This window comes from Hylobates moloch, unplaced genomic scaffold, assembly GCF_009828535.3.
Source record: "Hylobates moloch isolate HMO894 unplaced genomic scaffold, HMol_V3 SCAFFOLD_1, whole genome shotgun sequence".
Taxonomy (NCBI): domain Eukaryota; kingdom Metazoa; phylum Chordata; class Mammalia; order Primates; family Hylobatidae; genus Hylobates; species Hylobates moloch.
Window position 1 is genome coordinate 24,298,185 of NW_026652276.1, and position 144,179 is coordinate 24,442,363.

The 144,179-nt window shown below is 40.8% G+C and overlaps 3 long non-coding RNA genes across 4 annotated transcripts in view; 2 read left to right on the forward strand and 1 right to left on the reverse strand.

The window, feature by feature from the left end:
- Nucleotides 1–22,037: 22,037 nt before the first annotated feature.
- Nucleotides 22,038–104,709, forward strand: LOC131383443 (uncharacterized). The gene is made up of 3 exons (XR_009213478.1): nt 22,038–22,123; nt 97,257–97,433; nt 104,657–104,709. It is a non-coding gene; the product is annotated as an uncharacterized LOC131383443 (long non-coding RNA).
- LOC131383444 (uncharacterized) lies at nt 37,167–99,896 on the reverse strand. Its single transcript, XR_009213479.1, has 3 exons — nt 99,757–99,896; nt 97,685–97,777; nt 37,167–37,317 (listed from the first exon to the last, which is right to left on the reverse strand). It is a non-coding gene; the product is annotated as an uncharacterized LOC131383444 (long non-coding RNA).
- A 36,815-nt stretch (nt 104,710–141,524) lies between the features above and the next one.
- The window catches only part of LOC116810317 (uncharacterized), a 7,791-nt gene continuing 5,136 nt past the window's right edge, over nt 141,525–144,179 (forward strand). The window contains exons 1-2 of one of the 2 annotated variants that reach the window (XR_009213477.1): nt 141,525–141,686; nt 142,617–142,715. This is a non-coding gene — a long non-coding RNA (uncharacterized LOC116810317). The remainder of the gene's footprint in view (nt 141,687–142,616; nt 142,716–144,179) is intronic. The other variant, XR_004370266.2, reaches the window with a different exon arrangement.

Consider the following 144,179-nt stretch of genomic DNA (forward strand, 5'->3'; position numbering starts at 1 on the left):
GCTCACATTGTTCCACTTTGGGCTATTGGGAGTTCTGTTGGCTCCCTTATTTTTTTTGTTGTTGTTGTTTGTTTTTGTTTGGACATTATTTCTACGGTTTTGTGTTTTGAGAACTTCCTTATTTTCTTGTATTACATGCTCCAAGCTTATCTTGTATTTGCCCTGCCCCATTCCTGGAATCAGCTATTTCTCCAAGGGGCCCTGGTTTCTTTTGTTGGATGATGGTATTAGAAATCAAGGTCTGGGTGCTGGGTGTGCTTTTTGCTCCTAGAGTGTCTTCTAGGCCTTTTCAGTGCTGTGAGCAAGGAAATATGCATGTATATACTAGCTCATATATACAAACATATCTATGATTATTTTCATATATAGCCATCAGTGTCTATATTAAGCAAAACTTAAGTTCCCGTTGATAATCTCTGACTCTAATCCAAGTACCATATGGTTCATTTTAGCTTTATCCCATTCCTTATCTGTAATGGGGAGAAACCTGGCTCCACCACCCTCCATCCATTTACTTACTTGTTCAATCTCAGTGTACACACTTTCAAAATTCTTAACCCATACTGCCATGAGAAACAAGTTTACCACTTAGAGTATAATATAGTGCTTATGTACAGTTTTATTATACATACTATATATTTTAATGTCAACAAGTTTTTAATGTTTTATAATTTTTTAATTAAGAAAATTAATAGACAATAATTTTACATATTGATGGGATATATAGTGATTTGCAATACATATAATATGCAGTGATCACATCATGGTAATTAACATATCCATCATCTCAAACATTTATCATTTGGGAACATTCAATATCCTCCTTCTAGCTATTTAAAACTATATAATATATTATTGTTAACTATAATCATCCTACAGTGCCATAGAACACTAGAAATTATTCCTCCTATCTAGCTGTAATTTTGTGTCCTTTAACAAATCTCTCTGTGTCCCTCCCTTCCCCCTCCCCTTCCTAGCCTATAGTATCTTCTGTTTTACTTTTTACTTACATGAGAACTTTGTTTTAGCTTCCACATATGAGTGACACCATGTAGTTTCTTTTCCTGGCTTATTTTTCTTCACTCAGTATCCTCCAGTTTTATCCATGTTGTTGTGAATGACAAGATTTTATCCTTTTTTATGGCTGAATAGTACTCCATTGTGAATATATACCACATTTTCTTTATTCATCTGCTGTTGGACACTTACTTTGATTCCGTATCTTGGCTATTGTGAGTAGTGTTGCAATAAGCATGCAGGTGCAGACATCTCTTTGTACATTGATTTCCTTTCCTTTGGATAAATACCCAGTAGTGGGATCATATACTACTTCTATTTTTAGTTTTTTTGAGGAGCCTTCATACTGTTCTTCATGGTGGCTGTACTAGTTTATTTCCCACCAAAAGTGTATAAGAGTTCCCTTTCCTCCACATTCTCACCAAACCTACGTTATTTTTTATCTTTTGGATAATAGCCATTCTAACTGGGATGAGATGGTACCTCATTGTGGTTTGATTTGCATTTTCCTGATGACTAGTGATGTTGAGCATTTTAAAATATATTTATCAGTGATATATATTTAATTAGATTTTTTATTTGCTGTTGAGATGTTTAAGTTCCTTGTACAGTCTGGATATTAATCCCCTATTGGATGAATAGCTTGTAAATATTGTGTCTCATCCTGTAGATTGTTTTTTCACTCTGTTGATTGTTTTCTTGGCTATGCAGAAGCTTTTTAGTTTGATATAATCCCATTTGTTTATTTTTGCTTTTGTTGCTTATGCTTTTGAGCATAATATTGTTCTACCTTCTCTTGCATGTTCTGTACTTGTTCCTATGTAATTGTTCTGAGTGGTCTTCCTCATTCACTGCTTATGGTACAAGTCACTCCTATTGATCGGTTTCCTTTTAGCAGCAGCAGGAAAATCGGCCCAACTTGGCCTCCACCCCTGACTTCCTTATTCATAAAATCTTTCCCAGACCAATGTCCTGAAGTATTCCCCCTATGTTTTCTTCTAGTAGTTTTATAGTTAGGTCTTTAATCCACCAAAAAGATTTTTTTCTCCCCTAAGAACTGTTTCACCCAATGTTAGACTTCTAATTGCTTTTTCTTAACAATAGTGTTTTAATGTGAATATACTTAATGACAGTAAATGATATACTTAAAAAAATTAAAATGGCAAATTTCATATTATCTATATTTTATCACAACAAAAAGTATTGTTTCACCTTCCTACAGATATCCTAATGAATTCATTTCTAAACCTGGCTGATTATCAAAGTCAAAATCTTTGTAGTATGAACGAAGAATTTGTAGTTTTAACAGATCTGGGATCTGCAGCTGCATTTTGAGCATCATGGCAGGTGCAGGAGTCCTCTGGGACCTGCCAGCAGTGCTGATTGTCCCATCTGGATGATGAGGAGAAGTATGAGCTTCTCCCTAGGCTGGCCTGAGGACTCAATCAAGCCTTCCTCCTCATCACCAGCCTAGCCCTTCTGCAGGCTTAGCTCAGCAGCTCCAGCTTTGAGCTGCCTGGACATCTCCTACAAAGGCTGTGCTGAGTTGCAAGTAGGTCAGCTCTCCCTCACCTTCGGTATGATCTAAGCGTGTTGGAGTTTCCACATGAAAGAAAGCTGGTTGTTTCTCAGAAAAGGTTGCCAATTGGATAACCAAGGATCATCCTCCCAGCCCACAATAAAACCTCCATTAAAAACTTTTATTACATTACCCATCGTGGAGCAGGCTTGCCTTGAATCAAAGACTGCTGAAGGAGGTTCCAACATGGGTCTCCAGCCCCTTGCCTGCAGCTGTCTTCTCTGACACCTCTGAGTGCAGTAGCTTGCTTGGCAGTGAGCGGAGCTTTGATTCCAGAGCCTGACCTGGCCTGTGTAATTAGATGCTCCGGCTAGACCCTATCTCATGGCTGAGTCACCCAGAGGAGGGAACAGTTACTAGGTCCTGGGAAACCTTGAAACTGTCTGCCAATTCATTTCCTAGTGGTGAAAGTTTATGTCTACAAAGAAAACCATATGGAGACTCAGCAGCTATCTGAGTAATTTCAGGTTCTCTTCAAATCACTTTCACCTATGCAATCCAAATATGAAGTAAGAGGACCTTATTTTTGCCTGTATGAATTGGTGAATTACCTCTCCTCTATATGCTGCATTGTGCTTTTGAATGTGGGAGAGGTGAAGGAAAAACTATAAACAGCTGATACTTCACAGATGTAAGAGGGCATTGTGATCTTACTTTCCAAAGGTCAAGATGGCTACCATAGGACACTTGGGAGAGAACTTGGGCTTGGAAGACAGGTTAGCCATCCACCTGGATCAAGGATCTTGGGAAAGTCATACATCCTTTTTGATTTTTTCTTTTTGTTAAAAAAATGGAGTTCAAAGGATTTGTGCAAAAAAATAAATAAACAAATGACTATGAAAGCCTTTTGTAAACTGAGCTGTTAGGCCAATGTGTTATAGAATTGGTTAGACTGGAAATTAGATAGTAGATAATATTGTTCTACCTTCTCTCACATGTTCTGTGCTTGTTCCTGTGTAATTGCTCTGAGTGGTCTTCCTTATTCACTGCTCATGGCACAAATCACTCCCACACCCTTCCTCTACCACAACCTTTAGAATTATCTATGTTTTTAGAACTAATCCCCCAGCTTCATCTCCTTCTTAATTCCATCTCATCAGCTACTTCTCCCCAAAACTCATTTATACCCATGCCACCCCAGGGAAGATGTCCTTTTACCAACCCCACTAGGATGTTCCTGTACCCTCTCCCTTGGAAAGCTCTTCCCCCTTGGCTTTCCCCTAGAACAACCCTACTCTTGTTTCAGAGCCCACATGTCGCCTTGAACATAACTATGACCATTTCAATCCTTAATGAATCCCTCTCCTCTGGAACACAACCCCTGTTCCATGCTGTTGTCATCTGTTGATCACATATTAGCATTATCTCTCCAACAGAACTATGTGGTCCAATTGCCTAGCACCATGCAAGATGTATAGCACTTGCTCAATAAAAATGCGTTGATTGGAATGCAATCACAAACCTATAGGGCTCTGACTTCTTCCACATGATTTGGCACAGGCTTTTTATCAAATGATTTTCCTCTTCTGGTAGGCAATTTCCCACCCTGCTGTAGACAGGAAGTTCTTTGGTAGTCATCTCTAACTGCCTCCCTTGTGCCTTCCAGACCCTTAGCTCATCTCAGGCATACTGGAGGGGAGATGCTTTCCCCTCCTCCTCATTCTGCTTCTTGGCCTTCTACCTGCTATGTGTTCAGATTCCTGGGAGTTGTCTTGCACATGCAGTTTCTAGTATTTAGTGTGATTGGAAGAAGCCAGGGTATAATAGCTTGGATATCCTAGAAGAGTCTCTGAAATCCAATGGTGGCTGGGCAGAAGGGTATGGGGATGTTGATTTGTGAGTCATTCACTATGTAGAGTTCATCTACATAATATTTTATGTAGATGCGATGTGTGAACTCCTGGGGAATAAAAGGGGGGCAGGCTATAGGAAGGCTCTGAACCAAGACCAATGCTCTCTCTCTTCTCTGACATGTGACATCTGGAATCTTCCTCTATACAGGAGATTGGGGTCCTGTAGTCAGATTGATTATTTTCCAATAATATCTCTGCCACTTAACAGCAGTGGGATTTGGGGATATTTACTTGATCTCTCTAAACCTCAGTTTCTTCTGAATGATAATAGTATTTATCTTGAAGCGTTAACTAATGCTAACTACATAGTGCACACAATAAATGCTCAGTAAATGTTAACTATAATTACAATTACTGAACAACTTTTCTTACTCTATAAACAAGTCTATGACCTTAAAATTATTTCCTTATCTCTGTTTCTGCCTAAGACTGTCCATCAATTTTCCTCCTCCTCTCCATGACAACACTTTTGGGAGTGTGAACCTCAATGACTCCATTTTCTTATCCCCGAATCCTTACCTTTATAACTGGGCTTCCATTTTTATCATTGATGAAGGCTTCATATTTTAACATATTTGATAACATTCCAGTCTCAAATTCATCAGAGGCCTTTCCTCAGGCCGCTCTCCACTTAGAGAATTGGGCATTGTTTAAGCCTTTGCTTTATTGATGTTCTCCCTTTCCTTGTCATTCTTCAACTTACATGACTCTTAATACTTCCCCTTTCTCATTCTTTGATTCTTTGTTGGCTTCTTCTCCTTTGACCGAATTCCTCCAGTCAGCTCTTGGAGCATCCCAGGGTGCTGCTCTTAGCCTTGTGCACTTCTTAATCCCTTCCCTTTCTGTGGGTATTTCACACTCAGCACCTGAAGCAAGGGTCACTGCACAGATAGACCCATGGTGCCCAACTCTATGCAGTATTGACTGCATGTTTAACAGGTTAATTTGTGTATATGTGTGTGTGTATGTTTGTGTGTGTGACAGAGAGGCAGAGAGATAAAGAGACAGAGAGATACTCAGAGAGAGAAACACAATTTAGATGATACAAGTGGTTCTGGCCACCATCTTACCCAGTGAACAGGTAATGGGAAATGGACTTCTAGTGTTATTCTTACAACAGGCCCCAAACACAAGCCTACTACTTCTTTTGGTGCTCAGGTGGCCCCTCTACCTCTGCAGGAATCATAGGCCCTACTGAACTTATGGTGCAACAGGATCTCAGTTTCAAATGTGGCTCCTCTTAAAGAGACTTTCAGGGATCACTTTGACTCTGCTTAACATTGACCCTAGGCACTGCGTTTGGAGCCTAAGCCCAGGACAAGTCGTGCTGCACCAATCAACATGGATTCCTGACTCTTTCTTGGTGAGTCTTTTCTTCTAGGCTCCAGACCCTTACACTGGCTGTGACAGACTCAACTTGTCTAAAAATAATTTTATCTTCATGTCACTCTCCCAAACCTGTGCTTTCTGTGTCCTTTATTGGCACATTCTGAAAAACTTCAAAGTCATCTTTGGATCTTTTCAATCTCATTGCTTCTTTACTCTTTAGGACGCTGGGGATTTCTCTTCTAGACTTGGATAATAGTTTTCCAAGAAGTCTCCTCCCCCAGTTCCTCCATCTCCTGGCCAGAAAGCTCCATCTAAAGAGAAGAACCAATTGTACTGCTCCGTTTCTCAAAAACATTTCCTGACTCTGCATGGTATACAGACTGGAGGCCCAAACCATCAATTTCATCTCTGAACGAAATGCCATTTTCCTGGTGCCAAAACTTTGCTCGTACTGTTCACAGAGCTTGGAATACATTTTCCCCTCCTCAGAATATCAAATCCTTCTTAGAGGTCAGGACCCAATTCAGATGATGCCTTCTCTGTAAAACTTTCCTGATCACCTAGGTGCAGGATTAATGACTTCCACCTGGGTTCTTATTGTGTTTTGTTTATATTTCTGTTGTGACACTTAGCACAGTCTGGCTGGTGGTTACTATGTAAGACTTTGTCATCTCTACAAGGTGGAGAGCAGGGTTCCATGTTTCAGTGCCTTAGTTGTCTTTGAGTCCTTATCCTCCTCATTCACTCAGGGCTCAGCCCAGTAATGTAAACACATGTAATTTTCTACAAATGTTTGCTGTTGAAGTGAATTTGTGTTGGGTGTCATTGGACTGAAAGATTTTTGGGTGGCAGGTGTGGTTCTTTTGAAAAGAACTTCTAGATCCTCATCTGGTTCCAAGGCAGGCCAAGCTTTGGGAAAAAGAGATCCTATCTCTAGTTAACTGTGGTGTGTGCCACCCCTACATCAGGCTCATATTCCCTTCTGGAGTCAGTTGCCCAGGACTAACTAGATCCACAGTCCATACCTGCTGAACTGAAGCCACTAAGGACTTGGTTGAATATTGGCTGATAGTACAGAGAAGTTGTACAAGATGCCTAGTATCACAAAGCTCATCACCAGGGAGGAATGAACAAACACCTTGGTTCGCTCCAGACTCACAGCAAATGTCAAAAAATAAACAATGATTTTCCAAATCATACATCTTCCCTCCTTCAATGGTCATTTTCTCTCCTCTGCCTGATCCTCACTCTGCTTTTGGGGAGACATAAGAAGCAAGAAGACCACACCTTGACTTCTTAAGAAATCTACTTGACACAATGATTACTTTCTCAAATCATCTTTCTTCAGTTTTCGACCGCTCTCTCATTTCTCAGTCCTTTCTTCTTGGACTTTGTTTCCAGCACCTCTTTCTCTGCCCACCACTGGACCATTGGTGTTCCCATGACTTGCTCTTCTTGCCTCACTGTTGACTCCCATGGCTTCCATTTGCATCTCCACACTGAAGACTCCCACATCTCTGACCTTGGTCCAGACATTATAATTCCTGCCTTCCCAGATCTATAAAACACCTTCAAATACAGCATCTATTTTTTACTGAATCTTATCTTCATCAGAGAATTCTTATTTCCACCTTACAGATGAAAATGCTGAGACTCAGAGTCAAAGGAAAGACTTTTCCACAGTGAGGCAGCCACACTGGCAGGACCAAGACTGGGACTCCTTGCTCTTTGTGGAGGGCTGTGGTCACTTTAGCCATGACCTGGGATTTTTCACTTCCTCAGGACCAGGTACGGAGTTCCACTTCAGAACCAGAATACTCCATCTTGGTAGGATGAGAGGCACTCCACACCTATTCCTTTCTTTTTGGTCCTCATAAAAATTTCTTTCTGCCTGACATTTCTCTACCATATGGAATCTGTTTACTCATGAGAAACTCAGCTTGGATGCCACATCTGTTTTCTTGCTTTCTACTCCAAATTTCTCAGCTGAGTTTGCAAGCAGGAGGGAGTCAAAACATTTGTAGAGTTAGCTGTGGTGGTGGACGTGGTGGCAGTGTGTGTGCTAGAGGGAAAGTATGTTAATGAGAGAACTGCTTGCTGTTGCTATGCAGACCTTGATTACTCTCAGACTTTAGTAACCATAGAAGTCAGGGTGGGACTTCAGTTTCTAGGCATCTCAAGATTTATTGAAGTGGTCAGCCTTGTTCCTCACTGCATCCTGCATTCATTCTCTCTCCTGATACGAGGAGGCCTGGGTGGCTTGCACTCCTGGTCATGTTCTTCAAGGGGAAGCACTCCCTCCTCCCATTTGTTTCCAGCTCCTACCAGGCCAGATTTTGGGCCTGACCTGGAATGGAGTTCTCTGTGTCTTCTCAGTCCCTCTTCCTCATTACTCAGAGCCCTTGGGGAGTGTGAACCCTGTCCCTGCACTGCCTCAGCTCTGTGGAATGCTTTTCATCCTCAGCCTGGGTGAGCCGACAGTCTTCTTATTTGAAGCTCAGCTTGAAAGTCCCACTTGTTTCTTTTGGGTTCTCCTTTTGTGTCCCTCCAGGGCTGATTGATGGCTGTGTGCATCCGGACTCTTCTGAGTCCTGTGCACACGGGCGAGGGCCTCAGAACATCCCAGAAGAGTTAGGTGATGTGTAGATAGCTTGGGTCCAGTTTCTTTGGCTTAGAGGGGAGGAAAGGGAGGTCCTCCCTGGTGAAGAGGCCTACTCAGGGCCATACATCCAGTTAATCAGCAGAGCTAGAATACAGGCATTCTAACCCTGGCATGGTGTTTCCCCCCCACCCCCAGAGGTATAACTAGACAAGGATAAAATGATGGGAAATAAATGTAAGAGAACCATATGCAAATCAAGCTTTTAGGACATTAGCCCTTTAGCAGAAAATTTAAACCATTGGTTCCCATTCAGATATTCTGGACTACTCATGGATTCACTAGTAGCCTGTGTTCTTACACATGGAAAGGAAGGAGGGGACCCTAGGAAGAAAGCTGCTCCTCCTTTGGGTTTGGGCAACATCCAGGGTCATGGCTTCCTTGGGCCAGCTCCTTCACGGGCAAAACAAGCCAAAGGCACAGCCTGTGTCCCAGGGGAGCTCATGGTTTTGTTGAAGAGACTGGAATCATGGAAATAAAAGTGGCCAAACGGTCTAAGCTAGCCTTACCAATCAGCTGAGAAGCCAGTGGTCATTAAAGTGGGGGTGAGGCATCCTCAAGATGGCAAGCTCCCAGTGAAAGTAATCTACCACCCAGCAAGTGCTCAGCACTGATATTGAAGAAATACCACTGCCAATGAACCACCTTTCTATCCAGTGGTGTCCTTTGTCAGTAAGCAAAATGTTTGGGAGAAAGTAAGACCTAGAAGAGAAGACAATGGATGCAAACCCAGAAGGAGGAAAGATGAGCTCAAAGAAAAGGGACTGAACTTGGAGTGGAGGAGGTGCCTGAGACAGAGGATGCTGACATAACAGGTGTGAGTTGCTCTACAGTACTTGAGGTATGGAGTGGGAATTGCCTTTATTCTTGTGCTAAATTTATTCTTATAATAAAATTCTTGTACCTCCAACAAAATCCACATCCCAGCTCCCAGGATAGATAAAGTCCATTTTTTGTGTCTGTCTTCCCTTTTATTTTAAAGGTTGCATTTTCTCTTATGTTATGCCAGAAAATATGGGAAAGTTCTCTGATCAACCATCTTTTAGGAATTACTCTGAAGATACCCCCTAGACAGGTCTGCATGGTAAATTTAAATTTAATTTTTCAGATACCAAGTTTGGCTGTAGGACCTTGTCCCAGCTCTCAAAGATGCAGTATTTAATACTTAGTCCCTGGCCAATCATGCAGGAGCCCTATCTGAGGTTCACTTGGGACGCAGCCTTTGAGTAAAGGCACAAGTTCATGCCCTCCTAGAACTCGCCCCTCATTTGTCATTCCAGTTATGGAAAATCCCATTGTTTCCTCTCTCCAACTGGGCCAGTGTTCTCTTCCTCCTGGACAGCTGATCCTATCTCCTCCTCTTCCACAAATAGTCTGGAAATGTTTCAGTTAACCTGGACCTTCAAAAACAAAACCTGTTTTGGGTGACTTTCAGAAATCTGAAAACTTCTCTTTTCTTTCTCGTGTTCCTCCTCCTTTTCCCCTTTATCCTCATACCTCCTCCTCCACCTCCTCTATCAACTCTTCCTCTTGTTTCTTCCTTCTCTTTCCTCCATCTCTTCCTCCTCCTTTTTCGTTCTCTTCTTCATCATAAAACACACAGGAAAGTTTTTAACCCCACCCCAAACTTACAAACACAGAGACTGGAGAAGGTGGCCGATAGCTCCCAGCTTGGACAGCTCTGATTCTAGGATTCTAAGCAGCTCTCCAAATGTTGACTCACAAACGAAAAGACCCACATCTCTTCTTAACACTGACTTATTGATATGGTTTGGATCTGTGTCCCCACCTAAATCTTATGTTGAATTGTAATCTCCAATGTTGAAAGTAGGACTTGGTGGGAGGTGATTGGATCATAGGGGTGAAGTTCTCATGGATGGTTTAGTACTTATCCCCTCTTTGTTCTGTCTAATGAGTGAGTTCTCCTGAGATCTGGTTGTGTAAAAGTGTATAGCCCCTCCCCTGACTTCCTCCTGCTCCAGCCATGCAAGATGTGCCTGCTTCCCCTTCACCTTCTGCCATGATTGAAAGTTTTCTGAGGCCTCCCCAGAAGCTGAGCAGATGCCATCATCATGCTTCCTTTACAACCTGCAGAACTGTGAGCCAATTAAACCTCTTTCTCCCCTTTTCTTTATAAATTACCCAATCTCAGATATCTCTTTTATTATCATTATTATTATTATTATTATTATTATTATTATTGAGACAGAGCCTCGCTGTGTCACCAGGCTGGAGTGTGGTGGAGTGATCTCGGCTCACTGCAACCTCCACTTCCTGGGTTCAAGCGATTCTCCTACCTCAGCCTCCCGAGTAGCTGGGACTACAGGTACATGCCACCATGCCCAGCTAATTTTTGTATTTTTTTTTTTTTTAGTAGAGACAGGGTTTCACCATGTTGGCCAGAATGTTCTCCATCTCTTGACCTGGTGATCTGCCAGCCTTGGCCTCCCAAAGTGATGGGATTACAGGCGTGAGCCACTACGCCCAGCCAATCTCAGATATTTCTTTACAGCAATGCTAGAATGGACTAATACACCATCTTCTCTTGGCCTCCTCCTCACATTGTGGCAAGGTAGGAAGAAAGGGATTCAGGGTCAGTGAGATAGTGTCTGTGGAAGAGCCTCGGTAGAGATATCTGCTCAGCAAGACAAGGGGCACTGTTGTTATTCCTGGGCTTCCTGAGGCTGCCCAGGTAACTCGGCCCTTTCATCTTAATGATGCTGCATATAACTTCTTTCTCCTAGAGTTAAGGTTTTTCTTGAAAGAAATAATTAGCAGGTACTTTTAAACCTCTCCAGTGACTTCTTTCTTACTTGAAATACTAACCTGGGGTTGTCTCCTTCAGAGAATAAAATGATGATAGCAATTTATTTCCTAGCTAGAGCCAGGCCAATTAGTACATGCCCTATGCCCAGAACTTTATTTGTAAAAAAGATCTCTAAAGTCTTGTTCAGCTCTAATGTGGTCCTGAAATTCTATTACCAAGGTTTTTTTTTTTTCCAACGCTCTTTGTTTGGGGTTTCCATAGTAGGGAAGGGGGTCAGGTGGGAGGGATCAGAGGTAGACACCCTGTAGGCAGAAGCTTGGAGGTCTAGGGTGCTTTGAACTCTTGTCTGTCTAGCAGACAGGAGGAAATCTTTGTAGGCCCTCAGAGTCAAGCCTCCATCCACAAAGAGAATGGAAGAAGTTTCTTTATCATGGAATTTTAGTGTTTCATTTGCCTTTATGATGTCTCAATGATGCTAGGAAGAATAGCTTACTGATGACACAGTTTCTTGTGTGTGTATAGCACAAAACTTCATTGATTTTCCCTTTCAGAGATCATTTTAGTGCCCATACTTTTTGTCCATTTCTTTTCTTGTTCTTTTACAAATTTTTTTTTTGTTTTTTTTTTGTTGTTGTTTTTTTTCACTGAAACTTCTATGAGGAATGTAAAGCAAGGATTGTCATCAAAGACTCAGAATGAGAGTAGCAGAAGACACGTTAGAGATCAGCTGTGTCTAACCCTGTAATTTTACGGATGGAAAAACTGAAGTTCAGAGAGTAGGTAGAGTACCTATAAAAAGTTATACAGGTAGATTTTGGTGGAATTGAATTGAAGTGATATTATACTCAAGTATCCCGAATTTTTTGCCTTTTCCTTTTCATAGCTTTGGATATCAAGATTTTGATGTATTCACAGAAATATGGGCAGGTTTGGGGAGTTATAAAGCCTGTGATCATGACAAAGCACTTAAAGGCGAATTTAAATTCTACTGTAATTTGGGTCCAAATTCCCTATTTATATCTTCTACAGAAATGAAGAGTGGTGGTGAGCAACTTCTCAGTTAGGCTACAACCCAAGGCATCTCTTCTTCAGGGCCATACAGTTTTGTTTTGTTTTGTTTTGTTTTTTGGGACAGAGTCTTGCTCTGTCACCTAGGCTTGAGTGCATTGGTGCGATCTCGGCTCACTGCAACCTCCGCCTCCCGGGTTCAAGAAATTCTCCTGTGTCAGCCTCCTGAGTAGCTGGGATTACAGGTGGCTGACACCATGCTCAGCTAATTTTTGTATTTTTAGTAGAGTAGGGGTTTCACCTTGTTGGTCAGGCTGGTCTGGAACTCCTGACCTCAGAGGATCCACCTGCCTCAGCCTCCCAGAGTGCTGGGATTATAGGCATGAGCCACTGGGTCCGGCCAGTTCCTTTTCTTTAAGTTTTCCCTTTCTCTTCAAATGTAAGGCAATTTAGGGTCTTGCACAGAACTCTTGTACAAGAGTCTGAGGAAAGCTGAGTCTTAAACTATGGCCAAATGTTCCCATGTCCAAAAGGAGATGCTTAATTGTTTGGTGAGTGGGAGGTTAGAACACGTTCAGTCGTTCAGCCAAAAGAAGTGAGCACTGACAATGTGGGAGCGGGACTTTACTTCATGAGGTTTGTAATAGAAGGTAACTTCATGCTACCTCAACATTTGTCTAACAGTTTTATCTATCTAGCTTCTGGCCTGTGATGCACTCAGCTTGAACAAGTTGCTTCAACTTGCTCACACATAAATAAACTGCAGTCTTCTGGAATGTAGAATGAAAATAAAAATAATACCTATGTCCTAGGGTTGTTAAGAGGAATAAATGAACTATTGCCTGCACAGCATCTGACACATACAGTAAACAATCTACAAGAATAATTTTTATTGCATTTGTTTCTTGACAACAAGTCTGCGAGAACTCTCCTTAATTTTTTTTTTTTAAGGATTAACCCATGACTCATTTAGTGGGCTTGATGGCACATGAGCTGGGGGTGGTTGGGGGTCGTGAGTCTATGTTGTGTGCCTTTCTACCTAATGTCTGTTAACCAGCATTCTGGGGCCTTTCTCTGGGTCATTTCTTGTGTGAAGGACTGCCAGATTTATCTTCTCTCTGATAGACCAGGACACCAGGCCAATCTCACTTTTCTTCGTGGCCAAGTCAGAAGAAATCCAATTGGAGGGAGACAGCTCACCACCCTTCATGCCTGTAAATGAGAGCAGCTCTCTTCCCTCACCCGGGGCTAAATTATTCTGAGGCTATAAAAAGATCCCTGTCCACTTCAAAGGGCTTTTTATCAGCTCATCCATACAGATCTTGTTCAACTCTTCTCATTTTCAAAGGCAGAAGGAAGCCCCTTGGCTGAACCCCCAGGTAGGCTCTTACCTTCCTTAAAATATCTTTAACTGCAATTAAACTGATCCTTCTTGGCTCCATTTAGCAAATAGGTTGTCTTCAAAAAGAGTTCCCTGACACCACTCTCTCCATCTTAACCACCCCCACCACCACCCTACCCTTCCAGTTAATGTTGCATCATTTTGATCTGCAGGCAAATTTATGCAGAGTTGAACAATGTGGCCCGATGCTGTTGGATCTTTTAAATCTACTCTTGTTTTAGAACAGCTGGCTCTAAAGCACTTTTGTGCCTTTAGGAGAGGGGCAGTAAAGGAAGCCTTGACTTGCAAATTAACAGCCTGGGCTTTCTAGGTCTTGTTCCCCATAGATCTCCTGAACTAAACTGGTCAAGTCTGAGTTTCATTTTCCTATAAGTAAATCAGGGAGCTAAGTAGAATCATGCACAATGATCTATGTCATGATTATCTTGCTGTAATTGCCTTTTTCTAAGCCTGTCTCCCTAGTAGAGGGTGTGCTGCCTGAGGGCAGGAAAAGTTGTTGGATCTCTGTATCCAAATTTCTCAGGAGACATTTGTTGAATGAAGGAGGCTGAGCTGTCCTCTGGTACACCTTTCCATTCTATCCAGGTCTAGCCATGCACAATGTCTGTGTCTCCTTAGCTTTGTTCAGCTTCAGCATCTCCCCAACACTTAGCGGCCTCCCTCTGATAGAAGGACAGGCTCTGGGTGATTTGGCACAATTCCACTCTAGGAGGCAGATCAATCAATTGCTGAGCTCCCTGGCTCTTCCCACCTCTTCCAGATTGGATGTAGCTTTTCACAAAAAGAGTCAAACTCTGTAAAATATTTGAAGAGATTTATTCTGAGCCAAATATGAGTGACCATGGCCCATGACACAGCCACAGCCTCAGGAGATCCTGAGAACATGTACCCAAGGTGGTTGGGGTACAGCTTGGTTTTCTACATTCTAGGAAGACATGAGAGTTCAATCAATTTTCCCTAATTGTTAGCCGGTCTGAGAAATAAAGAGAAACAGTACAAAGATAAATTTTACAGCTGGGCCTCCAGGGGTGTCATCACATATTGTCGGATCGTGATGGCGACCCCAAGCTGCAAAACCAGCAAGTTTTTATTAGGGATTTTAAAAGGGGAGGGGGTGTACGAACAGGGAGTAAGTCACAAAGATCACATGCTTCAAAGGGCAATAAAGATCACAAGGCAAGGCAAAATTAGAATTACTGATGAGAGTCTATGTCCTGCTGTGCATGCATTGTTTTGATAAACATCTTAACAGGAAACAGGGTTCGAGAGCAGACAACTGGTCTGACTAGAATTTACCAGGCTGGAATTTCTCAATCCTAGCAAGCCTGAGGGTACTGCAGGAGACCAGGGCATATTTCAGTCCTTACCTCAACTGCATAAGACAGACACTCCCAGAGTGGCCGTCTATAGACCTACCCCCAGGAATGCATTCCTTCCCCAGGGTCTCAATTATTAATATTCCTTGCTGGGAAAAGAATTCAGCAATATTTCTCCTACTCGCATGTCTGTTTATAGGCTTCCTGCAAGAAGAAAAATATGGCTCTATTCTGCCTGACCCCGCAGGCAGTCAGACCTTATGGTTATCTTCCCTCATTCCCTGAAAATCGCTGTTACTCTGTTCTTTTTCAGGGTGCACTGATTTCATACTGTTCAAACACAAATATTTTACAATCAGTTTTTACAGTAGTGGTCCTGAGGTGACGTACATTCTCAGCTTACGAAGATAACAGGATTAACAGATTAAAGTAAAGATGGGCATAAGAAATTATAAGAGTATTAACTGGGGAAGTGATAAATGTCCATGAAATCTTCACAATTTATGTTCAGAGATTGCAGTAAAGACAGGTGTAAGAAATTATAAAAGTATTAATTGGGGGAACTGATAAATGTCCATGAAATCTTGACAATTTACATTCTTCTCCCTCGGCTCCAGCTGGTCTCTCTGTTCAGGGTCCCTGACTTCCCGCAACAAAGTACATTTAAGAAATACATTGGTTTGGTCCAGAAAGGCAGGATAACTTGAAGCGTGGTGGGAGGGTTGGGGGGAGGGGTGGGGGAGGTACTTTCAGGTTATAGGTAGATTTTAAAATGTTCTAATTGACAATTGGTTAAGTTTATCCGAAGACTTGGGATCAATAGAAAGGAAATGTCTGGGTTAAGATAAAAGATTGTGGAGACCAAGGTTCTTATTGTGCAGAGGAAGCCTTCAGGTAGCAGGCTTCAGAGAGAATAGCTTGTAAATGTTTCTTATCAGACTTAAAATCTGTGTTGATATTATGCTGGAGAGGTATAAGGAGACATGTCTGACACCCTCTTCCCATCATGACCTGCACCTGTCTTTCAGGTTAAATTTTAAGAGTGCCCTGGCTGATGAGGAAGTCCATTCAGATGGTTGGGGGGCCTTAGAATTTTATTTTTGGTTTACATAGCCTTACATTTCTGGTTGAAGGATCTCACTTTCCCAGTTACTTTTGAAGGGTTCAGATGATACAGCCCAGAAGAACAGAAAAAATAACTCCCCAATGATCAAACTTTGACCAGTGGGAGAGAGGAAATGGGAAGGTGTCTGCAAATAAATTCCTGATTTTTCTTCTCTCCATTGGTATTTTTTTTTCTGTGCAATTTGTGCAAAGATGTCCAGTGGGATTGAGTGACACTTTGGGCTTCTTTGAAGTGTGTAAATCTGTGGTCAGCTTGATAAGATGCCACTGTTGCTTCTCAATCTTTCTTGTCCTATGTCCTTTATCCGTTACTCTTGCTGCCCTAGGATTGCACCTGTAAGTAAACTATTAACACTTAAGTCTCTCCTCAGATCCTGTTTTCTGGGGAACCCATGTAAAGATGCCATCTATCCAAATCAATCTACCCCAAACATACTCATCCTTATAGGTTCATAGGAAGTTAGAACTAGAAAGGATAATGCTATTCAATTACTCATTTTAATGGATAATGAAAAGAGGTCTAGAGAATGGAAGTGACTTGCCCAAAGTTAATGGGTGTATTAGGACTAGAATTTAGGGTCCCTAATTCTTAATCCAAAGTTGAGGAGTAGGAGCATAGAAAGGGATGCAGAAGCATTTTCTTCTTCCTGTGTTGTGCAGGCACTTCCCTGAGTGAAAGCTCTTTAGATTGGTGGCAGCACCAGAGTGAAATATCTCATTCTTAGCTGGTTCGTGGGCCCCGTGATTTGTCAATAATGTAGGGAAATATAAGTAAACCAGGGCAAAAGATATTTCATACAAGGAGGATCTATCTGCATTTGACCAAGAAAATAGAGACTCCACCCGAAATGGGATTGAGAGTCAAGAAATTTGCCATATATAGGGGCTTCAGGAGCAATGCAAACTAAACCAGTATCTTTACTTTCTCTTTTTAGAAATTATTATTATTTTATTTTATTTTAAATTTCTGGGGTCCACGTGCAGGATATGCAGGTTTGTTACGTAGGTAAACGTGTACCATGGTGGCTTGCTGCACCTACAAACCCATCACCTAGCAACTCTTCACCTAGGTATTAAAGCCTGACCTTTACTTTCTCATTGGACTTAACTGCTACCCTGGTTAAAAGCAAGGGCTGAAAAAGACCTTGAGAAGGGCTCTTTACAGCTAACAAGTGAGTCTTTGTGTACAGCATCATCTGAGCTCCTTCCTCTTTTTCCCAGAGATGAGACTAACAATCGTTGGTATGAGGGTTTAACCACATGACTGTTGTCTGTTTTTAGGATAAAGGAAGCAAAGAGAACAAAGAGCTTATAGACACACAGAATGGAAGGAGGCTTGGGGTTCATATGGTTAATTCATCTTACTTTATGCAGACTAAGAAACCAAAGACCTAAAGGTCATGTGACCTCCTTAGGGTCAGGCAGCAGATTGGGGCAGACCTGGATTCTGAAATAGCTTAATTTTCTAATTGAGAAAGGGAATTTAGAAAAGAAACTTAAGTTTTCCAGAAGGCTGAATAGGGTATGAATCAGAAAGTGGACTCTCCCATCCTTTTCTCCCAGCTCCAGGACTGAAATGAAATACACACTCCTCGGTGTTCTATGTACCACCTTCATCCTCACGTGAAATTTTAGAATGTTCTGTGGTCTCGAATACCACAATGGTCCCTTCTTCTGCTGGTCCCTCTCTGAGCTGTGGTGGGAAAAGGGAATAATCTGAGGGAAACACTCGGGTGTTACAGTGAGGTAGACGATGGACCTAAGTCAGCTGATGAGGACTATCTCCCTAACGAGGACCTTGGGCAAGTCACATAACATCTCTGAGCCTCTGTTTCTTTACCTCTAAAGTGGGGATAAGAATATCTGATTCACAGGATGGTAGAGAGGAAAACATGAGACAAAGTACGTCTGAAAGTATCTGGGTACTCAGAGAAACCAAATTAGGATAACTGGAAGAGGACTTACTAAAGGACTCTTTACAAAAGTGTGGGCAGAGTTTGGAGAAATCACACAGATAAAGCAGCAGCCCAGTATTAGTAACGTGGAGGGGTGGAGGCAAGGGAGGCCTGTTACAGCACCGAGGCTAGAAGGGTAAGGAGAGGGAGTAGTCACCAGCACTTGGAAGAAGAGAATCAGTGGTCTGCAGAGATAATTTTGGGTAAAAGCCCTTGACCTTCAACTGGAGGAGGCATCCAAACCAAGGTGACTTTGCAGAGAGGGAGTGAAGGAGTCAAGCACCCTGACCTCACTCTTCTTCTCTCCCTCTCATCTTCTCCCAGGGCTCTATTGACCAAACACAAGTGGAGGTTGAAGGGCATGAGAGCCTGCTGATATAATCCACACAAGTCAGCCTCCCAGAGGAGGAAGCAGAGTGGAGAAAGGTAGAGAGTCTATCTGGAAGGGCAAATGAAAGATATCTGCACAGAGCATGCTTGTTAAACTGCAAAGGAATTAACACAGTGTAGTGGATGCTGTGCTGTGGCATCAGAGCCACCTTAATCAAAGCTTGTGTTCCCCTAGATGCTACAAATGTTTGCTGACTACTCTTCAGCAGTTGCCTTTGCCTTTTAGGCCTTTTTTTCCCCAAAGCCATGCCTCCCATCCAAGGATAGCCCATGTTTTATTTTCCTTATTTTGGACTTGAGGTCTCTCTCTGGAGAGTGACTGTAAATTCTAGCCCTGCTTTGATGGAGCTCCAAAGGAGGTGGCTGTGGATGTTGACAATGTGCCTTTCATGGAATACTTTCTCATCCTGGATGACAGCCTAATGCCTAAGTGTCTAATCCTAAAGTTTCCTCTCCCAGGAAACTAGTTTATACTGGCAGATGCCCTTGTGGCTCTTGTCTGACCTATGTCCAGTTTATTTCTACCAAGACAGCCCCTCTCTAGGAGAGCCTTGCTCAGGAGGAGAGTCAGGTCCAGGTGAGACACAGAGGAGGCAGCACAACAAAACCCATGGCATAGGAGAAGCAGTTAATTACTCACAGATCCCAGAGAGAAGAAGACAGCATGCTGCAAAGCCAACAGGATGTTGGAGGCATCCAGGACACCTGCACTTAACCAGCCGGTGGGGAGCAAGAGGGACAAAAGCTGTAGGCCAAAGCTTTCACTGGGGTGCAGGGTGTTACCCAAGTAGGTTTCCGGGGGGAAGCTCTAATTGGTGAGTTTATAGCAAGCAGGCATGAGTTCTGTGGATTCACACTGTGACTGAGAGAAGGTCACTGTGGCATATCTGCACATTCCATACGCAATATGGGGGTGAGTCAAGTAGGTTGTATCTAGCGTCCTATGGGGCAGTGGTCACCAGGAGGCAGTTGTATAAGGCAGATGTCTGGTTCGATTACACTGAAGAATGAACTGAGAGGAGGCGGAGAATTAGAAACCGAGTCAAGGGTGACAAAGCCCTATTGCTGGTATGAGAAAGTCAAACCTATATTCAAAATGTATGCCAAGGCAACATAAAATAGTAAGAATTAACTATGGTCCATATCTGCATATGTATATGCATATTAACTACGGTCCATATACACAGGATGTATAAAAGACCAGCCTTAACGAATTCTAAACAACTGAGAAGGACCATCTCGCTCGTAGAGCTCCCTAGTGGGGTGGATTGAGGCCTTTGCTGCAGCTGCATTGTGGTTCAGCTTCTCCCTCTGTTCAGTGTTGCTTCTTTTCCTTTCCTGTAGGTGTTGAGGTTGGGAATGTTCCTCTTAATTCACATGTTCAACTCTGAGTCTGCTTCCCCGGAAACCTGACCTATGGCATGTAGTAATGCACTATTATTATTGACATGTAGATTTTGAGCAACTACCCTATCCCCAGCCTTGCACTTCAGCTACAGTTGTGTAGTTCATGCAGGTTGTATGGGAGCATCCAGCTAAATAAATCAAATGAGGGCTGAAATCCGTTCTGCACAACACTGCCAAAGCCGTTTGCCCTGGCATGAGGTTACCTTTTTTCTAATTTATGTAAAGTCTCTGCATGAGCTCATCAGCCCTGCTGTGGGCACTTTATTTTCAGTGAAGTGTCCCCAAGGAAGAAGCAGAAAGAAAAACCAAAATGCCTGGGATGAAGCTGCAGCATCTTCAGGAATGTTGAGATTAGGTTGCACCTTCTCATAGACTCCAAGAAGATGGCATTGAAGTTCATGTGAAACAAACCTCCTCTATCAGCCCCAAAGTGTTTTGCTTATGTTTCTTATTTCATCTTGGCTGGTCTTATTCATTGGAGTGTGGGCAGTTAGGGGTAACTTAGTAGGGATGGGACTTGCATCTAATTCTAAATATTATCCTCCTGCTCAAGAGATTACTTTTTCTTCCCTTGAAATTTAAAAGCCAGTTCTGCCTTTTCATGGTTCCTGGAGAAGACTGTTAGAATACCATTCATTCATCTTTGATTGTCTCATTTTCTACGAAAATGAACTTGGGGAGGAAAGTGACATTCTCCAAGCCCTGTGGCTATCTAGTTACAGAGTTTAGGTCAATTGCCTGACTTCTTGTTTAGAGCTCCTACTACAAAGCTCTATCAGGCTTCAGCCCTACTGAAGCACTCTGGATGGTGAAGAAGTTTCCAGGGAGCTGGAAGGGGCAACAGCAGTTTCCCCAGCAGACTCTGCTCCTCTTCCTCTTGACAATCCTAGAAGAGCACTGGCAGTGGGTGTGTTCCCTTCTCTCCTTGGCTCTCAGTAAACTTCTGAGCTCCCAGAGAAGGCTCTGCAGAGGCCACAGGGTGCAGACAGAGCTATGCCTTTGATGTGGCTGCGGAGAGAGGCCACTCTCCTTGACCAGTGGCTGGAGCTCTATTTTATGTAGACATTTCCCATCTTTCCTTTTCATAAAACATTCCTACAGGAGATAAAGTATTGCACATTTATAGTTTCGGCTTGCCAAGAACATCTCACTAGCTCGTCTCATAAATCCTACCAAGCTTCCCTCCAGCAGCAAGTCATAGCCAGTCCTGCCAGGCCTGGGGCAGGCAGGAGTCACTGATGGTCCAGCCCACGGACATCAGGAGGCCACTCTGCACCCTTGGGAGTTTCTGTCTCCTTGTCCTTCCTGCCCTCTGAACTTAGAGTCTCAGCTTTCCCACAATCAACTCTTACCTCCAGAGATAATTTATTTTCATTCTCTCTCTGCCTGTCCCCACCCCACCCAGCATTCCACCCTGCTTTGTTATTCTAAATTTACATTAAATGCAAGCTCTTTCTAGTCACTGATTCAGAAGGCTTGGCGCATGCCTCATTCAAATCATAGTACTTGACTTTTTATAGATCAAAGCTTGTCTTCTTAGAAAGCCAGGAGACTTGGGTAGATCTTTCCTCCACAACTAGCCGCGGGTCTCAGCCTGCCTGCCTGCCTTGCAGAGAGATGGGAGGAGTTCTGGGGCCCAGAGCAGGTGGGAGGACAGACAGACGGCCCTGTCTTCTGTTTCTACTCTCTCTTCTTCTGCCAGCACTGGGCTCCCTTTGAGGTTGGCTCTGTCTTATCTAGATGCAAGTTCAACTAACACAAACTGTTTCTCTGATTCTGAACTATTTTATCCTTTGGATGCTCTTCTGTTCTCTCTTTTTCAAGTGTTCTTTGTGCTGTCTGTCAGTTACTCTATTTATTCTGAAGCCCCACCTCCCTCCCTATGTTCTTCCTGCCCGTCTCTTCCCTTCCTTACAATCTCTCCATCTCAGAAGACTACAGGAATAGTAGAATGTTATTGGAGGTTGAGCATTCCCAATCTGAAAATTGGGAATCCAAATTGGCAGGGTGGAGTGTCTTGCCTACTTAATCCAGGTAGTAGATGCCAAAGCTACAAATAAAATCTGCAACTGTTACTCCCTAATCAATGCTGTTTTTATAAGAGCACGTTTCTTCTCTTTTCCTTTTGCTTTCAGGAATACAAATTCTAATCATTGCTTTTTGCTCAAACTTCTGTCTTAGCCTCCTTCAGCTTCTACCTGCATCCCAATCCTGAAGTGGGAGAGAATAGGAGAAATTGAAGGATGAGAGTCTTGATCATCAAGTTTGGAGCTTAGTTCCAAAGCCAAGTTTCATTTCTGGTATGAGATACCACAGGTATGAGTCCTGGGCTGCCTTACACATCTGGAAAGGCAAACAGTGTTAAAATAGCCTTATCTGCTGGATGGAGTGAATGTTGAGAAATATTTTCTGGATAAAGGAGAAAAAAGACTTTTTTTTTTTTTTTTGAGCCCCCAAGGAACACTGAACTGGAACCCTTTCTCTTGGAAAGGGTGAGGAGATGGGGTGAGGGTAGCACATCAGAGATTTCCAAGTAACTAGAGGAGTTGTGATTCATTTTCTCTCTGGGAATGACACATCTGGTTCCTCCCTCTTTCTTCTCAAGAAACAACATCAAAGTTCTGTGTACTGCTGGGCAGCAGGATTGCTGCTCCCTCTGGGAAAACTGAAGATGACAGAGAGAAGGAAGGAAGGGAGGGAGGGAGAGAGAGAGCGAGAGTGAGAGAGACAGAGAGAGAGAGAGAGAGAGAACACCCCTCATTGCCTGAGGATACAGGAGGCCAGTGTAGAGAATTCACTTTTAGTGGCTCTTTGGACAGGGTAGAGATAATTTTCCAACATGGTAAAAGGCTCCAATGAAATAAGAGGAAATGATTGGTTTGGGGATTTCTTGTGTCTTTGTCTTGTCATGCTTTGGGCCTAACCCACTGTAGGCCATTTTACTCCAGGTGCTAAATTCCCTGGGGAGGAAGGTCTTAGTATCTCCTGGGAACGTGGAGATCAGTATCTCCTGGGAACGCGGCAAGCTTTTCAGAGTCCCGCATTTGAGAGTAACAAGCAGGAAGCAGGCAAATTCTCCAAAAGATGAGGTGATTTCATCATTGTGTGGGGACCCAACCTAATCAGTCTTGGAGCTGACTAGGAAAAACATGGCTTTTGAGCCATACTGACCTACACTGAATTTCCAGATTTCTTTCTTATAACCACTTACTATCTTTGTGGTCTTGGGCAAGGTATAACAAGGCCGAGTTTCCTCATCTGTAAGATGGGGCTAATAATGCTGATCTCACAGGGCTATTGAGAGCAACACTGGGGGTCCTGGGTGTTTGGCATTACGCTTGGCCCAAGCAGGTGTCCAGGAAATTTCCGTCCCCTTAATGCTTCACTTGCTCCCAATTCCACTTCAGCTCTTCTACCTCAAAAAACAACCTCGATTAGCTGGAATCCAACAATCTTGAACCCTCTAGTTACTGTGTTTTTTGTGTTTGACTTTTAGGAGGGTGATAAGGAAAAAGCAAAACCAGATGACAATCTTTAAGGAACATCCTAGAGTCATAAGAACTTGGGTTAGGGCTTGGGATGCCTGGGTCTGCCTCAGGCCCTCTCCTTTGCCCCAGGCAAGCTTCTTCTAATGTGTGGGCCTAGATGATCTCTCCTCTCCCCTCCAACTCTGCTATTCCCTCTCTCTAACTTCTAGACCCTAACTGACACAGCGTTCCTCTGTAAGCTACTTCATCTGCAAATAAGAGGTTTGGTGGAATTTGATCTATTGTCTTGAACAAAATTGCGAAGTGGGATCAGGCATTTTAGAAAAGATTTATAAATAGAGAACCCCAGTAAGGCATCCTAGAGAACCTTGGGCAAAGTTTTAGAATTATTACTTGCAGGTAGAATTTTGTGGGTGATAGGCTATTTTCTGTTAGTTTGACATAATCCCTGTGCTCTAGGGAATTTACAGTGTAATAAAGATGGTAAAATGTGACCCCCTCAATGGCTTTCCATTCTCCCCAAACCCTTAACACAGTCTGCAGAGCCTTGTTATCTGTCTTCTGCCCTGCTTCCCTCTCTCCGCTGCAGCCCCACTGGCATGCTTCTCATTCCTCAAGAAGTGCTCTTCTCTCCTTTCCCAGAGCCTGAAATTCCCACCTCTGATTACCCTGAAGAACTCTTATTCATCCCTCAGGTGTCATCTCTGATGTCCTTTTCTCCAGAAAGTCTTCCCCAGTCCTCCAGACCACACAGGTTGTTCTGTTCCAGGCTCTTGTTTCCAACTATACATTTAGCTCTCACCACTATTATCACAGATCGCTTACCATGTAACCAGTTATTTAATGTCCATCTCCCCTTCGTGAACTTCACCTCCAAGAGGACAGTGCTTGTCTTAGTCATCCTGGTAACCCCAGTGTACAACAAAGTACTCTGCCATTGCAGGTACCTAATGGATATTTATTATATGAATGAATGAATATGAAAGGTTGAGTTTCACTGCAAGAGCCAGGTTACCATGTTAGACCACAATACCAGGCACTACGCAATACCTGGTATATTGTGTGACCACTGGAATAGAGGATGAATGCTGAAGGTTCAGAGATGTGGCAGCCACTGTAAATCAGCAGGGCTTCCTGGCTGTAGATTGTAAGCCTGTGTGGGCCTCTTCATTCCTCTCACATTCTGATTCATCAGGGTTTAAATCTACAGACAGCTCTGCCCAGATTCCTAGGATGTTTTTATGGGCTAGAATACCAACATGAGTCAGCACTGCCCTTGTCATGCTAAGTTTATCAAATGGCAGATGCTGTGGTATATTGGCCAGAATTTGCTGACCTCTTATCATGGCTAGGTCATAGTACATGTTCCAATAGCTATTTTCAAGTATATTCTCAGGGCCATACTTCTAGGATGGTGTTAATCCTCTTACTAACTTACAGTGGACAGCTAGCAGTTGACATGTCATATAAGCAACATCATCCTTCTGGAATAATCTATAATGCTCAGGGGATCATCTCCTTCAGTACTTTCCGTCTCATTGCAGATACTTCACATTAGGGCAGGTACTGGGTGGTGAGCTGTGAGCATTGCTGCCTATCGTGAGTAGGACAGGACCAATAGGGGTCAGGGAAATATCAGTGGAAGAGCAGATATGACCCCTGTCTGCAGTAAAGACCATCCAAAAATAGGAGGCAGAACATCTGAGAAATTCTAAAAGATCTCTTTGTCATCATCATATGCTTAATGTGTGTGTTAGTGCTATTTCACCATAAACTGTGAATAATAAATCTTTGTGTTGCTAACTACTTCTTAGCTTTATGAAAATGGGCATAGTGACTGTTCTATATATTCTTCCTTTTAAAATCGAGGTATAATTGACATACAACAAATCACACGTTTAAAGTTACACATTGGTAAATTTCGCATATGTATTTATTCATGAAACCATCACCACAATCAAGGTAATTAACACATCCTTTACCCTCACATTTTCTCATTTGCCCTTGTAGCCCCAGCCCCCTGCTCCCAAGGCCACCCTGTTCTCAGGCAGCCATGAGCTGCTTTCTGTCACTGTAGATAAATTTCCATTTCCTAGAATTTTGTATAAATGGAATCTGTTTTTTGTTTTTTTTTTTTTTGAGATGGAGTCTCGTTCTGTTGCCCAGGGTGGAGTGCAGTGGTGTGATCTCGGCTCACTGCAACCTCCATTTCCCGGGTTCAAGCGATTCTCCTGCCTCAGCCTCCTGAATAGCTGGGACTACAGGCACGCACCACCATGCCTGGCTAATTTATTTTTATTTTTTGAGACGGAGTCTCGCTCTGTCACCCAGGCTGGAGTGCAGTGGCGTGATCTCTGCTCACTGCAAGCTCTGCCTCCCGGATTCACACCATTCTCCTCCTCAGCCTCCTGAGTAGCTGGGACTACAGGTGCCCGCCACCATGCCCGGCTGATTTTTGTATTTTTTAGTAAAGATAGGGTTTCACCACATTGACCAGGCTGGTCTTGAACTCCTGACCTCAGGTGATGCACCCGTCTCAGCCTCCCAAAGTGTTGAGATTACAGGCATGAGCCACCGCTGCTGGCCTATAAATGGAATCTTATAGTATGTACTTTTTGTTGTCTGGCTTCTTCTACTTAGCATTTTTTTAGATTCATTCATGGTACTGTGTATATCAATAACTGATTCCTTTCTGTGGTTAAGCAGTAGTCCATTGTATGGTAAAACATGATTTGTTTATTCATCTGCAGATGGACATTTAGATTGTTTCCAGTTTTTGAGTACTACAAATAAAGCAGCTGTGAACATCTGTGTACAAATATATGGATATATGCTTTAATTTATCTTTGGTAAATATCTAAAAGTGGAATGGCTGGATCATATGTTTAGTTTCTTAAGAAACTGCCAATCTGCTTTCCAAAGTGGTTGTGCCATTTTACATTCCCACTAGCAGTGTGCAAGAATTCCAGTTGCTCTACATCCATGACAACACGTTGTATGGACTGTCTTTAATTTTAAACATTCCAATGGATGTGTAGTAGTGTCTCATTGTGGTTTTAATTTGCATTCCCTAATGACTATTGATGTTGAGCATCTTATCATGTACCTATTTGCCATCAGTATAGCTTCTTTGATGAAGTGTGTCTCATATCTTTTGTCATTTTAAATTTTTATTTGCCTTTTTTATTATTGGGTTTCGAGAGTTCTAAATATAGACTATATAAAATTATTTTATCAGATATATGATTTGAAAATATTTCCTCCTAGACTATGGCTTGCCTTTGTCATTACCTTAACAGTGTCTTTTAAAGTGTGGCAGTTTTTAATTTTGCTGAAGTCTATTGTTTTCTTTTATGGATGATGTTTTGATGTTGTATCTAAGAAAACTTCGTGTAACTCAAAAAGGTTTTATTGTTTATTTTCTTCTGAAAGTCTTATCATTTTACTTTAGGTCCGTGAACCACTTTCAGTTAATTTTTGTACATGGCATGAGGTATAAATGAAAGCTCCTTTTTTTTGCATGTGGATATCCATTTGTTTCAGCGGCATTTATTGAAAGATTGAATTTTCCTTCCAAATTGCCTTTGTACCTTGGCAAAAATCACTTGTACATATAGGTGTGGGTCTATTTCTAGAATCTCTCTTAATGTTGCATTGATCTATGTGTCTATCTTTATGCCAACACCATAGCGTATTAATTATTGTAACTTTATAAGTTTTGAAGTCAGGTAGTGTTAGACCTCCAACTTTTTGTTTTTATATTTTTCGAAAATAGCCAAAGCATTTTTTTTTGCATTTGCATTTGAAGTTTAGAATAACCTCTTGCCAATTTCTGCAAAAAAACCTTCTGAGATTTTTGATTGGGAATGCATTGAATCTATAAGCTAATTTTGGGGAGAATTGAAATCTGTTTTAATCAGGGTTCTCCAGAGAACGGAACCAATAGGATGTCTGTGTGTGTGTGTGTGTATATATATATACACACATTATATATATACACCCATGATATATATTATATATACATATATATGTTCAGATATGTATATATAATATATAATGTGTGTATATATGAGTGTATATATATTATATATAGGTATATGTATATATATGTGTGTGTGTGTATATATATGTATACACATATATATATAATGAGGAGTTGGCTTGTGTGATTCTGGAGGCTGGCAAGTCCAAGATCTAAATCCAGAGGCCTGAGAATCAGGAGAGCCAATTGTGTGAGTTTCAGTCTGAAAGTGAGAGCAGGCCAATGTCCCATTCAAGCAGTCAGGCAGGAGTTCCCTCTTACAGGAAGGTTGGTCTTTTTGTTCTATCCAGGCCTTCAACTGACTTGACAAGGGGCTCCCATATTAGGGAGGAAAATCTGTTTTATTCAGCCTCCCAATTCAAGTGTTCATCTTATCCAAAAACATCCTCACAGATGCACCCAGAATAATATTTTACCAAATATCTGGGCACCTAGTTGAGTTGACATAAAATTAACCATTACAATATCTTAAAAGTATTCAGTTTTCCATCCCTTGAACAAGGTGCATAGTTTCATTTATTTAGGTCTTCTTTAATTTCTTTCTGTAATGTTTTGTAGTTTTCAGTATGTAGGTATGACACATATTTTGTCAGATTTATTCTTAAGATTTTATATTTGGATGCTATTGTAAATGTTATTGTATCTTAATTTCACTTTTGATTGTACATTCCTGGTATATAGAAAAACAATTTAGCATATTGAACTTGTATCCTGCAGCCTTACTAAGGTCAATTATTAGGTCTACTACCTTTTTTTTTAGATTCCAAGGGATTCTCTATACAAATAATCACTTTATCTGTAAATAAAGACAGTTTCTTTTTGCTTCCTTTACATTACAGATACAATTTAGATGCTTTTAATTTTTTTTCTCTTACTTTACCACACTGGCTAGAATCTTCAGTAAAATGTTGAAGTATTGAGAGCAGACATTTAATTTTGTTTCTGATATTAGGGGCAAAGTTTCATTCTTTCACCATTCAGTAATATTGTAATCTGGTGTTGATATTAGGGTGATACTAGCCTCATAAAATAAATTTCAAAATATTCTCTCTTCTTCAAATTTTTGCAAGAGATTAAGTAGAAGTTATATTGTTTCTTGCTTCAATGTTTGGTAAATTTCACTAGTGAAGCTGTGCTTGGAATTTTCTTTATGGGAAGCTTTTAATCACAAATACATTTTCTTTTCGATATGGAGCCATTCAGGTTATCTATTTCTTCTTTAGTGAATTTTGATAGTTTTTGTCTTTCAGGGAATTTATCTATTTTATCTAACTTGTCAAAATCATAGGACTAAATTTTTCCCTTTATTTTCCTTTCACTGTCCTTAGAATCCCAAATAATGTTACCTTCCTCACCTATATTCTTGATATAGATAATTGTGTACATCTTTGATTCTAGATCAATCTGGCTAGGTGTTTATATATTTTATTGATGGTTCACAAAAAACAGCTTTTGGTTCCATTTTTTTCCTATTGTTTTTCTATTTTGTATTATATTGATTTTTCTTCTGTTATTTGTCATTTCTTTAGTTATTTTGGGCTTTATCTGCTTTTTTTTTTTTTAGTTTCCTAATGTGAAATCTGAGGTCATTGATTTTTTACCTTTTCCCCCCTCAATATGGGCTTTTAGTGCTATAAACCTCACAAATTTTGACATGTTTTAATTTTCATTCAGTTCAAGACACTTTTGAATTTCTCTTTTGATTTATTCTTTGACCAGTAGATTATTTAGTAGTGTTTTTCTTAGTTTTCAAATATTTGGCAAATTTTCAGATTGTTTGATGATTTATTTAATTCTGTTGTGTTCAGGTAACAAACTTTTTATGACTTGCTTCCTTTTAAATGTATTGTGATTTGTTTTGTAGCCTAGAATATGGCTTATTTTGTAAATGATCTGTGTGCATTTTAAAACAATGTGTATTCTGCTGTTCTTTAGTGGAATGTTCTATAAATGTCAGTTAGGTCAGTTTGACAGTGTTGTTCAAGCCTCTTATATCCTTGATGATTTTTTATGTTCTTGTTCTATTAATTATTGAGATTAGGATATTAGAATTTCTCTAAGATATTAAAATAACCCCTCCAGCTTTCTTATGACAAATGTTAGTGTGACATAACTCTTCCCACTTTTACTTTTAATCCATTTGCATCTTTATATATAATGTGTTTCTTGTTGGCAGCAAATAGTTTAGTCTTGCTTTTCTATACAATTTGAAAATATCTGGCTGTAATTGGGGTATTTCAGCCATTTACACTAATATGATAATTAAGATGGTTAGATTAATTATCTTGTATTACCATTTTTTTGTCCTTTTCTTTCCTTTACCTTTTTTCCTGTCTTCTTTTGGGTCAATAGAGTAGATTTTATGATTCTATCTTACTTCTTTTGTTGGCTTATACATATAACTCTTTGTTCCTTTATTTTAGTGGTTGCGATATGGCTTATAATATATGTCTTTAACTTATCACAGTCTACATTCAAGTGATATAATTCCCATTCACTTATAGTAGTAGTTGCCAAGTGTAAAAAACTTTGCCTGAGGGAGACATTTGGTTGGTAATGTCTGGAGAAATTTTTGGTTGCTGCATCTTGGGTATTGTTATTGGCATCTATTGGGGGCAGGGGTCAGGGATGGTTCCAACAGCCTACAAACCGCAGGACCATTCCCACAGAACAAAGACTCCTTCATCCCAAATGTGAGTAATGTTATGTTGAGAAATCCTGACTCAGTATAAAACCTTTACTATAGTATATTCTTATTTCCCCTTCATAAGTTTTTGCTATTGTCATACATTTTACTTTTACAATATTACAAGCCCCATGCTACATTTTTTATTATTTTTGTTTAAAGTCAATTATCCTTTATGTAGAATTAAGCATTAATTTAAAAATCTTATATACATAATTATGCAGTTACCATTTTTGATGCTTTTCATCTTTATGTAGATCCATATTTCCATCTGGTACACTTTCCCTTTTGCTTGAAGGTCTTCATATTTTGTGTAATATGGGTCTGCTTGAAATAAATTCTTTCAGCATTTGCGTTTTGTAAAAAAAAACTTCATTTCAGTTGTGTTTTTGAAAGATGTAAGTAGGTATACAATTTTAGTTTTTTTCCCCAATACTTTAAAGATGTTGCTCTGCTTTCTTCTCATTTGCATTGTTTCTGATAAGAAGTCTGCTGTCATCCTTCTTTCCCCCATATAAAGCATCTTTTCTCTCTGCCTTTTTAAAATATTTTTTTCTTTATTACTAGTTTTGAGCAACTTGATTATGTGGGGCCTTGCTGTAGTTTCCTTTATGTTTCTCATATTTGGTATTGATTGAGATTCTTGGCTATGTGGATTTAGATTTTTCATCAATTTGTGAAAATTTTGAATATTTTTTTTTCAGGTTTTTTTCTGTCTTCTTTCTCTTTTTTGGGCACTCTAATTATATTACCCATATGTTAGGCAACTTTATCGCACAGCTCACTGATGCTCTTTCTATTTTTTTAAATTCTTTTTCTCTGTATATTTCATTTTGGATGATGTTTAACACAGTACCTTCAAATTCATTAATTTTATCTTTTTTAGTATCCCATCACTCATTTATCTCATCCAGTAATTTTTTCATCTCAGATATGCTTTTTATATTCACAAGTTTCATTTGGGTGTATTTATCATCCATGTCCCTATTTAAATTTTGAAATATGAAATAAAATTATCACTCTTTCAATAACCTTGTCTGCTACTTCTAATAAATGTGTCAATTCTGGGTTGGTGTCAATTTACTGATATTTTCCTCACATTACGAGTCATAATTTTTTGTTTCTTGGCATATATGTAATCTTTGGATACCAGAGATTTCAAATGTTATCTTATTGGGTGCTGAATATGTTTGTAATCTTACAAATATTATTGAATATTGTTCTGGCATACCATTAAATTATTTGTCAACAGTTTGTTATGTTTGAGTTCTTCTGTTAAGATTTGTTAGAATCAGATTTGCATTTATTCTGGGTCTGATTATGCCTCACTCCTGGGGCAAGATTCTCCTAATACTCTACTCAATGTGAATTATGAGGTTTCCAGCCTGGCTAATAAGAATAGGCACTATTCCCAGCACTGTGCAAACCTCAGACACTGTTCTTTCTAATCCTTTCAGGTGATTTTTTAACTGGCTTTGATTAGTTCCCTCACACACAGGCACGGATCCTGACTCTGCAGTATATTAGAAGGGGCTCTCTGTTGATCTCCTGGATTGTCTCCGTTTGCCAGCCTCTCTTCCCTCGTATCTCCCATATGAACTCTCGCCACTTTGTTCTACCTGGACTCTCAGATGCATCTCCTCAAGTCAGAAAGTCTTATGGGCACTACCTGTGCTTTTCTGCCCTGTGCCAAGACCTACAAACCCTAGGTCAGTAAGCTGGGGCAATCAGAGTTCGCTTCATTTGTTCCCATCTCTCAGGGGTCACTAACAGTGTCTTGACAACTGTTCTTTCACATATTTTGTCACTAGTTTTTGGTTATTTCAGATAAGACACTAAATCCATTAATTGTTACTTCCCCTTAGTCAGAAGCAGACATCTGACTATTCTATATCTTGACTGTCATGGTTTTCATGACTGCACACATTTGTCAATACTCATAGAATGGTACATGATATGATTTGGCTCTGTGTCCCCACCCAAATCTCATCTCAAATTGTAATCCCCACATGTCAAGGGAGGGACCTGGTGGGAGGTGATTGGATCATGGGGTTGGTCCCACCCCCATGCTGCTCTTGTGATAGTGAGTTCTCATGAGATCTGATGGTTTAAAAGTGTTTGGCAGTTCTTCCCTCGTTCTCTCTACTGCCGCCATGTAAGACACGCCTTGCTTCCCCTTCCCCTTCTGCCATGATTTTAAGTTTCCAGAGACCTCACTAGCCATGCAGCACTGTGAGTCAATTAAACCTCTTTTTTTTATAAATTACCCAGTCTCAGGTAGTTCTTTATAGCAGTGTGAAAATGGACTAATACAGAAAATTGGTATTGAGGTAGTGGGGCATTGCTGTAAAGATACCTGAGAATATGGAAGCGACTTTGTAACTGGGTAACTGACAGAGGTTGGAACAGTTTGGAGAGACCAGAAGAAGACAGGAAGATGAGGGAAAGCTTGAAACTTCCTAGATATTTGCTGAATGGCTGTGACCAAAATACTGATAGTGACATGGACAATGAAGTCCCGGCTGAGGTGGGCTTAGATGGAGATGAGGAACTTGTTGGGAACCGGAGTAAATGTGACTCTTGCTGTGCTTTAGCAAAGAGACTGGTGGGATTTTGCTTCTGCCCTAGATATCTGTGGAACTTTGAACTTGGGAAAGATGACTTAGGGTATTTGGCTAAAGTAATTTCTAAGAAGCAAAGCATTCAAGATGTGACTTGGCTTTTTCTAAAAGCATACAGTCATATACATTCACAAAGAGATTGTTTGAAATTGGAACTTATGTTTAAAAGGGAAGCAGAGCATAAAAGTTTGGAAAATTTGCAATGCCCCTACCCTCATTGTATCTTGGAAGTAACTAGCTTCTTTTTGATTTTACAGGCTCATAGATGGAAGGGACTTGCCTTGTCTCAGATGAGATTTTGGACTTAGACTTTTGAGTTAATGCTAGAATGAGTTAAGATTTTGGGTAAGACAGGTAGATCTTCTGAGGTCAGGAGTTCAAGACCAGCCTGATCAACATGGTGAAACTCCATCTCTTACTAAAAATACAAAAATTAGCAGGGCATGTTGGTGCACACTTGTAGTCTCAGCTACTCTGAAGGCTGAGGCAGGAGAATTGCTTGAACCCAGGAGGTGAAAGTTGCAGTGAGCCGAGGTCGCTCCACTGCACTCCATCCTGGGCGTCAGAGCGAGACTTCATCTCAAAAAAAAAAAGAAAGAAAAAGAAAAGAAAAAAAAGACTTTGGAGGACTGTTGGGAAGGCATGATTCGTTTTGAAATGTGAAAAGGACATGAGATTTGGGAGGGTCCAGGAGTGGAATGATATCATTTGGCTTTGTGTCCCCACCCAAATCTCATCTCAAATTGTAATCCCAATGTGTTGAGGGAGGGAGCTGGTGGGAGATGATTAGATCATGGGAGCAGTTTCCCCCATACTGTTCTTGTGATAGTGAGTGAGTTCTCATGAGATCTGATGGTTTAAACGTGTTTGGAAGTTTCTCTCTTTCTCCGGCTGCCATGTAAGAGGTGCCTTACTTCCCCTTCATCTTCTGCCATGATTGTAAGTTTCCTGAGGCCTCCCCAGCCATGTAGAACTGTGAGTCAATCAAACCTCTTTCCTTTATAAATTGCCCAATCTCAGGTAGTTATAGCAGTGTGAAAACAGACTAACAAAGTACATTAGTAAAGGGTGAATTTTACTATGAAATTTGTTTCTCAACTTAAGAAGATATTTTAATGTGTCTCACGTTATAGTGAATGTTTTAAAGGTTATAGGGTTAATAATCCTGAGTCCTAGGTGTCACTTATCCACAGACCAGCTATGTGAGTTTGAGCAAGTCACTTGATCATCACTAGACTATGTTTTCTTCATCTTTTAGGCGAGGTTTCTAATGCTTGCTGCTTTGTAGGGTTACAGAGGGAATAATGTTAGATGATGCATGAACATGGTTTTGTTAAATTACATTTTCATGTATTTCCAATCTGGCATTGCTTTAATAATTTTTTGTGTTTTATCTGTCTTCTTTGTCAGACTAAGATTCATGAGGGCAAAGTTCAAATTGGTTTGTTTACCTCTGTATCTTCACATATCATGGTGAATTAAATGAATATTTGAACATTGAAAATTAAGTGCTATTATTATATAGAAACACATTTGTCTTATAGACAGGATATACTTTATTAAGACATTTCAAAAAATCAAAGTTCGTCTTCGCAAAGTTATATAGCTTATGAAACTCAGTGTGGATGACTTAGATTGGTGGTTTAGGGTTTATCTTTTTCATTTTCCTTTTTGCTTCAGGTTAATCTTTTTTGCTACAGGGGAGAGCAAAGCCTTAGAATTCCCCCTCACTGGCAAGATACTATGTTTCTGCATGCAAGATATTATGTTTCTGCATGTCAATTTATTATTAGTATCTTCTACATTTTGATTTGGAAATAAAGGTATAAAGATAGCACAGAGAGTTATCGTATACTCTTCTCTCAGCTTCTCTTAATGTTAACGTTTCACATAACCATGGTACAGTTATTAAAACTAAGAAATTAATATTGGCATAACAATATTAGCTAGACCACAGACTTTATTTGAATTTCATCCTTTTTTTTCACTAATGCCCTTTATCTGTTTCATGATCCAGTACAGGATACCAAATTGCATTTAGTCATTATATCTCTTTAATCTCTTCTAATCTGTGACAGTTTCTTAGTCTTTCCTTGTTTTGTATGACTGACACTTTGAAGAGGACTGATCAGGTATCTTGGTAAAGTGTTCTTCGATTCGGGTTTGTCTAGTGTTTCCTCATCATTAGGGGCTATGAATTTGGGGGAAGAATACCACAGAGATGAAGTGTCTTCTTCATCACATCACATTAGCATCTACATGGTATCAAAATGACTTATTACTGGTGATATCCACCTTAATTACTTGGTTAGGGTAGTGTCCGTCAGGTTACTTTTTTTCCTTTATCATAGCCTATTTGTTAGAAATAAATAAATCACTGAGTCTATGAACACTCATGGGGAAGGGAATTAAATTCTACCTCCTACAGAGAGAAGTAGCAAAGAACTGTACACATATGTTAAACCACAACAACAATTTACAAACAATTTGGGGGATATAATTTGAAGCTATGTAAATATCATAGTTTCTCCTTAAACCTTCTCTACTAATTTTGCCATTCACCTATGGTTGCCTGCAGCACCCACTACTGTGGTTTTCTAGTGGTGAATTTCTATTTCTCTGATTTCTTCTACAGTTAATATTTGGAATTTTTTATTAGAAAAATTGTCCCCTCTCCCTCAATTATTTGTTCAATAATTTATTTATATCAGTAGGAAATCATGGATATTTATTTTATTCTTTATGTTCTAATCCAATGCTATAATTATCTATTTTATTCCAGTTTTGGCCATTGAGAGCTTTTCCATGTTGTCTCCTGTGTCCCTTTAGATACACCCTGTGTTGGTTGATCTTTGAGTGCCTTGTACAACATTCAAAGAGCCTACACTTTTTGTAGGACATCTTAGACACTTTATACACCAGACAATGTGACTCACCCACTCAACATCTCTGAAGTAGATTGCCATGAGAGACAGGACCTTGAAAATGAATGATGCTAAGAAAATGATTTGGCTGTCCAGATTTTACTTATACACATAAGTGAACATAGACTCCATTTTTCTCTTTTTACTATGACTTTTGCTTCAAATTCTCAAGACTGACTCTCGTACTTCTATCTCAACAACTTCCACAGGCTGAATATAATCCTTTCTCTGTTGCATGTTGACACACAGCTATGAAGATAACTGGACTTCACTGTGCTTTTTGGGAAGTGTAGGTGGTAGTGAAATTTGAAAGCAGGAGATAGAGAAAGAGGATTTATCTTGCCCAGCACAACAGATCAACTGCTCTACAATTTGTACACATGCAATTGAAAGTAATGGATGGGCCGGGCGAAGTGGCTCATGCCTGTAATCCCAGCACTTTGGGAGGCCGCGGCGGGTGGATCACAAGGTCAGGAGTTTGAGACCAGCCTGGCTAACATGGTGAAACCCCATCTCTACTAAAAATACAAAAATTAGCGAGGCGTGGTGGCTCATACTTGTAGTCCCAGCTACTTGGGAGGCTGAGGCAGGAGAATCACTTGAACCTGGGAGGCAGAGGTTGCAGTGAGCTGAGATCATGCCGCTGTATTCCAGCCTGGGTGACAGAGTGAGAGTTCATCTCAAAAAAAAAAAAGAAAGTAGTCGATAGTTTTTTTTGACTGGGTCAGAACTCTCAGTGTGTTTCCAGAGAAGTAAAGTCAAGCAGAGAAAAAAAATAGAAAGAGTTATTCAATCTGATATATAAAGCCTCCTACTATTTGATACCTCTCTATCTCACTACTTTACAGCAAGACATTTCATGGCTGGGCTTTCTCTGAACTGGACTATGGGCAGGTTCTCCAAGATAACCAGCGTCTGTCTCTCCAGCTATGTCTTTCAGATCTTATGAGAAAATAGAAACCATAATTCATCATGTGCTGGTATTGCCTACTTGAATTCATATAACTACTTGGGCTGAGATTCCTTAGTGAGTTGACAACTTTTTCACTGGCCTGTCTGAACTGAACACTGCATTTGGCATTGACTATCCCCCACTGGATGTCCTTAGTGGTTGTACGTGTACAGAGCAGAAGGGAAACAACCAGGGCAATCTGGGCTTCTGAATGGTTCCATTCATTCCATGGAGGCATAACCTCCTGCCTGACAGCCTTCCCACATCCATTTCCATTTCCTCACTGGTTCCCCACAGCTCTGCAACTTCAGCCTTCCATCCTCCTGCCATGTGGGCTATATCGAGTCCAAGTTTATTTAGGCACAGTCTCTTTCTTCATACACATGTGTATGTTGAGTTTTTCAAGGCATCCAGCATTCTTTCCTCAACAGCTACCTTTTTTCCACAATTGACAGCATTTGGACTCAAACAGAAAAAAAAAAAAAAAAAAAATAGGCCCTCTTCCACTCCTGGGGCAGCCACCTGCCTTAGCTTCGAGAGCTCTCCTGCTCCATTCTGTTGATCTTGGGTAAACCGTGGAACTGGATATAGTGGAACGGAATTTCTGGGTCATTTACCTGAGCAGTTTATATCCTTTGGACCCCTCCCAGCCAGCCCGTTGAATCTCAAGTAAGGTTCAAATGCTTTTTTCTGACCTCTTGTGGCTCATAAATTTCAACTTATGTGTGAGCGATGTGTTCACATTCCTTGATTTGCTTTGACTCACATCAAAGAGGTAGTTACAGCTGATGAGTGACCTGTTAAAACAACCATTATGAGTATTTTTAAAAACATATACATTTCTATGTATGCATACCCATTTATCTACACTTGTTTTCCATCGACAAACCAGAGAAGCATGTATCATGCCCAGATAATCCTAAATAAATCACTTGTTCATTCAAAAGCCATTTTCAGGGCAACTAGCTTCTCTAGATAGCCAGTATTGTGGCCATGAGGCCACTACCATAAACTCTTGAATGAATTCAACCACTTAACAAGCACTGACTGAGCATCAGTTGTGGGCTAATCTCTATTCTGTGTTCCAGGATGGAAAGGATACACAGGACAGGACAAAATCCTTCCCCTTAAGAACTCACATTTTAGGCTGGGCATCTTGGCTCATGCCTGTAATCCCAGCACTTTGGGGGGCCGAGGTGAGCAGATTGCTTGAGGTCAGGAGTTCGAGACCAGCCTGGCCAACATGGTGAAATATCATCTCAACTAAAAATACAAAAATTAGCCGGGTGTGGTGGTGGGCACCTGTAATCCCAGCTACTTGGGAGGCTGAGGCAAGAGAATCACTTGAACCTGGGAGGCAGAGGTTGTAGTGAGCCGAGATCACGCCACTGTTCTCCAGCCTGGGCGATAGAGTGAGACTCAGCCTCAAAAAAAAAGAACTCACATTCTAGTTTACTCATAGAAAGTGTAAAGGAATAAAGGGGGAAGAACGCTAACACTTGTGTTGAGTGCTTTGTAGAATATAATAAACTCTCACAATCGTCAGTCATTAAATGTAAATTCTCACAATCAGATTATTGATAATTAATCAGCATTATTGATACTATTATGTCTTCTTCTCAAGGCCTTCTAGTTTTCCCATCTGTTTCCTTTCTCAGTCTCTTTATTATAATGAAGTTTACATGGATGAGGCAGATATGTAACCAAATATCATGCAGTGAAATGTATGCTAAATAGAGATATAGTCAAGATGCTAAAGGTTGGAAAAGAGACAGTGTTCACCATCCAGACAGGTAAGGGTCTTCAAATTTTATTATGCATAAAGATTACCTGGGAAGTTTGTTTGAAGCGTTGATCCCTGGGATTCAGCTTTAGAGATTCTGATTCAGTAGTTTTAGGGGGGAACCAAGGATCTGCATTTTTAAAAATGCCCTAAGTTATTCTAATGGAGGGGATCTTCAAACCACTTTGACAACTGGTCTAGTCCAAAGTGGTCACATTTATTTTTTACTGATATTCTAGTGTATGAAATATTATTGCAGAGGGATTTGTCAATCCATTTCTTAATTTTTTTAAAGTATCACATGATTTAACACCTTAATGTGAATTACATCAGCTGCATTGATCCTTGACAGAAACAGTGAGGCCACAGCAGCATAAAATGCACAGTGAGAGTCGTGAGTGGTGGGGGAAAGCAAAGACCCCATTTCCAGTGCTCGGCTGAGTGACAGTGACAGGTTCTGCCTGAGACTTTCTCACAAGCCACTGCTTCAGGTCTACAGGCCAAGAGGTGAAGTATCTAGAGACTAGCTAGGTGCTTCCTGCTTAGTTTGTCTAAGACCTACCTCATGCACCATTCCCTCTGTGTTCTGTTCTGAACTGTTTCTCTCTTCTCTGATCAGGTGCCTTTCAGAATTCTGTCTCCCTAGAGCCTTTGCAGACTTCCAGAAATAACTTTTCCTATTGAAATCATCTCAGGAAATTCTCAGGCCTTTTGTGTATAGGGCTGACCCTGTGCTCCTAGATATGCTATTGATTATAGATACGGCTCTTAGCCCACAAACCTCAGTGTACAAGAAATAGTGCATCTATTTTCCTTAAATAACTAGAAATACAACTCTGATTCTTCATCCCTTCAGGTTGTTGGGAAATTGAAGCTAACATCTGGGTGCTCCCCAGATTTCAGGGTTCCAAGTTCTTATGAACACCAGAACTTTGGGGCGACCCTTCCAATCATGAAAAATGACCCAGTCTGGTAGGGCTGCCAGTCATTCTTTCATGTCATTTCTTCAAGTTCGGTGACTCTGCTTATTTGTGCTGCACTAAGAACATGGGAACTTTAGAGGAGAATCGGCACCCATTGCACGTGCAGTAAATCCCCCTGGTGTGTGCACCCAGCTATCCCCTCTGAGTTGTTTCATAGTACCCCAAACACTGCTTCCAAAAAGCAGGACAGGGGCCATTCCTCATGGTGGATGCCAGAACCATCTGTTTGAATAGTTTAGGCTTTGTTTGAAGTTAAGCTGAAACTGAGAGCCAACTTCTTTTATCTGTTGTATATGTCACTGAGGGAAGAAATATTAAGGTTTTGGGTATTTGTTTGGAATTAGAGAGGAGGGAAAATAATTTCTTTTTTTGACTGCTTCCTTAGGAAAAAATATTGACATTGAAAATTTACAATATACCAGGACTTGGACTGTTACTCTATTTAATCGTCTTACACATCTAGAGGAAGATAGTTACCTCCAGATTTTACAATTACAGGAAAAGAAACAGAGACTGAGAAACGATAAGGAACTTGCCTAATTAAAAAAAATAAGCACAGAAAAGTGAAGTTACTTGCCAATGCTAGAGTCACCATGGGTCTCTCGACTCTGAGGCCAAGGTTTGTTTCCTCACATCATTATGTAGAGATGTCTGTCTGACATCGCTACAAAATTGACTAAAAGAATATTTCTCTAAAACTCCCATTCTTTAGGGAGCAATACACAGTTAGGTTGTGAAACTATTTGCCCATTTACAAGGACAGCTGTAAAAGATCTTTAATATTTGGAAAATCAAATTTCAGCACAAGTCGAAGTTTTTTCATTTAAGGATTTCTTTTGTTATTGCTTATGGGTATCACTTCTATAAGAAAAATCAAGTTTTGAATCCAAGATTACCACAAACATTGAGTTTCAATCCCTACGTCTATTAGACTTCTCTTCCTGAGCAAAATGTATACTATATTGCAAAAAAAAGATAAAATTTGTCTTCATATGCAAAATGATGCTTATGTTTTGATGGACATCCTTTCATGTGCAAAGGATTTGTCCTTTAGTATATGTTCTATTCTCAAAGTGGTCTATGGCTGAATCAACCCAGACTGATGCATAGCCTTGTGCAACTTCAGATTTTCCAGCGGAAAGAAATACTTCTACTGTTTTTCTTCTGTTACCTCCCACTCCTTTATCTTAGGCATGCTTACCTGTCCAACTTCCATCTTGCCTGCTGTGATTTCAGCAGTTTTTCCTCATGTTACATCTTCAGAAAAGACAGAGAACAGCTGGCCTCCTCTCTGCATATAATTACTCCTCTGAGATTTGAATACTGCTGTTCATTTCCTTACCTTTAGTGAAAGAATTTTTTTGCTGGACGTTTTGGAGAGCCCTCCGGATGCAGCTTTTAATAAAATATCTGTAAGCTGGCGTCAAGCCACTAGATAGGAGATGACCTGTCTTGGAACCAAAGCATCAGCAGGACCATAAAATTCGAAGGCAGAACTCATCTGGAAGGGTGCAGGCTGGTGGGACAGCCATGGTTCTTTTTTTTAACTAGGTAGTGTTTTATTCCAATCAATACAGTTAGGACTGTTAGTCGATGGCAAGGTATTGGCACTATTTGTTTACTCTCAAATAATTAACTCTAAAGGGAAATAGATGTAGATATGAAGAAATTACAGTGAGGAGAGCAAATGAAGATGGAGGCTTCATAATTTGTATTCGTGTTCTTGTAACTTCCAAATTCAATCATCTCACATGATTTATTGAGTGCATACTATGTCCCAGGCACTGTCCTAGGCATCAAGGCTACAGTAATGACAAGTAAGTCATCATTATTATTATCTCCTTAAAGTGAATATGAAGTTCCCCCAAACAAATCTTCTTAGTCACAATCCCTGCTCCTTAAGAACTTTAGACCAAGATAGAAACACTCATGTAAATTCATTCAAAGAAAATAGAAAAAGTACAACAAACAAACCCCCCCCCCAAAAAAAATGATAGGCAGCCCAGTCTTTGAAGAAGCTAGGAATGGAATAATATCCTCTTACAACTGGAGAGTGCCAGAGGGAACAAGGGAAAAGGCCCTGAGTTCTTGGTGTATTCAAGGAAAAGCCAGGAGGACAATGGACCAGGAATACTGTCAGAGATGGGATTGGTAGGAGATAGGATGGGAGAGAGCCAGAGGCTGGGCTGTGGAGGGCCTTGCAGACCAAAGTCCAAACTGTTGGAAGCCACACATGAGAATAGGAGTCTCTGAGAGGGCAAGGATTTGGGGGAGAGAGCACGGACACTGACGTCAGGTTGATTTGTGTTTCAATACAAGATGTGCCACTTACTGTGAATTGGGAACGTTCAATAATCTCTTTGAATTTTGACTTCTTCATAGGAAAATGGGGAACTATAAACTCAAGAGAATATTTTTGACCATTAAAAAGGTAAAGGTGAGAATTGAATGGTCGTGAGCAGTGACCCTAAATAAATGCAGCTGTTACTGTTTTCTGCTGTTAGGTAGTATTTAGATATACTGTGACATTATTGTTTCCAGTTTCTAGTTGTAGGAACTGTATAGATAAAGATTAGTGGCAAATCATCACTAATAAGTATGGTCATGTGTCACATAATGATGTTTTGGTCAAGGACAGACTGCATATAAGATGGTGGTCTTACAAGATTATAATACTGTATTTTTACTGTTTAGATATACAAATTGTTACCATTGTGTTATAGCTGTCTACAGTGTTTGCTATAGTACCATGTTGTACAGGTTTGTAGCCTCAGAGCAATAGACTATACCATATAGCCTAGGTGTGTCCTAAGCTATACCATCTAGGTTTGTGTCAGCACACTCTATGATGTTCACACAATGACAAAATCACCTAACAACACACTTCTCAGAACGTTTATCCATCATTAAACAATGCATGGCTGTAGCTGAATTAGGATTCAAAACAAAATTTGTCTGACTCCTAAACCTTCCCTTTTCTCTCTGCCTTACTTGATAATACTAAGACTGAAGTTCTTAGGAGCCAGTAGACCTCAATCTTGAAAGCAGTTTGGAGGTGGACCAGTCAGAACAGAAACAAAAATCTACAACTTGAGTCCTCCAGCTTGTATTTGGCTTACACAGTGGTCAAGTTTCCTGGGCCAGTGTCAGGGGAAGTAATGTCAGAGTGTCTCCCCCTTCAAGATACTCAATGAGAGGACACAGGGACATATGACCTGATTGCTTTAGACATCCAAATGCCCACAGCAGGAGACCAGACAATCTGGCATCTTGGCCTCGGCATACTTTTCCGTAGTTATGAGATAATGACCATGTTGCTCCTTGCACTAGAAAGATCGGATGTGATTTATTTGCTAGTGATTGCTCAAAATCCACGAACCTTCAACTCTCATCTTTTCAGCCTCAGAAAAATTCCCAGCTGCTTGTGTGTCTGTGTCTCATTTCCCTACAGGTACAATATGGGAAAGGAGGACTACAAGGTTAACTTTAGAATAGCCACTGGGGAACTACCAGATATAGGAAGGGAAAGCAGTAATACAAGGGTTTTGTGAAAACAATTTTGGTGTTCTGGCCGGGCTCCTTCTAGGACACCTCATACCCAGAGGGAACAATCAAGTAGTGTCCCATGGGAGAGGGTTTTGGGAGGATTACATACCAGTGACTCTCTGTTACCCGGAAACTCATGAGACTGGCTTCTGTGACATAAAAAGCATGATGTCTGCCCAAAGTTAAGAGTTTCTGTGATCTGTTTGGGGTTTGGAGATGCTACAAGAGGTTTTTATAGTAGGCTGGTGGTTAAATTTGGAGAGACTCTGAGCAGCTCAGCAGCCAGGATCCCAGGGTTCCTATAAACAGCAGAGTTGTTGTGATGTCCAGTTGAAACCATGCACGCAAAGAGCTTAGCAAAGGGCCAGCCATATAAAAGTGTTCAATAAGTGGAAAGAGGTGGGGGATGTGTAAATTTTTCAGAAGGCGGGGCATTAATTTGAGCTTGTAGTGACCTGAGGCTGTTGTATTCCTATATTAGTCCGTTTTCATGCTGCTGATAAAGACATACCCAAGACTGGGTAATTTATAAAGAAAAAGAGGTTTATTGAGCTCACAGTTCCATGTGAGGCTGGGGAGGCCTCACAATCATGGCAGAGGGCAAAAGGCATGTCTTACACGGCAGCAGGCAAAGAGAATGAGAGCTTGTGCAGGGAAACTCCCCCTTATGAAACCATCAGATCTCCTGAGACTTATTCACTGTCATGAGAACAGCACAGGAAAGACCTGCCCCCATGATTCAATTACCTTCCACCAGGTCCCTCCCATGACATGTGAAAACTGTGGGAGCTACAATTCAAGATGAGATTTGGGTGGGGACACAGCCAAACCATATCAATTTCTGTCTGTCCTATTCACATCTTTTAGAAAAGTTTAATGAGCCCAGTTTACTGATTAGGTTACGTGGAAATGGCTAAGGTCCTTTTGGGGTAGACTGGATCTGTTCAAGGGAAGTAAAGAAAGAGTGGAAGGTGGTGTTAATAATAACAATGTGATTTCATAATGCCATTCTTCAATGTGTAATTGATTGAACACCTAGAGTGTATTAGGTACATTATAAATGATCACATATAATCCCCAACATTTCATAGTCTGCTCACACTGAATAAATGAGGAAACCCAATCTCAAATAGGCTATGCAACCTGTCCATGAGAGAGGAAGACCTGGAACTCTGATCCTAGCCTGTCTGATTCAGAAGCCCAGGTGAGGCTAGTACAGCAAGGGAGAAGGCTATGAAGGGGGTGGGGAGCAGGAGGCACGGCAGGCACTTTGGTCCTTGCTATAAGCTTTGGCATGCAAAGAGCTTTTGCAAAGCAGCACTAGAAATCACCCAAAGGAAGCCATTTGTAAGGTCTTGTGTGGACCAGGGCTATTGGTGTATCACCTTACTCCTTTTCCAGTCAACAATTCTTAAGTCACTTTGTTCGTGTCTCTCATTCAGATTGGGCTACTATGAAGAGGACAGAGAGGGCAGGAAAGCATAAAATGACTGGATGGAAAATTAATAGTTTAGGCTTTTTTCAAAGAGAAGATAGAGGAGATTAACTGTTTTAAATAACCTAACACATTTAAAAAAATATGCTTAGGGGCTTGTTTATTTTAACCACAGCATGTTTCACAGGGCTCTCACAGCTGATGTAGTAGCAGGGAATAACTTAGCAGCAGCCCTAGAACAAAGTTATGCAGTGTGGTGGGGGAGTTTCTCTATTTCCTTGTTTTCAATTCCTGAAGAATCAAACCTTCTGTGTAGGCTGCCTGATATAGTCCATGGCCTTGTTAATGTCTCCTTAATTAACAAAGGGATTTTTATTTATCCAGTGCAAAGCTTTTCTTATCTCCTTTCCCTATCCCCCAAACCAGCCATGCAAGTCAGCACGTACTGAGACCTCAAAGAAATCCAACAGTGGACTTAAAAGAATCCATGCAGCCAGCTGAAGAGGAGTTTAATAAGCTTGGCCTCTCTTTTTCTTCTTCTTGTATTCAGCTTTTACAAGACTCTCAATGTGTTGGCTGCAGGAAAATTCTGGGGCTCTGAGAGGTCCAGGAGATGGAGGGCAGTCGGGGAGCTGGACATGGTAAGGGGTGTATTGCGAAGGTAACTAGAAGTGTGGCTTGAACCACAGCCAGGGATTAGACAATTCAGAATTGCGACAGTCTCATGCTCATGGAAAAAACTTGGCAAAGTATAGCCAGAAATGTAGGCCTAGGTTTTCAGCCCCTAGGACTTCAAACTGTCTATGTTTCCTTCCCCTAAAAGCCTCAGGCTAGCTTTGGTGTGTTTTTCAGAGAGTCACAGGCTGGTCAGGTGGAAGTGGACTTTGACCTGTAGGCTATCTGCAGGCTGAGTCAGAAGCCCAGGTGTGGATGGTAGAGCAAGGGAGAAGGGTATGAAGGGGGTGGGTGGGAGTGGAGCCTGGCAGGTGCTTTGGTTCTTGCTATAAACTTCAGTATGCAAGGAGCTTTAGCAAAGCAGCACTAGAAATTACCCAAAGGGAGCCATTTTTAAAGTCTTGTGGGGACCAGGGCTATGGCTCTCTGAATAGTGATGAAGACCTTTTAGGTTGTCAACCTCTTGGGAGTAGCCCTACTCCTGGCAGACAGCACTGAAGCTGGCAGGAGAATCTATGTTGTAATTGGTGGCCTCCATGTATTCCAGAGAGGGAGGAGGGCCCACATTCTCCAGAGAGTGAGATGAGGGAGGTGCCAGGTTTTCTGTGATCTTTGACTCTCAGCTGAATTACTGGGGAAAGAACCAGCTATAAAGACCATAAAATTGCTTTGGTAATCCCCTCAGAGCCATCTATTAGAAAAAAAAGGGATAAAAGATGATAGCAAAGTAAGAAATGATTCCCAGGGATTCCTGGGCCCCTGTGTTTGAGAATCTTTTCTACAAGTCTCCCTTACCACCCCTGGTTAAGTCATTAAAACATAGAGGGAGGAAATCTAGAGCTTCCTGGCTATCAGCATGGCGAGACATCAGACTGCCCATCTGTTGAGTCCTCAGCAGTGGTAGAGACATTTAGTGCTCACTTATTATTCAGGTGCTCCCTTTGCAGTTGGATTGGACCCATTTGATGAGTTCTGGCTGATAGCTGTCATCAGCAATGATCTGTGCCATACTGGGGCCAAAGCCGTAAAGAGGCATTGTGCTACCTCGATCTTTCTTTACCTTGCTGGGGCAACCATGAAGGGCATATGCTGAGAAGAAGAGAAAACTTGATCCTTGAGTCCTTGGTTAGAAAAGAACCCTTACCAAGTTACAGAGATTGGGAGTTTGCCTGTGCCAAGCACTAACAATAATTATCATGATTAAAAGGATGGTATCAGTGTTGTGCTGGTTTTTTTGTTTGTTTTTGTTTTTGTTTTTTGTCCTAGGGACAGTTTTCCAGCATGCAAGTGTTTCTCCAGAATCAGCTGATGGAGGCCTGGTTCCATCTAGTCTTGTAAAGCCTCCACAATTTTTTGCAAGGTTCTTTTGTGGAAGCTCTGAGTATTTTCCAATCCCAAAAGAATATCTCTGGATTGTTAAGATCTCTGCAACTCAACAATTGGAAAGCACTTCCTATATGTCCAGATAGCTCTTACTGATGCCAATCTACCAATCTTCTGGCTGCCCTAGCCACAAACCATAGATATGATTGCATTGATTCATTCAACAAGGATGTGTTTGGTACCTGCAAAGGTTCAGACCATCTTCTGGCATTTGGCCTGCTTCATGGCCCTGCCCTTGTTCTTGCAAAATGGTGATTATCTGACATGATAGAAGGCACCATACCCAGGAGCTGAGCAAGAAGCTGACACATATCAATTATCTCCTCCCAATTTCCCAAGAACTCATTAGATAAGAATTCTTTGTCTTTTCTTACAGATAAGGAGACTGACTTCCAGAGAGTCTCCTGGTCACAAAGCCAGGAACTACATAGCCTTCTCAGCTCCTGATTCCGCGGCTTCTGTACTCTTTTCAGGAAACATGGATATTCCAAGATTGCTTCCTAGATTAGTCATGATGAGGTTCTGAGAATATGGATATTCTTTCTGTGGTCAACTTTGCTCAGTAATCACAGACCTTTCCCACTGGTCACAGGTCTGCTGATTAAGAACTATAGGACAAGAGAAGATGTTTCTCAAGAATCACAAAGTAATGTGCTACTCATAGATTCTGTCGTAGATTTGGAGGAAATCTGGCCCAGTCCGTTGACTTCTTGTGGAATCATAGCACACCTTGTTCTGACCACTTTTACCCATTAAATGGATTTGTTGAGGAGGAGATCAATCCTATGATCTCTTTGGATGTCTATTTTCCATAGTCTTTCTTGTGTTGGCTGGCAGGTAGATTTTGTTTAACTTAACTTCTCTTAAGTTAACTTTTTGGAACTGCCAAAAAGTTAACAAGAGAAGTTAAGCAGAAACCCAGTGCCAGTGGAATCCAGAAGGCTCTGTCCACACTGCAAGACCTCTTCCTAGGTAGAAATAAGGGGGCTGGGTGTGCTGGCTCACGCCTGTAATCTCAGCACTTTGGGAGGCTGAGGCGGGCAGATCACAAGGTCAGGAGATCACACCATCCTGGCTAACACGGTGAAACCCCGTCTCTACTAAAAAAAAAAAAAAATACAAAAAATTAGCCAGGCATGGTGGCAGGCACCTGTAGTCCCAGCTACTTGGGAGGCTGAGGCAGGAGAATGGCATGAACCCAGGAGGCGGAGTTTGCAGGGAGCCGAGATCACACCACTGCACTCCAGCCTGGGTGACAGAGCAAGACTCCGTCTCAAAAAAAAAAAGAAAGAAAAGAAGGGGAAGAGCATGTCCAAAGCCAGGAAAAGAATGAAGCCAGACTGTTTATCCCTATACTTTCTTTCTGTCTCACTCTACTCCTCTTTCATCTAACCCTGAAATCGTGTCCATCTTGAGAGATCAGAAATGGCAAAGTGGCAGGTCTCCATTCTAAGAGCATTTTCTTTGATTTGGGCTTTAGTAAAGACGGAGAGTTACCATAAATTAATCCATCAAAGGGGTGCTATAAAATAGGTCTGTGGCCTGGTGTGAAGTTTTAGTAATAATGATTACTGGATGGGAGATGGGGCGAAAGGTGGGAATTAAATGAAATTGTCCAAAGTCAAAAGGAATATTCCACAAGCCAAAATGCAAGAGAGAGAAATGGACTCAAGATGCAGGCTAACGAGTCATCTTGTTGCAGAGCCAAAGAAATCGCCAACTCAGTAAAATATTGCCTTTGATGCATTTGCTCCAGGGACTTTCTCTTTAATGGAGGGTAATTAATTATCATCATCTACTCTTACTTAGTAATAATCTTTTATAGGCACTTGGGCATTCCAGATGCATGCTGTTACCTAATATTTAGGCTGGAGGGAAGTGCTTTTTGGGTGGATGAAAATTGCATCCCTGGAGAGCTTCTGACTTCGGGCACATTCTCCTCAAGATTCCGTGACTCATCAGCTGTATGGAGCTTTGGAAGCTAGGTGTCTCGCAGGGCCTGTGGAATCCTGAACGCACCATGCAGGATTGTCTAAGGGAGTGAGAACCAGTGGACACCACCCAGTTCTTTCTCAGGAGACAGAATACTGTGAGAATTCTGTCTCTATCTAGTCTTGTAAAGCCTCCACAATTTTTTGCAAGGTTCTTTTGTGGAAGCCGTGAGTATTAACCGATCACAAAAGAATATCTCTGGATTGCTGAGATCTCTGCAACCTGAGACTTATATGCAACTGGCATATTATGCAACCAGCATATTATGGATTATTCTTCAATATTGAAGAATAATCCATAATATGCTGGTCCCCCTTCTGTCTCTGTCCTTCCTGACCAGCATTGGGAAAAGCATTTCACTTCCTAGGTTGCAACTCTCCAACCTGAGTTGGGCATAGAAGGTACTTTTGCTCTTGACTTCACCCAGAGCGTCTTCAGTTCATGAAGATGACTAAGCTCATCCAACTGAAAGGCACAGAGCTCTTTAAGAACAGGTGCAAAATATCAGCTATGAAGGTTGACTTCACAATGATTACATGCTTTGAATCAGAGTTGTGGCAACTTGCCATTTAATGTTTCAGAACCTCTGCCCGCACCTTGTTCTCTGGCCAATTTTTGACAGAGAGGTTGTTTTCTCTCTTGAAGATGCACAGTGAGAAGGGGAGGAGAGGGAACTAACACTTAGAGAATGTTGAGTTGGTCAAGTACTTTGCCAGGGTATTTCATCTGTGTTATTTAATCCTTACTACAACTCTGAGGTTGTGCAATTCATTTTACAGATGGAGAAAATGAAGCTCCAAAAAATTAACTTAAGAGAAATGAAGCAAAACCCAATGACAGCAGAATCCAGAGGATTCTGTCCATACTGCAAGGCCTCTTCTTAGGTAGAAAAACAAGGGAAGAGCATGTCCAAAGCCAGGAAAAGAATGAAGCCAGACTGTTTATCTCTGTACTTTCTTTCTGTCTCACTCTACTCCTCTTTCATTCTAACCCTGAAATTGTGTCTATCTTGAGAGATCAGAAATGGCAAAATGGCAGGTCTGAACTTCTCAATCCCAGCCTGCATTCTTGACTGCAATATCACCTTTCTCTCACCTCCAACCCTCCAACTGCTGTTAGAAGAGACACGTGCTCTCCTCCCTACTCCAGGGCTGGAACACATTCCTCCAACCTCCCTGCTGCTGCCCCACCCAGAGCCTCTCCCTGGCTGCTAGAGTTGTCAAGCCCCTGATGACAGGGAAATGGGAGAAAGAATGTGGGGTGCCAGGTCCTGTCAGGTACCTGATGCCCATCTGGGAAGATACATGGAGTGCCCGGCCCTGTTTGAATTTTCTGGACCACTGAGAAGACAGAATTCCAAAGATAAAATTCCTTCCCTCTCTCCACCATTGGCTCTCCTTTCTGACGGAGCCTGCTGACGTCAGTCTTTGGAAGAGAGGAAGGAGACTTCAGGATGGCAGGGCTGTGGATGCTACTTCTGTGTTCTCTGCAGGACACCCCAGCAGCCACACTTGTGGTGCTCAGTTCTAGAAAACACCTCTTACTCTTTGTCTGTCTCTCTCTTTATCCAACATTCTTGACATTTTCTAGCCTGGAATGTGACAAGAGAAACAGTAACTAAAGAGCCAGTATTGAACAAAAAGAGGATGCTTTAATTCTAAGAAGTTGATTATCTCTATTCCAGCTTCTGTGAGGACTGAACTGGAATGAGAAATGTGAGATATGTGTGTGTGTGTGTGTAAAAGGGAGTGAGGGAAGAAAAGGTGGGAGTGGAGAGATAGAGAGAGATCACTGAAGTTAGACCCCAAGAAGAACTTCCATCCTGGGAGGTATGACATGCTAGGATTAGTGATGGAGGGTCATTTCTAATAGAGGTCTTAGTTTGGGAGAGAACTAGAAGATCATAAGATCACAAGAAGACAATGCAAGATCACAGAAGTCAGTTTCTAGACCAGGTGGCCCATTGCAAAGTCAAATAAGGTACAGGACCACAGCCAGGACTCCAGACCTCAAAGGCATCATCTGAAGCATAGTACGTTCTAGACTTGGCATTTCTTCCTTTTTCATTACAATATTGTCAATGTCATCTAAATAGATGACATGTCACAACTCCCAGACCATGGAGGCAAATTAATATACTACATGGCTACTTCCTGAGCAGAGCTACTGGCTAAAATACTTTTCTAGCCCCCTAAATTTACATCATTTCTAATCTCCAAAATCCAGACCACTTAGCCATTATTTCATCAAAACACGTTTTTATAAACACTCTGTGTTCATGGCCATGCATTGAGAACTGCAAAGCCAATGGCACATACAGGTACTGTTTTTCATTGTGATCCACTCCCTGAAGGGAGCATTCTCCCATTTAATCATCACCACAAGAATCCCATTTTGCAGAAGCAGCTAGAGAGGTTAAGCAACCCACCCAAGTGCAGAGAATCACTGAGAAGCAGAGCTGGAGTGCAAATCTGAGCATACCAGCTCTAAGAAACTTGCTTTTAACCTGACGGTTGGAGAGAGACCTTTCTCTTGAGAACCCACCCACTTCACAGCACAATATACCTCTCTGATATCCTGTCTTCTTATTTATTGCTGCAAAATCACCCCAAAACATAGTGGCGTAGAATGCCAACCATTTTTATCATGACCTTCAAATTCTGAGGGTTAGAAATTCAGAATGGGCTCAGTGGAGTCATTCTCTGCTCCACAGTGTGCTGGTCCTCAGCTTGGATGACTCAAAGGATGGGATGTTGGAATTGTTGGAGATGGAGGATCCACTTCCAAGATGACTTCTTTTTTTTTTTTTTGGAAGAATTTAATCAGAAAATTGGGCTGTGTCTTTTATAATTTCTATGTTAACATTTGTGAAAAAAATCTTTTTTTTTAAATTTTACTTTAAGTTCTGGGATACGTGTGCAGAATGTGCAGGTTTGTTACATAGGTATACATGTGCCATGGTGGTTTGCTGCAGCCATCAACCTGTCATCTAGGTTTTAAACCCTGCATGCATTAGGTATTTGTCCTAATGCTCTCCCTCCCCCTGTCCCCAACCCCTGACAGGCCCTGGTATGTGTTGTTCCCCTCCCTGTGTCCATGTGTTCTCATTGTTCAGCTCCCACTTATGAGTGAGAACATGCAGTGATTTCTTTTTTTTTTTTTTGGAGACCGAGTCTCAGTCCCCCAGGCTGGAGTGCAGTGGCTCGATCTCTGCTCACTGCAAGCTCCACCTCCTGGGTTCATCCCATTCTCCTGCCTCAGCCTCCTGAGTAGCTGGGACTATAGGCACCCGCCACCACGCCCAGCTAATTTTTTTTGTATTTTTTTTTTTTTTGGTAGAGACGGGGTTTTACCGTGTTAGTCAGGATGGTCTTGATCTCCTAACATTGTGATCCGCCCTCCTCGGCCTCCCAAAGTGCTGGGATTATAGGCGTGAGCCACCGCGCCTGGCTGATTTCTTTACTCATATATCTGGTGCCATGGTTAGGATGGTGTCATCTGGAGCATGTACTTGCAGCCTCTTTGGCATCATGGTCATGGCATACTGGGAATTCTTAGATGGATACCTGCCGCTCCAGGAGTGAGTGTCCCAGTGAACAAGGTGGAACTGCGAAGCTCTTAAGAACCTAGCTTTAGTCATCGCCTAGCCTCATTCTGCTATGCACTATTGAACAAAATATTATAAGCCTGCTCCTATTTAAGGGGCGGGGAGGTGGACCCTACCTCTCAATAGAGGACTGTCAAAGAATTTGTGGGAATGTTTTAAAACCATTATATGAGTTAAAATTCTGTGTCAGTAGCAAGTGGATTGAGAATTTCAGATCCTGATATATGCTAAGGGCATATTGTTTCTTTCTTCTTTTTAAATTAACTAAATTGAAGGCATTGAGATGGAGATAGTTTGGGTTTTCATTTGGCTGAAGGCATCCTCTTCATGGTGATGCAGTGGGGAGAGTGTGTAGCAGCCCAGGACAGAAGAGCAGCTGGACGCAACCCACCAAAGGGATTCAGACTGAAGTCTCCCTTGCCCTCACTGTGGCAGAGAGAACTTTGTAATTAACACTCTCGGCTACAGTCCTGGCCTGTCAGTGGACCCTGTCCCCCTTAGCCTGGCAGCTCTCTATTGTTGCTTCTCAGCTTGGACGTGAGGTGGAAGGCACCAAAGCCAGCTTCCCTCCCTTCCCAGGCCTCTTAGACTTGCTGGACACCAGCATCATCCCTCCTCTTTGGGGAAGCACTGCTACTCTCTTATCTGCTTCTGCAGGGAGGGAGCCATCAGCACCCTCCCTGTTCCATTGCCAGGTGCCACCAAGGCCCCTCTGGCTTGGTGCCTCCTCACAGGCGGAGTAGCAGAGGCCTGAGTCCCAACTTCTGGCCCCAGCTTCACCCCTAACCCTGGATGTGACTTTAGCTGAGTTGGTTCATCTCTTTGGATTTTAGTTTCTCATCTGCAAAATTAAGGTGGAGTGGTTAAGTCAGTGCTTTAATATGCACACAAATCTTCCATGGATCTGGCCAAAGTGCAGGTTGTGATTCCATGGGTCTGGGGTGGGGCCAGAGATTCTGCATTTCTAATAAGCTCCCAGGTGATGCTTCTGCTGTTGCCCTGTAGTAGCAAGAATTCAGTGCTGGTCTATGGAACTTTCTGCAGTGACAGAAATGTCCTATACTCTCCAATGTGGTACCCACTAGCCACAGTGGCTATTGAGCATTTGAAATGCAACTGTTGAATCAACAGGAACTGACTCTTACATTTTGTTTAATTTTAATTCATTAAAATTTTAGTCTGTGGCAGGTGGCTGACATGTAGGACAGCATGGGATAGAAAATCTCTAAGATTTGCCACTGACCAGCCCTGTGAATTTGAACACGGCATTTAACTTCTCAGAACTTTAGCTTTCCTACTGATGAAAAAAAATAACTCTTTCTGTCTAACAGAGTTTTTGATGGGTGTGGGGTGTGGTGATAAGTTATAAAATAATTTGTAGACTGTATAGACATGTGTTATATAGTAATGATATTATTACTAATATTATATATTAATTAATATACATTATATAATACTGCCTCTATATATTGAAAAGAAAATTGGAGTCAGACAAATTGGGTTCCAACTGCATTTCCAGCAGTTTCTAGCTCTGTTTTTGGTTTTCTCTGGGCCTGATTTCTCATCTCTAAATTGTATGACATGAACACTTTCACAAGACCCTTGAGAGAATAAAATGGGTTAAATGTTAAGTAGCAACCAGTACAGTGCCTAAGAGGGGTGTCAATTAATGTTAAGATGGCACAGTGGAGCCATCGTCAGTGGTTGGGGTTTAAATCCTGGATCTAGCACTTACTAGCTGTGTGTCTTTGGAGTCGTCATTTAATCTCTCTTTGCTTCAGTTTTATTAGCTTCAAAAGAAAGACTATAATACTGTAGAAAGTTAAATTATTCATTAATTTTGCCTCAACAAATGTTATTTGAGCTCTCTCTTTACATATTTTGTGGTAGGTACTTAACATACAATGGCAAGTAAAAGTTGTCCATGGTCTTATGATTTGTATAATCTGCTATGTGCTAAATCGAACATTACATGAAGCAGAGTATCTGTGATACTGCAGGATCCTGTAATTGGAAGGCCAGAGAAAGCCACCTTTGGGAAAAGACATTGCACAGGAATCAACTGTCATTTGCCAGCTGGACATTTGCTATGGTTTGAATATTCATTTCCTCCAAAACTCATGTTGAAACATAATCCCCAGTGTGGCAGTATTGAGAGGTGGAGCTTTTAAGAAGTGATTGGGTCATGAGGGCTCTGTTCCTAAGAATAGATTAACCCATTCATGGGTTAATGGATTAGAGGTTTATCATGAGAATGGGACTGGTGGCTTTATAAGCAGGACAGAGATCTGAGCTCAGCCCCCCCTCACCACCTGATGCCCTGTGCCACCCTGGGACTCTGTATAGAGTCTCCACCATCATGAAGGCTCTCACCAAATGTGAACCCTTGACTTTGTACTTTTCAGCCTTCATAACTGTAAGAAATACATTCCTTTTCTTTATGTATAACCCGGTTTTAGGTATTCTGTTATAAGCAACATAAAACAGACTAAAACAATGTTGGAAAGTAACAGACATAGAAGAGTCTAGACTGGGGGTTATACATTTGTAACTTGTCTACTCATAGAGTTGTTCAAGAGTACAGGAGATAACGTTTGCAAAGGGTGAGGCACAGCACACCTCTGAGGGGATCCACATTTCTGAGGGGCTCAGCATATGGCTGCCTCCTTCTGTCCCCTTTCCTTGTGGAGTGGTGAACCAAAACCTCATGGCCTGCAGAGGCAAGTCAGCCTCTATACCTGAGCCTCCAATCGCTGTTGCCACTCAGGGCTTCCTGAGTTCCCAACTGAACCAATTCATCAGCTAATCTGGATATGCCAGATTAAACACCATAAAAAATTTACCAGTTAGTGGATATTTTACTTAGTCCCCAGATGAGCAGAAAGCCAATTCATTCAACCTAGAAGTGAAATGAGATCTTAACTGACTCTCACCAGGAGATCCAATGGCATGACCTTGTAGTTACTCATCTGTATGGAGGTCTGTTGAGCTTTCCAGCATTTGTAATCTGCATTGATCATTTGTGCCCACACACGCACACATGGATGCACACATGCACACACACCAAAAGGATAGATTCCATTGATAAAGCTTAGTAGTTTTGGTTAATTGAAGCATTTGATTTTCTTCACAAGGAAGGGGCTTGGAGTCAGGAACTTGTGCCTCTGTATCTCCACACAGCCACTGAGAATATGGTTCACATATGGTGACAAACTGAAGAGCCACTGGTTACCTCGTTGACTCAGTCTTCTTGCCTCTGCCCCTAGGGCAGACTGCAGCCTCTAAGAAGGATGTTACAGGAAAAACAACAGCTTACCCAGCTCCCCTCAAACCCTCCTTCTAGAATTTACTCCGTTTTTCCAGATTTCAATACTCTTGGGACTGAGTCAATTCCCTGAAAAGCAAGTATTAGAAAGCAAATTTGCCAAATGATCAATTCACCTATTTACTAATGTGCAAGTTGACCAAATTGAATCCTTTATAAGATTTGACTAGAGTGCTTAGTCATTTTGCCAGGAATCTTTTAACGAATTTAACAGGAATGTCTTATTTTTGTTTCTAATAATGTGACACAAAGAAACATATTTTATCATTATTAACAACATTTCAACATTTCACATGGTAATTTTTCATATTATAACAATATGTATGAGGTACTGTTTTGGCTGATGGCTATTTCTGATTTTCTTTGTAGGTTTTGAAATACTGATTTTAATATAATGTAATTTAAAACTGATTTACTTAGCTTTCAAATTTAAATGTAAACTTTTGATTTTCTGTATATTAAATAATTACTTTAAATTTAGATTTAATTTAAAATTCTAATATGCTTCCAATGATTTTGGATTTAAATATAAAATTATATTTAAATGTTGAATTGCCAGAAATAAATAATTAAGGAAGATAACCTGTATAAGGAGTTGATGTACACTACTAAAAAGGGCTTAATGGTTTAAAAAATGGGCAATAACATTTAAATACAATAAAAAACAGAAGTAGCTTAAAAAAAACTCTATTACCTGCAAAATATACCTGCAGAAATGTGTTGATACATAGCATTTATATGTAGTGATTGGAATCTGCAGACTTTATTGATATTATCAGAAATAAGTCATAGTTTGCAACAAAGGTGAAATTATTCCCTTTTGGTAAATCAGCTAAGCAACTACAGATGCTTTTAAAAAACTCAGTTTTGTGTTTTTCTGCTATTTTTTTCTTTGCATTTCTAGCATTCTGCTGTCAATTTCTCATATAGTCAATCTACCTTGGTTTATTATTTCTAGTCATTGATAGCCACATTTAAAAATGTGATATGGGGCCGGGCACTGTGGCTCATGCCTTTAATCCCAGCACTTTGGGAGGCTGTGGTGGGTGGATCACGAGGTCAGGAGATCGAGACCATCCTGGCCAACATGGTGAAACCCAGTCTCTACTAAAAATACAAAAATTAGCTGAGTGTGGTGGTGTGTGCCTGTAATCCCAACTACTTGGGAGGCTGAGGCATGAGAATTGCTTGAACCCAGGTGGCAGAGGTTGCAGTGAGCTGAGATCATGCCACTGCACTCCAGCTTGGTGACACAGTGAGACTCTGTCTCAAAAAAAAAAAAAAAAAAAAAAAAAATGATACGATCTGCTGTTTCATTGATTCTTCTTGACTATATGGACCAGACTATGTGGAAACTTTCTGGCCATCCTCCTTTCTTTTGGATCCTTTCTATAAACTGAAGAAAGTAAATTTCTGCAGAGTAAATTTTCAATAAACTTTGAAACCAAAATAAATTAACTTTAAAAGCACTCAAATAAAGCAGAATTGTAAATAACATTAATTTTAAATATAAGTTAAAATTTAATTCTAGACTCAAGATATAAATCAGAATTAGCTAGAAGAAAACTTCTGGTAAAAAATTAGAATGCTCCAAAAATATTTTCATTAAATGCAGAACATCAAGTGGATAAATATTTTCATTAAACATTATGACATATGAATTTGGTAATGTGAGTGTACTGGTCATTTGGCAAATTGATCTTTCTAAGAACTGACTCCCTGGGCATTAGCTTTCAGTAAATTGACTTTTCAGGGAATTAGCTTTTGTACCAATTGGGCATTCATTGAAATGATTTTCACCGAATTGGCAGATTCCATCCATTTCATCCTCTCCTTTTGAGTTCTCTGGAATCTCCTATATTCCCACCAAGTCCTTGTGAATCTTTAGCTAACTTGGCTTCCCCAGGGGTGCAGATTTATATTGAGAACATTTAATGGCCAAGTCTTTAGGAAATAGAGGAAAAATTTATGTCATTTCTTTGAGGCCAAAGGCTTTTGGGGACTTGTTTGCTTTTTGGGCTTCTTTTATAGCTTTTTGGGTCTTCTTTGGCTAGAGACTAAGTGTTTTCAAAGGGTCCCAGTGAGATAGTTTTGACATCCTTGTCCTCTCCCTGGCTCTACTTTGAGAAACACTGGATGGCTAAATGGAATCCCATCTATGCAGAGGAAAAATTAAGGCCCCTAATTTAGTTCTGGAGTTTGAAGAGATCTTAAGATCATTTAATGCATGGTTTCTCAACCTCAGTACTGTTGACATTTTGGGCCAGTTGGACTTTATATTGTGAGGGGCTGTCTTGTGCATTGTGAGGGTGTTTAGCTGCACCCCTGGCTCTACCCACTAGATACAGCATCACTCCCCAATTCATAACAATCAAACATGTCTCCAGATATTGCCATATGTCCCTGGGACACAAAACCATCCCTGGTTGAGAATCACTGACCCACTCTGCCATCCAATCTAGAATTTTCCTTTAGCTTGTACACCATATGTGCTCTGACTGCTGCAGGGGCCTGACAACGCACCTCCTCCTTTCCAGCCTATTTCCTGATATATTCTAATCCCCATTTCATAGATGTTTCAGGAGAACAAAATAGCCATGTGTATAAAATGTCTGGCCTTTTGTTGTGCTTGATAACTGTATTCATTGTATTGATCCCAAATCCCCCATCTTTAACTTCTCCTCCTTTGTCTAACACCCGAGTGCCATGCAGACTGTGTGCTCTTTGGATCTCCTGACAGCTTTGAATTCAGCCACTGAAGGCTGCTATCCCATCCTCATTTCTTCTCAGCAGACCAGGCTCCATAAACCTCGATTACTTTTCAGTTCAGAGACAGCACTTTTCAATTTAAGAGGAGATTGATTGCTGAGTTAGTGTGGAGCTGGGAAGAAATGAGATTTTAAGGTTAACACCTTGATGGGGGAGAGGGAACTCCTAAAAAGGCCTTGCTAGGAAGAACTGCTCCTTTAGAGGTTGCAACAATCACTGCAGAAAGGCTGGATGCTAAAAAGAAACCAAACTCCAAGAACATACGTTTCTGCAATGACACCCTAGTCTGGCACCCCATGAGGGCCAGGCTAGGAGACTGAGGCCACACTGCCCTTGACATCTCGCTCCCATCGGTTGCCCATTTGGAAATAGTTCCTGACACTTTCCAGGAAGTATAAATGAGTCATGAGCCCTCGAACACAGAGATTTGAGAAGCCACCCGAACCCTCAGAACAGCCAGCATTTGCTGAGCCGTTTTAAAAAAGCACTGGGTCTTACATTTAAGTATTTATCCCATTTTTCAGTTGATTTTTGTATGTGGTAAGAGATAGGGGTCTTGTTTCATTCTTCTACATGTAGATATTCAGTTTTATTAGAATAGAAGAGATGATTCTTTCCCCAGTGTTTGTTCTTGGTGCCTTTGTCAAAAATCAGTTGGCTGTAAATGCCTGGATATATTTCTGGGTTCTGTATTCTATTCCATTGGTCTATGTGTCTGTTTTTATGCCAGTACCATGCTGGTTTGGTTTCTATAGTTTTTTAGTAGATATTGAAGTCAAGTGGTGTGATGCCTCCAGCTTTATTCTTTTTGCTTAAGGTTACATTGGCTATTCAGGGTCTTTTGTGGTTCCACACTAATCTTAGGATTTTTTTTCTATTTCTATGAAGAAATCATTGGTATTTTGATAGGGAGTGAATTGAATCTGTAGCTCTCTTTGAGTAGTACAGACATTTTAACCCTATTAATTTTTCCAATGCATGAACACAGGATATCTTTCTATTTATTTGTGTCCTTTTTTTCTTTTTTTTTTGGAGATGGAGTCTCGCTCTGTCACCCAGGCTGGAGTGCAGTGGCGCAATCTCAGCTCACCGCAAGCTCCACTCCCTGGGGTTCACGCCATTCTCCTGCCTCAGCCTCCCAAGTAGCTGGGACTACAGGCGCCCACCACCACGCCTGGCTAATTTTTTTGTATTTTTAGTAGAGACGGGTTTTCACTGTGTTAGCCAGGATGATCTTAATCTCCTGACCTCATGATCCACCTGCCTCGGCCTCCCAAAGTGCTGGGATTACAGGCATGAGCCACCGCGCCTGGCCGTGTCCTTTTTTTCATCAATATTTTATAGTTTCATTGTAGAGATCTTTCACTTCCTTGGTTAAATTTATTCCTACTTTATTTTTTTGGTAGCTATTGCAAATAAGATTGTTTTCTTAATTTTTTTGTGGATAGTTTGCTGTTGGGGTATAGAAACACTGTTGATTTTTGTATGTTGACTTTGTATCCTGAAACTTTGATAAGTGTTTGAGGTGACAGATATGCTAATTACTCTGATTTTATCATTACACAATGTATACATGTATCAAAACATACTGTACCCCATAAATATATATGACTATTATGTGTCAATTAAAAACAAAATAAAACTTTAAAAAATTTTGAAAACATACAAGGAGGCTTGGTGTCAGGAGGCCACCAGATATTCCTGTAGGGAGACTTTCTATATCCCTCCTTGCAGAGGCCAAAAGGTGAGCTGACCTCATATGCTCCCATATGAAAGCTGGATACAGCTCAATTGCTCTTGTCAATGTCATGCCTGGAATATACAGGCCTCAGGAACTGCTGTCTTGTGTAAGGGGAGGAATTGTGAGTCAAAGTGCCAGGGATCCATCTAGTTGGTGCCAGAAAGATCCCCCGGCAGAGATGGCAGGCCTTATTTCTCCTTGGATCGCGGAGGAGAAATTGGATTGAAATGGGTCAAGTTTGAGAGGATGGTCTCCCAAAGTCCCACTAGAAGCAGACTGAGGTCATGGACGATGTTAAGACTTGTACAAGAGGCAGTCCTACCTCCTGTCCCCTGAGACAGGAGAGCCTGCCAGCCAAGGGGGTTAGACTTAATTGTTTACACACAGGGACCCTGAGTCTGGCCTAAGGCTCCCTGGAATTTACTCTGAGGCGGTCTCTTGATTTATGAGTCTAAATCACCTTAAGTACCGTTGTGAATCACCAGTGCCTGTCCCTGGCAAGGTTTTGAAGATAAGAGCTCCAAAATGGGAGGCTTCTCTGAGCCCAGGGAAGAAGTCTACGAAAAAGGATTAAACTGCTTTTTGAGCATCTCTGGGAGGTGCGGAGGAGAAGAGGGGATTTTCTAAGGTTTCTTCTTGCTATGATCTGACTTGAGGCACGAAGAGAGGGGAAAGATAAAAAAGGGTAAAGCCTATTGCAGTTTGGAGGTTCCCTATCAGGAATAGTTACCACTCCCTTTGGAAGGTCTTTGCTATACTGGACCCTCTTGAAACAAATGTGACCTTAATCTTTCCAGAAGTATTGAGTCTTTGGCTGGAAAGAATGTCCACCTGGGTTCTCTAGTTCAGTCTCCTGACTAAACTGCAATACTGTTAAGAAACTTCTCCTCAAGAGCCATTGGGTTTCAACGGTCTTTAGACTTTGCAGGCCTCTATCTCATAACCTCAGATTAAGTCAGAGAGCCAAAGGAACTTGGAGATCAGTCAGCCCAATGTGGTCATTCTGAAGTTAGAAACCCTGAGGACTGGAGAAGTGACGTGACTTGCCTAAAACTACACATCAGTTAGTGTCAGGGTCGGGACCATGATCCAGAAGTCTTTCCTCCTAGTCCCGAGCCATTTCAGAGACTCCTGTCATTCTCTCTAGTTCTACCAAACCTGTGTTTGCTAGGGATGTTTAATTGCTTTTGCAGTTTTCACTTTTTTCCCTCTTCTAAATAGCTATCTTTATCCATGATGGTGACAATGAGCCATGCAGAATAGTAATATCTATATGTTCCCCTTTTCCTTTAATAACATTTACTGAATTATTCATTATTAATGGTTAGCAATTCATTGTTAAATTATTAACATATATTGAATTATATTTATTAATTTATTCACTCAACAGTAATCACTGAATATTTATTGAGCATCTTTTATGTGCTAGGGATGGTGCTAAAAGCTCAATGTCTATTACCACATTTCATCCTCAAAGTCACTCTAAAGGGTAGCTACTCTTTGTATCTCTAATTTACAGACAAGGACACTTGGAGACGTGCTCTAACTGCCCAAGTTGCACCCAAGTTAAACCTGGATTTGAGTCTTATTTCTGCCATTTTTTTGCCTGGTACTTGATTTGATGATTATGTTGTACTAACTTTCCTACTTGAGTTCAAATTAGCTCTAAGGTCATAAATGGGCTTAAAGACTTCTTTAAGATGATCATTTGCAGACTGGATACAATGTTTTACAATGGCTATATTATTTCTCCTTCTGCAAGGACCTTCCTGCTGCTCTAATCCTCACATGGAAACTACCATGCCCATCTTCAACTGAGCCAGTTAGTATTTCTTTAGGGAAGGATAACATTTTGGGCCACAAGAAGTTATCAGAAATAGTTCACTCCAAGTTTACATAGAGCACATTAAGCATATTACTTCCAAAGGTGGACTATTTTAGTTATTTTTATCTATTAATTTTATCTATTAATTAATATCTATTAATCTATTAATCTATAATTCAGAGCACTTTAAAATCTATAAATCTTGATGCATCAAACATGTCCAGGCTTGTGGTATATGATGACCATTCTGGATCCCAAATGTGGAGACATTAGAAAAGTGAAGCCAAGGCTGAGCACAGTGGCTCACGCCTGTAATCCCAGCACTTTGGGAGGCCGAGGCAGGCAGATCACGAGGTCAGGAGTTCGGAACCAGCCTGGCCAACATGGTGAAACCCTGTCTCTACTAAAAAAATACAAAAATTAGCCAGGTGTGGTGGTGTGCGCCTGTAATCCCCAGCTACTCAGGAAGCTGAGACAGGAGAATCGCTTGAACCTGGGAGGCTGAGGTTGCAGTGAGCTGAGATCACGCCACTGTACTCCAGCCTGGGCAACAAAGCGAGACTCCATCTCAAAAAAAAAAGAAAAAGAAAAAGTGTAGCCAAAAAAATGATTCAAGGATACAGGAAATTTTACATTTCAGGTGTTCCCTGACATGGCCCCAGCCTACTCTCTGATGACAGTATATCCTGCCACCTCCCGATATGCATACTTCGTTACAGCCCAGCTCACTCACTGTTTCTTAGAACATTGCACCTCGGAGTCTTTCCACCTCCATGCCTGCTCTGGGGCTCTGTATAATACCACCTTCTCAGTGGAACTGGATCTCTCCAGTTGGAATTAATTTCTCCTTTCATGGAGTTCCTCCCTGCATTTCTTATCACACTTGATACATTCCACTTGGTAAAGTAGCTATTTATCTATGTGACTTAGATTAGCTGGGCTTAGATAGGGGATGCCAGTGAAGGCGTCTAAGCAGGAGAATAAAGGCTCAGATTCGTGTCTGAATGTTTTTCTGTTTTCTTATACAAAGAGTTGGCCAGGGAGACTTTGACAGAATCAAAAAGAGCCTTCTTGACCTCTAGGGGTGAAGCTGGACTGGTGGAGAAAATGAAAGTAGATGAGGAAACTCTGCAATATTTTGGAGTGCTCAGGGGCCATGAAAGTCTATTCTTTTCTGCCTCTGGTTTCCCAATTCTTTCTCTAAGGATGCTTTTCAGTTCAACAGATCTTCCTCTTTCCTCTGAGACTCTACCTAATCGTGTGTGTGTTTGTGTGTGTATGTGTGTATGTGTATATGCATGTGTGTTTATTTGTGTGTATGTATGAATGTGTGTATGCGTGTATGCATGTGTATATGTGTATGCATGCATGTATGTGTGTATGCACGTATGTATGTGTGTAGTGTGTATGTGTATATGCATGTGTGTATGTGTGGATGTGTGTATGTATGTGTATATGTGTATGTGTGTATGCATGTGTATGTGTATGCATTTGTATGGTGTATGCATGTGTATGTGTGTATGCATGTGTGTACATGTGTGCATGTATGTGTGTTGTGTGTATGCATGTGTGTATGTGTGTATGCATGTATGTGTGTGTGTGTAGTGTGTATGTGTGTGTATTGTGTGTGTTTATGAATGTGTGTGTTTTTGGTTTTATGCTGATCTGCTATTGTCATCATTGCTGCCAGTATTCCGGATGCAGATGCAGAGAGATAGAGGATCTAAAAGTGACAGTTGGATATAGTTTTCAAATGACTAGTGTTGAAGATTGGATCCTGATAAAGGAAGTTTATCTCTTCTTGGCTTCCTGAATGTCAAAGTCGTGGGAACCTGTGAGCAGGTGACTGAGGGGGCAGATTCATCTCCTGGCCTTGCCAGCTTTAAGAATAGGAGAATCTCCCTACCCACTCAGTATTTGCATCTATTTATAACAGGCAAGAGTCATTTCAAAGCAAGGCAAGGGCATTGCCAGGATGACCTTTGGAGGGCCCTTTTGGGATGAATCATCTGTGATATTGCCTCTTCAGCCACTGTGGGTGGGGAGTATGTATCATTATTTTAGGCACATGAAAACTGAGAATGCTACATAAATTCACATTATTGAGCAAGAGTGGTTACGGTGACACTGAATATTTTCACATTTACCCTTGCAATTCCGCTGTTCCTTCCCTGTTTTTATTTATTTAAAATTATGGTCTTCTCTAGAAATAGAGATGTTTTATGTTGTGGGGAGTGGTCTAGAGGCAGGACCCTGAGCCCAGAGGAGCATGGAGAAGAGGGGAGGAGGTAAGGGCATTTGGCTTCTTTCTGAACTTGGTGAGGACTGTGTGTTCTAGAGGGAACATTTTGGCCTTGTGAAAAAATAAAACCCAGCACAGACATCTGGCAGCTCCCAGCTGAGCGTCCATCCCTTAGAGGGCTACCAATCGAATCAACAGAGACCCCAGTTCTCTTTAAAACAGCCAGAGAAACAAGTTTATATTTATTTATATGACACCAAGACTCAGTTAACACAGAACTTAATTTCTTTGTGATGCTGAGGCCTGAGTTGTAAGATGCAAGTTAATTTCTTTTGTGTGTATTCTATGGAGAGGAGAGTCGTAATGCTAGAGGAACAGGTCTAAAACACATGGAATATTACTGGAAAGACACTTACAGATAGTTTTCCACCAAGAGAGAAAACTGGCATCCAGAGAAGTTAAACGACTTGTCCAAGATCATATGGGGTGTTAGTAGGAAAACTGGCCTGGAAGCTGGGAGACCTGAGTCTAGCGAAGCTTTATTGGTAATCCTAAACTGTAGTTTATCTTATGTTCAAAACAGCTTTAAGAATTTCCTGAGTCTACAACTTAATTTCCAGATTCCAGATTCCCCCCTCTCTGTCTATATATGCATATATGTACACACACACATACATATACACTCATACAACAAAACATACAATATACACACACATACAATATAACTGAAATAGAGAGAATACTCCAAACTTCAAATTACCTACAGATAAGGGAGTAAACTCCCAGGCTCAAGGTGGTCTCCAGAGCAAGTGCTGGAGCAAAGAATCAGCCTGAAGATTGTTGGGAAAAGGAGAAAGGTGCCTGGGGGCATTAGTGTCCAAAACCACAGAGAAAATAACCTCTAGAAAGAGAAGTTCCCACCTGACTGAGAAACAGCTCAGAGGCCAGGTAGCCTGAGGGCGCTGCTTCAGGACGTGAATGAAAGGGAGGGTGTGACTGCCCATGGGGCTGGGGTGGCCTGTGGAAAGGGCACTATTTCTGGAGGAGAGGGGGCCGCGTGGCAGCAGGGCTTCAGAGGCGTCTGAGTGGAGGGGAAGAACGAAGGAAGAGTGTCCTACCAAGCAAAAGTGGATCTCAAAGCTCAGAAGACACACCAACCCCTCCCCCACAAAAGCTGCTGTCAGTGAAGAAACTACACTTTCCCATGCCGACAGAAGAGGGTGCTCTTGAACTAAGAAACATGGTCAGTCATCAAACGCCATGACTGTGCCTACCTACAACTGTATATTTAAACATCTAAAAATGAACAGAAAATGGCAGACGACACTCATACAAGGCCAATAACTTAAACAACAACAACAACAACAGGAATTAAAACATTTCAGCAGATGAAAATGCTTCTACCGAAATCAAATATGAAGTGGAAGAAAACTTTAACAGAACACCCACACTGAATTAAATATCCTAAAACAAGCATTTGAAGACAGAAAACAAAAACCTTAAATCAGAAGTTTTAAGCTTTATAAAAGAAATACGACCAAAAAAATCTATTATTTTGTGAAAAACCCCATTTTTCAGGAAAATGCGAAATAAGAATTGAATGAACTCAGGAAAGATATGGAAAGAAAAGAAAAAATCATCTTAAAAATAAAGGCCAAATTATAAAGTACCCATGGAAAAAGAGATTTGACTGAAAATATGAAACAGTGAGGAAAGCCATGAAAAAAGGGAATAAAAATAAAATAAGGAATAAAGCAAAAGAGATCAGAGAGACAATAATTGATAGAAGAAAGCCGTTACAATAGAAAACCACTAGTATTTAAAACCACAGACTAAGAGAAATGTCTGAAATTAAAAGAAAACATGAATCTGCATCTTTAAACGCTCCTCAGTATCTCTGGGAAAATAAACCTGGAATGGTGAAGTCCAAGACATATACTAGGAAAATATTATAATTTAAAGATAAAGAAAAATTTTTTTCTAGATCTCCAGGCAAAAGTATCAAATCACTTACATATGAAAGAAAATCAGACTTCTCATCTGAAGTAAGAGAATAACACAGTCACATCTTCAGGGAACTAAAGGAACTGTGGAATAGCTTTTATGTAGATGAGCTAAACTTCAAGTATCAAGCGATTTTCTATATGCAGAACCCCAGAGAACACTGCAATCACTATCCAACTTTAATGGTCCTACTATAGAATAAACATCATTTAACCAAGATAGGACCTGGACCTGAGGAACTGGAAAATGGACTGTGTGAGCATTGAATATATTTCAATGTAAATCTGTAACTTAAACAAAGACAGAGTCATGGGGGGAAGAACAGTACAACTGTTACATGTGGTGACAAAACTGAAGTGATATATTGTTGCATAGACAATAGGTGGGAATGAAGAATATAATTTGAAGCAAATAAAACAATAAGTAGCAGGGTAAATGTGAGAAAAGAGACTAAGGGCATTATAATAGGTACTGGCAAAAAGATAAGCACTGCAACAAAGATATTAATCTTCCTAGATATCAAAAAATAAATAGCACAGGAAATAAACCACACTGAGAAAGAAAAATTATATACATAATTTTACACAGAATACAAGTTGAGACCATGTACATCAGTCATATTGCTAAATTATATTTATTATATTATAATTTATTAATAAGCTTATTAATAAATTACATAACTCCCCAATTAAAAATATTTTCAAATTGACTCATACAGCAAAACTCAATTCTATGAGATACATTTGAGACACACCTACAATAAAGTGATTCAGAAAGACTAAGAATAAAGAGGTATTCCGGACAAATGGAAACCATAAAATAAAGACACTCAAATCTAATCAACATAATTCATAAGGTAGACATTATAGATATATATCAAACCTCCACTCTTGCTAATATTGGGAATATACTCTCTTCTTAAGCACAAATAGAATATTCACAGAAATTGACCTCATGTTGAGTAACTGTCTTCCTCTAGGCTGCTATAGCAGAATATCAGAGACTGAGTGGCTTAGAAACAACAAAAGTTTATTTCTCACAGTTTTAGAGACTAAGAAGTCTAAGATCAAGGTGCCAGCAGATTTGGTGTCTGTTGAAGACCTGCCTCCTGGTTCATAGACAGCACCTTCTTGCTGTGGCCTCACATAGTGACAGGGACTAGCTACCTCTCTGGGGTCTCTTTTATAAGGGCACTAATCCCATTTATAAGGGTAGATCTCTGATGGCCTGATCACCTCCCAAAGGCCCCACCTCCTAATGCCACCACCTTGGGAATTAGGATTTCAACATGTGAATTTTAGGGGGACATAAGCATTCAGCCCATTGTAGTCACAAAGAAAGTTTTTGAGTGAGTTCCATGAAGTAGAAATTAATGAGAAAATTTAAAAACGTTCTTCTACTTGGAAACTAACATCTATTAGATGACTATTGGGTGAAAAAGGATATACAAACTAAAATTGCAGAATTTCAAAAAACAATAATAGAATAAAAATATGCACATCTGATTTAATGAGAAATAAAGCAGTGATCTGAGGAAAATCTGTGAGATTAAATATTTAAATCAATAAAAAATAATTACAATAAATAAATTTTATTCCCAACTTAAAAACCAAGAAAAATTACAAAGTAAATAAAAAGAAAGTTTAAAGAAGTAAATAATAAGGATAAAAGAGGAAATTAATGTAATACAAAAGAGTAAAAAAAGAACTAATTAATGATTCAAAATGCTGGTTGATATGGTTTGGCTGTGTCCCCACCCAAATCTCATCTTGAATTGTAGTTCCCATAATCCCCACGTGTTGTGGGAGGGACCCGGTGGGAGGTAATTGAATCATGGGGGCAGTTACCTCTGTGCTGTTCTCATAGTAGTGAGTGAGTTCTCACGAGATCTGATGGTTGTGTAAGTGGCTTTTTTCTCCCTCTTCATTCTGTACTTCTCCTTGCTGCCATCATGTGAAGAAGGATGTGTTTTATTCCCAACTTTTGGGAATGTTTTTGCTTCCCCTTCCATCATGATTGTAAATTTCCTGAGGCCTCCCCAGCCCTATGGAACTGTGAGTCAATAAAACCTCTTTTCATTTATAAATAACCCAGTCTCTGGTATGCCCTTATAGCACTATGAGAATGGACTAACACATTGGTTCTTTGGGTAAAAAAGGAAAAACAATATACTGATAACTAACCTAATCAAGAAAAAAAGGCAAAGAGTAAATACACAAAATAAGAAAAGACTAGAAGGAAATAATTATTATAAAAAGGAAAATAAATCACAGGTGGACTACTTTGCAAAACTCTATGTAAGTACATTTGGAAACTATGAAATTGATTATACCATATAAAAAAATGTAATTTACCAAAACAGGCCCCATTTGATATAGAAAGCTTAAGCAGACCATTCTCCAGAGTAGAAAAAAAGTGAAGAAAGTTGTCAAAAATTATTCCACATGGAAACACTGGACCAATATGGTTTCATAAGGGAATTCTATGAATCTTCAAAGATCACATAATCTCAAATAAATTGTTCCAAGATATATGAAATGGAGAACTTCCAAATTCTCCATGTAATGTTGCTATCGAAGCATAATAAAGATTAATATTAATGGTGATAACAATGATCATTATTATTGTAGGAATCTACAAGCCAATTACCTTTATAAATATAGATGCTAAAATTAGATTAAAAAACTAGCTAAAAGTTTCCAACACCATATTAATAAAACATCAATATCAAATTCCAGGAATGCAGACTTTAAATATGAAGAAATTAATTTATATAATTCACCTTATTAACAGATTTAAGGAGAAAAATCAAACAGTTATCTCCATAGGTGCTGAAATGACCTTCAGTAATATTCAACACTCATTCCTGAAAAATGCACTCAATTAAATAGAAAAAATGCACTCAATTAAAAAGAAAGACTTCATGCAGTTTACATATGTGTACCTGTGTATATGTGCTTTATGCATATCCGTGTACCTCTGTCCTAAACTTAGCATCTTATTTAATTGAGAAGCCTGAGAGGCATTCCTGCTAAGGCCAGAAATAAGATAAGGATGCTATCTTCCTATTGTCTTGTAGGTGTTAATCAATGCAATTAGATATAGGTGTAAAAATTTGAGAAGAAAAAGCTCTCTCTATGCAGATGAAATGATAGTAAAGCTTGAAAACCCATGAGAATTCATGATTAAACTAATTGAAATTAAATAAGGAATTCAATGAGACAGTAGGATATAAATTAACTTACAAAAATCAATAGCTTTCATATATACAAAAACAACCAATTACAAGATGTAATGGAAGAGAAAACATCCATTTATAATTACAACAAAAAGAGGTGAAACTTGAAAAGAAATATGCAAAATATAAATGAGGAAAATTCTAAAACACTTCAGAAAGACATTCAAGTAGACTTGAGCAAGTAAAAAGTCATCTATTGTTCTTGGAGAGAAACTACTCAACATCACACAGATGTCAGCTCTTCTGAAGTTAACATGTGAATTTAACTTAAATGCAAGAAAAATGTCAACAAGCTTTTGTTTTGTTTTGTTTTGTTTTCTGGACCTAAACAAGTTGATTCTAAAATTATATAGAAAAGTAAACATGCAAGAATGGCTGGGAGACCCTACACAGGGGGATGAGGGAAGCAGTAAGGGGAGATTGGTCTTCTTGGATACTAAAATGTACTGTAACTACTTGGTGGTTAACAACAGTGTGGTAGTGGCACATGAATGGAGAGACCAGAGGAACAAGATAGAAAGTCCAGAAATAGATTTAAGCTAGCATAAAAATGTATTATTTGATATAGATGGCATTTCAAATCATTGGGAAAGTATGGACTTCTGAATAAATGGTATTGGGACAGCTGGACAACTATTTGGGTAAAGACAGAACTGGATCCACACCTTACACCATATACCATAATAAACTCTGAAGGCATGGGAAATCTAAATGGAAAAATACATAATAAACAATCCATACAAATACTAGAAGAAAACATGAATGAATATTTTGTAACTTGAATATAGGACAGGCTTTCTAAATGTAACTAAAGATCCATATACAATGAAAGAAAAGATTGAGGAGTTGTACTACATAAAATTAATAAAGAATTGTGCGGCTAAAAAAGCAAAAATATTTGCAACATGCATCAGAGATAAATGCCCTCTCCTTAATATATAAAGCATTTTTAAAAATTGAGAAAAAAACAAAAATCATGAATTTCCACAAAAATTATAGGAACATGACCCTTAAACACATGAAAAGATGCTCAGCTGCACTCTTAAAATGGTTATGCAGACCAAAACTATACTTTTATTAGTGATTGAGTTGGCAAAAATTCACAAGTTTAACAACCCATTCTGCTGCTGAAGCTGTGGGAAAACAGGCTGCATTAGTATGCCTCAGCTGCCATAACAGGATACCATAGACTGAGGGGCTTAAACAACACACATTTATTTTCTCACAGTTCTGGAGGCTGGGAGGCCAAGAACAACTTATCTCCTTAAAGGTCCTCTCTCCAAATACAGTCACATTCTGAGGCACTGGGGGTTAGTGCTTGAACAGATGAATTTTCAGAGGACATAATTTGGCTCATAACACAGTCACATACATTGCCTTTGGAAGTTCAAGTGGTGTAATCAGCTTGGAGGGAGATATGGCAGATTAACGTTTATCTGCTGACTCTGCAACTGACTCCTATAACTTTATTCTGAAAACTTCCAAAACAAACAAACAAACAAAACCAAAGTGAACAAAAGAAACATATGCACACAGTTATTCATCAAATCATAATTTGCAGGAGTAAAATAACAAACAACCCGAATACCAATATATAAAATATCAGTTGAATAAACCCTGGCACATCCACACATTGGGGCAATTATTTAACTATAGAAAAGAATGATGAAGGGCTGGGCATGGTGGCTCACGCCTGTAATCCCAGCACTTTGGGAGGCTGAGGTGGGTGGATCATGAGGTCAAGAGATCGAGACCGTTCTGGCCAATATGGTGAAACCCTGTCTCTACTAAAAATACAAAAATTAGCTGGGCGTGGTGGTGTGCACCTGTAGTCCCAGCTACTCGGGAGGCTGAGGTGGGAGAATTGCTTGAACCTGGGAGATGGAGGTTGCAGTGGGCCGAGATCACGCCACTGCACTCCAGCCTGGGAACAGAGTGAGACTCCGCCTCAGTGATGAAGATTTTTATTAATTGCTTAATTGCTTAGGGTTACTTACACTGATATGTTTTAAGTAAAAAAAATGCAAAGTGCAAAAGAGTACGTATAATAGGTTTTATGTAAAAAAAGAGAAGGAAAACAAGAAAGAACACACCCCCCCCCCCAACACACACACTTATATTTACAAAAAGAACCATGGGAAGAATAAACCAGAAACTAATAAAGTGATTGTCTGCACAATGGGTATAGGATAGGAATGAGAACAGAGTAGAGGGGATGAGAAAGGAGTGAACTTTTATATAACTTTTTATATAGTTTTGACTTTTAAGCCATGGTAAAGTCATACATATTAAAAAAAAAACTAAAAAGGACAAAATACTCTAATTTGAACACAAAGAGAAACAAATGAACCCAACTATACAACCAACTGATCAAACACAGCCCACTCAGAAACTGATTTTCAACACAATACCCTGACTGAATGTGTTTCGTGGGATATAGTCTAAGTGCAAAAAAGAACTGAAAAGAAATTTAAATTTTACTCTATATGTTTGTTGTTGGTTATGGTACTGGTGTAGTAATTCCCACACTACTTTTTGCAAATTATAGGAAAGAGAATTAAGTCAATATTAGATGTTGTTAACCGCCATGAGGGAAGGGAATTGTGAATATGGAAGGGAAGGAGATGAAGAGTTCTCTGTATTCAATTTGAATGTTTCAGAATAAACTCGTGGTGTAAACATTTAGATTTCTTAGTTCATTCAATAAAAGATATTCCAGATCTCTGAGGAAGGAAAAGTACAATTTGGGGAGAATATTTTATTGTCCCAAGAAAATGTTTAATAACTAATGGGAACATATCAAGTAAACATAGGAGCCAGCTTGAAGAAATACTCACTAGTCAAATTAGGGACGAATTGAGAATCAAAAAGAATAATGATTGTAATGCCTTTTAATGCACTGAATTAAAAAATAACGATTTCAAAAACAAACCAACAAGCAAAACAAAACTATGTGGAGGGTGAAGAAGAGTTCTTTACAGAGAATGCTAGACGAATGCTGCAGGTGACAGAGTTTGAAAATTATTTGGTGAAAGGTTGTTGGGTCACAAGATATTCATATAAAGTTTAACCTCACAAGTGACTTACTAATTGCAAAAGAAAAAGATATATCTACATTAGAATAATCTAGTAAACACCATTTTAAGCAGTCATCAGATAGACTGGGATAATCTGTTTCCTGATGTGATGCACTGAGAAAGACACAACAAAACTTGTCATATTCTTGCCAATATGCATAATCAGAAATTAAATATGAGAAAACAATACAGTAATTATGGAAAACAGTGTAGAACTTCCTCAGAAACTTAAAAATAGAACTATCATATGATCCAGCAATCTCACTACTGAGTATACATCCAAAGGAAACAAGATCATTATGTTGAAGAACTATCTGCACTCCAATGTTCATTGCAACACTGTTCACAATAGCCAAGTTACGGAATCAACCTAAGTGCCCATCAACAGGTGATTGGATAAAGAAAATATGTATAGATGCACAGAGGAAATCCTGTCGCGTGTAACGACATAGATGAACCTAGACAACATTATGTTAAGTGAAATAAGCCAGGCATAGGAAGAGACACACTTCATGATCTCACTTACATGTAGCATCTAAAAAAGTTGAACTAATAGAAATAGGGAGTAGATTGGTGGTTACCAGGGGCTGGGGCTGGGGAGTTGGGGGATGTTGGTCAAAGGATACAACATTTCAGCCAGATGGGAGGACTAAGTTCAGGATATCTGTTGTACAACATGGTGATGATAGTTCATAATAATATATTGTATTCTTGAAAATTGCTAAGAGAGTAGATTTTAAGGGTTCTCACCACAAAAGTGATAAGTATGTGAGATAATTCATTGTTAATTATCTCAGTTTAGACATTCCACAATGTATACATACTTCAACAAGCGTACATAATAAACATACACAGTTTTCATTTGTCAATTTGAAAAAGAAATAAATATGCGGAAACAATCAGAAAAATTCAAATTTGTAGCGCTGGCTACAAAAAAGTTGGCCTGAGTGCTGCAAAAATCTCACTCTTACAAAAGGCAAAAAAAAAAAAAAAAAAATGAGAGAATTGTTAATGAAGAATAAAGGGATACAACAAATAACTGTAACCTATGATACTAGATTTGATCTTTGATTTAGAAAAACAGCCATAAAAGACACTATTGTGATAATTGGGAAAATATGAATATTTACTATATACTAGATAATATTGTCACATCAATGCTAAATTTCTTGAGAGTGATAATGATGTTGTGGGTGTGTAGGAAAATGTCCTTGTTCTTAGGAGATACAAAATGAAATATTTAGAGATGAAGTGTCATAATGTCTAAAACTTTCATTTCAATGGTTCAGATGAAAAATTAACCCAAGCATGCAAAGGGTGAAATGTTAAAAATGGATGAATAAGAGAGGTATAAAGGTTTGGTCAATAAACCAGATGTGGGGTGGCCAATGCCTATGATGGTAGCAATCAACAGACAAGTACCCCACAAATACAGTAGCCTTGTCCAGATTCATGGGTGCCCACATTTCATTCCAGATGAAAATGAAAATCCTGAGAGAGTTTTTCAAAGGAGAATGTCCTAAATTAGTGAGTGAATGAAACACTGAATTAATCAGCATACTTTCTTGTAAGATATATTTCCTTAGAAAACTTTGAAGATTTGTGTGCTAGTAAGGGAATCTTTGGGATCTGTAAACACTCTTAGGACTATTGCTCTCATTATTTTCAGGATAATTTCAAAGTCAGTCTTTTGCTTGAAACTGTGTATTTAATTTATTTATTCACTTAGTCATCCCCTATGCATATACTTCAGGCCAAAAATGTTGCCTGACACTGTAGATTAAAACATGACCCAATTTCTACTTCAAATCCTATTGGGGCAGACATGATCAAACACCAGTTAAATATACCACTATAGGAACTCAGAGGAGAACGAGTAACTTTAGCCTGGGGGGCTTCATAAAGGACCTGATATAGCACCCTATAATTTTCCTTCATGGCACTTATTCATGATTATGATTATGGAGTGAGTTCAGAGACTATCAAGTTAACATTTATGTACCCAGTAGACATTGGGTACTATGGGAGCAGAGACCCACAGGACTATAGTGAGGAACAATCTTGTTCCCCACTATACACCCAACATAGTACTCAGCATATATTGTAGTATCAATAATGATTTGTTGAATGAGTAAATGAATTGTTTTAGACCCGTGGAAAGAATATTTTATCAGATTAATCAACAACATCGGAGCTTTGAGGCAATGAGATGTACAAATGCACAGAGGCATGGAAAAGCAGGAAATGTTTAGGAAGTGAAGAATTGTACGTATGGTGTATGAAGGTCAATGAAGAGCTAGAAAGATGAGCTGCAGTCAGCTTGGGAAGGCTTTGAGTAACTTATTAAAGAGTCTGGAATTTATTCTGTAGGCAGTGAGGAGTCAAGGAAAGGTTTGTGCAGGGGAGCAATATGATTAAATTGGTTTCTTACAAAGATGACAGAAGAAGAAGGAATGTCTTGAACAAAGAAGAAACTAAGTAGTGAGGACATTTAGAGGTGCAAAGGATATACAATGAAAGGAGCAGGGGAATTGATACTCCTTATAAACATCTCTGAAGTGTGAGATTTGAAGCCCATTTGGACAATGGGAGAGGAGTGGACTTAAAGATAATGTTGAGGTGTCTAATTTGAGTGAAGGGTTGGATGATGGTGCTATTCACTAAAACAGAGAAAAGTATTCCTGCTGAGTTGAAATTAGCCATTCATGGGGAAAACTTAAGCACACATTGAAAAGGTGTGTCTAGAAGTTACTAATCCACATAGAGACAAAAACCTCAAGTTGAATAGTCATAGGTACAGAGGTGATAGCTAAAGCCATTGTGGGAGAAGCAATTTCCCAAGAGAATAGAGAATGAGATGACAGTGGGGTTGAGAATGGTATATTAGAAAACACCAGTATTCCTCAAAAATTCTATTGCCATATTGTCATCCTCCATAGGAGCTCTCATTCCAGAGCCTCAGAGCCTCAAAGAACATGGCTTCACTGACAGCTGGGAACACTTGTGTAGCAGTCAGAGGCCCATCAGAAACAATTCACTGAATAGTTTGTGACTTTAATGAAGTCACATTATTCCCAGTGGTGTCAAAAGGGTTAAGGAAAGAAAGAAGTTGAGGCTACCACAGAATAACAATGGTGGAAAACTTTGCCACTTCTAGACCAAGCGGCAAGGAGAGGAAACAACGTTACTGGAGTCTAGTGAAAATGGAAGCTATGAAGGAGAAACTGCCTAGTGGGACATTTAGAAAAAAAATATATGCCTGCTGCCAGAGAAGGCTAAATGGAGAGGAAGAGCCAGGAGAAGAAATACTCCAACCTCCATTACTCCCCACCCCACCCCCACCTTTTTTTTTTTTGAGAGGAAGTCTTGCTCTGTCTCCCAGGCTGGAATGCAGTGGCGCAATCTCAGCTCACTGCAACCTCCGCTTCTCAGGTTCATGTGATTCTCCTGTCTCAGCCTACCAAGTAGTTGGGATTACAGGTGCCTGCCGCTCCGCTCAGCTAATTTTTGTATTTTTTAGTAGAGACAGGGTTTCACCATGTTGGCCAGGCTGGTTTTGAACTCCTGGCCTCAGGAGATCCACCCACCTCGGCCTCCCAAAGTACTGGGATTACAGGCGTGAGCCACCGCGTCTGGCGTATTTTTGTTTTTACAGAAACTCAAACACAAGATGTAATTTATATAACATAAAATTTCCCATAATACAAAACCCACCATTTTAAAGTATACAATTCGGGGGCTTTTAGTCTACTTACAAAATTGTACAACCAACACCATTATCCAATTCCAGAACATTTCATCATCCCAAAAAGGAACCCCATACCTTTTAGCAGTCACTGCTAATTGTCCCTTTTCCATAGCCCCATAAACTAATATACTTTCTGTCTCTATGGATTTGCCTATTCTGAACAGTTCATATAAGTAGATCATACAATGTGTGTGTAGCCTCTTTCTCCTTTTAATTAGCATAATGTTTTCAAGTGTATCCATGTCGTAGTATGTGTCAGTGCTTCATTACTTTTAAGGATGAATATTATTCCATTGTGTGGGTATACTACAAATTTGTTTGCCCAGTCATCAACTGATAGATATTGGTATTGATTCCATTTATTTCTTGCTTGCACAGAGCCTCAAGGTCAACCAGGGTCTTCTTAGATCTTTCCTGAGCTTGAGCACAGCCCTATGCATAGGTGTGGCCTTCTAGACTTCGAAGAATAAGTTAGAGTTTTCCAAGCCCTGCGGACATCTCATTGTCTAGCTTTTCCTTTTAAGCTTTTTGGTTAATCTACTATTGTTTTCATCAACTTTTATACATCACTTCAGGCAGTGTCTGTATTAAAACACCTGCAGGTAAATGTCTTTAACTGTGCTCCCACCCTCAGAGGCATTGAGCACTATGCAAGTTTTGAGGCAGGTGAAACTGCCATGTGGTCTGCAAATTTATGAGTTTCCAGAAAACAATCACTAAGGTATCGCTTATCCCAGCCCGTTAATCTCCCTGTGCTGCTAGAATCTCGTTGCCTCCTCTCCCTGTCCTGCTGAAGCAGGTGCAATGACAATGTTCATCATTTAGGCAGTGAGGTTTAACCAGTCATTTTATATTTTGTGACTGGTCTAAGGTTTCTGAGTGAAACTCGATTGCTCTGTATTTGTCACAAAAGAGTAATACAAAGACCCTGGTTCATGAGGGCTAAGAATGATGTCTGTTAGGCATGGATATCTAGAACTCCCACTGAGTTTCTGGATCATCTGACCTCATTCATTCTACTCCTACTGTCACCGGTAGAGGGTTGTGACTGCAAGTTGTCCAGGTTCTTGGCGTTTTGAACAAAGAATTGGACAAAATGCCCAGCAAAGGAAAGAATGAAGTAAAAAAAAAAAAAAAAGCAGGGATTTATTGAAAACGAAAGTATAATCCACAGTGTGGGAGTGGACCCAAGCAGCTGTTCAAGGGCCCAGATACAGAATCTTCTTGGGTCCAAATACCCACTAGAAGTTTCCCATTGACCACTTTATGCTCACCTCATGTAAATGAAGTGGTAGCCTGCAATCAGTCTGTTTGGTTGCAGAAAGCAGCCAACCAGAGACTGAAATGAAGTTACAAAGGTCACACTCCTGTGCAAACATCTGATTGGTTGCAAAGAGCAGCCAATCAGAGGCTAGGGTGAAGTTACAAAGTTACATACTTCTACACAAATGAAGACTCCACCTGCAATCAGTCTGATTGGTTGTGGACAGCAACCTCTCAGAGACTGGGGTGAAGTTACAAAGCTGCAAACAAAGACTCTACCCACACTCAGTATGATTTGCTGTGGACAGCCAGTTTCCCATCTGCCAGGCAGAAAAGGTCAAAGGGAGTAGTAGCCTCTGGTCCTTTTGTTACTTAGGCATGGAAAGTTAGGATTTTCCTTCCAATTTAGTTCTATGAAGCCTTAGGTTCCCTGCCTCCAGACCCTATTCTCCTGCCTCACTACCATGTACATTGTTGTGAGGAGCTTCAAGAAGAAATGAGGTTCCAGGAAGACTTGCAGATGAAGGCAAAGTTACTTGCCTGGGGGAGGTGGTATATTAGTGAGGCAAGCATAAGTTGGTGGTGGCAATCATTTCCTGGGCTCCTACGTATAATTATGAAATTTCTTCTCATGCAGAAAGTCTCTTCTCCTCTCCTCTGGCTTCCCACCCTCATTTGGCATCCCACTTCCTGGAGTGTCAACAATTCGTACCCACTTGAATTTGCTTTCTCAGCATACCATGTTCTAAGCTTTTTCCCCTTCCCTTCTAGCCATTAAAATCTGCCTATCTCATTCCCCTATCATATCAGAAAACTAGGCTAGGTACTAACATATACCAAGATGATAATCACTGAAAGAGATTGCTGTTATTTCTTCTAGGTCACGTATTTTACTTTTAATAGTAACTTTCAATCTTTAACTTGAAGGTGTAACCAATGAAAATTCCAGGAAAAACAGCAAGGTTTGTGGGCTAGTTACTTTATAGCTATCATTTGTGACCTTTCAACTCTGTAACAGATACTTCAAATTCATAGCCCATTCAATCTTCATGACAACCCTATGAAGAAGGTATTATTTTCCCTGTTTTATAGATCATAAGCCTTGTTGCTCATGAGAAATAAAAATAAAATCCTAAGTCCTTCAAAAAACTGAATGGACTCCCTCTTGGCCAAGGGGACCCCAGATAAACCTTAAAAACTGAGCTCCTAGCCATGACAAGATGGGAGGTCAGACACGTCCCAGTGTGCCCCTTCGTTATTAACCTTTAACCAGAATTCTTTCCTAGAGTAAGCAGAAATCAGCTCTAGAAAACAAGAAAGGGACGACTCCTTCCTTTATTACCTTTAGCCAATTATCTGAGGCCGTGACAGGACTCTCTCTCTCTCTTTGCAGTTTTGACATGATAACTCACCAGTTTTACAATGTATTCCTTCCTAATAAGAGACCACCAACCATGGAGTGGTTCTGGCGTCAACAGAGGGTGCACAGTGAGGGTTTACATGTTCTGTGCTTTACCTTTTGACATTAGAAAGTCAAAAACTGCACTTTTGGATCATTCTAATGCCATCTTTTTTTTTTTTTAATTTTACTTTAAGTTCTGAGATACACATGCAGAACATGTAGGTTTGTTACATAGGTATACATGTGCCATGGTGGTTTGCTGTATCTATTGACCCGTCATCTAGGTTTTAATCCCCGCATGCATTAGGTATTTGTCCTAATGCTCTCCCTCCCCTTGCCCCCCACCCCCCAACAGGCCCTGGTGTGTGATGTTCCCCTCCCTGTGTCCATGTATTCTCATTGTTCAACTCCCACTTATGAGTGAGAATATTCAGTGTTTGGTTTTCTGTTCCTGTGTTAGTTTTCTAAGAATGATGGCTTCCAGCTTCATCCATGTCCCTCCAAAAGACATGAAATCATTCTTTTTTATAGCTGCATAGTATTGCATGGTGTACATGTGACACGTTTTCTTTATCAAGTCTATCATTGATGGGCATTTGGGTTAGTTCCAAGTCCTTATTATTGTAAATAGTAATGCCATCATTTTTTGAACATGCCACCCACGAAGAGGCATGGAGCTCAACTGTGCATGTGCATGTTACTCCTTTCATAAATATTCATGATTTCTCCTATAGTTTATTGAATATGTATGCTTAGCCAAGCTGGTCAGCATAAATTCCTGTCTTATGCCTCCCCCCACCCCCACCAAAGTGCCATTTTCCAGCTTCTGGCTGGAGGCTACACTTCCCAGCCTGTCAGCCACCTTGCAGGCTATAACCCTTTATGAGAAATAAAGATCTCCTTTCCAAAATTATGACTTCATCATTCTTCAGCTGACACTCATAAGGATGAGGGGATAGAGGCAGGAAAAGGCAGGGCTGTGATTTGAACCTGGGTAGACGTGATTTCAAAGCCTTAAGTACCCTTCCTACCACAGCTCCCTGGCTGGAGGCAATTCAGGATGAACAGCTCATATTAGTGATAATGTGGTAGGAATTCATGTTTTTAACTTCACTGCATCCCATTTTATTTCTAGTCAGATACGTAATCTCTTCCAAGTCAAGAATTTCCTTCTTTAATATTTTTTTCTCTTTCTGGACTTCAAATGATCATTTCCCCCCTATTTTTGGGCTGAATTGACAAGAGAAACTTCAGGTTTTTCTCTTTAGATGGCCTAAATTGCTCAGAAACCAGAGAGAAACAATAAAAACCAGTGTTCTGCTGGAAATTGTACTTTCAAAAGTCTTAAAATGATGGAAGGTTTAATAGCCACATGTCCCAGAGTTGGGTTCTGGATGAAATGAAGGGGCATAAATATCACCATGGTCTCAATGGAAAGGTGGGAAAAGAATTTTACACCCATATTTTCCCCTTCATATGTTGTTGTGGGACTTAGGAAGAAAGACACAGTGCGCCTTGAAAGGGAGGCATGTGAGCTCCAGGAATGATGGGTATGAGCACTCGGATCTTAAGGAAACACCACATTGAGAATGTGGTGGGCATGGGTCAGGAAATTCCGAGCTCTAGCTTCTGCTGCAGGAAGAACAGCTAGCTCCTGATTACTTGTGAACAGGTCAGACCACCTGGCTTCTTCTCCTACCATGTATCCAGTTCAGCAAGAAAACAGTGGCAGGTGGCCTAGAAATAAATTGTTTTCTGCCTGTTTCTCCCACATGTTGGTGAAACAGGCCCAAGCAGAGAGGGATTAAATGTTTGAATTTAATTCTATGATTCTTAGAAATAAAAAGCCAAATTTGGATAATAATGGCTTGCATATTAGTTACGACTTTTCTTTCATCTTCCTCTGACTGATGTATGTGATTAAGTTGACCAAACACAATCTCAATTTCCACATTAGGTTGGAAGTAGTCTAAAGACACACATCTGGGTGGGTATAGAGATGTGTGAACTTCAGTCATATTCTGCAAATGTTCCCGTAATCCATGTTGTCAGTGTATAGGTTATAATGATTTTTTGCATTTATAGGACCTTTTATATTTATTTATTGCAAATTTATTTTCAGCTGAAAATTTTGTTTATTTATTTATTTAGAGATGGGGTCTTACTATGTTGCCCAGGCTAGTCTCAAACTCCTAGACTCAAGTGATCTGCCCATCTCAGCCTCCCAAAGTGCTGGGATTACAGGCATGAGCCACCACATTCAGCCCCTTTACAGGATCTTATTTCCATTTTTTAAAAACATATTTTCATCCTAATCCACTATCCTTTATGAGTGAACAGTATCTCCTGTATAATTAGACTGTGCAGAGAGAAGAAGAGTTACTCAAAGGTTCAGGTAAGTGAGTTGCATAACACCGGTGAGGACATTGAGACCCAGTGCCAGAGACCCGCACAGTGCTCAGCACGTTTTGGAGTTGAATATCAGTCCATATTGGTTGACTTTCACAAAAACAGTGGTTACTAGACCTCAGGTTATTGGCAAGAAGTAAATACAAGGCGTGGCAATGCATCTGAACAAAGTTAGAATTTGTTGGCTGTGGTGAAATCTGAGGGCAAAATCAATCTCCATCTTGTTCCCCTGACTAAAGCCACTGAAAATAGTTCCTCATGTGGTTTCTGAGATCCAAAGAAAAGACAGCTCCAAGTGGCTTATTACACAAGGTTCAGAAGGCTTATGGGCATCCAATGGTTCCCACCAAGTTGGATTTTGATGGGTTAAATGTGGGCAAATCAGAAACATAAGAATTAAATTTCCTTTCCAATACACATGTGTTTTAAGTGAAGGGAAAAAGGTGCTTGGGGCACAATGCATTTATTTGCCAAGCCCCAAACATTCAAAAAATGGTTCAATATGTCCCAGTACATCCAGCCAGCTGCCCAGTCCCCCCTCTTTCTGGAAGTGATTGTCTACACAGGCACACTGATAGGTGCATAGAAAGTGATGTTATATCTTCTGCAATTTAAGTTTTAGACCATCTAGTCTCTGATACAGATTATTCTAAATTCTCAGATGGTGTAGTGATGGAGGTATAGTGGTCTTTCTCCAAAAATATGACACAAAGCTTCTCAACCCCTTACCCAGTGTCTGCTCATATACATGTCCTCATGACATGAAGGAGATTTTGTATTTACCAAGAGCCAATGTCTCAAATGTTTACGTCAAAATCATTTACTTTGTTGCCTGTTTACATGTGGTAGCATATTAATGACAAATTGTTGATTTTAGTTGAGACCAACAAATGGTGAAAATGTGGCTCAGTTTCTCTGGAATCTAAATGAATTTGGCTAGAGAGGGGAAGAAAGGGGAACAAGAGTATAAGTCAGGAGGCTGCTTTGGACATCTGGGGGTAAAGAAATGGAAGAAAGGAGGAATGGGAGAAATGCGCAAAATAGGCTATGAAACTAAAGGAAAGATGGAATCTTAAGGAACCTTTGCAACATGGAATCAACCTAAATGCCCATCAGTGATAAACTGGATGAATAAATTGTGGTACATATATTAATATACCATAGAATATTATGCAGCCATAGAAAAGAACTAGATCATGTCCTTTGCAGGGACATGGATGGAGCTGGAAGCCATTATTCTTAGCAAACTAATGCAGGAACAGAAAACCAAATACTACATGTTCTCACTTATAAGAACTAAATGATAAGAAGAACACATAGACACAGAGAGGAACAACACATATTGGGGTCTATCAAACTCCCATCTTGCTCCCCTGACTAAATCACTGAAAATAGTTCCTCATTGTGGTTTCTGAGATCTAAAGAAAAGACAGCCCCAAGTAGTTTATTATACAAGGTTCAGAAGGCTTATGGGCATCCATTGGTTCCCACCTTGTCAGATTGAGGGTGAATGGAGGGTGGGAGGAGGGAGAGGATCAGGAAAAATAACTAGTGGGTACTAGATTTTATACTTGGATGATGAAATAATCTGTAAAACAAACCCCTATGACATAAGTTTACCTATGTAATAAACCTGTACATATACCCCTGAACTTAAAATAAAAGTTAAAAACAAAAAACGAACAACAACAAAAACAAAAAAAGAAAACTTTTCTGAGTCTACATGTCCTGTGGAAACCAGATGGGAACAAATGGTTCTACAAATCTAATTTGTTTGGGCTAATTTGGGTGATGAAAAGTAAGGATGGGAATTTATTGTTCCTTTTTCAGGTGGATTGACAGGCTAAGTATGGTGTATCCCAAGCAACAAACTAATTACATCTGAATCTACTATGGTCATTCTTGCCCACTCCCTGAGTGTTGGCAGAGTTTAGCTATGAAGAATGTGAGACTAAAGGAGGGGGAAGATGCTTTCAAGTTTATGCTGGCACCTGGCAAATTGAGGTGTCATTGCAGGAGATGGAGAAAGGAGGTGAGATGATGATAGAAAAAGAGGATGTCTTGAAAAGTACTATCAACTCCACAGATTTATTTTGGAGTTGTATAAATATTGGTGCTAGTTTAAAAATTGTTGGAATTTAAGTCATATAAATAGATGAAGTAGCCTAAATCTATATTTTGCTTTTTAAGAATAGTACAACTCTCTTGCTATAATTAGGGTAGTGTAGATAAAATCTCAGAAAATTACATTTTTATGGCTACCTTTATCTCTATGTTTCTGCCTCCCTTGGAATGTTACTCCCTTCTGTTTCTTGTGATTTCCTTTAACTTCCATCTATTCATTGAAACATGAAGTATGCTTCTTTAAAAAAATTTAATAAAAAAGTATGCTTCTTTTAAAATGTAATGACAAAACATTTATACGAGGCCTGCTTCTCCCTCAGATTTTCATAAAATCTTCTACATATAGAGGGTATTTGAGGATATTTCTTTGCTGTTAATATTAAGGTCTAAGCTTTACTTTGTAGGCCAAAGGCTCAGCCATAGCTTTAAGATGACTACTTAAATAAGACCTGATTAAGTTCCTTAATGAGAAGCTGTTTTCTTCCCATGTCTCTCTCCAAATAGGGGAAAAGGGGGTGGGATTGCCACTGTTCTAGTCACAGAAATTAATGCAGATGGATATGTATTAAACTCAAGTGACACTGTGGCTAAGGGGCGAGGAAAGAATAAGAACTGAAGAAGTCAGAGGACGCTAGTGAAAAGAGAGGATAATTGGAAAAGACTAATGGTGGAGGTTAGGATGGCATAACTTTCAAGAAGGAGGTGAGCACCAGGGCATCAAGTACTGTGACTAACAGCATGAGAGAAATAGAATCCCAGAGGTCTTTGGTAGATATACCAGTATCCGCACAGCTCATTCCACATGTTGCTTTCCAATGAATAGGTGTCCACCTGGGAGAGGCCAAAGCTGGGGTGTGATAGGTGAGTGTCCGTAAAACTCAGAGGTGAAAAGTGATTGCTACCATCATCTCCATTCTGAATGATAAAATAGGCAATAAATTTGTTAGGCTGGGGAATGATGCCAAACTAAAAGGCTGGAAAAAAGAAAAGGTAACAGGAATAGATGACTCAATTATAAAAATGTTTGGGATTAAAAAAAAATAAAGCAAGGGCTTGGTGGTCCATTGGGATAGAAAATCAAACTAAGTTCCTCAAAGATGCCAAATATTCCTCCTCTGATCAAAGTGCAATGACAAAGCATTCATTAAGCCCCAAAAATGTACCAGAAGCTGTATTAGGTGCTTTCAAATATGATAATTTCACTCATGATTGAAACAAGTCTGTAAGAAAGGTTTTACGATTTTTCTGTTTGACAGTTGAGGAAGTTGAGGGTCTGAAACGCGTGACTTCCCCAAGATAACACAGGCCATGAATGTCAGACCTGGAGCTGGAATGTGGAGTGTATGAGTCCAAACCCTGTTTCTCAACCACACGACACTTTTACTCTTTTGTGTAAAGGACATTTCTGTGGTTCTACTAAAGAATAATGAGCTTTTCAGGAAGAGAGAAAATCAGAGGACTGGACATATGAAAATTCCTACGGTGGCTTAGGGCTGCTTATTTTTCTCAAGACCATTATTTCTGAGTTTTATTATTGGTTTTCATACCATTTAACTGTATAACCATAGACAAATCATGTAGCAATTGAGGTCTTGGTTTCTTGGTCTATAAAATGAAAGGATTGAACTGGCCCTTGAGCCCTTGACACTCTGACATATCTGCAAGGGTCTGTAGAGTTGCTCTGATCTGCCACCTTTGAGTCTGTGGTATTTTAGAGGGAAGAAACCAGAAGACAAAGGACAGGAGCCCAGACTTGTCCCTGGGACAACTGGGCAGTGAGTTAGTGAAGCTTTATTCCTCATTTCCTCTTTGACTCTTCAAGTCCCTATTGTGCATACATACCCAGGGGTCCTTGTCAGTTACCACTCAGTTCATTCCCCCCAAAATTTGTCAACATGAGTTTAAAACGTTACCTTTTCCCTGGAGCATTTACTTTTTAACAGTTGACTCTAATGAGTAGAGATTAAAAATTAAAAAAAATAAGTCAATGGATTTTTTAAATGCCAGTTCCACTACTGTGTTTAACAATGGAATTGGAACTTCAGAAGAAGATGGAGTCATCCGAAAAAGACCAAATCTTAGTCTGAACTGGAGGCAGATGAGGAAGCCCCAGAGCCCGCTGGGAGCACCTGCTAAAGGGCTACTGGTTGGAATACAGCTTTACCATGCTATCAGCTGTGGCTCATGACTACTCTGCCTTGTGTATTCATCTGCTGGGGCTTCCATACCTGGCACGTTATTGGGAATGAAAGGGGTAGATGCGATAGATGTGCAGTCAGGCCAATTAGCTCCAGATCCTGGTTGTGCTACTTATTATTTGTGTAATCTTTGCGAGTTACTTTGCAACTCTCAGCCTTAGTTTTCTCATCTGTCAAATGGGAGTGAGTCAGATGATTTCGTAAAGCACTCAGCACCATGCTTGCCATGTGTAAAACATATAGGGGAGTGGTTAAAAGCAGAGTCTGGAGCCAGAAACCTCCTCATTTATTAGTAAGTTGCTTAAGCTCCCTGTGCCTCAGTTTCTTCACCTGCAAATATGGCGAGTAAAGACATTAACCCATGAAGTTGTCAAGATTAAATGTGTTAAAATGTGTAAAGTGGTTAGTTAGAACAGTGCCTGCAAATGGTAAATGGTGTAAAAGTGTTTGCTGTCGTTGATATTACGACCATGGAGTTTGCCTCTGCTACCCATCTTGGGGTAGGAAAACAGTCAGTTAGTTTTTCTAAATCGTGATTAGTTTACAGTCAACCTGTTAAAGGAACAGTCCATTTTGTTTGTTCAATTTGTATCACACAAAGATAAACAATGGGTCTCCCCATCTTCACATGCTAGGGAAAGGAGAGGAGAAAGGCTTGGAACTCTTTCCCCGTGTGAGATTGCAAGTGAGTCACAGTCTCTAACAGTCCACCACCCTCTCCTCCTTGTACGTGAGCCACAGAGCAGGAGTCCCAGCGGTTCCCACCACCCTCTGAGGTTGCTCTTTGCCTCGTCAGAGCTCCCAAGTTGATTTAAATTACAGCTCTGCAGCAGACACGCAGCTCTGAGGGCATCCCTAAGTTGCCCGCTGAGCGGTGGTGGGAGGTCTGAGCTGGGGGAATATGGATACCAGCTGCAAGTCAGCCGCTCTGAGGCATCAACAACTCTCAGAGAGGCCTGCGGTCTGAGGCACAGAGACCCCCGGGGAGCCAAACGGCCAAATAGTGAGTTGCTCACAAAGAAGAGTAGGGGGTAGGAGACAGAAGAAACCACAGCTAAACAAGTAAAGATTGTCTGGCAACCTCATGTCATCACGAAGGATGGGGCCGCGCTGCTGGCTTTCTGTAAGGTGAGTGTGGCCGACTGTGTGCGGGGATGCACACGTGCATAAGCACATTCATTCTCTAATGACCTCCAAGGAAAACTCCTCCGCCATCCTTCCCATCCACAGTGTTAGAGCAATTAGGTAGGACTTGGGCAGAATGATTCATGCTTCAATAAATTCAATTTCAACAAAACATAATTATGATGAGTCACCTAATCGCAGCTGTAATCACGGCCCGCCCCTCCAGAAGTCAAAATAGTTGAGGGCATTCAGCAAGGGCGTCTGATTCCTCATTATGACTGAAGCCTCCATCTTTTGCCAAGCAGCCATATTTCGGACTCCAGTTCCTTTCTAATTTTTTAAACCACAGAATATTTCAGGCATACATAAAGGTGCAATGAGTACGCTAATGAATACCTTTGTATGCGCCAACCAGCCTAAAAGTAAACATTACAAATATGGTTTAAATCCCCGGTATCCATCTGTCATCCCATTCCCCTATTTCTCAGTAGGGACAACAGTAATTGGTTTTGAGTTTTATCATTCTCTTGTCTGTCTTTACATTTCTACTCTCTCTCTATGTATGCTTAAAATTATGTAGCATTGTTTTCATATATTAAGTGGTTAAATAAATGGTATAATTGTGTATCCTTCTGCAACTTGGTTTTTTTCTTAATGTTTTGTATTTAAATTGAACATGTATCTCTAGTCTTAACTTATGTTTAAAATTCATGTATGAATAGATGAAAACATATTTTTATCAGTTTTCCTCTTGATGGATGTTTAGTTTGTTTCCAACATTTTCGATTACAAACATTGCTTCCATGCACATCCTTATACACGTTTCCTCTGCACATGCGTGGGGAGTGGAGTGTCTGGGTTATGGGATATTCGCCTTGTAAACTTTACTAGATGTTGCCAAATTGCCCTCTATAGTGTTTGTACCAATGTACATGTCTACCAGGAGTGTATGAGTTTTGTTTTTCTTACATTCTTGCTATTACTTCTTATTGTCAGGCTTTTATTTTTTAGCTGCTTAGTGTGAAATGTTTTCTGCGTGGTTTTATTTACATTTTTCTGATTACTGAGGTCAAGCATCTTTGCATAGAATTAGGAATCATGCAAGTTTCTTCTTTTGTGAATTGCGCGTTCATATATTTTGTCACTTGTCTATTGTTTTTCTTTCAGGGAAGCTTTTTGATAATGCAGTAAATTTTCTCATTTCAAAAATGACAATTCAGATTTTGTTTCTTTTCATGCCAACTTTAGTAAGTTGCATTTTTCAAGAAATTTATCCCTTTCATCTAAGCTATAAAATATGATAATCTAAAGTTGCTCCAATACTTATTATCCTTTTAAAATCTGTAGGATTTGAAGTGATAACATATTTTTTTATTCCTGATATTGGTGATGTATTCTTTTTTTTTTTTTTTTTTTTTTTTCTTTTTTTTTTTTTTTTGGTCAGTATAACTAAGAGTTTGTCCATTTTTTTTTCAAGGAGCCAGGTTTTGGCTTTGCTAGTTTTCACTATTAGGTATCTATTTCCAATTTCGTTGACTTCTTTCTACTCTTATCTTCATTTTCTTCCTTCTACTTACTTAGGGCTTACTTTGATCTTTTTTGAACTTCTTAAGGCTGTTGTTTTTAGGCCTTTCTTCTTTTGCATTTAAAGCAGCTGCAAGTTTCCCTTTAAGCACTACTTAAGTTGCATCTTACAAATTTTGATACTGTATTTTCTCCCTTATTCAGTTCAAAACATTTTTAAATTTTCCTTGTGATTTTGACTGTGATCCATAAGTTATTTAAAAGTATGTCATTTAATTTCCAAATAATTGGAAATGACATTCCAAATGACATACTTTTAAATAATTTTCCTAGATATGGATTTTCCTAGATATGTTATTACTGATTAATTCTCTTATGATTATAGAAAACACTTTACATGATTTCTGTTCTTTTGAACTTATTGACAAGTGTTTTGCAGTACAGGTATATGGTCTGTCTTGGTGAATGTACCATGCCTGTTTGAAAAGAATGGATATTTTGCAGCTGAATGTAGAATTCTATTATAATGTCAATCAGATCAGGGCGGTTGACAGTGATGTTCAGATCTTCTGTGTCTCTACTGATATTTTGTCTGGTTATTCTATCAATTGCTGAGAGAGGAGTGTTAAACTCTACTAAGATTATAGAGGTTTTTTTTTTTTTCTAATTCTGTTGAGTATCAGGTTTTGCTATTAGATACAAACATATTTATAATTACTGTCTTCTCAGTGAATTGTCCTTTTTAAAATTTTTATTCCTGGTTATGCTCTTTGTCATGAAGTCTGCTCTTTTAATTTGTTACTAATACAGTCACTCTAATCTTCTTAAGTTTACTGTTTGCATGGTGTATCTTTACCATTATCCACTTCCTTTCAAACTACATGTATCTTTGTGTTTAAAGTGTGTCTCTTGTTGGCAACGTGCTTGGGTCTTGCTTTTTTAAATCTACCGTGACAATATCTTCCTTTTAATGCTTACACCATTAACATTTACTGTAATTACTGATATGGTTAAATTTAGGTCTACTATCTTATTATATTACTATTTCTTTTTCGTTCCTCTGTTCCCCTTTTCCTGCTTTATTTTGGATTATTTGAATATGTTTAGTATTCTATTTTAATTTATATTGGCTTAAAGCTATGCATTATTATAAATATCTTAATGGTTGTTCTGTCTATCTATCACCTATCATTGTCAACTAAAAGTTAATATTACCACCGATGTAAACCCAACAACACTATTGGTCCCTTTATTCTATAGTCAACATATTTTATATTACATATGTCTCATAAAAACTCCACCAATATTAACACTTTAGTGTAAGCAAATATAGGTAGTGTAGGTATTTTAAAGAGCTTAAAAGGAAAGAAAGTAGTGTTTTATATTTACTCAGATGTAATAGCTTTTTGATATGTAAACTTGGCTAGGCTAAACTACAATTCCAGTTATTCAGTCAAACATTGATTTAGGTGCTGATGTGAAGAAATTTTGTAGATGCAATTAAAGCCCCCAATCATGACTATTTGACTTTAAATTAGTCAAAAAGGATATTATCTTGTGTGAAACCTTTAAAAGAGGGTCTAGGCTTTTCCTGAGCCCAGAGACTCCTACCTGTGGGGTTCAGTCTATTCATCTTCTCTTTTGGGCCACTTGCCCTAGACAGACTCCATAATTGTGTAAGCCAATTCTCTGTAATAATCTTCTCCCCACAACTCCCCTACCCTTCTGTGTATGCATCTCTATATACACTTTTCTATCTCTAACACACACATACATACAGTCATTTGCCGTTTCAGGATGGGGATAGTCTTGGCAAACGTATCTTTAGGTGATTTTGTCATTGTACAAACATCATAAAGCATACTTACACAAACCTAGATGGTATATATTATATCTATACCTAGATGGTATAACTACATATAATAATTATAAATATAATAAAAATATGTATTATAGAAATATAAATATATAATATATAAAAATGAACGTGTAGTTTTCCATATGGAAAACCAAATATCCCAGCATGATTACTGAATACCATAATTTCCTCTACTTGATCTACAATGCCAATATCAAGTGCCATATATCAGATTTCTATATATGCTCCATCATAATTTTGTGGGAGCACCATCATGCATGCATCTGTCATTGAGCAAAACATCATTATACAGTGCATGACTGCATAAATACTCCTCTGGTTGAACCATGACTTATACACCAGATATTTACCATTTTTGATACTTTATTCTTTCCTGAAGATGCAAGTTTTACTCTAGTGTCTTGTTCTTACAGTCTAAAGAAATTCCTTCAGCAATTTTTTGTAACACAGGTCTGCCAGCAATGAATTATTAGACTTTCTTTATCTGAAAATATTTTTATTTTATCTTCATTCCTGAGAATATTTTAGCTAGATACAAAATTTCAGGTTGATAGTTTTATTTATTTATTTATTTAGTTTCAGCACTTTAAAGATATTGTTCCACTGTCTTCTCGCCTCCATGGTTCCTGATGAGAATCCACTGTCATTTAAATCTTTGCTCTTCTGTATGTAATGTATTATTTTTCTTAACTGCTTTAAGATTTGTTCTTTATTCATAGTCTCCAGCAGTTTGATTACAATGTTTCTAGGCAGGGCTTTCTTTGAATTTATAAAATTTATGATTGAGGGTTGCTGAGCTGCTTGAATATGTCTTTCGCCAAATTTGGAAACATTTTTGGTCATCATTTCTTCAAAAAAAATTTTTTTTGCCCTAACATCTTTCTTTTTTCCTTCTGGAATTCCAGTTACATGCATGTTAGAGCTTTTGATGCTTGTTTTCCTCTTGTTAATTCTTGGAGTCCTGTATGTATTCTAAATACTAATCTTCATAGGTTATATGTTTGCAAATTTCCTGTGCTACTATATTGCTTATCTTTTTCACTTGTTCATAGTATCTTTTGTTGTATATAAGTTTTGTATTTATTTTAATGTAGGTAAATTTATTGAGCCTCTTTAAAGTTGTTGCTTTTTAAATGTTTTTGTTTGTCATAGATTAAAAATTCTTTTCTACTCGAAAGTTTTAAAGATATTCTAAGATTTCTTCTAAAAGGTTTTAAGTTTTCTTTCATATCTATGCATTTAATCAACATTAAATACAATTTTTTATTAATTAGATGTAGGGATCTAATTAGAATATTTTTTGCATATTAATAACCAGTTATCTCAACATGTATCATTTTCCCCATGGATCTGCAATGTCGTTCCCATTTTATATTGTGTTTTCTAATATGGGATTCCTCTTCTTTCTTTAGAAAAGTCTTCACCATCATTAGGGGAAAGAAATTCTCCACCTAGAAAGCCTTTCTGGGATCTAACCAACATCAAAAGGGAGGGTGTCTACAATACATGATTTTATTCAAACCACTGGATTCTGGATTGGCCCTTTCAGATGCTCTTTTAATTTAGTTCTGATATTCTAAAGGAGGAAGTTTTGGGAGAGAAGAGGAAATGGTCAAGTGGTAAAGGCAGCCCCTCCTGGCTAGTGAGCTCTGGGAGGGAAAGGATATTAATCAATTTTTTATAACCCTCAAATGCCATCAAGCTTATTAAGAATAAGTTGACTATGAGAAATATCTCTTGGCTAAGTCTTTTCTCACAAATTTTCCAACTAGCAAAATCTGCTGTCCACGTGAATGCCAATTGCGAGTGTCTCCTTGGTGGTAATAAACCATTTAAATTCCTTCAAACTCCAACTAAACGTGAATATCTCAAACTCAAATTATGTCTCTGCTCTTAGAATTATTTCTCCAGCCCTCCTTGGTTATGAGTGAAGGGCTACAGGAGAGAAATCTGAAAGGCTCTTTTGGCCACTTTTTTTCTATATTGAGCCACATTCACAGCCAGAAACCATTTCAAAGGTTTCTATACTTGGCTGAAACAACTAGTGGTTGTTAGTGATGTACTTAATTCTTCATTTGTTTGGACTACATGATAACTAGCCCATTCAGAGTCTGAACTCACCAAAGTGATCAGGTACTTGGGCTATAAATGTTGCCTAAATGTTTAACCTATTTTTTTCTTTCTTGTGGCAAGAGAATTAACATAGAATTTGTACTCTGCTCACTGATCACTCCCTCTTCAGAGACTAAAAGACTGTTTTATAGTGTATCTACATAGGACTAATTAACTAGTTTGGATAATTTCCTGAGAAATATACTATTAAACTTTCATTTTTACCAAATCGACCTTTGATTTTAGTAGCTTTTGTAAACAGACACTTAGATTGAAATCATTATTTTTTAATTTTTTTGATAGGCAAAATTCCCCCTGTGCCCTCATATTCTCTGTAAGACTTTTTTTTTTTTTTGTCTTTGGACTACATCTTGGAGTTGAAAATGGGCATAGTACCTTCTTGATTAAAGCACTGAGAATTACTCCTCAAACAAACCACTCACATACACCCCATCTTTATGGACTTGTGTCTTCTAGTCTTCCCACTGAACCTTTCCTTCACAATAAACTGGATATGAACCAATTGTCTTCTTTAAGGTTCCATAGGGAACATCTTTATCACCTTACTGCTGAGCTGACCCAAGGATTACAGAAGATCACAGGGCATATGGAAATTGTAGGTTTTAACTTTTATTATGTCAACTCCCTGCCCTATTTAATTTTCTTCTTCAGTTGCCCCAGGCTGGCATAGTAAGAGCCTGAAAGCAGTGCTCTGTAGTGGAAGATCATTGGCCTAGGAGTCATGAGCCCTGGGTTCTAGCTCTTGTCACACCTGCACAGCCGGTCACCTCAGTTAGATCATTTTTCTGGTTCTCAGTTTTCATGTCCACAAAAATCAGGGATCACAAACTTAGATGCTGATAACAGTTAATCATTAAGGGTAAATGAGGCAAGCAAATCTGGTGTGTTCTATGATAAACTAGAGTTTATTTTCTCCATACAACCCCAATCCAAAGAGAAGCACTCAACTCCAATTGCTGCCATGGGAATGAGGACCACTCTGTTTCCAGATCTTTTGTGTTTTCTAGAGATCCCAGCTATCTGGATTTTTTTCCGAAAGGGTCTATCTCAATATCTAAGCATTGGCAACAAATACAAAAATTCAAAAATTAAACTTTCTGTGGCCCTAGCAAAATATGTCTCAATTCTTGGTTACCAGTCATAACCTCTAGACTAAATGGTATTTAAAGCCTCTTCCAGTTCTGAAATGTTATACTTTAATTATCCAAATGGTCTGAATTGAAGAAAGAATTGGTATTTGAATATCAGGAATATTTTCCTGGCATCCAGTTCTTATATTTTGAAACAGGTGACCATGGGGAATTGTGAAATGCCCTTCAAGTGATCTTGAAGACTAAGAGACACCTCCTTCTATCTGGAATTAGTTAGGAGCAATTGCAGGGAGGAGGTTGAGTGAGATGTTCTCTTGCAATTTTTCTCAGCTGGGATGTTGTGAAAATGGTCTTTTATGAGTTTTGTTTCAAATGTCCTTGGGTCCTTTCAGAGGAGGAAGGAGATGGTAGTTTAGTTTCTGATTCCCGGGACCCCTCCCAACTCAATTCCTGGAATCATCCTGGGGGACACTGTAAACTGAAATTTAAAGTTATAGTTTGTAATTTCCCCTCTAAGGTTTAGATTAGGTTTCATAACTTGGAACTGAAATCAGGGCAGCAGTCAGAGTATAGATGAAAATGTCTATAGCTTTGGTTGTCAGCATGCTAATGAAAACCAGAGAAGGCAATAAATAAAGGTGGGGATGAGTGATGGCAAAGATAAGAGCCTTTTAACCTCACTTTTTTTTCACTATAATTCCCTCCTTAGGAAAATTGATCATGATTACCCCAATCCATTTTCTGATGGATTAAAAACACCTAGGAAACCCACAAACATCTTTTATGCACTATGTGTGCTCAAGCCCACATAGTGTATAAAAAGTTCAACAAGCAGAGAGAATTCAATGTCGTTACTGATTGTATCAGGATAAATACTAGGTCTCTGATTCCAAAGTAACTGCAGCAAAGTAAACACACCACCACCCTTAAAAAGAGACAGAAGATAGAGGCAAGAAAGCAAGATAGAACACAGATGTATTTGATTACTAATCAAGCCTATTTCAACAGTGCAAAACATATTAATGGAAAAGAGGGAGGTAGATTGAAGCCCAGGCAGGCCAAGCTAGGCGAAGGATCTACTTTCATGTATAAATGAATAACATGGATCATTGACAGCAAACCCAAGTGCTTTTGAGAGCTAAACAGGAAGATAGGGCTGTCTGAGATTGTAATCTTTTCCATCACCACTATTATCGCTGAAACTTTAAGTGCTAGTCTGTACACTTGATGAGTGATGGGCAGAAAGTTCTAATTAGATATCATACATGGTGGTCATGTGTTATTTTATGTCTGCAGCATGAGTTCTCCCTTTGCATAACAGCACCTTGAATTTCCTTTGGGGTAGCACTCTCCTGGCATTGCATGCAGTTTTGGTGGGCCTCTCAATTGACTGGCAATGTGGCCAAGGGCCGGAGATATAAATAGGGCCAACAAGACCTGCTCTCTGAGGAATTTGAATCTTAAGAGAAGTTACACAAGGGTAAGTCCAGAGATCGTCCTGAAAGAGATAGTTGATTTGTGCCTGAATGCTATCCTAGGCCCTCTCATTTTCTGAGGTCTAACAGTTCATTTTTTTTTCTGTGATTCACAGAACTATCTCATAGCCTTAAAATAGATTCTACTTTATATCTAAGCTAGTCAGAGTCACTTCTGTTGCTTACAACCTAAGAAACCTAAAAGATATATCAAGCATCTTCCTTGTGATCTTACCAGCTGAGAGTTGATGGTGAGAAGACAGACTGAGAATCTATAAAATATTATTAGTAAGTGAGTTTGGTGAAGTTACTAGATACAAATTCAATCTATAAAAATCAATTAAATTTGGGGGCAGAAATAGAGTTCTGAAACAGAATCTCAGAGCTGATGATTTCTTGCTGGTATATATAAATCAATATTTCTATATACATATGTAAATAAATATATTTAACAAATAATTTAAAAATAAAATTTAAAAAGCATACCATTTACAGTAATATCAAAAACATATAGTTGGGATAACTCTACCAATGAATCTATATATGTATAAATCTCTACACAGATATCCATAAAACACTGTTGAGATAAAACCAAAAAGACCTAAGTAAGTAGATTCTTGTTGTCAGTCATCAAATTTTGGGGCAGCAATAGATTTCTGAAATAGAATCTCAGAGATGATGGTGGTGTAGTACAAGTCCATCTTTATGTAGATAAGTAGAATGAGGCTAGAAGGATAAAACATCCTCTTCAAGTCAGCCCAGACAGACAAAAATAGCCCTGTATTAGCACCAGCTTACTGCAGTTTGCTGCCAATCTGGACATCTGTATGCTGGGGTTAGACCCACAATCCTTATCTCTCAGGGCCATTGCTTATACAGTCCTGGCCTCTAGTTTGCTCTGCCACTTTTTAAGGACGTTCTAGCAATGGAAGTTCTGTCTTCTTTCTTTCCATCTTTCCTGAATATTCTGATACCCATGGAAAACCAATGGGCTGGACTCACTATCTATAAGATTCTCTGGCTGGATTAGGCATCTAAATTCATGTTGATTTCTAGGGTTAGTAACCTGCCATACCTCTGACTGTTTGAAAGTGGCAAGTCCTTGCTCGAAGACTCACTCATTACCTATAGCTCAAGGGACCACATTCAAACAAGAGACATCTTGTCATTACGGTTTCCCATTGTCTGGTCACAGACATTGTATAAACGTCACTTCTTCTATTCCTTCTGGAATAACTAGACTTTAGTAACCAAACTCAGACTAAGAACTGCAGAATTCTTCCCCTCTTCCACCCTAGATTTTCCCTCTGCTGTTTTTTCCTCTCTTCCATGGGTTATTTTTTCCAACTTGGGAGACAAGGAGAATATGTATCCCAGGTAAAGTGAGGAGGAAAAGGGGAGGAGCTATGGCACAGACACATCAAAAGAGCCCTTTGTGCTCAGGGCACATTATTCCTGGAATCCAATCAAGTGCCCAAAACCCAACCAAGCTTTTCAGACAGCACAGAAACCAGTCATGCAGGCCTCTTGGGCTCTGCTTTTTTAAAGCTTTATAGGGTACACTGAATTATTTGGTTGGGTCTTTTCAACCGTGTGACATTTTGGTTTTCAATGGCACAAATGGAGTCGATCATTAATTATTTGGACGCTTTAATTAAAAAAAAACTCACTGTGGATTTATGAGGGTCCGCTGGGGGGCAAGGACAAGGAGCCCTTTAGTGATTCTCTCATTTGAATAAGAGTGAGGGTTGCGGAGGTCTAGAAAGGGAGGGTATAGAATCATCTTCCAAGAAGGTCTTAAACCCAAGTTAGGGTTTATTTGATGGAGGAGAGGCTTACAATGAAGAAAATGGAAGGGAGCACAAGAAAGCAGAATTCTGGGACCTGCCAAATGCACTAGGGGGGAGGGTGTTTAATAAACGCACTAGGGGGAAGGGCGTTAGCAGGGAGCCATCAGCCATCAAGAGCTCCCGAATCAATACCTTTCACATCAAAACTAGTAAGTCCTCTGGGTTGAGGTGGGGAAGGGCTGGTTTCTGGAACATACAATTCACTGAACCAGAGAGAGACTCCAGGAGGGGAGTTTGTGAGTGGAATGTTGAATGCTCAGAAGGACAAGTGGATGTCTTCCTGTTTCAGAACAGCGAGGTAGCGAAGGTGTAACATCTGCTTCCTTTCTGGGGCATGTTTTGCAGCCTCAGCCTTCTTCTGTAACATGGATGTGTGTCCCTCCTGGGTCACACACACTCTCCACTTCCTGATAATCCTGAAAAAGCTGTCACACTCCGAGAGAGGTGCGGTTCTGGGCGCCTCTCCACAAAGGTTAATCTCAATGACAAGTGATCCTGGGTGGGGTTGGGAAGCCTGGGAAAGGAAGTAAGCTGTTCTCCAGAGACAGCAGGAATTCCCATCTATTCAGCCCCTTGAATCCAGGAGCCTGAGAGGAAAGACTCAGCACATTTAAAAAATACTGATGAAAATTGCTTATCCTTAACATCAAAATGCATAGTAATGCCATATGCCAAAAAGAAACATACTGGTTTGTGTGGATATCTTTGCTGATTTCCCCACTTAGATTTTTTAAAACCCTTACCTTGGAGTGATTCAATATGAAAAAAAAAAATGCCAAAAAACTTGAATGTTACTGATGTCTTTCCTTCTAAAGTGCACAAAATTATTTTGAGAATTGTTCTTATGGTGCCAGTTGACTAGACCGTATTATTTATCTTATTTCGCAAAGGAGAGAAACTGAGTCTGAGGGATGTCAACATGCCAAGTCCATGAAATATTAGTGGGCTGGAATTCTAGCTGCTGGAAAAAAGACATTCCTCACAAAAGACCTCACAATCATATCCATGGAATTATAGCACTGGGCTCTCCAGATGGTGCTACAGGAAGACCTCCAGAAATTTGACAAGTAAGTTATTTGTTCTTCCTTACAGTCACTTCTCTGCAAAGGTTGGCTTTATGCATCTAATTTAGAGATGAGAAAAATAAACTTTACCCAAATTTTTGTAGCAAGTCCATTCGGGGTGTTTTTGGTAGTGTTTGCTTTGTCTAAAGTTAAGGGCTGGAGAGGTCATAACAAATTGAAGATAAACCTGGCTTCAGTTATTTGATGATAAAATAATGGAATTAAACATTAGAAAGCATAATTGATGGACTTACTTGAGGTGAGAGCAAAAGCAAGCTTTCGTGTCTCTTCCCAGCCTCCGTAGATCAAGATGGGAGGAATGTTGCTGGGAGAAGTGGTTCTGAAGCCTGGGGGAAAGAAATGGTTCAGACTCAACCACACAGGTGGAGAGGGTAATGGGCCATAGCTGAGGAATTTTTAGGTTCCCCAGGGTATGCTGTCCACCTCCACCGGTTAGGGAAGGCACGGGGACATCAGCAATGGGTTTTGGCAGGTAAAAATATGATGACATGGCCGGGAGAATGTGTTCCTTTATCTCAGTTTTGCCCACAGGGAGAAGCAAGGGCTTCACTTTGGCCTGGGATCTACGGGGTGCATTGCTGGCTCCCATTGACAGGAGTTGAGCACTGCCCAGGCCCATGGCACTCACCAATTTTCATTCCAAAGTATATGGATAACAGCCAGTCACACACATATATTTGCACCTAAATTCAAGATACTACCTTATGACAAAGTTTAATCATCTTGCTTATAACTCAGCACTTAGAGGATATAACAAATTTCAGAGTGTTTAGTGATAAAAGAGAAGATATACTACATAAGAGGCATTTGTTTGGGACCAAACCCTGAAGCAGAGCCACTGTGTCTGAAGTCCCTTTACCTGGAGCCCTCTTTCCCCTCATTTTTACCTGACAGATTCATGTTCTTCATTCCTTTCTCAGTTCAGGTTCAGACTTCCCCAGAGATGCTTTTCTGTACCCCTTGGTCTAAATTAGGTCTTTGTGTAAGGTCTATTAAAGTGCCCTCTGTTTTTTCTTCATAGTACTCATCACATGAAAAAATAGTTACATACTATGATAAGCTATTTAATCCTTCTTTCTTCCAGTGGATGGTAAAGTCCTTGAAGATAAAGATCATGTCTGTGGTGCTCACAATAGATGTCTAGCACCAAGCAATATTTATTGAATGAATGAATGCCCTTGTCAGGAAACCCATTCTAGACTGGGGTTCTGCCATTATATGCCAGGATGGTCTTGGCCTTTCTGAGGCTCAGTTTCCTCATCTGTTAAATAACCTGTTTGCAGGATCTCTAAGGCCCCTCCTGACGATGCCACTCTACAATCCATTGTAACCCACCTGTTCTGTTTTTCTTTGGCAGTTCCCTTGGCTCTTCAATTCACCCTCCCAAATAATTTCAGCTCTTCAATGCATTAATGATAAGGAGATCTTTTACCGTTGATTCTACAATTCTCTTGGGGGAAACTACAGCTCACAGCTCTTAACACTTCACTCCCCAAATTCCTATCTGACATTTTTTTTCCCTCGTTTTCCTTTTTGGATCTCTGCAGCTTCCTCTTTCTTCTGGGCCTCTCATTACTCTCTGAAGCCTCAAAGACTTTTGTAATTTATTTAAAGCAACTCAGCACTGTGCCCAAAACCCTTCGCTGTTCAGCTGACTCAGGGTATACAGTTGTCCTTGCTCAGATATCCCATGAGCAGGCTGCAGCAGCTCAAGTTTATTGTGTGTCTCTTTCCAAATCCATATTCAGTGACATTATGCTGGTAGCTTGAAATCAGCCATGATGGGAGTAGTTGCACCATGGAAATTGGCAAATGCTATAAATCAAAGTTTTTCTTTCTTGGAGAACTAATTGTTAAATATCAGTTACCAGTACACCACTGTCCAAGCTCTTCCTTGGACAACTTCCTTAGGAAGTTGGTTGAACCAAAAGATTCTTTAACATCAAACATTGTTAAACAGAGTAGCAGAAACTAAGAAAGGTGCATATAAACTGGTAGCTGTATTGTTTAAGTTTCAGGCAGGAAAACAGAATCTATGCCAGGCAGGTCAAGAGATGAACCTTAATATGAGAAACTTGCTCCAAAGGTGTTGACAGAGCAAAACGGGCAAATGGGTGAGGCAAGCCTTAGTCTATCAGGAAGATATTTCTAGCTAGGGCTAAAGTGACTGAGACGGGAAGTGATGTTAGCAGAGTTTAGGAACTGGGACTGCAAAGGGAGAGGCTTCCTGGTGGAAGTGGAACCCCAGAAGAGACCAGACTGCTGCTGCAATGTCTCTAATAAACAGATGAAACAGGGGAAATACCTTGGCTTTTTCCTTCCTCTAATGTTCTTCTGAGGCCTCCCATTGGCCAAACTTAATCAGGAGCCAGATGGAACAGGAGCTTGGGAAATGTACCAGGAGGAGGTCAGCCCCTGTGATGCAGAACAGGGCAGAGCAAGGCTTGGCAGTGAATCTGACAACAAACAGATAAGTTACCATTTTAATAACTAATATTATTCCTGGAGGGACACTCAATACCTTTCAGGTTACCACCAGTTACACTGATTTCCTAGAGCCCCAGAGTCGAGCCTTACTCTATAAACCCAAATAATTCCCTAAGTCTGGCTCCCAAGTCCATTCTACAGGGAAGAGGATTAAGTTCTAAAAACTTAAAATGCTGACAATTTTGCTATAGCTTCATGAAATTGATCCCAAGAACCAGGAACTATCATGATTTATAGAAAGATAGACGTTCTATTAGCGTTTGTTCATGGGGAATCTCAGATTTGTTGAATGATCTGATGTTCAGATTAGAAGCAGCCATGAGCCCCTAAAGAAGCAGGCCGAATGCAGCAGGGGAGTTCTGTGCTCCAGTCCTGGATTTGTTGTTTCCTTTCTGCATGTGCTGGAGCAAACCGCTTATTGTCTGTCAGCCTCGGTTTCCTCATCTGCATGCACTGATGACCATAATCCTGGCAATGACACAACTTTGCTCTGAGGCTCTCATGAGAGCAGGCAAGTGAAAACATTTTGTAAGTTGGAAAGTGTTACAACTGTGCAAGGGAATATTGTTTAAATGACATTTCTCGGCAAGGTTCAGCTGCCTCCCACAGAGTGAAGGTCAGCTTACTAATGCCACCCTCATAGCAGAAATGGTCCCAACTCGCATCTTTTATTTTTCCTTTTATTAAATTGGGAACAAAACCCTCATTGCTTATACGTGAAAATTGCTAGAAGGTTCATCTAACTTAGAAATGCCTACAAAAATTTCACTCAATTTGCTTTACATTGTCTACGGTGTGGAGGAAGAAGCCATCAGGGTTTCTCTAGAAGGAAGCATACAATGCAGGCCTGTGGGTTTGGGCCTCCAAACCAGGGGCTGTAGGGTCCTCCAAAGGGCAGTGGGAAAAAGGTTCTTCAGGTTTTTGAGGGTGTGCTCTGCAGCCTTGCTGAGGAACATTTATGTATCCTATGTGTGCTGGTGCATTTATTAGAGGATGTGGTAGTGATGGCGTTGGGCAGGTAGGTTTCCGGTGCCAACAAGCTGCTTGCTTTTCAGAAAAAGTGGAGTTTTCCTTGGCTCCACTGCCAGCTGCTTTATCTGTTTTCATTAAAGATGAGTTTCCAAAGTACCATTTCCTGAAATCTCTTGGCTGCAGCCAGGTATGCAATTCGCAGTTGCAAGTCCAGGGAGAAGGTGAGCTGCCAGGGAGAAGTTTACAGTAGGGTGGGTCGTTCAGAGGAGTGCCAATTGAGGTCTTGCCAGGAAGCAAAGAGAGAGCCAGAAACAAGGACCCTTCATGGGAAACTTTCTCCTTCCAGCTCCATTGGGAAATTCACATCTTAGAATTTTAGTTTGAATCATTAGTCTGTGTTCTTGTCAATTGAAGAGGGAATATTGAGCTTCAAGTTTAACAGAGTGACACTAGTTGAAGAGTTGTTACATCAAGGCTTTTTGTTAACTCTGTTTACAATATGTCCCTGTGTTTAGGGGGCTCACCATGTCTTATCTTGACCCTTTCTTAGTGCACTTATGGCTACTTGGGTAAATATTTTTCCTTCCCCATCAGATTTTCAGTCTTGAGCTCATGTCACATTTATCTATAAACTCTCCAGTGCCTAATACACATGCAGTGGTTATTAAATGTTGTTTGCATAAATGATCAGATGATGAAAACTTAGAGCCATTAACAAGGTTCTGATTAGAGATTCCCTCTTTCCACATGTATTTATTGAGCATCTCATATATGCCAAGCCCTGTTACAGGCATTGAAAAGATATTGAGAACAAATTATACATAAATAATAGGAATGACCCTAGCGATAACTTATTTTTTCCACTCTTTATATCCCTGGCTGTTGAGAACTTCTGATCATGCTTAGTTCTCTGGTCCTGTAATTCCCACATTTCTGGCCACTTTTCCATGTGCAAAGCCTGCCCTAGGTGTTGGGACTTACCTTGTTGGACTTCCACAGGAGGTGAATAGCTGCAGGCTAGTTAGTAAACTGGGTATCCCTGTCAGCTCTTCTATCCGACAGCAGGATTTTAATCAATTCCCTAGTTATTTCTTTCCCACTGTGTGGTCTCAGAAGACTGAATTAGACTCTGTGGGTGCATGTTACAGACAGGTAAGTTTTTTCCTCAACTCAAGGAAAAACTTCCTAATAGAGCTGCCTGGCAATGAAGTAGACTCAAAAAGTAGTGAGCTCCCTGCTCCTGGGAGTTCTCAAAGAGAGACTGGACAGGGAACTTGATGGGCTGTAGAGGTGGCTTCTACTTTGAGTAGCAGAGAGAACAGTGTACTGCCATGACCTCTTAGAATTTGAGGTCAACCATGGTTCAAGCATTTCGATCTCCAATGTGGCCCTGCTCATTAGGCACCAGGTTAGCTGCTCATGCCATCACCCTCAAAATGTCAGAGGAGCTCCCCTGCTCTTTTCTAATTCCTATCTGCCAGGTCTGCAATTGCCTATTTCAGTATAACCTAATGGATGCCCAGGAGGCTCAACCTCCCCTAACAATAGATCAATGGTGGCAGCTCCTGGAGGCTGCATTGAGAGGCAATTTGAGACTGCATGGGAAGCTATGGTCATTTAGCCATGTCTTCCAGGCTAGCAGCCTTTGCATATGGACTCACTATCCCTGATCATCTCAGGTCTTTTTCTCCCTGCATATCCTAAACAGCAACCTTTTTGCTTTAATCCTTCCTCTTGCTGAAATTCCCAAAAGCCTTTGTTTCCTTTCACTGTCTCCTAATGGTTCTGAAATATGGCTCCCTCCTCTTCTATGAGATAGACTTTTCTAGGACCATGTTATTCATAAAAATGGCACATTAAGACTTGAGTGGCCAGTAAAGGTCTTTGGAAAGTCTGTTATTTCCTTTCCTCTTTCTTTTTTCTATCAACTGTACTGATGCTGAAGTCCCATAGGGTCTTACTAAAATGGAAATACTATCCCATCCCCAACCTGGAGGCAGTAACACAAATAACAGCCAGACTCTAATTGTTTAGTATGGAGTATCTATTCTACTCCCTTTCCTCTGACAGTATGGGGCCCTGGGTATAGAAGCCAAGAAGAAAAAGGAGGGAGCCAGGGTTTTACCACAAGGCAGAGAAGGAAGTTGTGTGTGTATGTGGGGAGGTGGAGGTGAAGGGGAGGCAGAGTCCCACGGACTGGTAGACTATTTCAGTTCAAAGGAGCCTTAGAGGTCTAGTCTGGCTGTCTCATACATGTGGGGAAACCATGGCCACAAGAGGGGAACAGACTTGACCAAAGCCACAGTGAGAAAAGCACACATATTGTCTTTGCTTAGTTTGCCTTTAGGAGTTTCTAAATGTTTCTGTATAGGGGACTTTCTCAAGGTGGAAGTAGGTTTCCTCAAGTTGGAAAATTAGGATAGATGATGGCTGCCACAGCTTTGCAGAAAGGAAGACAGCATTACAGAACTATACCTCAACCACTGAAGCCAAATCAAAGCTAATCAGTGCCCTTTCTCTGGTTTGTATATTTTGAAAAAAATAAATAGTAATTTTCTTGTTCATAGCAAGCGTAGGACAACACAAAATGATGCTTGAATTTCTATCTCTGGATGGCATATCTTATGTTACACATCTTCTGTGGCCCTTATCTTCAACATTTTGGCCTATAGAAATCCTAGCGCAAGGTTGATACTCACCAAATGTTTCCAAAGTAGGATGAAAATCCACCCTTTCCTTTTGTGGGGTGTGAGGTGGTGGGGAGTGAGGGAGAGAGAGAGCGAGCCAGGAGACATTGCCTATTATTTTATGGATTCCATGCATGTCTTAGAAGAGGACTTTGCAGACAAATGACAAACGTTGGGACCATTTACTCCCCTTTCCAAGGGTTTAGTGGAACAGTAGCTAGGTGTCTTTCTTTGGGCTAAATTTGTCCTGTATAACCATATTACTGCTGAGAAGCACAGAGGCTCAAAATGGTCTTGTAATTCCTTTCTCCTTTGGAGGAGATTGTCAATGTATTTTTTTCAATACTTTCAGAATCCCAATTGTTTATAGTAACTAGAGATGGCAGAACCTGGCTGAAGTGGGAAGGCTGAATTTTATTTAACCTCTAATTTAGTTCTCTTCTCAAGTTTGTCCAAGTTCCTGAGACACCTTTTCTCTGTAAGTCAAGCCATTGTTTGTCAAGGGAAATATAAATTAAGAGTTCTGTTCTCTGAATTAAATGGAAACTAGGGCGAGGGAAGCAGATTCTTGCTATGCTCCTCAGATCTCTAATATAATATAGGAACTGAAGTCATTGTGGGTCTTAGATGTGATGGATTCTAGAGGAATCCAAAACTCAAAGAATGTGGGAGTTATGTGAAGCCAGAAACCCAGCCTAAGTTTGACTCATCAGAGCTCTTAATAATCAGGTTGAAAATTCCACAGCATTATTGAAAGGGGCAAATTCCTTTCTTTTTAGACAAAATGGATTCTGAAACCATCCATATTCTCTAATTGGACTCCCAAATGGACAAGCCACAGGCCATGCCCAGATCAGCAACAGTGATGCCATGGTCATCCCCATGTTTATTGGAGAAGGGGAGCTAAACTTCTAGCACTGCATGAGTTGTTCAATTATGGATCTCTGGATTGTGTGATTTGGAAGACACACAACTAAGGAATAACTCTGGCCAAAACTGAGTTTGTAAAACTGGTGTAGAGCCAATGAGAAGTAACACAATCTTCATTTCTCTTTGCAGGGCTAGAAATGACACTTGCAGGCTTTAAGCCTATACTGTGAAAGACAAAGAAAATTGGAAACAGTGTTCTTTAACGGACACTCACAAGGTACTAAATTCCATTTTTATCACCTCTGCAATCTGATGACCTAGCCATTGAACCAGTATTTCCCACAAATCTTCATAATAGTTACCTTCATGTACCTCACAAAACATTAAGGACAGATGATGAGCAAAGCTAATACAAAGTATTAACAGCCTAAAAACTAAAGCCCTATTTACTTAAATTATGACAGCTGCCATAATAAATAGACATTTAATTCAAGTAAGCCTCCTTGGGACAGTGTTTTTTTTTTTTTTTTTTTTTTAACTACTATTATAAAAAACACACCAGGCCGGGTGTGGTGGCTCACACCTATAATCCTAGCACTTTGGGAGGCCAAGGCAGGAGGATCACCTTATGTCAGGAGTTCAAGACCAGCCTGGCTAACATCGTGAAACCCTGTCTCTACTAAAAATACAAAAATTAGCTAGGCATGCTGGTGGGCTTCTGTAATCCCTGCTACTCGGGAGGCTGAGGTAGGAGAATCACTTTAACCCAGGAGGTGAAGGGTGCAGTGAGCCGAGATTGAACCACTGTACTCTCCCCTGGGCGACAGAGTGAGACTCCATCTCAAACAAAAACAAGAACAAGAACACTCACACACACCAGTGGGTAAAATGTTGATTCTGGGACTCTACTTCCAAATCCACTGGATCAGAGATTCTAGGGTTGGGTCTCAGAAATTTGCATTTTAAACAAAGTATTATAATAGATTTAATAGATGATATACTGTGCACATATAGGTACTATGATTTTTTAAACACAGTAGATATTCTGATTAAAAAATGAGTCATATTTCAGGGGGTGCTGAATTTATATAGCTCTGGGTTCTGATGTACTCTATTAATCAATAGATATTAATCATAAGACAGTGGTTTATAAATTTTCTTGGTTTTTAAAAATAATATGCACTCAGAAAAAGTTGGTAGCCACGCTTTAGAACAAATACGTGCTGAAGGTGCAAATTACTGATAGCATCTTCCTGAGATTGTGGATGGATTCAGCTGGACAGACACTTAGTGGAGGCCTCCCATATGCTGATTACTAAGCTCAGAATTATCCAGCTATTGATAGGGGCTGGGCTCCAACACAGTTCTGAAGACCCCCACGTTTAACTTCTTCCTATCTACAAGTATCCTCTGGAAGAAATGACAGCAGAAATGTTCTGACTTTATGAGGAGGAGGGATGCCAGGAAGGTGAGTAGGGAAAGGACTCCAGAAGTAGGACGACTGAGCTGGAAACACTGAGATTTAAGGTGCCTAAATATTTTATAAAGGCTTGCTCTCCCTATGGATATAAAATACATTTTACCTGGCTACAGCCCTCACCTCATGATTTGGCCTGTTGTTCTGCATGTTATGGTAAGAGTTCTGGGCTGTGCTGTAATGAATAGGATAGGAGAAAGCCTTGGCTGGCAGGAGTGGTTAGCTTGAGTGATCTGAGGCCTGGAGAATTATGACTTAAGGATGAGGTGGAAATTGGCACCTCATTGCTTTGTGAGGCTACTCTGACTTGTGCCTTTCCCCTTCTGGGTGCCAAGTTGCGAGATTAGCTCTATTTCTTTGGGGTGGGACTTGCTCTTTAGAAAACTAGTGATTCCTTAGTGTCACAGCACATCATGCCCTCCTCCCTTTGCTGTTGATATTGACCACCCAGCCTGTACACACTACCTTCAACTGCTTGCGCAATGATGTGGCCTGACCCCTGGAACAGAGGGCTGGAAAGTCCTTGTGGGCTGTCCTTCTATGGTTACTTCAGGGTAAGTCTCTTCAGTCCTGTCCTCCAGGGCTTGCATGAGAAAATCAGAGCCCTTTCAACTCTATTTCTACTCCAGTTTATTGAACACATAGATTAAGCAGAAGCAATTTCAGGGAAATAAACTATATATACTGCTTAGATTAATTATCTAATAGTTTTCTAAGAGCTAAAAATGACAATATTCCACAGTCACTATTTCAATGCTGGGAGTATCAAAAGCTCCTCACCCCACTTTTGTGTATTTATAAACACAGAAGAAGAGTTTAAAGATACTCACTGACTTTCTCCCCTCCAATACTTTACTACATCCACTCCCTAGCCCCTGTATGTGCCTGAGTACACATGCGTGTACCTGCATGGGCACATATACACACACACTTTTCAATTCAGTGTTATGTTCTCAGGACAAAGAAGGGCTAAGATAGTGCTAGAGAATGGAAATAAAAGGCTATTTGTAGCTTTTGTCTTTAAAGCCCACAACCTTAGGGAGATGGGGAGAACTCAAAACACAGAAAAAAAATGCCTGGAAAGATCCATCCTAGAAAATGTTCCCACAGGCAGAAGTGGGGAAGATAATGAAAGGGAAAGTGGTAAAATCATACTTTTCGTGGGTCATGGAAAGAGAGGCCCTGCTTCTTATACAGAATCCCAGGCAGGAAATATCTACTGTGAGTCTCAGCATATGGTCCCTTACTGACATTTCCATGCCTCTTCAGGGCACAGAACATAATGGAACCTATATCTGCAAATGCAGTAAGAAAAGCCCCTGAGCCTAAACAGGCAGGTGACAGGAGCAAAGGACAATTCAGCAGCAATCTGCTTGGACTGATAGCCACTGATAACCAGATGCTCAAAGAATGTCTCTGTGGGCACTCAGGTGAACAGGTGGCCTGAGAGCCCACAGGCTTTTGTCCTCTGTGAGCACCCAGACTTAGCCTCTGCCTTTGGAAGGTGATGGGTTCTTGAAAGTATTGAGCTTAAGCACATCAGAATAGCATCTTAAACTATAAAGTTAGTTATTAACACTTCCCCCTGACCTCAGAGAGGTATATTTTCTGTACACCCTGGTGGTGGTCTGCAGACTGGCACATACTGTATAGGAAAGTCTACTGAGACTTGGAAAGCTTGTGTCTGCTCATTCACCCCATGCATTTGTACTAGACACCAGTGATCGTGAAAAAAAAAAGAAGCACCTCTAGACACAGAGGGGGCTCATTAGTCACTTGGGGGCCTTAAGTCCCTCACTACTGCACCCAGCTTTAGAGGTAGGGCCAAGGGATATGTTAATGCTCTCTGAGTCACAATATTTTCTCTTGAATCTTCATGATTTGGGAAAATGTGAGTTAGGACGGATGATAAAGACAGAGAGAAATATAACATTTGGATACTTCTAGGTCCTCTCATTCTGAAGTCAAATACTGAGACCCACAAATGAGCATTTATTTGAATTCTTTTGTCTTTAATTTGATTCCTCAGATATATTCTCTTTAAAAGGCAACTTCAAAAATGGGGAGGGGTGATTAATTTATGCTATTATAGGGGGGACATCCTTTTCATACGTCTAGAAAATCTTTTGCAGATTTCAAAGGTTTCTTAACCTTTTCTGACATTTAAAAGCAAACAGAACCTCTGCCAGATAAAAGTGAGCTGAAAACAACGGTCAAGTTGATGTCCAACTGGAAGGAGCCTGATTCTTCCAAATTCCTTCCCTTTTACACACTCTACATTATGAAATGGTACCACAGAATGCTGATGTCTCTCCCTTAAAACACACACACACAGACACACACATGCAAAAATCACTGAATTATCATGGCTAAAATGAGCCTAGGACAAACTGTCAACAGAACACGGTCCAGATAATATTTTATCCCTTTCTCTGTCATTAAGGTTTTAAGGGTGGGATTCAAAACTGGAAGGATTAGAGCAGGCTGTTGGGAAATTTACAGCTGAACACAGACTCTCACTCCCATTCACTCTCTCTTTCTCTCTCCTCCTTCCTCTTCTCTTTAACAAGTTAGCAGCATGTGGCTTACCCTTGTTCCAGCAGCGATTATTAAAATAAAAAACACCTTTGGCCATAAACACAAGTGAAAATTGAAACACGCTCATGAAAGTTTATTATTTTCGCTTCACTAACTTCACCCTACATGGAGAACTTTATTTGCCTCAGGAGATCCTTAGGTCAGGTAATGAAAAAGCGCAGGGGTGAGACAATCCTAAATGATTGGGGTTGGGAGGCAGCTGGGGGGTGTTGTGCATCTTGGCCTTGAGCCTGCAGAACCACTCAAGTGTGTAGGCTTACCCGTACTGGAAGCCCACTTCCTCCCTCTCTCTTCTTGGGGCTGCACTGCCTCGAGGGTCATGTTCAGGGAGCTGGACGTTGAGTTGATTTTAAGCCAATCTGCCCTTCTGCTGGCTTGCTGGCCCAACATTCAAGTCATATGGCTGATTCTGCAGACTTCTTGGAGCTTTGCTTTGACTTAAGGCATTTTTAGCCCCTGACTGGATTTTCTCCCAAACTCAAAAGGAATAAAGGGAAGAATGGAAGGGCAGATATCGAGAGGACAATGAAGAGACAAGGTGGGGAAAGAAGGCCTACATTCAAAGAGAGGTGGCCCAGTTGAATAATTTCCTTCTGAGAAGAAAGGATTAACTGTTACCTGGTAATAGTCTTTAGTTCTAGAGATGAGAGAATATTTTAAACAGAGGAGGTGGATCTTTGTTTATATGAGAAAAATAAAAACCCTTCTATCTCATTTAACTGACAGTTATTTTAGTTGTTTTTGTCACTTGCAGCTAAACCTGGTCCCAAATAGACAGTCATTTATTCCAGGGTGTAGGCTGTCTCTCTCAGAGATGGAACACAAGGTTTGGAGATAAGCCTTCCAGGACCGATGTGATAATTCTGCCCTACAACATACTTGCAAACCAAGTCTCCATGGAGGTCATCACTCTACCATCTCTGGAATGTGGCCCTTATCATCATGGCCCAAGATGGTGCCATCTATATTTAAGGCAGCAGGTGGAGAAAGGGACGATAAAGAAGAGGCCAAGAGTGCATGCCATCTGTCTCCTAAGGGAGATTACAGGGGGCTGCCATATGACACACGCATTTATATCCCATCAGCAAGAAGTTAGTTCCTTGGCCACACTTATTGCAAAGAAGGCTGGAAAATCCTATCTTTTTTATGAGTAGTAATATGCTCAGCTAAAAAGTGTATTATTAGGGAAGAAAAAGAGAAATGATTTGGAAGAAATTGAGCAGCCTCTGCCACAGCAATTCCTAGGAGCCTGGCCCTGACCTATCTTACTGGCCTGTGTTGGTTTAGTCAATGTGTTCCTTTTGTTGTTCCATGAATCCATGTCACGATAGAAAGTTTGTGCTCACCAGTTCTTCATTCTTCTTTCATCTCTGTGACTTTCTGTCAGTGTCTCTCCTCCATGATTTCACATGTATTCTTGTTCTTTGTCCCATCAAAGTCAGCCCTGAGTCAAGTTATACAAACCTGTAGACTTCATACCCTAGACTCAGAACTTAGAACTAACTAATATGGAAAGAAAGAGTTTGCGTGTATTAACACCTTCGATAGCTTTATCACATTTTTTTTTTTAAGGATCCGGACACAACAGTGTATAGCATTTTACATGGCTTATTTTGCACTCACCAATGTGACATAAACTCAACCAGCTTCCTAAAGCCTTCCTGGAAATAGATCGGGATGAGAATCTCCTTTGGATTCTGTCTGGCTCAGGGACTGCTGGTTGTTTCCCCCTCCCCCCATGGGGTGCTGCATGGTTTGGCCCCTCATCCTGGTGAGATGATTCATATCACATCAAATCTCCCTTCTGCTTGCTCACTTTCTCCCAGCTGCCTCTCTCCTGCTTCATGCGTGATGTTTCTGGTTGACTCCCTTTCTAGCATAATTAAATCCAGTAGGCCTTCCAGTTGACCTCATGAGTGTGAGTTAAGCCCATTTATGAAATATGAAATGATCCCAAATGTTCATGATACAGCTTTCCCAGGGGGCTGCGGAGGTGGATCATACACTGAGAGCTTCCTGCTGGAAATGCTGCAGGCAAGGCAGATAGGGCCTCCCTGGAGTTAAGCAGCACCTTCCATGGATTCAGCTCTGGCATCCAGTGGTAGTGATGATCCTCAGTACTCCCTAAGATTCTTTTATCATCTTTCTGCCCCACTTCTCTTCCCAGTCAAGGATACTTGCTCTTATTTTGAGCAAGCAAGGAAAACCAAGATAATGTTATGTCCTAATGGGTTAATGCTTTGTACTGACTTTTCATTGTTATTGGAAGCATGGACCAGAGGTGAATTAACCTATTCGTATGTGTTCAAAGACATTGCTTGCATGGTCATGGGGCTGGGTTTCTTCTATTCAACATTCAGAGTTTCTTTGGTCACAAGAGGAGAATGGAAGACAGTATGAATGACTCAAGGAAAATGACTCAAGGAAATAGAGGCCAGAGAGCTTGCAGCACTTACAGAGTAGTTAGTGCATAGAGACAGCCACGGAGCATGTCAGAGACAAGCCCTGGTGTTAGTAGATAACACCCATTACCCTACTCTTCATACTTCTGCAGAGGAGAAGGGACTTCTGCTTCATCCCCCAGGAGAGAACACAATTAGAGAAAGACTTCTAACTCCTCCCGCCTACTCCCCCAATATGCCCCCAGCCCCTGACCCCTGCCCAGCCCCACCAAGCAAGGAGGAAGAAGAACTCATCTGATTGCTGAGCTTGTGTCCAAGGTCACTGCTTTGGTGGCCTTTCTCTTATAGTAACTAGCTTAGAATTTTCTCTTCCTTCTCTACTTATTCCAAGATGGGTCCTCATATCTTGATTATGGGTGTGAGGGAGGCCAGGAAGATGGTAGAAAGGAGGTTCCCTATACATTTTTCTGAACCAAAGAAGGCTCAAATCATGTCCTCCAACACAGTAAAGCAGAATCCATGTATTTGGGGGCAAAGAAATAAAGCTAATGCTGACTTTGATTCTTATTTGGATCCTGCTTTCAATTTTGTAGGAACCTGGGGTGGGTTTGGGGGAAAAGAAAGCATGACATTAGTTGGCTCTATGCCTGGCTCTGCCTGTTATGCTCACTCCTAAAAAGCCCTTTTAGCACTTACCTTAATAAGCCACAGTCCTTGCCTACATCCCTAGTCATCTTTGGGGTTGCTGCTGAGTGTTTCTCCTTCATTCCAGGATCATTCTGCCATATTCTGTTGTACCTACAAGCAGGTGGGTGGGGGAGGCGGGGGAAGTAAGGAGAAAATTAAGGTCAAGAGAGGTAACTGACAATGAGAACATCATGCGTGACAAAAAGGAAAAGTACTAAAATGCAAAGAGATGTGTTTTGAGGAAGTGGCTCACTTCTGTCTTCTGCCTGTCCTGGGCTTGAATCCCAGTCCCACCTTCTGCTAGCTATGTGACCTTGCATGACTTCTTGACTTCTCTGTGCCTCAATTCAATTATAGAGCCTATCCCCTAGAATTGTTTTGAAGATTAAATAAGTTATTATATAATGGCAAGCACATAGTAGGCATTAAGTGAGCATTAACTTACCACTGCTGCCACTGCCACCACCACCACCACCACCACCACCATCATCATCATCATCATCAATTATCATGACCATGGAATTTCTAGATGTAGGCTCAGGAATGACTGAGGTCATAGACAGAATTTAGGCCTTTGTCATGCTTTGAAGGAGATTCAGGTATAGTAAAAAAAATTCTGGACTGAGAAGTGACATATTTGAGTTCTAGTCCAGCTGTGTGTGGCCTTTGGCAGTACTTCCATATCCAAGTCTTAGTTTACATAGTTACAAAATAAGGAGTTTGAGGAGTTTGGTTTTTAGCGGCTTCCAAGTGTCTGGAGACCAGAGCTGCGATGGCCACATAAACATACCTGGGAGCTTGTTATAAATGTAGATTTCCTGCCCTCCTCACCCCCACCCTCCCAGCCCAAGAGATCTTGATTAGGTGTGTCTGGGATGGTTTGGGAGCCTGTGTTTTTATCAAGTTCATGCTTTTCTCTTCATGTGCTTACATCTGGGATACAACTACAGCCTGTGCATCACTGCCTCAGGTCATCTTTGAGGTCTTAGTTCTAAAATGCTCTTGTTGTGTTCAATTGTGACAACTGAACACAACAAGAGCATTTTAGAACTAAGCATAGAAGGAGGAAACAATTTTAAAAATAAGAAGTAGAAGTGAGTTGTCAGGAATTTAGTGAAGGATTATCTTTGATCGTTTTGCTCATTCAGAAACCAAGAGTTTTCTTCCAAATATATAACAGACTTCAACTTGCAGTTCGCTAGAGCTTTCCAGTGAGCCAGTCTGACCCATTCTTTTCTATCCTGAGACGCACAGCCAGGTCTCTGGGAAAAGAACTGTCCCAGAGAAGTGGTATAAATGCTCTTTCCAAAGCCAGTTCCCAGCACCTCCATTTACATTGGGCCAAATGCTCATTTGATTAACCAGAATCTCAGGAGGCCAAAGCAGAGAGGAGACTCCATCTTGCCACTACAGCATGGAATGAGAGTGTTCTCAACCTGTCTCATTTCTGAGTCTCTTTCCTTGGCAAATGAGACGACTTTGCTGTAATCCCACAGTGTTTCTCTCTTTAATCCAAAGAATGAAATACAGAAAAACAAAAAACAAGGCAAAAAAAAAATGGTTCCTTCCACCATATAAACTGGAACTTCTTTCATCCATTGAATGACATGGTTTCTCGCTTCTTCCCTTCACCATGGGGACAGGGTGGAGACCATATTCCCTCAAGGAACCCAAGGTCATGACATTCATGGTGAACAAACTGCAGCCTCCAGAATGCATTTCCAATTAACACACACAAAGCGTTTCCTACTGTCTCTTAAATTATGGTTCTATATTTATCACTGCCAGCACACCCCTCCCTCCATCTCCAGCTCCCCCGACCCATGATCCCTGCTCCCCCTTTAATTATTTCCAGAAGTGTTTCCATTCTTCTTTTTTTCCATTTTTGGAACCCATTTTGTTATAAGAAGAATGTAATTGTTGCTAACATTTTGATTTCCCTGTTCAGTGAGATTTACATGACACTGAGTTTCTGTGATATAATTCCTCATTTGCTTCCAAGTTTTCTGTTGATGGGCGTTTAATCTATGCAGAATTTCATTATCATCTGATTTGCTGTGGCCTCAACATAAGGAAAGACTTTTCAGGTGTCAACTTTTTTTTTTCGTCTTTCCCTCCCTCTTTGCCCTCTCTCTTTCACTTGCTGTCTCTCTCCTCTCTGTTGTCCCTCTAAACACACATGAGCACATAGAAACAAACATACACATGTGCCTGCACAATTTCTCTGTCCTCCCTCTTCTCTCTTTCTCTCCTGTCTCTTCTCCCTCTTTTCCTCTCCCCTGCTTTGCCTCCCTTCACTTTCTCTCTGTCTCTCTTCATCTCCCTGATGTTTCTCTAAACACACATGAGCACTCACACACACACACATACAAATGTGTGCCTGAACTCTTTCTCTTTCCTCCATCTCCTTTATTTCTCTGTCTCCTGTCTCTTCTCTCTCCTTCCCTCTCCCTTCTGTCCGCCCCCTCCTCTGTTTTTGTCACTGTTACATCTTCTTTCCACCTCCCCTCATATTTGAGTTTCAGCGCTCACATCTAATGGACTGACATCTTGGCTTTGTCCTCCAGCCTAATTCACTCCTCCAAGATCTCCTGAGAGCACAATGCCCACAGGAGACTGCTTTCTGGGAGATGAGGGAGCTTCTTCTGATAGGAGAGTCATATTGGGGATCCTCACAGTGGTCTTAAAAGTCCCCTTGAACTCTAAGATTGTGATTCATAAAAGCCTGACCCTGAGTCTTCTGAAGGATGAAGATGTACTTTAACTCCTTAAGGGCCAGAGTCAGGGCAATCTAAAGGCTATGATTTTTGCACAATAGTTGCATAATAAAATACCTAAAACGTGTGCTTGAGAGAGAGCAGAATTCATGAGATCAGGTGGTAGGTCACTCTTCCCTTGGCACTTTGTACTCATCTATCCAACACATCAGATCCATGGAAGATAAATGCCCACAAATGTAGGTCTCAGTGGATTTTCACAGAGGTAGAGAATTCAGCTCCTTAACCCCTCCTGGAAGCAAATTTTCATCATCTGTGTTGAGTGTTAGAGCTCCTTCTCCTTTTATCTGTTCTGCTGATACTCCTCCACTTTTTAAGTAATTCTTCCTCTTCATTCTAACTCACCTGCCCAGGTATTCTGTACCTCTCTCTCCTCTTTCTGTCCACCTTTACAATTTCTCTAGCCCATAACCTGACTTCAACATCCTCATTTGTCAAAGTTTGTCCATTCTGTGTGGCTTCATCATACTGTGTCCTTAGGATCTTGGGTCCCTGCCCCCCCGCTTTGGTGATGGGATTGAAAGACTAAGAGATTGATGTGATGAATTTTCACATTTTAATATAGGCAGACAGAAGGTGTTCTACTTGGGCTCTGAAGAAGAATGCTATAGGGTGAGAGATGGAGGCACTTAGAAAGCTCACCAAGAAAACATGAATGTTTAGGGAGCACTGTGGTCCCCTCAAGTTGCACCTTGCCTGCGAAACTTGGAGAGCATCTTGCCTGGCCTTATTAAACTTGAGAGGGAGAGGTCATCCTTGTGTCCATGGATCTGTAATCAGTAGCCAGAAAAGGTGAGACCCATCCAGCTTCTCCCAGTGAATTCCTAGGAAATCTGAAACCATAGTTTTGTGGGTATTTTTCTTTTTTCCTTTTTAGCACTTTAAAATTATTACTCTCTTCTTGTTTGTCAGAGGTTGGTGGGTGCCTTCTCTATTCTTCCCTCATTGGAACTCTCACTAGCCACTTGACTTATTATTCTGATGGACTTAATTTAATTCTCAGCTTTAGGAACCTGGAAAATGAGCTAACTCACTTTCTGTGTTCTATTCTTGAGATGCCTAAGTCTTAAGCTACAGAATCTGGAGTGAACTGGATGATTCAGGAATTCCAGAAGCCAGGATAATGAGAAATGATATTCCACCATTGTGGAGTTTTTGTTGGCCCAAGGAAGCCCCCACATTTACATCTTGACTCAGGGCTGGCCCAGTAATGAGTTGGGAAGAAGCCCCTAAATTAGCTTTGAAAAGTAGCCTACTGTGGTGGTTTTATAATGCGCCTGCAAATTATTTGGCATTCCTCCATCAAAAGTTGGAGCCTAATTTCCCTCCCCTTGAAGATGGGCCAGGCTTTGTGACTGCCGTGACACATAAAATGTGGCATATGTTATGCTGTGTGACTTCCAGGGCTAGGTCGTAAAAACTATTTGGCTTGTGCCTGCCTTTCTCTCAGGACACCCCACTGGGAACACAGACACCATGTTCCGAGTAGCACATGAAGATGACACATGCAGGGCTCCAGCCACAGCTCCATCTTATGTCCCAGCATCAACAGCTAGACACGCAAGTGAGCAAGTCTTCAGGTGATCCCAGCCTTTCAGCTGCCCCAGCTGATGCTGAGTGAAGCAGAAAGGAGCTGTCCCCACACAGATCTGTCCACATTTCAGATGCACAAGCAAAAGAAGTGTTGTTCTTATTTTAAAGCTGCTAGGTTTTGGAGTGGTGTGTCACACACCAATAACTGGAACACCTGACTTTTTTGCCTTATCTTTTGTAACAGGTGTAAGTACCTTCAATTCTTCTGAAATTCTTGACTCTTATCTCAGACCTTCATTCCTGAGCACTTCAGTTCTTAAGTGGCATGCTTCCGTGAATCAATCCCATGGAATAAGCCCTGGTACGAAAGTGAATTTACCTGTTCCCATCAGTAATTAGCTTTGCAATTACATTGGTAGTCCTGGGAATCAATTTCGTTGAATGTAAAATCATGCAGTTGAGCTAGGTAATTCCTGAGGTCTGTTCCAGTTCAGTTTGTGGCTCTTCTCTATAGGTCTGCTCTAATGTCTCTCTCACATCTTCTCACCACCTCCCCCTATATTTGAGTTTCAGCCCTCACATCTAATGGACTGACATCTTGACAAAGCCAAGATGTCAGTCCTTTAGATTTGACTGCTGGAACTTAAATATAAGTTTGAGTTTGGCTCAAAGGGTGAGTTTGCTTTCTAGAAGTTCAGCTGCAAATGTCTGATGATGGCTTTGTGACTTCTCTTTACAAGAATTGCCGGTCATGTAACTGGTTGTTATTGGTCTTCAGTGCTTTCTTCCAATGTAATGAGTGTTGCAGGTGGTTTGGACACTGCAGCAGACTCAGGGAATAGCTATGTCTATACTGGAAGAGAAGGGTTAACCCTGATCCAACTGCTGCCAGATATTTGGCAGTAAAATAGATAGTGACTCCCCTCTTCCTTACATGTGGCCTGACATAAGTGATTCAAAGGGATCCCTGCCTCACCGTGGAAGGCAGATGCTCCTGACATCTCTGGGCTGGGAATGACCTATGAGGGCCTGGAAGGTGGATCATGGTCCTCCATTCTGAGAGAGCATGGATTTCTGAAGTTTCTCAGAACTCTGACTCTCTTCCTGGTCTCACTCAAAGTGGGGACCTAAGTGGTATTTCTCTCTTTCCTTTAGAAGCTGGAGAGAACTTGATATTAAGTGAGAATACCCCATGAAAAGAATTCGTGTCCAAAGAGCAATTGCTTCTCAGTCAGTTTCTCCTGAGAAACAATGAATTGGCTCCAATTAAAGAGAAGGCGAGCAGGCCAAAGTATGCTGTGAAACCAAAAGCAAAAGGAGGATAAGAAAGAGGCTGGAGAAAAAGTCATAAAAAGGGTTGGAACTCTTATAAAAGCCCAAACCAACAATGGTAATTCTGAAAAGTGTGGGATTTGGTTACATAGCTTCATAAACAGTTTAGTCCTGAGCATTAATGCTAACCACACTCTCCCCCTCTATCTCGGTTTGCCTAGGTGAAGGATTATCTAAAGGTGCTGACTGGGCCTTGCCTTGAATCTAGAGTCTTTCCCTCATAGAAATGACACTGAAAGCTGTGTCTGGTCTTAAATACCTAGCACTCAAATGCCAGATTCTTAGTTCATCTTAGACACTTCTTCTATTGAGCAGCTTGATGTCCAGGTTTTTCTCTGCATAGACACTCTTGCCAGGTCTTTCTCTGCATAGACACACTTGATAAGGTGTGATAAGATCTATCTTATCTTCTCTCTGGGGCTTTTCCTGGTGCTTCAACTCACGAAAGCATCTGAGTTCCTCAAGGTCTTCTAACATGCCATTGTTCTCTGCATGTCTGCTTCCCATGGGTCATTTTAAAATTATCTAGACTTTAATAGAAAGAATAAACAAATAATAGGGTCAACACAAGACCATGGTTTAAAAAAGGTACAAAAAAAATTGTATTAGTTTTTTCTCATGCTGCTAATAAAGACATACCCAAGACTGTGTAATTTATAAAGGAAGGAGGTTTAATTGACGCACAGTTCCACAGGGCTAGGGAAACCTCAGGAAACTTACAATCATGATGGCAGCAGGAAGAAGAAGAATGAGAGCAAAGGAGGTGGAGAAGCCCCTTATAAAACCATCCAATTACTTGAGAACTCACTCACTATCATGAGAACAGCATGAGGGTAACCACCCCCATGATTCAATTACCTCTCACCTGGTCCTTTCCATGACACATGGGGATTATGGGAACTACAATTCAAGATGAGATTTAGGTGGGACACAGCCAAACCATATCGGAGACACACACACACACACACACACACACACACACACACACACACACACACAACACACACACACACACACACACACACACACACACACACACACACACAGACACAGAGAGAGAAAAATGAATCAAATATCTCTAGAAGGATACACAGAAACTGGTCACATTGGTTGCCTCCTTGGAGGGATGCTGGTTGGAAGCTATGAACAGGCGATGGAGATGTTTATATATATATATTCCATTCCTTTTGATTTTTGAACCATAGGAATGTATTTTCTATTTAATTAAAACTCTGAAAGTTATTGAATGAGATAACCAATATTGTGTGTGTGCGTGTGTGTGTGTGTGTGTGTGTGTGTGTGTGTGTGTAGTGAGACTCCTTCCAGGGCTATTCTGTGACAACATAAATATGTACAGAGACATAGAGACACAGAGAGTGTGTGGGGGTGAGGATGAGGGAACGAGTATAAGTTCTCCTGTGCACAAGTAGTAGCATACTATATTTACTACTTTATTATTTTGGAGATTATTTGTTATCAGCATAGTTTTAGATATTTCAGTCTTATAATTATTACACTTTTAATTGTATTTTAAAATTATATGTACATTTAATTATATTTTAATTTTTATTTGACTTGTTCCCTATTGCTGAACTTTCAGGTTGTTTCCATGTTTCAACTGCAGTAAATTACAAAAGCAATCCTTGCTCTAGTCCTTGTGTATAACTTGCTGGGGGCCAGGCCATGGTTTATTCTTTCTTTTTGTCTCCCCGAAACCAGCAGCACAGGTTTGCAGGTTTACAAACAAGTAGGCATTACAAGACCACTATTTTGGGCTGATCATTGAGTGTCACTGATAGTGTTTAAAGAGCTGAACCTCTCTATTCCTGATACTAGTTAACTCAAAGTTGCAATTTTCTGCACAAGCAAATTTTACAACAAACCACAGGGTTCTTCTAAATGATTTCTTGAAATGAAATTTTAACAGAATCAAAACCTTGCTAAAAGTAAGATTTCTAATCTGCAGAGAGAAAAAGAATGGCCACCTAGTCTTTTGATTCTCACTGAGCAAGTGAAAACAAGTGCTTTGGGCACAGTAGGGAAAGAAAGGCGGCTAACACATATAGACTTACCTCTTTCTCTGTCTCAGTTCATGGAAATATTTGCACATTGAGTTGTGTAAAGTGGTTTGGATTTGTGTGAGTTTCTTTGGGTGGTTAGGAGATTTGAGATAGGGAGGAATGAAAATAGCTGAAACATAATTTTGATGGTGAAACAACTTGCAAAGAGATCTTAAGCTAGGACACAACTAATCTCAACCACTGTGGACCTATCATGCCCAACATAGACTCGAGAGAGTAAACTGCCCAGAGGTCATGTGAGCAGAATATAGTATTGCTGCTCCTAGAGCAGTGATTATAGGCATGGAGAAAGTGCTTCAGAGTCAACTGGGGAAGACTTCGGATTGTGCTCTTTCCCTCCCTATTCTAGTAGCCCCTCCCTCCCTTTATTAATAATCATCAGAATCACCACCACGATGTGTCTCCTTTGGCATCTGCCTTATTCCTTATGGGATGTGAGGAAGAAAAAAGGGGGTGAATAGTACTATTGTAGAGAGGAAATTAGAATTCTTATGAGCCCTAGGATTTAATAGCTTTTCTCACAATGGTCTTTGTTCTCCTAGGGCTTTACTCATGTTTACACTGCTAATCAACTCCTTCATTTTGGTGCTGTCCCTTTTTTGTGCCTTTGCTTTTGCTGTTTTCTTGGCCTTTGATGTCTTTTCCTGTCTTTTCCTCCAGGCTCTGATATGTCTTTTCTGAAATTTCCTTTGCTCCTCCTCCTCCTTTCTATACCTAAGATTGATTGCTGAGGATCCATGGAGTGCTTGGGTTATACTCTTTGGGATCCAGATTATTGGATTGGAATTTTGTTTAGATTTGTTTCATTTGATCTCTGAGGTCACTTTGCTTGGATGGATTTCTTGGTGTCCCTGCCTGCAACTCCCAACCCACAGCCATGGCCCAGGTTCTTCCTCATCATGGGGCTGGCGTGGAAAGCTGAGTTACACCTCAATACTGATGTCTAGCTGCACCCTTCTCACACAGCTGTGTCTTGTTTCCAGGTAACAGGGCGTCTTGGCAGGGCCACGCCTACCCGGCTGAGCCTCTTTGTAGGGTCTATCTCATCAGAATATGCCCCAAGAATCAGTTCTGAGATTGGCAGCTCCTGTGCCCAATCTCTTTCCTCCCTGCTCCTGCCACCACTATGCAGGCAGTCTTCAAAACTGGACCATTGTGTTTGAGGCTTCCTCCCTGCACCACCTCCCAACTCCCACTTCCTGTCTTCTATGAAACTCTTCAGTCTTTGACACCCATGTCAAATATCGTCTTCCCCACGAGGGCTTTCTCATGGGGAAATAAATCCTTGCTTAGAAATGTATAAAGTGAAAAGTAAAATGATTCTCTCTGTACCAGCCTCACTCCTCAGAGGAAAACATTTAGAATGATTTCTAGTTTTAGACCTTCTGTTGGTTGTCTCCAAAAATGTAAATATCATGTTTTTACCTCCATTAAAAATTGTGTAATAGCATCTTTTAATACTTCAGTCACATCTTTTGATAGTATTATAGTTGAGAAATTTATGCTATTACCAGTATTCCCTCCATTAAATGTGTTTATTACATTAAATAATATATTAAAAACACTAAACACTGAAAAATTTAGAAAATATTTTTGTTTTTCCATTATTTCTGAATAAAATCAGTGCCCAATCACTTCCCTCCTTCTTTTCTCTGACCCACTCTCCTTCCAGTATTCATCAAGCATCCCATCCTTTTGAAATTTACAAGTTTATAATATATACATGCCATTTTGTAACTGTAAGGTCTTTTTAACTTTTTGAACATTTATGTGAATATTGAAAACCAATAAATAGTATTTGCAAAGTTGTATTTACTCCAAACCTGATAGTGTATTTGGATCTAGAGAGAAAGAATAGAGGCTATATGTTGCCACCTAAAAGAAAATGCTTCAAAGATCAAGATCAAGTAGATGCTCCTTTTAGATTCCATTAATTATTCAGAATTATGCCACAGATGATGATAAAAAGGGGAGGAATGTAAATAGACAGTCTTATGTTATCACTAAGATGGATAACTTGGGAAGAAGGAATATATTACATAGAAAAATTACCAGCCCAAAGGCTGGCCCCCCAGGCTTGTTCTTCAAGGGGTTGTGGGAAAAGAAATGAGGAAAGAGGAAAAGGAAAAGGAAGATGTTGAGTAGGACATGGAATGACAGGTGAGAGCAATCACTTAAGAAAGATCTGAAATATCTAGATTTAATAAAATTTGAAGACTAGGAAACATCTCCCCTACCTCTTGGAGAGGCTCACCTGGAAAGCACCAACCTGGCAGTGGCCACATCAAAGTAAAATTGATTGAGTCCCCATGATTTGGAAGAGAAAGAACAAGGGATTTGTTCTCTCAAGCTGTCCTGGGTCCTGAGAGGTATGGACAGGATTTAGGCTTGGGGATGGGAAGCTAGTTGAGATGCTAAAAATGAGCTCACTGAGGGCAGTGGGACTGGGTTTCTGGAGCAGGGCTACAGAGGCCTTGTAGGTATGGAATGGTTCACCTGGACTAGAACCACAGGAAGTCCTAGCCAGCACTCAGCACCATCCATAATGAAAGCAGGAGCCAAGGTGGGCCAGGTCCACCAGCTAGGGCTACTGGGCTGCAGCCAAACCAAAAGAGAAATTAGACCATTGAGTTGTGTCAGCCAAGGCCCTCCATAGCCAATGTCAAGAGATTGGCCAGTATAGAACCATATTCCTAAATGGTCCCACTCTACAGTATTGAGCACCAATAATCCAGAGGGCACCTGTGGGTACAAGGGCCTCTTCTTTCCTCACTGCTTTTAGGACACAAGAAGCCATTCCCCTATGCCCAGAAACCATATTGGGAAAAGAAAGGGTGGGAGAGCAATGAAGTCTGAGAATGTGAACGTTTTATCTAAAAGCACTGATCTGGGGAGTGTCATATCCATTATAAAGATTTAAAGAAGCACAATTTCTCTGCACATCTGGGTGTATCATGAGTCTCCAACCACAAGAAGTCTGGGCAGTTATTAAATATCACTTTTTGTAGCCACCTGGAGTAGAAATATCTGGCTAACATCCTCTGGCTGAAGAAAGCCTGTGCTGTGCTATAACAAATTTGGGAGTATTCACAGTCATGGGAGACAGGTAGAGGCTGGATCATTGAAACTTCCAATAATTCAAAAATCTCATTTTTGCTGAGTGTTGACTATTGACCAAAATTTCCAGTTGCTCGGAGGTTGCCAAATGGACTGATTTGAACTGTATGTCTTTTCATGGCCTCTATCAGAGGAAGGAAGAATCTGTGAAATAATTAAACATGATCTTAGCCCCCCCACCCCCCGGTTGCTGGGACTGGGCATGGGGGTAGGAGGTGAGGACAAAAGTTGGGGGATGAGGCAGGGGTGAGTCTGTGTCACTCTAGTAAGGCCCCCAGGGATTTCTCTCAGGGAACCCATGACCTTCTTCAGAGTTCTTTAGTGACGTTCTTCCCAGTGCACCTTGAATAAAATCTAAGCTTCCTTCCAGGCTGCAAGGTTTGCCACACTAGCCTCTGTTTTCCTTTCTGATCTCATTGTGCCACTGTCTTCTGCCTCACTTAGCTCTGTTTTAAGTCATTAGAGTTTTTATAAAAATTTTGTTATACAATTCTGAGAATTGTATAACAAAACATTAAGCTCTTTTCTGTCCCTTATAGTCGTTACTCTTTTTTTTCTCAAAATCCTCTTCACTCATTTCTTTCCACAGCTATCTCTTTGTCATCCTCAGTATCTCCATTTAATTGTCATCTCCATGAAATGAACTTCTTGATCTTCTCTGACCTTCTGTGACTCTGCCCCCATGATTAGCTTTCCAAACGCCCTGGTTATTAACCTCTTAAGCATGTATCACAAGTTGTGGTGACTTATTTATTTATTGGTTTGCTCCTTTTTCTGTCTCCTGCACTGGAATACAAGTGCAAGCTTCCAAAGGACCATGTCTGCCTTTCTGATCATTGTGTCTCCAGCAACTAGCACAGTGTTGGGCTTATACTTCCCTCTCAATAGAAAACTGTTGGGTGAATGAAATGGGCAGACATTGTTTAATGCTCTGATCTCAGTTCAGATACATGGTAGTCCAAGGGAGGAAAAGGGACAAATCATCCCTTGAAGCCTGTCAACTGGAAAATGTCCCTCTAGAAGGCTGGTTGTCCCTGAGGAGATGGATTAAGTGAGGTTGATCTGGCAAGCTTCCTAGTGGCAGAGAGGGGGTTAAAACAAAGGAGAAAAACAAAAGAAAAATGAAATCTGCTCAAAGCAAAACAGATGTTTCACCTCAGATCCACTTTGTTTCCATGAGGAACGGGTGGGCTGGTGGGGCAGTGGGGAAACAAGAGTGATTGTTTGCCTAGACTTTGCTTCCTCCTAAGCTGCCCAGTCTCTGGCAACCTGTGACTCTTTGCTCCCTCCACCCCTTGACCCCTTTGTGCCTCATCAAATGAGTCATGGCCACAGCATTTGTGGAAACTCCTGGCAAATGGCAGAGGGGAGGGGGCAGGACAGAAACCCAAGAGCTGGCTTCTGGGAGGCTCTGAGGCTGTTTTGACCCTGAGAAGGCAAGTATGGTTGTCTTCCAGGCCGCAGAGGAAAGCATCATGTTTGAATGCTGGCAAGCTGGGTGTCTGAGTGTTAAGACCTCGTGAGAAATAGGAACGAGTTCTATGAGAGGCAAGGTACCTAGGATGCCAGGCTGTGAAGAGGAAGAGAGCTCACTCCCTAACCTCAGGTGCGCAGAAACTTCACCAGAGGCAAGGAAGAGTCAAAGGACCTGGTCTTTGGCAAGACGATTGATTACTGGCAGGGAGGGTTGTTACTGGGTGCAGTGCTGGAGCAGCTCTCTGACACAGCTGCTCTTATTCGACACACATAGAAGGTACCTACTATGTGCCAGGCCTGGTTCTTATCACTCAAGAATCATCAGTGAGCAAACAGCAAAGTCTAGCCCCCATGGGGCTTCCATTCCAGTGGACTCATGATTTATAGGGGTTCATGGAATTTGATTCTATGTCCTTATATTTGGGGTATACTCTAAAGCTATCCTGTTTGCAGGTTTCTCAAAAATTGTAATTTCAGTTGGAGTAATAGGGGCAGTTGCAGTTAAGATCTTGAGAGAGCAAAACAGAAAAGGCATTAACAGGAGAAATAGCCACCGAAGTCCATTGCAACAGGCTGGCAGTAAAGAGCTTCCTGTTGCTAGGATGAGTGTAGTTCTTAGAGTACAGAGACCCTCCCCAGGAAAGAAGCAGTTTGCTTGGCTTCTGTGGTATACCTGGCAGACAGTGGGGTAGATTCTTCTGGCTCTCACTCTTACTTCTAGCCCATTGGCAATGTTGCCACCCCAATGCCTCCTCTTTTGAGGTACAGACTTGCAATGCCACCAGCCTCTTTTCCTTCCTAGCTTTGCCATTTGCAGGCTGGTTACTGTCCACTCAGGGCAGGCTGGTATTGGTGTCTGTGCTGATGTGTTCTCACCTCTGCTACCTCTTCTATTAATGTTCTAGATGTATCTGTCAGGAAAGACAGAAGAGGGTGGAGTGGGGATGATTGAGCTTGTGGTTGCCTTGAAACACCCATAATCCCAGCACTTTGGGAGGCCGAGGCAGGAGGATTGCTTGAGGCCAGGAATTGGAGACCAGCCTGGTCAGCATAGTGGCACCTCATCTCTCCCAAAAATAAAATAAAATACAAATAGGAGTTTGTGATCTCTAACGGATGCTAAGAAAGGAACAAAGTCCAGATGAGATTGGTTTCCTCTTTTTCCTCATTGCGCTTCAGCAACCCTGTCTCAAGGCCACCTGCAGGTGATTTTGTCTCCCAAAACTCTTCCCCTGATATGGTAACCACTGAATCCCTGCACAGACCACACTGGTCTTCTTTGGCCCTCTCTCCCTTGCTTGCCAGATGCCTCTGAAGTCATCATGTTTTTCTTATCCCCCAAGTGCATTAGCTGAATACCAATCACCCCTAACGAAACTTCACTTCTTTCCTACCTAGCATAGATTCCACGTTATACCTAGTCAGTTGTTATTCTAACAGAGAATAACACCCTTTTAGCTTAAGCCATTCTTTGTTACATTTTCTGCTACTTGCAGCCAAATACTTTCTGAACCAATGTATCTCATCTCCCTGGGCCATTTAATTTTTGATGTTGCTATGCTGTAGCTGCTTAGAGTTCCCATGTATCTCTTATTATGAACTTCCTATATTTATGAAGCTATCAGAGCTGGAAAATCCCTTAGAAATCAGCATCCAGTCTCCTAACTTTTATATAGGGAAAGTAAAACCCACAGAGGGCAAGTAATATGGGAGTTAGTGGGACAGCCAGGCCTGGAACCCACAAATCTTGGAAATTAGTCCAGTGTTCAGTGCCAGCCATCTCCCTATTTCCTTGACTTGAAACAATAATAAAGGTTGAGGGTGCAAAGAAAATCTCTGCTTTTGCTTGATGTGGCTATTGTAGACGTACTGAGCACAGCCCTGTGCCTGAGGCTTTGACCATCTTGTGGAAAGACAGACCCTGAAAATACGGGCAGGGATCTGTCTCAGAGAGTGGAGAGGCCCCAGGCGCTGGCTCACAGAGCTTTTCTCTCCACTCCTGTAAATTACTTTCCTGGAGACAGATTCAGCCTCTGCCCAGCCCCCTATAGCAGTGTTCAGGCGTGAACTTAGTGGCTGCACTGTTACCAACTCCATGGGCACAAGCCAATTAACTAAGAGAGTTGCACGCACGCACACACACACACACATGCACACAGACACACATGCACACAGACACACACACACACGCACACAGACACACACACATAGGAGACATGCTGCTCTCCCACTGCCAATTTGTTTTTGTCTTTTTCTCTCTCTATCTTGGCCTCTGCTAAGTCCCACTTAAACATTGAATAGCTTACTTTTCTTTCCTCTCTTCTGTCTGTGGCTGTGACATTTTAGCCACAGCCCTCACTCTGAACATTGAATATCTCATTAATTTTCTTTTTATAAGCCCCAGTGTTAGAAGCATTTGAACCACAGCAACTCCATCTTAAATAGGAGCTGGGTAAAACAAGGCTAAGACCTACTAGGCTGCATTGCCAGAGGGTTAGGCATTCTAAGTCACAGGATGCATAGGAGGTCGGCACAAAATACGGGTCATAAAGACCTTGCTAATAAAACAGGTTACAGTAAAGGAGCCGGCTAAAACCCACTAAAATCAATATGGTGACGAGAGTGACCGCTGGTCGTCCTCATTGCTACAATCCCACCAGCACCATGGCACTTTACAGATGCCATGGCAATGCCAGGAAGTCACCCTATATGGTCTAAAAATGGGAGGCAAGAATAACCCACCTTTTGTTTAGCATATAATAATAAATAACCATAAAATGGCAGCTAGCAGCCTTCAGGGCTGCTCTGTCTATGGAGTAGCCATTCTTTGATTCTTCTACTTTCTTAATAAACTTGCTTTCACTTTACTGTATGGACTTGCCCTGAATTCTTTCTTCTTTGGATCCAGGAACCCTTTCTTGGGGTCTGGATCAGGACCCCTTTCCTTAAACACTGGCACCAGATTCTGTCATTGAGCGTGCTTCTCCCTTCTGCTGGGGAGGCGCTCCCCCTACCTCTCCCCTCGGCTGCCCCTTGCTGCCATTCTTGTCCCAGCACTGACATCCAGTCCTCCCAGGGGCCTTTGCTCACCTCCTGGCACTGCCAGTCACTCTCTAGCATGCCACTTCCTTCCCTCTTTGGCCCGGATTTTTTTTTTTTTTTTTTTGAGATGGAGTCTCGTTCTGTCACCAGGCTGGAGTGCAGTGGCACCATCTGGGCTCACTGCAACCTCTGCCTCCTGGGTTCAAGCGATTCTCTGGCCTCAGCCTCCTGAGTAGCTGGGAATACAGGCACCCGCCACCATGCCCAGCTAATTTTTGCATTTTTATTAGAGACGTGGTTTCACCATGTTGCCCAGGATGGTCTCGAACTCCTGACCTTGTGATCCAACATCCTCGGCCTCCCAAAGTGCTAGGATTACAGGCGTGAGCCACCACGCCTGGCCTGGCCTGGATATTTTATCTTCTTCAGAGTATTTAGCAGCAACTAAATGATTATGCCGATTTGTTTACCTGTTTGGTTTCCATTTTTCCTTTTTTAAAAAATTATAATTATTTTTTTAAAAACAGAGTCTCACTCTGTTGCCTAGCTTTAGGCTAGAGTGCAGTGGTGCAATCATAGCTCACAGTAACCTCCAACTCCTGGGCTTAAGCAATTGTCTTGCCTCAGCCTCCTGAGTAGCTAGGATGACAGGTGCAAGCCACCATGCCTGGCTATGTTTTAAAATTTTTTTGTAGAAGTCAGGTTCTGCTTTGTTGCCCAGGATGGTCTTGAACTCCTGGCCTTAAATGATCCTCCTGAATTTGTCTCCTAAAGTGTTGGGATTACAGGTGTGAGCCATGGTGCCTGGCTGCCATTTTTCTTTGTAGAATGCAGACATTTCTTCTAGGACAGAAACATCCATTCTGTTAACATCCTGTGTTGCTTTCCAGTAACAAACCTGTGCCTGGCTTGAGATAGACATTGAAAAATCATTTGTTGAACTTTAGTCCACTGAAGTTGACTGAAGACGGACTTGAAATCATTTGTTGAACTTTAGTGCACTTTAGTTGACTGAAGATGGACTTGAAATGAGCCTCCTCCACACCATGGGCCATCTGTGCTGTGGGTGTAGGGCAAACAAAAAACAACATGGACAAGCTTCGTGCCGGAACTCAGTCCTGGGTGGCCAACACAATGAAGGCCAGTGATGTGTTGACTTTCCTGTACTGCCGTCCTTCCCAGTGTCCTTCCCCTCACACTTGATGTAAATCCACAGACTTTCCATCAGGCCTCTTTATATCCATCCCAACCTCCCCCCACCCACCGCAGGAGAAAGGAAGATCTCTCTAAAGGCTTTACCAGAGGTCCATGCCTTTGCCTGCTAGCTGCTAATCCCACCTTCTCCTCTTCTCCTGACTCCTCTTGAGCTCTTTGGAGAAAGCATCTCTCCTTCTCCCCTTGATCTGCCTACGTGGGAAATTCTGAGGCATCAGAGCTCCTGCGATTCTCCTTGAGAGAAGAGAGAGACCATAGCTTCTTACAGACTTCCACAGATGCTGGGATGGATCTCTGACTTGGCTCCCAATGTCCCCTTGTACTCAATGCAGTCTCCTCAGCTTGAGCTTTTAGGACAATGTCTCTCTATCACCTCACTCCTCCATCCCCATTTCACTATGTGCCCACTTCCTCTTATTTTTGGGCTCTCCTAGAATGTTTCCTGGTCCTGTCTGCATGCCCAGCTCTCATGCGAATATCCCCTGCTGACCGTAGTTCTCTGTAGAGAACTGTACCTGCCCCTTTTTATTCTGGATTTCTCATTCACTATCCTTACTCAAAATTCTTCCTGTGGGAGGGCTTTCCTGACTTACTCTCTCTGACTCTCCCTTCTTGACTAATTCCATCTGCCCCTCCAGCTTGTCTGTCTGCACAGAGCCACCTCCATAGGATCCAGGTGTGTCCAGATACTGGTAGGTATCAGATTTTAGGTCCCCATTTAATCTTCATGTTTGATGGAATTTTCTTACAGGTAAGAAAATCATTTTTCTGTGTCTGGGAGGGCAGTCTGTCTATGTATTTTTTTCTTTTTTACTAATTCTTTTTCTCTTTCATGGTCATCAGAGTAGAGTGTAAACTGGAAGACCATGAATGAGTAATCATGGTTCCAGGTTTGTTCCTTCTCGTCATTCTTGCCAGCCCCAATCCTGCTCACCCTCTCCATAGCCCTGTGGCTTACCAGTTGCAAATTAGATAAATCATCTTGAGTCCATCAGGAATTCTTCTTTTTAAGGTGTCCTAGCACGGGTTTGCAGGAGAAAGAAATCAGAAGGGGAAAGGAGTGGGCTGGAGAGGAAAGCACCTCTGACCTCAGGGGTCTTACAGTTTATCAGAGAAGGGGAACAAGTGATAAAGGAACAAGCCATAAAGGAACAAACATAAAGGAAAACACTTAAAGAAGTTTGAAGGAAGCAGCTCGGAAGCCCAGAATTTTGGCTTCTGGGTCTTTGTTTCACCCACTATTGACTGTCCTGGCAACTGTCTAGGAATATTTCAGAGTCACTTGGGTAGAGCCCGAGAATGAATCAAACGTCTCTTTTCATAGACCCACCGGGCTGGCTGAGAGTGGTGATGGTCATTCTGTCCATCCCCTTGCCCCTAGGCCAGACCACATCAATTCAGCCTGCCTAGTCAGGGGTATCTCCTGTTTCCAAACCTCACCGGAGACGGATCCTACCCAGCTCTGTCTGCTCTTCCTGCCCCTGTGGTTTTGAGCCTTGGTAATGAATGGCTGAGACGGCTGCATTCCTTGGACAGCCTCTTAGCCCTGCATATTTGTCAAGGACTCTTGGGAAGGGAGCTCAAGGGGATCTAAAGGCAAAGGCCTGTGTGAGGCTGCCCAGCCATACTCAGCTTTTTCCACTGGGCCTTTCAACTGCAATCTGTCTGTGCTCCAAGGTGGGGAGGTGGTTCCCATTTGCAAGGGGATGAATGCTGGTGTTTGACTTATTGCTGTATCAGGGCCCAGAAGCTGTGGCAGAGAAAACATCTCTTTAATTTGGAAAAGAAAAAAAAGACCAACTTTGAATTCCACCTGCCTCCTCAGTCTTCAGCACCGCTTCCTCTTCCACCCTACTTTTCTCACCTCTCCATGCGGGATGACAGCCCACCAGGACAGGCCTCACTGACAGCCCTGTCTCTGCTGGGGGTCCCACAGTTCTGTTGTCCTGCTGGATGAAAGGCTGTCAGCTGATATTGCTCAGTGCTGAGAACTGAGGCTCTAGTGGGATGAAGAAGTGGTCTTGGGTGAAAGGGTCACATCAAATAAGTGTTGGTCGAGGCCGAGATTTACGTATTTTTAAAAACAGATACCTCTGTCAAGTTTTCTTTATGTCTTTCCTATAGAAAATCTAATTTCTTCTAGACCACTTCAGCTTTTTCTATTCTTCAGAGTGACCCTATAGAGTTTGGTGGTCAACCATGCAGCCACTGATGGCAAATAAGAAGCAATGAATACCACATGTGCTGTTTCCTCCGTTGGGACACGCTCCCCACCCCGGGCCCTGCACCACACCCCTGGCTATCACTAGCCTCATTCCCTTGGGGCCTTCAGGTCTTAGTTCAGCCCAGGTAGTTGCTCCTCTTACAGGCTGCCTCTGCAGTTTCAAGAGAGGGGAACTGAGAGAAAGTGGTCACACAGAGATCAAGAGGGGAGGAGGCTTTAGGCAAGGAGTGCCTTGAAGCAGTTGATAAGCATCCAAAAGTTTGGATTGGGTTTATAATTCAGCAAGAAATCAGTAACTGCCTGGAGAGAAATTTCAGGGGGCTATAAAGTCAGAAACTGAACAACAGGAGGTTGAGTAGCAAATAAGAATAAAGTGCAGACAGTGCCTTTAGACAACTCTTTCAAGAAATGACCTATGAAATTAAAAAAAAAAAAGTAAAAAAGGCATTAGCTAAAGAGGGGGAAGTGGAAAAGGAAGATGATTTATTTCTGTATTGTTAAGATGGAAGTGACCTGAGAAATGTAGTCTTGGGCTATTCTATATTCTGCGTGTTCTTTCTTTACCACATCCAGATCCACTTCTTGCCCTACTCTGTGCCCGGAGAGGCTGACCTTTCTTGACTATGTTAAGGGGTCCCTTGCAGTCTGATTTCCTGTTGAGTTCGGCCAATGGGAAGCAGAGGATCAAAGGGCAGGAGAAGGAGTTGGGAGTATTTACTCCTTTGTCTCTCTCTTTACCAAGTTAAGGTTCAGTAGTGGACCATGTTCCTCTATCAAAGGCTAGCACTCCTGCCAGGCGGCTCTCTCCTATAGTACAGTGATAGTTCTCTACTAGGCCTGTTGTTGTTGGCTTGGGAGCTTCACCAATCCTTTCCAATTTATCTTAGCTTGGACTACATCTTTGCAAGCAGTCCCTTTAGTAAACTCTCCTCAATTACCCCATTTGAGTACAACATCTGTTTCTTATTGGGGACCTGACTGGAAAAGGGGGGCAATTAAAGACCCTGTTTTTATCAGAAGCCTCCAGAGAATGCCAGGAATACAAAGAGAACACATTAGAGAAGCTGTAACAATAGACAGAGAATGGAAATGGGACAATTTTAGTCAAAACCATGTTATCATTTCGCGTTTTGAGGCCTTTACTCTGCTTTTGACCCATCACAGTGATCGGTAAAATACAAGCCATGTCAATGTAGTTGAATCTCCAGCCCTGTGAGGCCACAGGTCGAAAAAGTAGGCAGAGGAAGCTGCATATGCAATTCTGTTAGTTTAAAATTGGATATAGAAATCCCCATATTTCTGCTTTTGCTGTCAAGTCATGAAGAGGCTGGGGAAAAATGCTGCAACATGAATCTATGGCTTACATAAAACTGCATGTCTAGGAAGGCAGAAGAAGGTGGAGCACAGCCCCTGAGGGAAGGCCTCGGTCAAGGCACCGGCTAGCTTACAGATTAATATGGTTTCTCTGTTTCCCCACCCAAATCTCATCTTGAATTGTAGCTCCCATAATTCCCACATGTTGCACAAGGGACCTGGAGGGAGATAATTGAATCTTGGGTGTGGTTTCCCCCATATTGTTAGTGCTAGTGAATAAGTTTCAGGAGATCTGATGGTTTTATAATGGGAAGCCCTTTTTGCTTGGTTCTCATTTCTCTCTTACCGGCTGCCACACAAGAAGTCCCTTTGTTCTTCCTTCATCTTTGACCATAATTGTGAGGGCTGCCCAGCCATGGGGAACTGTGAGTCCATTAAACCTCTTTTTCTCTATAAATTACCCAGTCTCAGGTATGTCTTTATCAGCAGTGTGAAAATGGACTAATACAGAGATTAAATCTGATATTCCTAATATCACACCAAGATAGAAATCCCAAACTGCCCATATATAACCTGACGTGGACTCATAGAACATGAACCTATAAAACCAAAATCCGAGACACATGAGGAATATTAACCATAAGACAAGCACTTAACAAAATAAAATGTGGGAAAATAAATTCACTTCAGATGAAATGAAAATGATAGGACAATTTGAAAATGATTTAAAATGAAGTCTTTAGGATTGTCAAAGAGATAAAGTATAATAAAAAATTAAAAGATAAAATAAGAAATGATGAAACAAAAAAGCAAAAATTAAACCTATATAAGAGAATGTAGTAACAATAGTAAATTGTGTACTAAAAAATTACTGTTTTAAAAAATAATAAATGGAATAAATTCTGAAGTAGAGTTTAGAGCAAACAATAAAAAGAGAGTATTTAAATGGCAGTGATAATTAATTTTATGTGGCAATTTGACTGGGCTATGGGTTGCCCAGATATTTGGTCAGACATTATTCTGGGTGTTTCTGTGTGGATAGTTTTGAGTGAATTTAACATTTCAATTGGCAGAGTAAAGCAGATCGCCCTCCATAACATGAGCAGGTCTCTTCAAATCAGATGAGTAGGACTGAATAGAACAAAAGCCAATCTTCTCTCAAGTAAGAGGAGATTCTCCGGCAGATCACTTAATAGGACTTCATCTGCACCATCAGCTGTCCTGCATCTCAAGCCTGCTGGCCTACACTGCAGATTTAAACTTGAAAGTCTCCATAATTGTGTCAGACAATTCCTTATAACAAATCTCTCTCTATATATATACACACCATATTGGTTCTGTTTCTCTGGATAATCTATTACAGTGGGAAAATAGAACTCAGAAATATAAACAAAATATAGACAAAAAGAAAAATTATGCATATATATGCATACAAACATATTAATGTTTGTATGGGAAGTTAAGGAGAATAGAAATGGATTGAGAGACTCCAATATGCATCTGATTAGGAGTTCCAGGGAAAATAAATAGAGAATGATGTAAGTTTCCAGAATTGAAGTCGTGAATCTTTTGGTGAAAGTTCATACAAAATGCAAACAGAACAAATGAAAATAAAACCACACCTATTTACACTGTAGTGAAACTGTAGAACATGAATAATAAAAATAAATGCATATTAGAAGCTACCAAAAGGAAAAGACAGCTTACTCACAAAGCATTAATGATTATATTCACAAAAGAATGATCTTCAGCTAGATAGACGCCCCCATTACAGATGAGTTGATATCTTCATAGCAGTAAGAAAAAAGTCAACCTAGAATTTCATCCTAGCTAAATTATTCAATCGTGAGGGCAAAATAAGGATACATTAAGTTACAAGAGGACTAAGAAAATTTACTGCTCCCAGACCCTTGCAATTAGTTCAAAAAAGAGAAAAGAGAAATCAGAGAGAACAATTAGGAGCAAGAGAGAAAAATTTGTAAAGTAGTTCAGTAAAAGTGCATTAACTATTAACTACATAAAAATAAATTTTGTATTAAAAAATGGGGCCAAAAGTCTAGACAATAGCATCAAAGAACATTGGTGGTAGGGAGTGCTCAATAAACTAGTTAAAACATACTAAGATTTCTGTTTTGTTTAAGAGGATTCTAGAAATTATGAATAAACTTAGAACTTAGAAAAAATTTCTGTGAGGTCAGGCACTGCAGAGTATTTTGGTCAATGATGGACCACATATATGATGGTGGTCCCAGAAGATTATAATACCATATTTTTACCATACCTTTTCTATATTTAAATATGTTTAGATACACAAATACTTAACAATTTTCTACAGTATTCATTACCAAAACATGCTGTACAGGTTTGTAGCCTAGGAGCAACAGGCTATACCATATAGCCTAGATGTAGAATCAGCTGTACCATCTAGGGTTGTGTAAGTACAACCTATGATGTTTGCACAATGACAAAATTGCCTGATGAGACATTTCTCAAACATATTCCTGTTGTTAAGTGATGCAAGACTGTATATATATGTATATTTAACAATTTATCAGTAACCATTAAAATATAAGAAATATAGGTCGAGCATGGTGGCTCACACCTGTAATCCCAGCACTTTGGGAGGCCAAGGTGGGTGGATCATGAGGTCAGGAGATTGAGACCATCCTGGCTAACACAGTGAAACCCTGTCTCTACTAAAAACAAAAAAAAAAAAAAAAAAATTAGCCAGACGTGGTGGTGTGTGCCTGTAGTCCCACCTACTTGGGAGGCTGAGGCAGGAGAATGGTGTGAACCCAGGAGGTGGAGCTTGCAGTGAGCCAAGATTGTGCCACTGCACTCCAGCATGGGCGACAGAGCAAGACTCCATCTCAAAAAAGAAAGAAAGAAAGAAAGAAAGAAAGAAAGAAAGAAAGAAAGAAAGAGAGAAATACAATATAACGTCTAAGTCAGAAGCTGATTGGTGAAAAGGTGTTGATGTGGAGAGAATAGCTAAAGTCTTATTAATCCAACACAAGACAGGGAAGGAGAAAAAAAAAGATTTAAAAAAGAAGCATAAAAGGAGAAAACACAAAAGAAGTGAAAATAAACATTGATTTACTAAAAAGCAAGGAGCAGAATCTTATAAACAGTATGGCATCATTTATTTGTAAAGTTACCAGGTACACAAAACAATAATAAATGTTTTTGTATAAAAATGTACTAAAAATATAAAAACTCATGGAAGTGGGATACGTATCTTTAGGTGTGGGGTTACCAAAAACGGGAAGAAAATGAGGGGATGGGGCTTCAGTTGTATTTTAGTGTCTTATTTATTTTTAAAAGGCCTGAAACATATATGATAACATTAATATTTTTCAAAATTTTTGTTGTGGCACACGTGTGTGTTTTAAGTTGTTCTCTAGAATTTTTTATATCCTGTATTAGAAATACTTCACAATTTTTGAAGGAGAATAAAATGAGAAGTAGAACTGTATGGCTGCGGAAACAGAATTAGGACCAGTATGAGTTTATGGAAATGGGGGATTTCTTTAGATCTGGAGAAGGATTTGGACAAGACTCTCTAGGTCACAGTCAGGTAGACACAGGCTGAGGCTCTGGATCACATAATTTTGTACTCACAGAGGTTTTGCTTTGTTCTGTTAATAGCTAGGAAAGTAAAAGGAATACTTTGTAAGTAAACCACGGGCTAGGTTCTAGAACAAGTTGTGAAACTGAGAGAGGTTTGGCCCAAGGAGGACCAGAAAAGGGCTGTTTAATTCTCTCACTATATGCCAGGCTGACTTGTATACATGTGAAGTGATTGTGTAGAATTTCTTACCTAATATTTAGAGTATATGCTGTGTTCAAGCCTCTCTGCTAAATGTTTGACCTGTGTTATCTTCTTAATAATCTTCATCCTATGAGCAGTTTTGGTTGCGTTTGTATTTCATTAAGAGACAGTATGAGGGCCTTTCCTCTCAGAAGTCCTCTCTCTCACACTAGATAGAGAACTGTTTTCCTTTCTCTTTCTTCTGCCTATTAAATCTCCACTCTTAAACTCCTGGGTGGCGGGGGAAAGAGGCAGTATGATGAAGTGATTGGGGTCATAGACTCTATAGTGTTAAATCACAGCTTTGCTCCTCACAAGCTGTGTGATTATGGCAGCTCACTTAACTTCTCTCTGCCTTGGTTTATTTATTTATTTATTTATTTTTGAGACTAGGTCATGCTCTTTAACCCAGGCTGGAGTGCAGTGGCACTAACATGGCTCACTACAGCCTCGACCTCCTGTGTTCAAGCAATCCTCCTGTCTCAGCCTCCCATGTAGCTGGAACTACAGGTGTGTACCACCACTCCTGGCTAAGTTTTTTGTTTTTTGTAGAGACTGGGTCTCGCTACATTGCCCAGGCTGGTCTTGAACTTCTAGTCTCAAGGGATTCTCCCATCCCGATCTCTTGAAGTGCTAGGATTATAGACATGAGCTACTGCACCCAGCCTCTCTCATTTTAAAAGTGGGGAGTAGGAGTATCTATCTCACTGCATTGTTGTGCAGCTTAAATGTGTTGATATATGCAAAGACTTAGGAGACTGATTGGTATATAGTAATCTCTATATAAGTGGTTGCTATTATTATTTGCTATTCTGAATGAGAAAACAAAAATCCAGAGGGATAAGGTAACTTGAAAAAGTTCCCAGCTAGTAAATGGTAGAGCTAGGCCTCAAATCCAGGATTAATTAACTCTAAATTCAAGTACTTAATTGTTATACTATTCTGCCTCCCCAGGAGACATAAAAAATATAGAGACATTAGAAAACAAAAAACATCAGAGTCACTGGAGAGAAGTAGGGTAAATCAGAAATACAGGAACAAAAACTTTGTGGCAGAAATCTGGATTTTCCCTTACAGGGTAGCAGACAGAGCTGTGAGTCTACCCATCAACACATTCCCCCTTTCCACTCTTTTAAAAGGCCTACTGGTGGGTTCAGGCCTCTGCTTTCCTCTGTGAAGTTACGAACTTCTGAAAAGATGGAGCCCCTCTTCAACTCCAGAACTTTATTTATGGTTGATCAGAGTCAATAGTGGTCCTGTTCTTCTTGATAGGAATTGGTTTGGGCACGGGCAATAAGATGTGAGAGAAGGCCTTATCCCATGGAGGGGTTTCCATGAAAGGTGTATTCATGTACGAATAGATGAGCTCTCTTTTCTGTTGGATGTTGTGGTATCTGGGTGTCTTGGTCTTTTGGGCTTCTATAACAAAATACCATAAACTAAGTAGCTTATAAACAACGGAAATTTATTTCTCACAGTTCTGGAATTTAGGAAGTCCATGATCAAGTCACTGGCAGATTCGATGTCTGGTGAGAGCCTGCTTCCCGGTTCATAGATGGTGTGTCTCACTGTGTCCTCACATGGTGGAAGGGGCAAGACAGGTCTCTGGGACCTCTTTTTTAAAGGCACTAATCCCAATCATGAAGGTTCCACCCTCATGACCAAATCACTTCCCAAAGGCCCCACCTTTTAATATTATCACATTAGTGGTTAGGTTTCAACATAGAAACTTGGGGGGAACATGAACACTCAGACCATAGCAATGGGTAAGACTATGGTAGTCACGTTTCACCAGTAGGTTAGCTAACCCAAGGATGAGCCCATACATGAGGGTGCTAGAGCAGGAAGACAGAAAGAACCAGGGCCTTGTTGATGTCTGTGAGCTCTGAATTCACCAGCCTCAGAATTGTCCTACCCATAGACTTTTGTTATAGGAGATAATGTTTTCTTAATTGCTCAAGCCAGTTGAGGTGTATTCTGTTACTTGCAGCCTGAACCATCCAAACCAGTTCAACTACAAAATCAAACTCTTGCTATAAGAGGAGAGAAAGAAATAGTGCCATGGTATCTTTAGGTGTGTGCCTAGAGGGGCGGCCCCAGATCTATGGGTTTGTTTCTGAGAGTGAGGATGGGTTGTGGCCCTGCAGGGTTGCCGCTGAAGCTGGTTTCTCATGTTGTGTTGGAAAAGGCCATTCTGGGAGCTGGGTCACAAGCTCCTGGAGAAGCAGAGTTCCCCAGCCCTTTAAACGGAGGAGCTCCCATAACAACCAAACAAGCAGGATTCCAAGTGGGAAGATAACAGTGATCTTGGAGCTTCTTCCTACTCAGATTAGATGCATGAAGGTAATAAAAACCACCCAAAAGAAACTGCAAAAAGAGGCCTTGGGAAGCGCATTCAAGAGGGTGAAAAGGAAGAACAGAAGGAACCCGTGGAAAGAAAATCTTCCAGACCAAATGATGGTCCAAAAATAATGAGACCAAAGTTCAAAAAAGTAATTTAAACCAAATAAGGCAGGGAAAGCCTAGCCAGCAAGGGGCGGGCTCACTCTGCAGGGAGCAGGCGAGCAGAGGGGATGGAGCTGAGCAGAGTTCAGTTTAGGACAGCCCATGGGTCAGAGGGAACTGAGGAATGTGCCCGCTGCCCAGGTCAGCAAGGGGGGCAGCACCAGATGGCATGCCTTCTTACCTCCCCTGCCCCAAGGGGCCTGGAGCATTGCCACCACCCTCACTGGTGACAGGGCTGCTTGAACCCATCTGGGTGGATTTGCCGCCACTGCAACAGAGAGCCTGAGGGACCAGGCAAATGAAGAAAGCCTTACTTGCTCATAGCCAAGCTTCTTTTCAGGTTCTATTTTATATTTTATTGCAACAAAGAATTCCAGGGCCATACTCTGAGCCAGGGATGATGGGTGCTAAGCTCATTAACTGCCTGCTCAGTTTGTGGACTTGTTCCTGCTGAATCTGTAGTCCAGGTACTGCCAGTTTCTTAGTGTCAGAGCCCTCATAGGGTTCATTTGTGCATCCTGCATGTGGATATGTGTGTGCATTTACCCAGATTTTTAAAAAGCTTTCTATTTACCTTTTCTATTTAGCACATACCCTCTTCCATACTTAAAACTCCACACCTTCTACCACAGCTTTTAGAGTGATAGCACTGGGTTACAATACAGGTTTTCACAGGAATTGAGCATTTAAAGAGGTACTAAAGTGAACATGAAGAATTTAAATTCTAGGTAACAGCTCTCAAAAGCTCTGTCTTCTTTGTGCTTTCCCCGATTATGATATCTGATATTTATTCTCATGACAGAGGACAAACTAAACTGTGTATCACAGTCACTGATTGATTCACTCTGCACCACTGGTCCCCAGTGGCATTTGGGGGCAACGTGATGTCTTTTTCTTAACTCAGGGCCCTCTTAGTATCGCCTTGTCCCTCTCTGGAGCACCTATGAATTCTTAGGTCCACTGTTCACCCCGGGCAGGCCATGGAGTGCAAGCAGTGCTGCTGGAGGCTTGCCTCGCTGGTCACTTTCCTGCTCTACTGCTGAAGTTTCCACCCTCACTCAGGCCATACTGAATATGGCTCTGTATGGGGCTCTTCCAAGATGCTCCCAGTCTCCCCTAAGCTGTGTTTCGGAAACAGTGTCGCTGGTCACCTCCTCCAAATATTCTCAGGTTCCTTTCATATCTAGCTGGAAATGTTCACTATGCCTCCTTCTGATCTTGGGGTTCACCTCAGGAGTGGGAAGATTAGGACACGTAAGTCACATCTCTCTGCTGTATTTCTGTCTTTCTCTCCTGCTCACAGCCCCCTTGGGACACAAAGATAGGTCCCCTTTCCACTCTGGTCTTCAGAGTAGGGTGTATATACAACATTCCTTTATTTTCTTCCCACCTGGCAAGTGATTTGCCCGTCCCTATTTCCTGAGACATGAAGGCAAACAGGGTGCAAGGAATGAGAACTTGTTTTCACAGATAAGTGAATATGACTTTTGAAGTGGTTAGAAAAACACAGCAATCACATTAGCATACATAGACCCTTGAGGCTGGCTGGGAGCCCTGTACAAAAAATAAAAATAAAAAATAATAAAGGCTGCTTTCTGGCTGAGAAGGGAAGGGAAGAGTGAGGATTCTCAACAGCATGAGGGTAACAACTCCACAGGTTCTGCAAGTTTTTCTCTCTGAAAAAGAGGACTCTTGACTTTTCCTGCTTTGCTTTTAATTTCAAAACAGCACACACACTTTCATCTCCCACAGGATGTTGCTAGGAGCAATAGCACCAGGGATGAATTTCTTCCCATCACATGAGCAGGATGGCACAATGAAGATGCCCCCGGGAAAGACCCTCCTATTTTTTTCTAATTCAGAAAAAGCAGAATAATAATATGATACACATATCCCCTGCTCATATTTAAAATGTTCACTTTTTGTCACTTAGGCTTCAGATAGTATATCTCACAGTTAAAATTGAAAACCATTTGTTCCTCCTTTCCATCCTAGTTCTTTCTCTCCAACGATGGCCACTGTCAATAATTTGATATATACTATTCCAGTCCATGTTTTTATTAGCTCATTATAGATTTTATATATCAGACAATAGATGGTATTGCTTTGTAGTTTTAAAATTTTGGCTGAATAATACACTGCATGAATTGTTTTGCAATTTGTTTTCAGTAAACAATATGTTTTTGAACTGTATATTTTCATGCATATAGATACAATCCCTTCTTTTTTTTTTTTTTTTCTTAGATGGAGCCTCACTCCATCTCCCAGGCTGGAGTGCAATGGTATGATCTTAGCTCACTGCAACCTCTGCCTCCCAGGTTCAAGCAATTCTCCTACCTCAACCTCCTGAGTAGCTGGGACTATAGGCACACGTCACCATGCCAGGCTAATTTTTGTATTTTTAGTAGAGACAGGGTTTCACCATGTTGGCTAGGCTGGTCTTGAACTTCTGGCCTCAGGTGATCCTCCCACCTTGGTGTCCCAGAGTGCTGGGATTACAGGCATGAGCCACCACACCTGGCCAGTCCCTTCGTTTTAAACTGCATTCAAGCACTCAACTTGTGAATACAAATATCTATTAATTCCTCACTAAAAAATATTCATCGTTTCTCAATCTTTTCTCCCAGCATTTTATTTTTAATAATAGGAACAATTGGCTCTACCTAATACTTCAATTTCAGCCCAAAACTGGCCAGAAGACATCATTGCCTTAGAGCAGCCTGTCTTCCAGTTGACACTGAACTGCTGTCGACCGGCAGATAGTTGAGAGTCCACATGTGCCCCCAAATAGTTGCAGACTGTGTGTGCTGGGCCTGATTCTGTTATCTTCTCTGGAAAATGGGATCGTAACTGTTTCTATCTCCTTGGGCCGTATGAGGGATTGGTGGTGCAGAGCATGTACCACAGTGTCAAGTAGACAGTAAGTCCCCTGTTCATGCTAATACATACAGTATTTAATGCCTGGTATAGACCTAGACCCCAGCTCCTGACTCCCTGGCCAATTGTTTTTCAAAGACACTCCCTGCCTGTGTTACCACTGTTGGTAAGACTATGTCTCAAAGAGTTAATCATCTGCAAGACAGAAATCTAACCACAAGAGGCAGAGGCAGTAGGCTGTAGAGTTAAGTGGCAGGCTCACAACCCCAAGTGCTGTCAGTACTCACAGCTTCTGCTTGCCAGCAGCTGTCTGTACTCTGGATTGTTTTGAGCGTGTCTTTGCAGGGCTTGCTTGTGCCTGCCAAGTTCAGCTGCCTGCAGAAGCACAGCTCAGAGCCGTCCCTATAGGCCTATTCCTTGCACAGGTCCCGCCAATCAGAGCTCTGTTACCAGGCAGAGCCTCTCTCTCCAGCTCTGGTCACTGTCAGCCTAGCTGTCCAGGCACCCTTTTGCAATTTTCGTTTGAATTGATTTTTTTAAAAGCACCTGATATACACTTTTCTTCTTATTCTTCTCCTTCTAGTCCTCTATTCAAGGCCCTACCACAGAGACACGCAGGAACGGAACTCAGAATCACAAACAAAGAAACTTCGATCCAGGAAAGAAAATGATCTTAAAAAGACCCTCGTTTCATGCTGGCCAATGCTGAGAAAATCTGCTCTGGAGGATATTTGGAGACACTGATTAACAGGTAGTGTCATCACCACATATTTAACTTCCCCCTCTTTTTCCTCTGCTTCTAGGAGTAGAGAAACCAACAAAACCAACGGGGGAGAGATGGTAAATTTCAAGCAATCTGTCCCCCACCCCACCACTATTCACACCTTTCACAAGGGCCCAGCCACAAAGCCAGTGCAACATGACACCAATCATCAGCAGAGTGGAGCTGACAGACCCTGCCTTTCCTCTCTTATGGCATATTTGCTCTTCTTCTCTCTTCCCCACTCCTCTCTGATAAGAGAAAGGACGAAAGCAAGGCAAGCGCATTCCTGAGCGGGAGCTGCAAGCGCCCAGGCTCATGACTACTGCGGAGCACACTGGAAGGGGAGAAAAGGAGGGGGGAAGATTGAGGGACCAACATGGCGGGATAAAATGCTGTGGATGGAAGGGCAAGTTCTCCTTGGGTAGGAAGTATGAGGGGTCAGGGAGTTTGGGATGCCAAAGAACAGGAGAAGATCGAAAGTTTAATAAGCAACCTTGACCTATCCTATGGCACATCCTAAAATGTTAGAAGAGATGTGAGTACAGGTTGGAATACCGGTATACCCATGCTGTTTTGAATTCAGTAATGCTTTGTTGCTGAAACATGCCCCACAGCTTTCTAAGCGTTACACTTACTTATACTGGATTTTTAAAGCAGTTTTATAAGAACATATGTAAGTAGATCAGTACCATTAAAATGGGGTTAATTTTTTTTCCAAGTCACAATGGTGTAGGGCAGGTTGTGGTGGGAGGATTAATTATCTAGAAATCTGGCTAAAGCTAATTATTAAACTGTTATTGCTAAAAGAAAGGGGGAATTAGGCAGAAAGCCAGTCTACCTTGCTTCAAATGGATTTTCTCTAGAGATCTGATCCTCTCAGTCTCTTCCTTAACCTCTCCTTTTCTTCCCCCTTTCTAGATGGTTGTCCCAGTGGAGGGGGATTCTTAGTGTTATGTAGATAGCAAGCACGATGCAAAAGTGTTGAAGCAGGACTGTAAGGAATAATTGAAACACCTGGTGAGTTCTAATTTTATTTTTGAAGAACATAGCTTCAAAACAGGTGTAAAATACAAGCCATGGCCCTAAAAGCCAGGGTCTAAAATAAATGAGTTAAAAAATATCAGGATTCCTGTATCTGAAAGTTTTGCAACTCCTCCCCCTACCCCAAACAAAAAGAATCCTTTTAGGAATAAATATTTCATGTGTTAAAGTGACATTTTTTATATTAGGAATTTTTAAAGGTTCCTAATAATCTTTTTCTTAGTCTAAATTCAGGCAAACTTAATACTTTTGATTTTAAAAAGTAAACAGCAGTAAGATCTCATTTTTAGAAAGTTATGCCTATCAGTATACATTGAGAGATCACAGGAACAATTCTTACATAAAAGTCACAAGGGTGGTCTTAATGATGGAATACTAGCGTGATTTTTTAAACTTTTCTGTACTTTTCGTTTGAATAATTTTAAAAACAAAACTATATATTGTTTTCTACAGATAGAACATAAATTTTTTTAAAGGAAAAGAGATTAGGCAATCAGTCACTTGAGAAGTAACTGAATGCCAAATATTAGGTTGGTGCAAAAGTAATGGTGTTTTTTGCCATTGAAAGGAATGGCAAAAATCGCAAATTACTTTTGCACCAAACTAATACTTTTTCCTGTAGATTTCATGAGGTTTTCTCTGTGTGTGTGTGTGTGTATGTGTGGGTGTGTATGTGTGGGTGTGTGTGAGAGAGAGAGAGATAGGGAGAGAGAGAGAAAGAGAGTAGCAGTGCCTCAGTGCATCTATTCCCAGGAGACATTTTGTGATATCTGAGTTCCAAGGAATGAGGACCAGACAAAGGGGGCAAAAGCAGTAAGAGGAAAAATGGGGATCAGGAAAACTGGCCACGACTCAGCAAAAACACGGTGACATTTTCAGAAACCCAAAGCCTCAGACATTACAAAGTCACCCATATCCCTTGGTTCTGAAGAGAGTTGTCCTGGCCCTCCCCATTTCAGGTGGGCTCCAGCCTAGACTGGTTAAGCATTGAGAGCGAGGAGTGAGGAGGCAGGTGGGTGGATTGTCTCTCAAGGTGCAAGGAGGGAACAAGTACCCTGTCTGTGGCTGATTGAACTGGGGAGGACCAGAGGCCGGAAGGTATTCTCAATAGCCAGTATTTCTCAGAAACACAGCGGAAGTCTCCCAGACAAAGCAGACAGGTTGGCATTCCTTTCCTGAAAGTTAGTAAGAGCGAAAGGAGTGAGGCAGGCCTAGCCAACATACCAGGGACAGTGGTGAAATTTTGAGAATCTGGAGGGTCTGCCAGCTGTGCTTCCCACAGCAGCTTTCAGTGCCTGCCCCTGAAAAGCTGGCATACACCTGGCTGCCAAACCATAAAGGGACATACCTAGAGTGAAGGACCGACTGCCCTTAAATTCACTGCCTTGTGCCAGCTCCTAAGTTACTATAGGGATCTGTGTGGGTCTCGCCCGTCTGCAT